The sequence below is a fragment of the Anastrepha obliqua genome, chromosome 1, assembly GCF_027943255.1.
Source record: "Anastrepha obliqua isolate idAnaObli1 chromosome 1, idAnaObli1_1.0, whole genome shotgun sequence".
NCBI classification, from domain to species: Eukaryota; Metazoa; Arthropoda; class Insecta; order Diptera; family Tephritidae; genus Anastrepha; species Anastrepha obliqua.
This window is the reverse complement of record NC_072892.1, coordinates 162,302,360-162,446,538: the sequence shown is the minus strand read 5'-3', so window position 1 is coordinate 162,446,538 and position 144,179 is coordinate 162,302,360. Positions and strand designations below refer to the sequence as shown.

Below are 144,179 nucleotides of genomic sequence, written 5' to 3'. Positions count from 1 at the left end.
TCCCTGACGATGTTGCGCAACGAATGCACGACATTTTTCTTATTTGTGAAATTTTTTTCCAATTTTTACAATATAAATTTTTCACATAATTTATAACTTTGATTTATTTGACATTTGTTGTAGCATGAAATATTATATCTTTTTATAAAAAATTAATTAGAATTAGAAAAAAAACGAAAGAAAATTAATTAATATATCCCGTTTCTATTGTTTTGTGCGTAAGTGTATATTAATGATATTTTAAACATTTTATGCATTTCAAAGCCAACTGTCAGTAAATAGCAATAAAATAAACAGATCGGCATACAAACTAGTTAAGTTTTGTCAAAACTAATAATTATCTATTCTAGAAACATTTTCCTAAATTTTTTTGCCAAAAGTTTAAAAAAAGGTTTTTACCAAAAAATTATAAAGATTTTAGCTTATTTGAAAAAAGAACTTCCTTTTCAAAAAAGGTTTCAATAGGTCTATGTGATGGCTTTTAGCCAGCCAGGTCAACTTAACCTAGCCTAATCTAACCTTTCAAAAAGATTCTTATTTTAACTGCGATACTAAGAATTTTTACGTGTCCGTAATAGAAATAAGTAAATAAGACATTTTCAGAAATGGGTATTTTGAGCTCATTAACCGTTCAATTTTATTTGCAATAGGTAAAATTTTAATGCTGTAAAATTAACTGCAAAATTATGGCAAGCACTCGAGCGTTTTCTGCAGGTCGTTAAGAAAATGGAAATTTTTTATTCCCTGCAACCCAACGGTTTCTTGTTTTATTGCTTAAAATTATACCATATATGGTAAAGATAGTAAATCTCTTATATTATATTAGTTTGGGGAAAAGGAACTCCATGGGTTAGGCGAAAAAATTTTTGCGTAAATGGCTTAAAACTATTTTATGGTGGAACTTTAGCTTCTGTGCGATGCTACGACTACTAAAACGCCGGCCAACTTCGATTATTTCTGTGATTTTATCGCCATTTTCGACGACGGGCCTGCCTGTGTGAGGTGCAAAATGCCTCAACGGCATCGACGAAACCAGAATTGCACATAATTAGGTGTTACAGCATCGGCACCATAACACCATTCATAAATTAGTGATTTACAGCTTGGCTTGCATTTTCGCCTTTATCAAACAAAAACTGTAAAATGTTTCGAATTTTCTCTTTCACAACTGAATGGAACAAACAAAAACAGCAAATGAATTTTTTTAACGCGACATGTCAGCTTGACAACGAGCATCAACTTTAAATTGTTTGATCGATACTTTACGAAATATCGATCACTACAGCCATCTACCGTTAACTACCGCACTTACTACTAATTGAAGCTAACAAAAATATATGCAATGTATATGATGCGCTTAGAACTCAATCCCTACCGAATGATAGTCACGCACAACTCATTCGACGACGGCGGCCGCCTGTATTTGCAAAAACCGAGGTCAGTTATGCGCTTAGATTACTTCGCTAATAAAATATTTAGCAAAAGCTTAGCGAAAACTAGCTGTTTTTAATTATAAAACAATAAGAAAGTATAAAAAACCTTAATGGAACTAATGGGTAAAATAGGATTAATAAGTAAGCATGAAATATTAAATGATTTGTAATTCTATTTACACGCATCTTGGGAGCACAAATTTCATAGCTGAACATTTTTTTATACAATATTTTTAATCATTTTTGTTTTCAAAAAGATATTCTTAAATATTTTTTTTTTTTTTAATAAATAATTTTCAAATAAATAATTTTTAAATAAATCTTTTAAGGCCGAAAGCTTCAGCTATTTTCTTTTTTGAGGAGGTAAGGTTAAAAATGTCTTCGCACTTACAATGAACTATACAACGAAATGGACGACTACATGAAAAAGCGAGTGGAAGCTAGGTGGACATGGAAAACAGCAAAAGTTATTTGTAGAACTAATGACAAAAAACTGACTCAATTCGTACTTGCGCCCTCGCGAAAGGGCTGCAGAACTATTATAGGTACGCGGACAGGTCATAATCTATTGGCTGCACATGCGTACAAGATAGGGATTGCTGACACGCAACTAATGCAGAGGGATGTTGAGGAAACTGTAGAGCCCCTTCTGTGCTTTTGTCCAGCATAAATAAAAGTGCGTTTTCAATGCTTAGGAGCCCCTCTGTTTGAGGGTCTGGAGGACGTCTCAAAAGTGGATCTCCCAGCGCTGCTTAGATTCACCAAAAGCGCTGACATCGTGACTGATGTATACTTTCAGTATTCATAAAGGTCGGTCTTCATCCGGTATCGCTAGGGACCAAAAGGTCTATGCGTGGCTTAATGTCAACCAGGCAAACCTAACCTAATCTACAGTGACCGTCGTCTACTGCATTGAGTGGTATAGCCACTGAAACAATCTCTCCTCCTCTACTGGGAAGACTTCTTTCACGGGACTACTTCCTGCATTACTTCGGGAGGACACAGAGCGACATCCATAAAATGGACCAATTCTATTCACCCACGTCTGGGTCTACTATGGGTGTAGCCAGCTTTCATGCTATAGGCTCGTCTTCTTCTATCTCTGTCGTAGAGGGCTCACTTTGTTGCACTGTGTCGAGATCTATCTTTTTCCCTCTAGTACGTCCTCGATGTATATCATTACGGCGTTCCAGCTACCCTTGCGTTCGAGCATATTGCTGATTATGTTGGCCGGCGCAATGTGGCCCATCGGCTTCCTCAAAGCATCTCTTTCTGCGAGCCATCGCTCACAACTAAAAAACGTGTATCCGGCGTCATTGTTCAGCGCTTCGCAGTATATGCACTTGGCATCGCTTACCTTGCCCATGCGATAAAGGTATTTCCGCAAGTATCCGAAGTTCGAGAGGAACTGAGTTAAAAAGTAAATCACTTCCTCGAAGTTCCTTTGGGCCCATTTGATGCCTATTGGTGGAATGAGTTGCGCCGCCTACGAGTATCTGCCACTCGGTTCAGTACATCATTGGCTTTGCCACCACAGCACGGTTTGGTAACTCCATTACGCGACGCTGGTGATGACGTGTTTATTCTTGGAGCCTCATGCATCCATTCGTTCCCGAGCCATGAGGTTGACGAGTATCTCCCCGTTGATCACAAAGACTGCTGCGCCAGAGATAGTGCGGTAGGCTCAGGCAACCCTCAGTGCCGCTGTTCGTCGCACAGCCTCCAGTGCTTTGCAGTTTAGCGCATCTCCTCATACTTCGCTGCTATACAGGATAATTGATTTTGTAGCCGCCATTAATAGCCTTCTTTTGCTCTATGTTGGCCAGGCTTCATGGAAATGCTAAGAAGATTGTCATTAATCTGCTTAGCATTTCCATGAAGTTCAAGCCGTTGGTACCAAATTTCTTTAAGCTTAATTGTAACATCTTTTTATAAGAAACTGTATATAATAACATAGCAATAATAATAATCAATATAGTTTTTTGGAGCCTACAAAAATAATAATAAAAAATATATTTTTTGAAGCCTACACAAATTGAGTACATCTAGCACCTCCAGAATATCCTTCGTACATAATTTTTTACATTTCATAACTCATTTTTTGTCAAAACAAACTGCAACACAGAAGAAAACATTTTAATTGCATAATCCCAAAAAAGCTAAGCGTCCAGTGCGTCCAATGTTCTTTCTTTTACTATGAAAAAAATGCCAATTCCTTCAAGTGATGTACATATGTATTTGCATTTGCATAGGTTAACTAGTTTCTAATTTGCGAAGCTAGTTAATTCTCTTAAGATTCTGATAAGCTTGTGCCATTAAATGACTAAATTTATAAGAACATAAAAATCGTCTAGTTCGAATGCAATAATTTATAAACACATACGCCAATACTCATTTGATTCTCTTCGTATTTATATTTCTTAATTCTATTATTTTTTCAAATCAGTTGCTATCTGAAACACTCAACTATAGGTATATCACATGCAAGAATATAAGTTTGTATGTCTAGCTGGAAATCCTGCTTGACTAGTTCCACCATATAATGAGTTATCTAGATTATATAATAGCTATTAATTTGTGGTAAAAACAACAAAAAACATAATATTTTAATATTAATCTCCATTATTTTGAATTTGAGCACTTCTTCCTTTTCACTTTTTCTATTTCCTTTTAATTAGAAGTAAAAATCTCGTTGTGTCGTTGCTGCACTTATTTGACTGCAACTGAGAAATATTTAGCTGAAAACGCAAGCGCATTGATTTACATAATTACACAAACAAGCGTGCATAATTTAATTCAAGAAGATCTAGGTTTTCGAATAGGTTTTCGAATTGGGTGGAGTCGATGTTAGCAGGCGATCAAATCTGTTGTTCATTGTTATGAACTTTTTTAGGTTAGTGCCAACTCTCGCGTATATGGCGTGAATTGGTCATCAAGGTCGTGGACATTTTTTTTTTATGTTTTTTTTTGTGGGCCTATTTGAAGTTATTGATCTATGCTAGTAAGCCGCAATGTGCCGATACTCCAAAGTAAACACCACCCAGGCAATTTCTCGAAAACAGTGGATTTTATGTATACAGCAGAATCATTGCAAATTTTACCTTTTAAAAATGAAAAACCGTGGCGAACATTTCATCATCATCATGCATAGCGCTACAGCTCGGTGTGAGCCTTAGCTCCTCCACAATTCTTCTCCATGCATCTCGTTCCATAGCCAGTCTACGATAGTTTATCACTCCTATGCTTCTTAGATCGTCCTCAACGTCATCTAACAACCTTTTCCGCGGCCGCCCTCTTTGCTTTTACCATACACGCGTGCATCCAAAACTTTGCGAGTATTCTTTCATCTGGCATTCTGCAAACGCAAAATGTGCTTTGTTTGCAGCCTGCACACGGTCTTGTATAGCATTCATTGTACCATCCGATTACTGAGAAGCAGTTTAGATTTGTTAATTTGATACACGCTTTCAAATTTATGGCCACCAATTGTAAGGTCTGACGCTCTTCTCAACGTGTCAAATCGTGCTAAGTATTTCATTTTGCTTTCATTGATCTTTAATCCTAAGAATTTTGCTTTTATTTCGAGTGATTAGAATACTTCTTTTTTCCCCCTTTTTCAATCCGCTCTGCAGCATAGGGCCTCGACAAGACTCAGTCTTGCGTTGGTTTCCTTAATCTATTTGATTTCTGATAGGGTTGGTGATTAGCTTGCCGCTACCAGTCCTAAGTAGTGGGAATGGGAATGCCCACCTGTCGTTTCTTAGGAACAACGCCTACTTACTGCTTGGAGTGCCATCTGTGTTCCACAATTTTCTGCCAGATGCATCGCCCAGTTGGTTGAGGACTTCGCTAAATTTGGTGTGTTTGCGCTATTACCGCGATTGGCCGCTTCCGCTTGCTGGTGCCACTGTTGCAATATGTATCTGTGCCTTTTCTTGTTTTTTGCTTGTTTTAGCAGCCACAATGCAAGTAAAGCGCTGGCTTTTGTGCGGGAGTTAGGATTGGAAGGATAAGAGGTTGAGAAATGAACTTATTATTTTTTTTATTTATTTATTTTTTTTTATGAGAAACTAGGAAAGTTTGGAAAAGTGCGAGGACCGTGCTTTACGTGGGACTCGAACCCACAACCTCTGGGACGGCAGGCTAATGCCCTTACGCTAGACTAGCGAGGCCGTTCTTTTAGAACAAACATATTTCTCCCGAGGATGACCAGACCATCATCAGAGCCATATGAATGGGAAGTTTTGATGAAAATAGTCTCTGATGGATCAACAACTTTAATTAGACAACGCGTCTTCCTGTTTGCCTTGTGAGAGCACTTTGGAATAGCTCTCAGCGAGGGTTAGACTTACTAGCGAATCCAATTGTTTCAGTATTCCTTGCATACGTAGCACGTATTCAATTTGGTCTCTTTCAATACTATCGAAGGCTTTCAGCAAACCGACAAACATTTCATGGGCATTATTTTTCACATATATTTGATGGCATGCATGGATTCTTAGAATAAAGAACAATCAATTTTATTAGTATTCACACCCAGCTTGCTTGTGTTCTTTTACCGGAAAGCCTTATATGTCTTCCCCATGAATGTTCAAAAAATACTGTGGCTCCAAAATGTGTAACGCACATTTCTATTCTTCTTCGATTTTTTTTTATTTTATTGTGTTGGTGTACATATTCTGAATATATGTATGCTTACACTCTCAACTGTAGGGCATATTCAATTTGTCTTCCACAGACACAAAGGTTGAACGAATTTGGATTCGACGATTTTCTGTTAGCGAAAACAATTTATCAAAGAATTTGCGTCTAGTTTTGTGTAAAAAACGGAGCTAAAAGCTCCAAAATACTTGAATTGCTTACTAAGGGCATAGGTGGAGTCTAAGTAATATAGGGTTGCCCATATTCACCGGACCCATCTGACAACCCTGTATGTTTTGACAGAGACGTCAGATCGCTTAATGACATACCGCGTTGGAAGCGTCAGTACAAGCAGATTTTTACCATGGAACAGTACACGCCACGCCAGCGCTCCCAAAATTTACATTCAACAAAAGAAGTCAAAAGAAGAAGAACAAAATCATCATGTCCGATGAGGCTCATTTCTTATTAAAAAAAAATCTAAGTAATAAAAAATGTTCCTAAATGGTGCAAAGCTCTTCCAATACGGTAATGGCAAACCGTGCTCTGAAAGCCCCAACACGTCAACAACAGAAGCAAAAGTTTAAGTCACTATTAGAAAAATTGCTGAGGATGTCGAGCCAACAACATGCAATTTTTCGAATATTTTGGGCTTATGTCAGTGAATTTTGTTCAAAAACTGTTTAATTTTTACCAAAAGACCCACCTTATGAGCATCACTTAAGCAGCTGTTGACAGACTTCAATAATGATTCTGATTTGCTCAAATGGGATATAACTGGTGACTCTTGACCTTCTACAGCTTTTTGCTGTTCTGAAAACTGAAAACAGAAGCCCGAAAGAAAGCGCAAATTTGCAGCGGCAGAGGAAATAAAGACCGCATAGCTGGATGAGCCAGGCCCGTGCGCAGACCCTCAGATTTAGGGGGGGGTTCCAATTTTTGTTGCAATACTATTTTTTTTGTCTTTTTTTCATATCGATTCATGTCAAAGAAAATTTTAAAACTTCGTCTGGGGGGGTTTGAACCCTGCAAATAACTTGACGTTTAGGTGTGGCTCACATTCAATACCGGCCCTTGAAATTTAACCACCCTTTACGAAGCACATCCAGGGCCAACCAACAAGTAATCTATACAATTCCATTCAGCAAATGCTGTAGGTGCTACGAAAGCATCGATATACATAGCTGAACAAACGAAAATACCGTAGCACTACCTTTTGGTGGACTCCTTTGGTGCTTGCATATTTTTATGACACCTTTTTTACTTGGTTATTTTTATCAGAGTTTCCTGATGTTTTCTAAAATAATTTTTTTTTTTAATTCGAAGACAAGGTTTGTACAGAGAGATTTTCTCGAGCCTTTGAGAGTAATCGACGTGCCAATAAAGTGTTTTTCAAACTAAATATAATTTCAAATTCACCAAATCGACAAGTTTTCCTTTGCTGCGACGGTATATTCCAACTCAATCTATGGTAGCACTTCATTTATAGTCTTACTAATGGGATTGCCCCCGAAGCGAGGCGTCCTTATGCTTTTGGCCCATGCACCTTCTCCTTGAACGCAGCGCTATAGCATGGAGCAGGTTGGGGCATCTTGGCTATTTGCAGCCAAAAGAAAAACACATAGGCTCAGTCCAACCCAGCTCGATCTAAAGTTTAATAAAGGAACTGGGTGTTGGATGAGATACTATGATGAGTAGAGGGCACAAAGTGAAGACCTTAAATCAGTCTAATATCCGTAAATATTTTACATTTAATATAATAATTTTATATTTTTTCCAACATCCTGCTTCTATTTGGCATTGTGCGATTTATTTAACTCAACCAACTTCGTTCAGGAACCTGTAGCCCTAAACCAGAAGAAAAAGGAACTTATTTCAGCTACTTCCTCTGGTCGAAAATCTTTCAGCAAGCCACAAACATATTCAGCCGCTATACTTCTTTTACCACTTATGTACACTTCGCGCTTTAATAGAGGTAGAGGTAGAGGTTTTTAGTATTGAAGGCAAAATTTGCATCAATAAATTTGTGAAAAATTTTTCAACTACAAAACACGCATGTCACCAATTTCCCATCTCGTAATTTCCGGCAATAGTTTCCGTCATAGCAATCAAGGTCATCTTTATTAGTTTACATCACGCCCAACTGTCGCATCAAAAAATTGCTAAGACACAACCCAGCCGCTGCTTATTTGACAGCTGAGCGGCCAAGTGTAAATGAGTTGACATCCAGTGTCTGAGTAATAAATTAATCAACCAACAACGTACCCTGTAGAGATGCTATTACTCTTTTGCTTTTCAGTAGCCGCGCTTTTCCTATGGAAATACCGAAAGTCGGGCAACTTTAACTTTATAAGAATTTATAAGAAACAAATTAGACGATTTTTCAGTGTCATGCAATCCATCTACAATGGTTTAAAGTACTGCTTTATTTGATAATTATCACTTGAAATTATTGAGTCCCTTGTCGACAGAGAAAATAACAAAATTTAATAAACGAATATTTAATACAAAAATACCGTCGCTGCTTTCCAATCCTCGTCCAATTATATGGAGTGCATATACATCTTTAAAGGATTTGGTACGAGCTGCTCTGCTAACTTGTGTTTAAACATTTTGATATTTTCGTAAAAAAGTGAGGCACAATCAAATACAATACTAAGAAACTTTTTTAATACAGAAAGGCTGCTAAAAGAAATATCTCCAGTTATAAGTTGGGCCACACAGTAAATTATAAAATTATTGGTGTTCTAATATCGGCCGCCGCTCAGCATATATGTAATTACAAACCACCGAAAAAATCTCATATATATGTATATATAAAGGGTGATCAATTTAGCGGTATCGGATTTTAAATTGAATTAAGGGGGGGGTAGGGTTTAGCGCTAAAAAAAAAACACTTTTTTTTGAATTTTTTACAGAAATATGGCTTAAGATACTTTAATAAAATCAGTTGCATGTTGTTGTACATCTTTTCAATAAGTTTTTAAAAAATATTAATAATAAAATATTGACAAATAAGCCCATGACAGAGTTTTTTTGGAGATATGTTTTTCGAGAGGTGCTCTGCGGTGCCAATCGGCATTCGTCGTAGAATCATCTGAAACTAAAAAAGTCGAATTTTTCAGTTAAAGTATGACGTAATGCTCCCCCCTACATTAATAAAATTTTTTTTTTTCATTTTTGTATATTAGTTTTGGTGGCAAAAAAACGTAAAACGAGCATTTTTGGCGAAAAATTTCGCCATATTTGTAAGTGAAAAACAACCTTAAAAAAAAAAAATAAAAAAAAAAACAGTGTAGGGGGGAGGTATTTTTGATTTAGAAAACGTGTGCCAAATTTGAAAAGAATCGGTTGAATAGTTTCGGAGTTGTGATTGACACCGACTTTTAAGAAGCCGTTTCGTTTTTCCCGAAAAAATGACTCTGAGAAATTATCGATGCTCCGCATTCGAGGTAGAGTGCCTACAAAGGCTATAACTTTGAGAGTTCTGCTCCGATCCACTTAAAATTGACACAACATTCTTGAAATGATTTACTATAAGATGAGTGAAGAAAAAAAATTTCGATTTTGTGATCCTAACCCAACCCCCCCCCCCCCCCCCCCCTTAAAGGAACAAACATTCAAACTGATTGGGCAATCTTTATTATTTTTGTAGAACCATTAATGAAATCTATTTTTTAAAGATAATCCCTTTGAAACACCAATTTGGAATGACTCGCTGGAGGGATTCGGTCGGTACCTGGTATCTCGTGAATAACTTTAGTGATGTTGGCCTCCAATGCCTGAATCGAAGCTGGTTTATCGACAAAGCATTTATATAATACTTTACCAACCCCCATAAATAAAAGTCCAAAGGTGTGATATCACACGATCTTGGTGGCCATTCCACTGATCTGAGACGAGAAATAAATTGCTCACCGAAACGACGGCGCAATAAATCCATTGTTTCACGTGCTGTATGGCAAGTAGCGCCATCTTGGTGGAACCAAATGTTGAAATGTTGGGGGGATCACGGGCTGCAATTCCCGGCATCAAAAAGTCATTGATCAGGGCGCGAAAGCGTTCGCCATTCACTGTTACATTGGCGCCAGCCTCGTCTTTGAAGAAATATGAGCCGATGATTGCTCCAGCCTATAGGCCGCACCAAAAGGTTGTTTTCAATGGATGTAATGGCTGTTCTTGAATGGCTTTGGGTTGCTCTTCAACCTACATATGGTAATTTTTCTTATTAGCATAGTCATTTAGCCAAAAATGGGCCTCATCGCTAAACACCATAAGTTGACCTGAGTGCGCGATGAACACTTTTCATAGAGCGTCTATTTTCGTAATACAGTAGCACGATTTTTATTTTCTACAAATCAAGGAACCTACAGTTTTACGCCACCTATGAACGGCAGCTGGTTTTTTATGTGGAACTTTTTCATAGCAGAAATACACGCGCGGATTGTTTGTCTAGATACGACCGATTTTAGAAAGAAATTTTACTATCATTTGTTCTTTCATCCCCGAGGTCTCGAAGCCATGCACTTCGGAATGGTAGTCTCGCACTAAACCATTCAAAATTAGATATAAAAACTCTGTAGGACTGTGCGACAAAACGCGTGTCGCAAATTGGAAATATGAAAAAATCTTCAAGGAAGTCTGCATCTTAGCATTATAATATCGGTAAAGCTTTCCTTCAGTATATGTCATTGTACTTGTACGTTCACACAGAAAGTCTTGCATACATATGTATGCACTTATACTTATACACACCTTGACACTGGGTGACGCAGACGCAGGAACAAATAGGAGCACTCATATCCATAAGAAAATGCCAAGAAAAAATTAGTACGAAGGTTTGCTTGCAAAGCCAAACAAAACCGAAAAAACCATAAATATTATCTCAGCATTGCTAACAAATGACAACAGACAATTGGTAATTGGCAATTGCGCGTAATGCCGCGCACTTCCTATACGCTTCGGTGGGTGGCCGCGCATCCGTATGTAGAAATATGTAGCTATGTATGTGTGTTGGTTAGTTGGAAGTGGTCATTAAAGTCAAATTCGTGGTCGAATAAATATGAGCTAAAGTAAAATAAGTGTTTATGTGCATATGTGTGTGTCTGTATATACATAAATATGCATGTATGAGTATGAACTTGCGACAACATCACAACTTTATTTATTATATTTGCCTCGGTTGTTTTCATATTTCAATTTACACTTAGTAATGGCCAGCCATACAAATATTGCACAAAAAGGCCAAGAGAAAAGCAACAAAATATATTTAGTATATCAGAAAAGTGAAAAAAACTCAAAAAAATTGTCACTACTTCTTTTTGTATTAGACAAACGGGCTAACAGATAATACAAGTATTAAGACGGCATTGTAGGGCTCCTAAAGGTTGAAGCCACGCTTATAGAAGAGACGTGGCATTCTTATGCATATTTGCCAATTTTTTTTATATTTTTTTCAACTTAGCAACATAGATAAGTTTATTGACTTCGAAAAACTTGATTTATTTACAAAGTTTAAGGCCTACAGATATTCAAATAAAAAAAGGCCATCAAGAATATGTAAATATGTAAGTATGTGCTTAAAATCTATAAAAAATGGAAAAGGAATCTAATCAGAACTCAAGCTGTGATATGTGATAGCTTTTGCCAATATTTAAATATCCCAAACTAGTTGGAATTGGAAATGTCACCATTGCTTCAGAAAACCAAAATAACTGAAACAGGTTACGAAAAGTGTAAGTTTGTTAGGCTTCGAAAAGCAGAAAGCGTAGAGTATACACGGCGCATGTTTTCAGCGAAATGTTGGTAGGAACAAAATTATATGAGAATCATATTTCTCCGTTACATATTACAATAAATTTATATATGCATATATAAGTATGTATAAAAATAAAAAAAAATAAATAATTGGCGCGTACAATTCTGTTAGGTGTTTGGCCGAGCTCCTCCTCCTATTTGTGGTGTGCGTCTTGATGTTGTTCCAGAGGGAACCTATGGAGGGACCTACAGTTTCAAGCCGACTCCGAACGGCAGATATTTTTATGAGGAGCTTTTTCATGGCAGAAATACACACGGAGCTTTGCCATTGCCTGCCGAGGGGGACCGCTATTAGAAAAATGTTTTTATTAATTTTGCTTTCACCGAGATTCGAACCAATGACCTCTCTGTGAATTCCGAATGGTAATCACGCACCAACCCATTCGGCTACGGCGGCCGCCATATAAGTATGTATACTTACCTACTTTTTATACTTGATTAGGTTGGGTTAGGTTGAGTGGCTGTTATTCGCTTCACTTAGGCCTGAATAGTCCCATTGTGATACCATTGGAGATCGTGCTTTAGACTCCCCAGTCTTCTCTGAACCAATGTGGATGTGGATTTAATGATTTTTGAAGTGAAACTTCTTAGGCGTCGATGGATGAGCGCGAATGGAGAGTAAAATTTCAAGTTCATGCAACGTTTTGGGCATTTTCGTTCCGCGAGAGAAAAAAAAGATATAACGTAGAGGAAAAAGAGAGAGAAGCTATACCTTATGCTCATTTACTCACAAGACGTATTTTAAAGGAGAATACAAGAGAGGTCGGGTAGGCGGTATGCTTAGCTTCCCGTAGAAAGAGTTGCGGGGATAAGTCGCCAGATTTTGATATAATATTAAGTTGTAAACTATTTGCGACTGTTGGTATCTTACTAACGAATGATGGGGAAGTGAACTTAGTTGGTGTTACTGTAAAAGTTGATCACCGAGATCTGATAGTTACAGCCAAGGGTTTTGTTTGACTAAAAATTTTTGACAGCTATTATTTATTCAGTCATTTATTTATTTTAAGAAGTCAAAAATTTTTTTTTTAAATAAAATGATTTCCAACTGACTACTGGAACTAAAGATTAGAGTAAAGTCGGGTATTGTGGGCACCATTTTACCTTGATATTAATTTCTGCCTAAATAATCGCAATGAAAAAGCGATCTTTTTTTAACACAATTTTATTAGCTCGGGTTGTATGTATGTATGTAACGGAATCTTTGAGCTTCATTTTCACTGGCTTCTAAAAATTGAATCGACTTGGAATTTTGCACACCTATCAAGGACCGATAACAATGCAATAATTTGATAAAAGTTTTCCATTATCCTTATTCGGATTGCCAGGATTAATATTTTCTTTTTTTAGATCTTCTGTAGAAGAGTAAGAAAGACAGAGCTAACGCGTGGTCTGCGCATGCCTGCACTCTCCGAGTTACTCTTACTGATTTCGGGAGTTTACGACTTTCTCTTTCGAATTCGAACTTGCTCGGGCACGCGGCACTGCCGAACGAATAGAAGACTAAAACGTTTTCAGGGTAGTTGCATTCTCACTTTGTATAGTCTTTACACATGCGTAGATACTACAAGTCTCATGCACGCAAATTTATTCTATTCAGTGGTCATATAAGATGAAATAATTTTCATATAAGATGTAATTTTGTTAATTACAATAAAATAATCAAAACATAAATTTTGAAATTATTTTACGGAACAAAATTTTGGCAAATAAAGAAGGAATTTATCATTACCATAATTCCCTTTATAAAATGTTATCGATTAAAGTACAATTCACAACAAAAATGAACTAAAAAAAACCATACTGGAACTTTACATCTCGTTTCGATTGTGTCAATATAATCCACGGTCTCCTTTTTCTGTGCTGAGAGTATCTATTCCGTGTCAAGGCCAATGCTGGCCTTTTTTGGACATATAGTCGGTAAAGAAGAAATTAAATATAACACAATTAAATCGGACTATAAATCACTGACTAAATGAAAACAATAATTTTCATTCAGAAAAACAAGGCTCGACCTTCAATCAATGATCCATATGGGAAAAAGTATGTAACATATTGATTATGTCAGTATATTTTGTTGTTACCTCTCCGTTTCAGGAGTGGGGTAGCCGTTTCTCAGGCTCCCTCCACGAAATAAGTTCTTCATCCCGATTACTTCTTTATCACGGCCGATAACGGCATAGCTTTAGACTCACAGTCGATAAGAAAGGAATTAAATATAACACGAATATATCGAATCATTAATTCACTGACTGCAACGATAACAATAATTTTCATTCATAATAAAAAATAGTTAAAAAAAAAAAAACTAAAAAACACGCTTTTTTGCTAATCGAACTAAAAAGTATAATAGAAAATAAATTTTAATGACAAAGAGACCTAACAAATAATGAAGTAATAGCAAATCGAACGATCAGTCATAGTCAACTACCTCAGAACAGAATTATAACAAAAATTAAGATACAAATAGAATAATTCAAATTAGAGTTAAAAGCGTGGGATGCATTTTGCTTCACTTTCATAACCTTCTGTACATAGGTAGTTGCCAATAGAATGATTGTAATATTTACTATATCAAGCACGTTCCCGTTGTAGAGCGAAAACTAAGCTCATGTTTTGTGCCATTTTTTCGTGTCCTGTGCGAACGCAAAGTCTTGATTCCAGTTCTAATGTATATTTTACAAGCCAGTTTCCTGTGGCTTCGTCCAGTATTGGCTTACGCCCAAGTGGGGTTTTTAAAAGCAGGTTAGGGGATGCATTACTCCTTGCCATTCTTTGCAATGTAAAACGCGGCACATGAAAAGTCTTTGATGCAAAAAGCGTGCCTACCTCCTCATTCCTAACAGCTACAATGGCTTTTTTCACCATACCGAGGTCCCATTTCCTTATGTCTCCATTTTTGGCATGTCTAAATATGTATATTTGGGAAATACAAAACAGGAAAATTAACGAGAATTAAGTAAATACTAAGGGAGTAATGTGGGCTACTAGTTCACAATACCCGAAGCTGACTAGCCCACATTAGCCACTGTACCACTTCCAAGAAAAAAGTATTACAAAATTTTGTTTAAATAATTTAAAAAAGAAATCGACTGCACTTCACAAAATATTTTGATCAACTGCGCATCAGCAAAGAGTCCAATTCCAAAGGCGAATAGCGTAAAATATCCGTTATATGAATTTTGAAGCTCATAAGTAATCTTCCTAGTGCATGCTCGTTATTATGAAAAATACAGACGTGGACCACATTACCCGAATAGCCCACAATACCCGATCTTACTCTAATATAGTCAAATATGTATGTACTTATACATGCCGACAGATTGTCTATGCTGAACCGCCGAACGGAGTGACCCTTTGCTGATTCTTAACAAGACTTTTAGTTAAGACTCTAAATCACTTATTTATTCTCAAATTTTCCCCTTTTCATGTGAACAAGTTCTTATGCTCTATTACATACATACGCCCATCCTAGCACGCGTGTAAAAATTATTTAAATTCAGTGAATAATAATTTTTTCTTTTTCCCCCACTCACAATTTTTGTGCCTTTGGTAAATTTTTTTCTTCGTTGCATCTTTTCATTTACATAAACCGAACATTATTTAAATAAGTTTATAAATACCGATAAATTAGACTAAAAAAATCGAATTTTCTTACTTTTTATTCTGTCTATTGACATTTCATATTTGGCTAAGCATCCGTGAGCAGTTGAGTTACTGAAAGAATCCCCTTTCATAGCAATATTTCTATGAGAACTTTTCATTTTTTTTTTTAATTTTTATTTCATCATTTTCGCTTGACTTCTCTGCACACTTTCGACTTTATTTGTTCTACAGAACAAACTCCACAGACGATTTTGTTTGAAATGTTAATTAAAAAAAAATAGCTCTGCATACAATTTGGCAGTTCATCAATGAAATTGGCAATAAGTTCTTGTTGTATTAACCAATAAGTTGTTGTTAGGCGCTCATAAATCAATTGAAGGTTGGGCAGGCTTATTCTAGGCAAGTAAATTCCCGGATTCTCACTTAGGCTTACATGCGTAGACACATACATGCATACATACATACATACATACGCATATACCTACATACATACATACATACACACGCACAAATGTATGTGTAATAAGTTTTCAATGACCCATTTTAGTGAGTGCTTAGAAAGTTTCAATTGTTTAAATTAGTGGCTAAATTTTTAGCACAGAACCTTTGTCATTCATTTAATTCAATTGTTGTATTCTAATTTATTTGAAATGTGTACTTAAACACTAGAACTATTAAATATTTATAAATGCTTTCCCAGAACTTTTATGGGTTAGTCAGTGAAGCAATGGCATGAATCCCAAACGCAGCGAAAATACTATTAAAATACTATTTATTTTATTTTTGCATAATTTTATACTTTTTTACTTATTTGTATGTGTCTGTAACTTTGCCAAGTCATCGTTTTTGGGGAAGCCAGAAACAAAAGTGTCACATCACTCGTGTTAAAGTGCAGACGTATTCTACGACGGCGTAGCTTAGCTCGTCATTTTGAGCGCCAATCTGAATAAGTACTTACACAAATGAAGAATATCATGAAAGAGGAAGCAAGAATATTAGCAAACCCAACCCATAGACATGTTTGTAGGTATAGAATGTTGGGCTATTATAGTAAAGTTGCCTAAGGTACTTTTGCTCTTTACCACAGCTACGCCGCATACCTCGAAATATGCCGGCAATTTGTTTCCCAATGAAGCAATGAGTGTTTGGGGTACTAAATGTATGGAAATTTTTATTCATTTATTCATAAATAATTTTTTTTGTTTCCTTGTTCACTCCTCTCGGGAGCATAGGGCCTCGACAAGACTTGTCTTGCGTTCGTTTCGTTAATCTAATATATAAATTTTGTCCAAGAAAATAGAAATTTCTTACAGACTATAGGCAAATAAAAAGTTCATTACGTAAAGCACTAAAAATTACAAATTCCAAAAACTTAGGGAAGTAAAAGTTTGAAAATAAGAGTTCAAAGTTTTAACAAATTCATATTTCGGTAAAGGCAATATATAAAAAATACGGTACATAAAAATATAAAAAATATAGAACTCGAAATCTTAAATAATTTACTAAGTGCACGCACAGTTGAGGCATTACGTGCATACTCAGCTTTCCAATTAGCAACATAAATTTTTTTTTGTTTTATGAAATATCAAAATTAATACGATCTAGTAAATAAGAACAATCTAAAGACCCATTAACAGCATTAAACATAAAGGACATGTGTTTTTTTGTTATTATGTTTGTTAAATAAAAGAAATAAAAAACGATTTATAATTTATGTATATTTGTATATGTATTATTATTATTGTTTTTTTTTTTTTGATAAAAACTTGGTAAGCACGGTCTTTGTCTCGATCACACATTTAATTTAAACCAGAACAGTTTTCACAGTAACCTATGAGGAGGTTTAATGTTAGACGGAACTGTGCACGGTTCTCTGATCCACATACACTTAAACACGTCTTTCGTACGATCCAATTTGGAATATACTACGTTCGTTTTGATAACATGTCACAGTAATTCTATTGGTCATTTCGAGCGGGTTCAGAAGGTTGGGTTAGGTTTTACGGCAGTCGGCTTAGAATAGCTAACTCACTTAGACGATGGTTGTGGAGCCTTAGCGTTTCTTTATCACTGGAACCATTTAAACGCTCTTATGTGGCGTAGAATAGGTTTTATCCCAACACCGGATAGTGCCGTAAGAGAGTCTAAATAGTATTTCCCTAAAAATCTTGCTCTACTCCTAGCTGCGGCTGAACAATTACAGAGGAAGTGTTTTACTGGTTCCTCCTCTTCCTCTTCTCTACTACTTCAGCAGTAGTCACGCGAAAATACTCCCAGGCTACAAGAGTGCCTACGTAACAGCCAATGACAAGAAACGACCTTTGAGATGTTCTTGAACGGTTGCGCAATTCTTGAGAGGTTGAGCAATTCTCCTGTTCTCCACCTATCTATTTGCGGCCAAATTAGCCTGGTTGTAATACACGTATTTTCTTTTCTCCAGGGTCTCCTGGCTAATATTATATTTTATCTTTAATTTGCAATTTGCCATAGAAATTCCAATATTGCTTTTATTTTCAAGCAGTGGAAGATTAGTACTCTTTCTGGCTAGCTAATCGGCCTTGCAATTTCCTTCAAAATATCTTTGTCTCAGAACTCATACCCTATGATCTGAAAGTACCGTGAATGTTTAAATAAAACAAAATAGAGTTAAATTTCAGGCAAATTTATTTTATCTCCTTCAAAATATGACCCTTCTGAAGCAACACACATGTGCCAACGTTTTACCAAGTCCTCCATGCACCCCCGACAAAGGGATGGCCTTCAGCTCCTTCGTCGCATTCTCTTTAATCTCCTCCATCGACTGAAAAAAACAAAAAAAAGTCGCATGGGGCCTGACGGTGCTTTCACGATGATATTTACTTGGTGTTTAGTGAAATAATCCAGCACAATTTGGGCTTGGTGCAATGGCGCGTTACCATCATGCAAAATCCAGGAATTGTTTGCTTACATTTCCGGCTAGCCAGGCAGACCCTAATGATCCGATGGCTCTAAAAAGTGTCAGATGTATGTTTTACAGTTTTACCAACATAAGAAAAAAATATGGGCCGGTTCCCTCGTGCCTTGTTCGTTTAAATAAAACATTCCCGGTACTTTCTGATCATAGCGCATTATTTTGTTTTTTATTTTGAAGCTCTAAAAAATAATACATTTTATAATCTCAAAAATCGTAATATTTTAGTAGAAGTTTTAAATATAATGAATTTTAAAATTCCGGTGGCAAAATTACAACTTTTGTTTTTTTATGGTGGGGCACCTTAGCTTACATACATACATATATGAATTATTCACTGAGAATTAAGTACAAAGTGTAAATATTTACTTTGCACGTCTAACCAATATTAATTTCGAACTGTTTGTTTAGAGCAAAATGTAAAAAGCAAACCTTTTTTCTTTTGTTTACTTTTCTCACATTTTAGCATAAAATATTTACACTACTTTTTCACTCTATTTCTGGCGTCAATTTTGCAGCAAACCTGCTTACGCATAACAAGCAAGGGAGTGCTAAATTCGGTCCGGGCTGAAGTTTATTTAATTTGGGCTGGCTGTTACTTTTTGGAGCTAAACAAACTCATAAACAATGAGAGTTAAAGCTTGTAACATAAAAGAGACAGACAGGCATTTCTTCTTAACATATAAAAAGTGGGTGGGGTTTCTACCCAATATCAATACGTGCACCAAGTTTGGACGAGTTTGCATCAATCATAACCAAGTTATTACGTATTTTGCTTTTTTGCACATCACCGTTATATTTCAGCTTTGCTCGACTTATTTTGCGCATAGGCAGATGAACAGACATGACTAACTCGACTCATCTCATCAGTCTGAATTTTTTGGTATGCCCATCCCGATTTCTTTATGCTCTTACATGCAATCGTTTCGTGAAGAAAATTTACTGATAGCCTCTCTCACAAGAGCGCTGCTAGAAAAAGATGCTAAGAGCTTCTAAAAGGAAAAGTTCTTTCGAAGAGCGGTCGCCCCTCGACAGACACTCTCAAGCCTTCGAGTGTATTTCCCGTTATGGAGAAGCTCCTCATAAAAAACCATCCGCCGTTCGGACGCGGTATAAAACTATTCAAACGTACCTTCATTCGTAAAACAATATCAGGAAGCACATCACAAATTGGAGTGGAACTCAGTCAAACACGAAACAAAGATGTAACCACCAATTATATATATGTCAAATTATTTCGGGTTGCCAATATCGCGCCCACATTAAGATACGCTAAATTTTGTAATAGTTACACTGCAGCATACATACACACAGCCACACACATGTATGTGTATAACTATAAAAAAATATGCCCATAAATTAAATAAAAAGATAATTTTCTATTCGAAATTTCGGACACAAATGCCATAAATAATTATAACAAATCACAATCATACAAACATATCTATACATGTACGCTCATAATATTATATGTATATAGATTGCAAAATTCTATTCACATGCATGCACGTATGTATATACATACGTACATTATGCAGCAGCAGTGACAAAGTTTGACAATAACAGAAAACAAAAAAAGTCACTTACAAAGAAACCGAACAGGTGTAGCTGTAACAACAAATTGACAAATGAAGATCTCTCTCCACTTATTTCTTTTCTCTTGTCTACCTTTTTTGTTGCTTGTCTTAATAAGCTGTTCACGTACATATACAAGTATATGTGTGCATGCTAGCTAAACATCACTCGAATAAACTCACCTTTGGCACTCGACTCATTGCGTTTCCTGAGCTAATTCTCGTATTTGTAGGCCAACACTTTGGCCGTGATTTTACAGCTCTCATTTGACCTATTTTCTCTTTGTGCAATTACAAACAAAATTTTGTAAATATGATGTGCCTATACGTACTCACATATGTACATATGTATATGTGCATATGTACATATGTAAAATGATGAGAAAAAGTAAAAGGAATCAAGTAAGTGCGTCTTTGTCATCGGTTGGCTGGTGATTTTTGATGAAATAAAAATTATTATAGATGCATCACATTTTGATGCAGCTATCAATTTTCTATCTGCATACACCAATTCAGCACACTTTGTTGATTAGTTTGATTTAGCTGGCTGTGTATAAGCATATATTATTGTATTTTTCTAATCTTCCTGCCTGTCCGAGATATTTTGAGTGTGTTATGTGAATTTCTCTTAAAAAATGGTATAAAAAATGTTGCCGGCAAACGTGACTCGTTGACTCGGGGTGTTTGTTGAGCAATTTTGAATTTTGGAAATAACTTGGAGACTCACTTATGCACAGATTCGCATGCTTACAAATACACCTTTGTGCATGTTGCGTATACATTCGCCGCTATTCGTAGGCAATTTGCTCTGCATTGTATTACTCTGCATGCATTTATGTGTTTGTGTGCTTGTGGGATTCAAAAGAAAAGTTGAAATTCATGTTGTTTAATTCACGAAATAGTTAAGTTAATAATTTGGTTGCCCCACACATTTGTGACCAACTAATAATCTCTTTCATGAGTACATTTTGAGCATCATTCGGGTTCACACATTTTCTTAAGGCTCCAAACAATTGCGACTCTTTTGAATGAAATTTCATTGAAGGGAATTATGAATTTTAATCCATGACATTGCCGCCAATTATCTGCAGTGTGCGAAAAAATTTAATATTACTAGTAAATTGCATTGCTCAAAAGTAAACGTATAATATTTTTGGTACAAGAAAAAAATAGGCTACATATTATATTTTAGTTGTTACATCTAGATTTTTTGTTCCTTTCTCAAGCATTCTTATACGCATATATACAAGATTATACAATAGATTTTAATAGCACAATCTCAATTTACTAATTTTCAGAAAATTAAAACGTAACAAGAGCAGCTGCGGAAGAACCTTGACAATTCTGAAACAGTTGCAATCAAATCTAACCAGCCGCACGAGAACGGCTTAAGATCCAAAATTAGTGGCAGCAGCGCGAGCCTATTCACTAATTCGGCAAAGTAGAAGTGAAATAATTGACCGCAAGTAGGCGAAAAAGAGAAAAACACTAGCAAAATGGCGCATGCGAATGCTACAGAAGTTGACGTGTGGAATTTCCTCTTCGTCGATTTGGCTGGTAAGTACCATATAAAAATGCACTGCATAGATATTTTTTAGCAGCAAAAACTTCACTATTTTATAGAAAGTTTTACATAAATTCTGTAAAAAATATACCGATAATTTGTCAATAAAACACAAAATAATTAGTATTCATGCAAAGTTATCGCATTTACCTTCAAAGTAGGCTCCTTCCGAAAGAATATAAAATGAATTCAATTACCAAAACAATTTTGGAATGCAATTGCGTCGTCGATTTCAATTACCGACGCATAGTTTGGGTGTCAATAAAGTTTCTTAAATGTGTCTATTTTTTTCTGAATAAACAACATTTCTATTTTTAAATATATTCCCATTTACAATATGTCTCTTAGTATATGCAAGAGGAAAAGCATTAGGAGGTTGCATTCATATAAAAAAATTGTTAAAACTATAAAAGTTTTGATTGATAAAAAAACACACAACCTCTATCATTGACGTTTATAGACGCAAACTGGGACTCTGCCCACTATTTGGTGATCGGCAAGATAAGACAAAAAATGTCAAAAATGTGCAACGATGGCAGGCTCAAGAAAGTAAAATGGAATACTGAGAGAATTTCAGTGTATGAGAAAGAGCGTAGGGCGTATCAAGAAAGCATAGATAACAAGCTAACCGTAACAAAAGAAGACTTAGCAGAAGCCATCTGGGGCCATGATTCAATAAAGGTTTGCTCAGTAAGCAGCTTTCTCATTCCCTCTTGACAAATCGGCTCCCTTAGCAAGACACTGGGTTGCTAGCTCTAGCAACTTTGACTAAAAGTGGAGGAAAAGTAAAATTTGTAGAAAAAACATTTCATTTTCAAAATGGACTGCTTACGAGCAACAACTCGCTCAAGAGTGTTCATCGGTATGTTCAGGACTATGGTAGTATGACATGGAATACATACCGCTTAAGTCAGGACATGATAGAGTATTTGACGCAATCCGAGATCGAGATGGAGAATTTACAAAGCTTTTTTTCTTATAATGTAGTGATTTAAACGGAATTCATGTTTTGCTAAAGAGTTACAGCAGGGAGAATTATTGAATAGTCCCGACGTAATCGATTACATTGCAGACCTCATTATAAAAAAGTTGGCAAAACTTGTTTCCAATGAGCCCACCTTCCTATGGATGGATGAAGTGTCCAGAGGAGGCTTAGAAAAGCACAGTACCAGTATGAAAGAGCTTCTCATAAAAAACCATCTACCGGAATCGGCTTAAAACTGTAGGGCCTTCCAATTGTGGAACGCGCGCTACAAATAGGAGGAGGATCTCGGCGAAACACCTAACAGAATTGTACGTGCCAATTATTTATTTATTTTTAACAAAGTCGTTTCATACTGGCGAAACTTCGCGATTGGTTGTAAATTTAAAAATTAATTCACAAAATAAAATCTTGGATTATGTGAAATAATTTCTTGTTTTAATATTAGACTTGGCAATTTCCGCTAATCACTTCTATCTATACTATTATTTACATTCAAATATTAATTAAAATTTATTTTTTAAACCGTTTGTTTACATTTAAGTAACAAAATACTATTTTGCTACCGTTTTTACCAAAAAAGATTTAATTTTTTCCTTCTTATGTACCTTCTTAAATACAACCTTTTGTAAGGGAGTGTCAAAAATCGAATGTGAGCAAACCTTTAATAATTGAATCATGATCAGGGGCGATGTAGAAAATGAGCTGATGTTTTGGGCCGGCTAAAGAGAAAATATAAACAAAAAGATGCACCACAAATGAGTATTTTCAGGCAGAGTGTGAAGCAACTATTGACACAAAAAATGAAGCGCGAAGAAAATATTTAAGCAGATGAAGAAGACAAAACCTTCTTGAATATAACAAAAAAATGCAAGCCGCAAAGAAAATTATAAAATAAAAGAAAAAAACAGGATATCAACATGAAAGTTCAGATAGAGAATGAATCGAGAATGATTTCAGTCAAGGAAACGTAAGAATTATGTAGAGAGCAATTAGAAGCCAAAGAAAGGTATAACAGCCACGAACGAATTTGTGCAAAATCAAGGAAGGTGAAATAATAGCAGAAAAACATATTGAAGGATGGCAAGAATGCTTTAGCGATCTTCTGAATATAAAGGGTTTTCCAATAAGAGGTGTTATTTTGATATTCAAGGAAAAATCCTACTTTTTAATATAAATGATCGGATGTTTATTTCTTTATAAAAAGGAAGGTATGCCATTAACAGTGGAAAATAACATTAGTCAAATGACCACCACGACCACACTTATAGGACAATATCCTTTTCATAAAATTTTCCATTCCCGAATTGCAAAGTGGCTGCCCTATGTCCTCGATAGCCTCTATCTTTGAGGTCTTGAATCGACCCTGGACTGTTGACGTAGACTTTTTCTTTCACGTGGCCCCAAAGAAAAAAGTCACAAGGTGTTAAATCACAAGATCTCAGTGGCCAATTGTTATCACCTCTTCGACAGACAACACGGTCCGGAAACTTTTCCCGTAAAATATTAATGGTTTCGTTGCTTGCGTGGCACGTAGCGCCGTCTTGTTGAAAATAAACGTTGTCCAAATACCGCCCAATACCATCCAATTCCGGCCATAAAAAATCGTTTACCATCTCTCGATAGCTCAATCCAATTCAAAATAACACCTGTTATTAGAATTATAAAATGCCTCTTGCCTACGGTCCACGCTGTATAAATTAGATATACTTTATAGTAGAAAGCTTCATAGAAACACCGGATCGTAACAACCATAGAAAGGGCGACAAAACAAACTGCATTAATAATTCTAATTTCCGAGGTATATCTCTGCTCAACACTTGCTATATAGTCTTTACAAACATACTTAATAAATCTTGAAGAAAAGTGTCCTCACCACAAGGGAAAGAAATATATACTCGGACTGCCAATCGGCACTGAAATCACTACACCGAAACGCTTCGCGTACTTCTCACTCATTTTTTTTTTTTTTTTGATTGCGTTTACGGGAAAGTTTCGAACGACATTAATCTGAGTTAGCACTGGCGTCGTAGCCCTTGAATGGGACTATTGCACAGCAAAAAGCAGAACGAAATATATCTTGAAGTTACAAGAAAAAAACCGGGTTCTTTTCTTCAGACACAGACTGTAAATGAGTAAAAATTCAAAAATTGCGATTTAAAAGAAATTATCAAGAATTGAGAGGGAAAAATAATGAAGGTAACAACCATAATTTTAGAAATATATGAAAGATTGTGCAATTTTTGCAATTATAAGATAAGAGTGGGTAAATTCTACAGCTTAAAATTTTGTTTGTAAAATATCACAAAGTCACAATCCAATTATCTTCTTTTCTGACTTGGTAAGCTGAAAACTCATTGTCCGTAAACTCTTCCTCGAACCTACTTATTCTTTATTTTTCACATTTTCTTGCTGAAAAACGAGTATTAGTATATAATAACTAATATACTTATACTAACTTTAGTATTTATCTACTTTGTTCATTTTTATTTTTCGCTCTTATTAGAACTGTCTTCGTCGGTTATTCGGTGCCTTATTTCTGGCAGCATGCCGTTTCGTCTATTTGATGTTTATCAGGCCAGGGAATTGCAGTGCTAAAAAGTGAATAACTTTTTACAGGATAGACACGTTCCCAAAAAAAAATCGTGTAAAAAAAGTTGTGGAAAAAGAGAATTAGGTATAAGCAATATTAAAAAATTCTCTCTAGAGTTGACGCAAGAATTTATTTCGTGCTTAAACATATTTATTTATCCTTCCTAGCGTCACAATGCGAGGTGCGTCAAAGCTACCATCAAAGTCCTTCTTCAAAGCGGTCTATCGTGAGCTGTTGCTTCATAATTACGTATTTCCAACTTCTTAAGATCATGTTCCACTGCGTCTTTCTAATTGTTCCTAGGTCTGCCTTTGGCCTTCACTCCCATTACAGCCAGCCATTTAAGCGCTGCACTTTAATAAAACGTTTAGCTGTCTCGGTCTGAGTTAGATCGTTCAGTTCAGAGTTCAATCGAATTCTGTAGGTACCATCATTTATTCATATTAGGCCAAAGATCTTTCTTAAAATTTTTCTTCCCATGCTGACAATCTGCGCGCAGTCATCAACCTTAAGAGTCCATATCTCACAACTCTATGTTAGGATTGGTCTAATAAGGGTATTGTACATAGTTAACTTTGTAGCTTTAGACAAAAGTCGGAACTTGAACAAGTTAAGGTGGATGTAATACGCTTTGTTGGTGGCGTTAATGCGATCCCTATTTTAACGATCCCTAATTTAATTCAATAAATATATTATAAGAAGTAAATTATTAGACGGCGGGTGCAAAATGTACCGAGTGTCAGAGACTTTTCCTGTGACTAATTTAAACGCTTCGTACATGCGTGTAAAAAGAGAATTAGGTTTACTCCAATGAGAATTAGGTTTACTCCAATGAGTTACTGGGCGCGCTCTCACATAAAATAAGAGATTTTGACATCTAGTCCATGAATGATAGAAACAAGATTGCGCCCATCAGAGAGTGTGTGACGTCACGTTTGCCGAGTTGTGCAGTGTTGCCAACCATTTGTTCTTCGCAATAAGTTTAGTGCTTTTTTATACCCAAAATGCGAAAATGTTTAAATTTGGTGCTTGTTCCTTTTGTTAATTTAAAACTACCTAAACTGGAAGCTAGAAAAAACAAACTGTATTATTAAACAAAAGAACATTGAAAAAGTCACTCTGAGATTATTTTGGTGTTAATGAAAATTTGTTGGTTCTTATAAAATTTGATATTTTGAAAATGAAAATTTATTTTTTTGCTCCTTTTAAGGTTATGTTATTATGTAATATTAGATCTTTTTCTCGCAACTTTTCTTAGGATTGAAAACCTTTTTACACATTTTAAAAAGCGTTTGAATTTACTGCATGCGAATTAAAACCATAAATGTGTAATCGTTTCTTCCGGCCATCGATCCTTAGTGGAACATAGGGCATTAAGAGGTGTATTCATAGTAAAAATAAGCAAAAAATACCAGAAAATACTAAAGAAACCACAACGACATTTTTACAAAAAGAGTACCTTATCTTGTTACATAACCTAAGATATAGCAAAAAAGTCGTTATCTTCACACAAGAGTTTCTTTTAACAAAAAACTCATAAATTAAATTGTACATAACCATAACACATTTATTTAAAAAAGCGCATATTTTAAAGACAATTTGTCACGCATACAAAGTTCTTTAAGCAATAAAAATTTGGTGTTTTATTTTCTTTAAACGGGCATTTTAATCCGTTTTTACATCCAAAGCTAGGCAACACTGCAGTAGCGAGAGAGAAATTTGACTGCCGAAAGCAGAAGAACACCAACAACAACTGCAATCGCGGGCAATGCTACCAGATGTTAAAAAAAGTAAAGCTAAATAAAACTGAGTGAATTTTAGAACTAATTTTAAAAAAATTCAATATTTTACAAAATTATAAACATTACTTTTAATTAGAACAAGCTACAAAAATATCATGAAGAAAGAATTAAACTCCGAGACTAAATAACAAAAAAAAAGCTGAATCAAGTTACGAAAATGGTAATCTGGCCATACTGGTGTCGACGTCATACGACGTCACTCATTGTCAAATTTGCTGAGAGCAAAGTAACGATACCACGATAGGGGCTATCTCATTATTATTTCCATCATACATCTAGTCAGCTATGGTTGAGACGTCAACAAGGCAACATTAGTAATTGTTGCTTTGATTTTTTCATATACGACCGATTGATTTTTTATATAGACACCTCTGCATTCTCTACATCGTGGTTGTTTGATGATATTCGGTGATTTATTGTCAGACAAATTCGCTCATAGTGATATCTTTTAAATATCATAAGCGGCCTAAAACTGGCCTTTTTCAATTAAATTCTACTGCCAAACGCAATACAATAGCCCGATAATATTATATTTTTTATTTGCCATCAGACTTTTTTGTTTGTTTGAATTTTCTTGTTTGCGATTTTGAAAAGCCCTCTAAACGCGCTTATTAAATCAGCAGTTCGTGGTACTTTTTTGACAGAAAAAAATATCTATTAAAATTTACACACACATATGCACATACTTGCGTATGAAAAGAAATATTGTTATTCAAATAAATAATATTGCATAATGGATTCATATCAATCGCGATACTTAATGAGCATTGAAAATAATTGAATTTTATATTAAATGGTTATTTGAATTCACTTAATGACCAAATTAGTGTCCACTTCATTTCACACTCAGCGCTTAAGCTGACAATTATTGCGTATGCGATTTATTATCTCAAAATAATAAAAACACTCTACACTTTTTACTTCCTCAACAGATCCACGTACAAATGATTGGTTCTTAATCAAGTCACCGATGCCGATATTCTCCATTGTGGCGCTTTATCTGTACTTTGTGCTGTCCTGGGGTCCACGTTACATGCGCGATCGCAAGCCGTTCAAATTGGAAAGGACGCTGATTGTTTACAATTTCATACAGGTGTTAGTCAGCGCCTGGATGGTCTATGAGGTTAGTACGATTAAATAAACTTTTGATGTATTATTCATTTTTTGTTGTAATATAGATATAAAATTAATATACACAAATACACTTTTATGTACTTGAATGTATTAGTGGTATGCGAATTTTTATTGGTAGGCCTAATTTTTGAAAACAAGTTTTCATACCGACATTTTAACAAAGAGGTCACCAGCGCAACCTAATAAAGCTCGGTTGTTGCTCGCTCATACAAATTTGGGGAAATTATACATTCAAATACCAAAAAATACGTTGTGTAATAGGCGTTTTGATGGCAAACATTTCAGCATTTCCGTATTTCCGTTTTTAATGACGAGATTGACTAAAATTAAGTAAATTATTGAATAGGATTTGAACATTAAAAGATAATTTAAATCAATATTTATATTTGAACAGAAAATATTGCTCACCTCAAATTAAATTTTAGGTTTAGGACCGAACTGTATATTCCAGTGTTGTGTAAAATTTAATTTAGGCTGGCTGCTACTTTCTGGTATCAAATAAACTTATAGCCAATAGGAGTTAGGAGTTATAAAGGGTGATCAATTTAGAGGTTTTAAATTGAAATAAAATAAATTGAATAATTTCAAATAAAATTTGAAATTTATCGAACACTCTTTATAATTTTTGTGTGGAATCATTCATGAAAACTATTTTTTAAAGATAATCTCTTTCAAATGTTGCCGCAACTGCGCCGTAGTTCGGCCATCCGTAAACGTCAATTTTGAATGACTCACTGGAGGACTTCAGTCGGCATCTCGTGAATAACTTTAGTAATGTTGGCTTCCAACGCCCCAAATCTAAGCTGGTTTATCCACAAAGCATTAACACTAAGAAATGAAAATCCAAAGATGTGACATCACACGATTTTTGTGGTCAATTCACTGGTCAAACACGGGAGAAAAATTTCTCACTGAAACGACGGCGCAGTAAATCCATTGCTACAAGGGCTCAATGGCAAGTAGCACCGTCGTGTTGGAACCAAATGTTGTCAAGATCACGAGCTTCAATTTCCGGTATCAAAAAGTCGTTTATCATGGCACGATAGCGTTCGCCATTCACTGCTACATTTGAGCCAGCCTCGTCTTTGAAGAAATATGGGCCGATGATTACTCTAGCCTATAGACTGCGCCAAATGATTGTTTTCAATGAATGTAATGGCTATTTTTGAAGGGCTTCGGGTTGCTCTACAGTCGAAACACAGCTCTTTTCTTAAATCACGTAGCCATTAAGTCAAAAATGGGCCTGATCGCTGTACACCGTAAGTTGACCTGAGCGTGCAATGAACTCTTTTCACAGAGTGTCAATTTTCGTAATCCATTTTTAAGATTTATAAGCGTTGTTGCGGCATGTGTCTTTCCATAATGAAATTTCATTGAATAATGAAAAAAAAATTGTGTATTTAGTTTGACAGTAGTCACACTTGATCTGCCAAAAAACCCCCATTGGAAAAAGTAGCTTCAATCTGATCACCATTTAGCTTCTAACACCAGTAGCCATCCACAGCTTGAGTTTAAACTAATGGTATCACAATGTGCCCCTCTACACCCTTATGGAGAGTGGCAACCACGGGTGGAAATTCAGTGTTTACATATAAAAAGTGGGCCTAGTGAAATATATATAAATTTTTTCTCGAGGGGACGGACAGACGTACGTACAGACATATCCAAATCAACTCCTCTCTTCATTCTAAGCAACCTGCTGTATGAGGTGCGGTCAACATCAGAGCAGTAACCAGCTTTCAACGATTTTTAATCAGCCAATTTGCTGGCATAACGACCTTGGTCGCATACGAAAAAATCAACGCAATCATTGCTCATGTCAGTTTGTTGCCATCTGAATAGCGACAATTCTGCTGCCGAATCCCTTATGACGTGGCTGCGATGCATAGAATGCAGACGTGTGGCAACTTTAGACCGTAAACCGGCTCTGAGCGATGTTGAAGGAATCAGCTGATTTGCTGACGGAACCGGGGTTATGACAGCGATTTGTTTACGAAAAAACTAAGCTTATGTTGGTGATATACGAAAGGAATCAACGCTGACATCACTTGTGTTACTTCGTTGCCATCTGAAGCATAGCTGACTAGGTATATGGAAAACTCTTTTTGTCGTGAGAGCGCTGTCAAAATAAGATTTTATTTTTAATTTATCCAGTGGTGCCACGCCGAAAGAAACATTAATTGGATATTTTTTTAAACAAAATTTGGGAGTTTTGCAGTTGCCACTCGACCACATCACTCTTACATACAAATAAATACAATAAAAATAAGCACAATTAGTATAAATTACATAAATGAGCAAACAATTAAAAAATTATGATATAAATGAATTTATCAAGCATTGAGAGTGAAAACTAATGAAGACGAAAATCATAATTATAAGGACATATAAGAAATATTGCAACTTTTGAATATAAAATAAAACTTGAGCAACAAGAACAAAGTTGGTAAAACAACAAAAAGATGAACAAAGATAATTTTTTCTAGCTTAGAAAAAAAATGTTGTAAAATATCAAAAATTAAAGAGATCACATTTCAATTATAGCTTTCTTCTAACTTGGGAAGTTAACAACTCGCTGTGAACTCAAATTTTGCTCCCTGCAATCCACTTTTCAAAAGGATGTTGGAATTACAAAATAGTAAGAATCAGGAAAATAATGAATAAACTCAATTTGACGGCAGGTGATTCAAAATCAACTGTTGTGTAGAACCCAAAAAATACGGACCCAATTCAATTTACAGTTAAAAGATTAAATAATTTCCGAGTGACCGCTCACGAAGCAACAAACGTCATGAAAAACATAACAAATTTCATCAGAAGTGTAGCTTAAAATAGTAATAAATATTCGACACTTTCGGTTTTTTCACAAAAATTCAAATATTTTGGATTTAGATGCGCGTAGAATTTCAGACTAAATTGATTTCACAAATATGAGTAGCCATATTTGTATGTTGGCCGTTTTGTATGACATTTTTGCCAAGCTGAAATCACGTTTAAACGGTTTATATACAGTTAGAAGGCCGAAAAAAAACCAAATTTTCCAGAGTTTTTCTGAGAAAACTTTTAAATTTATCGATCTAAAAATTTGTACACATATAATGTTACTTTTAACTGTATTTTAAGACTTAGTATTAGTAAAAATATTTATTTGGAAAGGAGCTACAGCTGATCTCCGAAAGCTCCTCTCAAAAAAGACGTTTTGCGGTGACTACTATGTCTCTGAACTGCATCCTCTGCAATTAAAAACCCAAACAGATTTCGTTAAAGTAATGTTAAATCTAGTAATTAATTGAAGGAATAAGCAAACTAATATATTATACATTTTTGTTTTTTTGACAAAATGACGATTTCTAAAAAAAAAATCGATTTTTTAACAAAATTTCGGCCTTATATTCTTTATAAAAGAAAAACTATTTATTGGTAAAAAACATCTTTGATTAATTACTAAAAAATATATTTAAGAACCTCGAGCTAAAATTTGAGACTAATCGGTTTCGCTGTTTTCGAGTAAAACACCATTTTGGCCGACTTTGAAAACACCATTTTGAGAAAAACGAGCTGCCTTGTACATTCAAGCACTTTGAATCGCCTTTTCAAATTTGCGTGTAACTTCGAAAATATTCACGGAAACGATATTAAATTTTCTGTGCGAATTCTTTAATATTTGTACATTAAAAAAAATATTTAAAAAAAAAATAGATTTTTTGAAAATTCTTTCTGTATATAACCCCTTAAGTCCAGTGGGAAATGAAACGATGTGTATTGCTTCGTATCGCTCATTACAACTTTACAAATCAAAACTTAAAAATTCTACGTTTTTGCATACGAAAATACGAGTATATAAATCCACAATATAGATGTGTACGCACTGCAAGCTCACCTTTACACACACATACATATACACATATACTTATATATATACTTAATTGTTTATTGAAATGAATAACATGTGACGTGTGTTTCTCACAACCTTGAATAATTAAGAATTAGATTATAGGCTTCAATAATATTTCAAAAAAGTATTCAACCTTTGAATAATTGGTGGCGGTGTAGTCGACTTAATGAAATGCCATTAATACAAGCATTCACTTCCACACACAAATAAATTGCATGCATCTCAATAACGGTCTCAAGTTGAAGTTTGTCAAATTTACAAAATAGAAGTTTTCAATATGGAAACTCGTTTTGGAACTTGTTCCGAATTTCGTACTTGACATGGCATAGACAGAATCTTCATTTTATATGCATACAAATGTGATTCGGCGCTGTAAATAGGTCAATAACTTTGTTGAGAATTCTTGAAATAATCGTAATATGGCATGAATGCTTCTTAGTATTTATATGTATGTACTCAGGGCATATATTCATACAACTATTTCTTATGGCATTCATTCGTTTTTTTATGCTACTTCCTCTTCCTTTTAGATGCCTCGTGGCATAACAAAGTCGTATGAAATATTGAGTTCTCTGTTTGATTAAACCGCTTCTGAAATTCTACAAAAACAAAAAAGTTATGCAATGCTTTTACAACACGTGGGCTACAAACTCCCAGGCCTAACAAAAAAACACATTTTTGTTTTGTTCAAGAACAACGCAATCATTCCAGCGCCGCTCTAACATTTAAATACCACTTTTGTAGAACGATTCTTAACTTTTGCCTCAAAATCGTCAAAGGTTTCAGTTTCAGCGATAACCTCTTCATTCGAGTGAAATTTCTTATCGGCCAGCATATTTTTTAGCCAGTAGTTGCAGGGAGCCAAATCTGGCGAATAGGGTGGATGTGAAAGCTATGCGAAGTTCAATCCATGTAGTTTTGCCATTGTCCAGTCCATTGTCATCAACCAGTTCTTTTTTTTATCAACAGCGATTTTGTGGATTTTTTTGAAGTTTTCTGTCAGCAAACCATCATTTTATGGTTGTTTCTGGTGGAGCGGATTCCCATTAACACTTTTTTCTACACGAAATTCTTTTTGATCCATTTTTTTGAAAATTTTCCCATTTTAGTGCAATAACTCACGATTTAATGCATAGAATGTCATGAAATTTTAATAGCTATCCTTTTAAGAAAAAAATATGAATGCAAGGCTAGTGCCATCTGCCATGCCCAGGACTCTTTAGCTCATGTGTTACAAGAAGCATTTCTTATGTAAAATTGCCTTTCGGTGACGGTAGACTTCAACTCATATGGCACCCAGTTTTTTGTTTTTATATGAGCCCCAATGTTTTAAGGCACTTCAAATTTGCTGCGTGCATCACCACCCACGAGTCTCAAAGCTGCTCTTGCATTAGCATGAGTTTTCACTGACAGAGTGGCTGCAAGCTTTGATCTTTGGACTTTTCGCTTGTTGTATTCATTCGATTATTATGTGAATTGAAGAATAAAATGATGACTTGCAACATATGCTTTTTTGGCATTTGTACTAATATGCTGGAACACCAAAAAGGTTAGAATGTTTACAATTCGGCGAAGTGACTCATGCTGACAACTAGCTAAAGCGATGAAGTATTACTATGAAAATACATATTTACTGTGTGGTTCTGAGCTGTATTGCACACTTTACACCTCTTTTTATAAGTACAAATAGCTCATATTTAAGCTATATACCATACAACCCAAGTTTTATATCCCGACAGTAAAAAGTCATAGTGTTCAGCAGACGTTTTAGTTCATTGAGAAGTCACATGAGTTCGATATTGACTAGAATTTTACTAGTTACAAAATGGCCAGTTAGCGGTGTATAAAAAACAAATAAGGCGCTATTACTATGATTTGGAAACCGTGTAGCGTTTTTTCTTCCACAAGAATTTTATTTAATTTTTAATCTCAATTTAATATGGAATAAATGTAAAAAGCCGTCAGAAACAAATTATTAATAATCAAGGTTTTTTATCGCTTAACACTAGCAATAGTTTTACTAAAATTTCGTGAACTATATTACTTTTTACCCACAAAGTTGTTTAATGATTCAGATTTTAGTTTAATTTTCGTCTAAATTTTGTATCAAATTAAAATCTTCATTTATATTATCTTTCAATTTTAATTCTAAGAAAATTAATTGATTTAACACGAAAAGCGTTGTAAATATTAACAAAAAAATCCCCTTACACTCAGTTATGCTCGCCACTGTAAATGTTGATAGAGTTATTCATTTGCTTGTTTTGTCCATAATGGACCAGAAATTGACTAGTTCATCAAATGATATAATCAAAGCGCATTCATTAAAGGTGATCGCACTAGAACAGCAACAACTATTTTTTTACATTGGAATGTCACAAAAGAAGAAAATAGAAAAGGAAAAGAAAAGTAAAACAAAAAACAAAAAAAAAGCAAATAAGAAAAAGAAAAGGAAAAGAAAAAGAAAAATTACAAACTTCGCTGAACAGCCGACATTAATTAGAAGCTCGGATCATGCGACGACAGTGCGACTTCAACGGCTTTTCATTATTTTATTTTTTGTTTGTTGGCCGCACTGCGGGAGGAAAAATTAATAAATCAGCCAGTCTACTGCTATCACTTTTAAGATTCACTTTGGGTATAATCCGGATGTTTATGCTGACAGTTTTCATTACATAGGGCCTCGCCATTTTAATTCCATGGCGAAAGGATTTTTAGAGGTGTGCTAAGTAGCAGACCGTTATTCGGCTCTGCGTGAATTTGGAAGAATCAGCTGATGGGCTGACGTCACTTGGGCCACGAAGCGTTTTGTTTACTGAGATTGTCTTAGTGATATAAGAAGAAAGTCAACCAATGGCAACTCTTCGTTGCTCTCTGAATAAACGACAAGTGTGTGAATACATATGAAATAATCGTGCAGAATCTCCCAAGTGACTTGCCAGCCAAAGTTCCCCTCAATTTTTTTTTACCATAGCTAAATAGCAAATCTGATAATCTACCATCCTTACCTTAAATCTATGAATGAACAAATTCAGCAGCAAAACAAAGTAGTTGTATGATCAGCTTAGAACTGGTAGGTCTGACTGCCGGGATTTTATTACGATTTTTGTTTAATGCAATTATTTGCTTATTTTATTTCTGTTTTTACAATATTCTTCTTTTTAGATTTTTTCGTATTCTATTGTTTTTTTTTTTTTGTTTTGTTCCAAATAAGATTTGAGTCTTGTTGAATTTATGTTTTGAAATTAATTTAATGGAAAAATATATAAATGAAAACAATATCCGTATAACAAAAAAATGTTTGTGCATTGTAGCCTTCTTGAACGCGTGATATCATACCATAACTACAGCAACGTACTTGAATTTTGCGCTTAAAATTACGTTCAAGTCTAATATCTCATACTCCCTAATTTGGAGAACAATTCTGTGGCGACTCGAATTTCATCACTTACACTTGTTTATGTGTATCTGTATTTGTATTTAATTTTATAGGATTATAAATTAAGCAGCGATTAGCAGTCGACTGGAACTTTATTATAAGAACCAGCAAGATGCTCTATGTTTTTATTTTATTTTTTATATATATTATATATTTTTCTTAATTCATATTATTTCACCTAATTACTTGATTTTTGAACTTTGATTTTCTTTACTAATATAATACCCACTGAAATTGTTTTAGAGAAATAAGTAAGATTCTCTGATTTTCTATATTTGTATTTTATTTTATTCTTATTAATACTTTGTTTTTATCTTTTAATTTTTTTTTTTATTTTTTTATAATTTATTTTTATTTTTTTAATTTCTTTGTATTATTTAATTATTTATAATATTTCACCAATTTTTTTATTTTTGAACTTTAATTTCCTTTATTAACGCTTGTACTTTTTTCTCTCACTTAGGGTTGCGTTGCATGGAGATATTATAACTGGCGCTGTCAGCCTGTCGATCATTCGTACTCCCCACGAGGCTTCAGGGTACGATATATTTTTTCGAAAACTCAACAAACTATTCTCCACTCACTCGCTTGCCTTGCTTGCCTGTTTGCATGTGTGGTAAATATTATTTCTTTTTTTTTTTTGTTTTTGTAGGAAGCGCGCGGCGTCTATGTCTATTATTTGGCTAAAATCAGTGAACTGTTGGACACAGTTTTCTTTGTGTTGCGCAAAAATGAACGTCAGGTTACATTTCTGCATGTGTACCATCACTCGGTAATGCCTTTGATTTCATGGGGCACCACCAAATACTATCCCGGCGGACATGGCACCTTCATTGGCTGGATCAACTCATTAGTGCACATCGTCATGTACACCTATTACTTCCTATCGGCATTCGGTCCCAAAATGCAAAAGTACTTGTGGTGGAAGTCCCACATTACCACAATGCAAATGGTAAGTCGAAGTTTAGTAGTAGCGTAGAGGCCAGTTATTCGGCTTTAAGAGCATTTCATCGGTCGTATGCCTTTATCCGTCCGTTAGACATCTTTTTTAAAAGCTTCGGTTGGGCACCCGGGTCTGGCGTTTTTTCGTTCTGTTCGAGGGTCCCTTTCAAAAGTCGGTAGAAAATTAAATTTTAGAAATCCACCTGGAATCTCAAGTCGTTAGCTGTAATAAAAATTTGTTAAATTCACGTCCAAAGTTTAAGGAGGCCAGTTTAACTCAACGGAGGATTATTTGCTTGTATGGGTTTTAGGTAATTGGTTCAAGATGCTTGGTTGCATATTGAAACACTAAAAGATAATTTAATAAAAGAAAAAAAAATATTATATTGTGGCCCCAACTTAAAAACTGCTGCGGGAGCTTGTGATAAGTAAGCTTCAACTGCCAGCACATATTAAGCATAGTTTCCCCGATTTAAAACTGCTAATTTTAGTGTGGGAGCAGGCCCGACGAGGGGGGGGGGGGGGGGATCGGTTACTTTTTCCCCCGAGCCCGGAGTTCTCAGAGAGGCCCGAACCCGAGATTATACGTATTTATATGAATTAGACATTATTGGAAAGGGCCCGCATTTGCAATTTTCCCCCGGGGCCCGGATATGCTCTCTACGGCCCTGTGTGGGAGACAAGAAATAGATTAGGCAACTAATCTTTGAAGACGCAGCACTGGCTGTAAAAATCGCTGAAGGTCAGTGTCAAAGCAAAAAAGACTCGCTGGCAGTTACACAGAAATCTCATTCAATACAATCCAAATTTATTAGCAACGATTCAATAGCCGAGAATTCGAATGTCATAAAAACTGAGCTCGAGGAAACTTGAAGAACATTTGAATTTGAAGAACATCAAAATACGAATTTCGACTTTGACGTCAAAAATGTGCGGGGAACTTTGACTGCCAAGTAACTTCGACAATCGGCAGCCCAATTCTGCACGATCATTTCACAATTATTCACACACTCGTCCAATCAGTCGTTGTTCAGACGGCAACGAAGTGTCATTGGTTGATGTTTGTCGTATATCACCATCACAGTCTCGGGGTTTTTGTAGACACACTCCAAGTGACGTCGGCCCATCAACTGATTCTATCAAATACGCTGAGAGCCGAATAACGGTCTGCTAAACAGCACACATCTTTTTAGCGCAGAGAATAAAGATCCAGCTACCACGTTGGCTGGGTCATATCGTCCGAATATGGTAGATACAAACCCTCCGGCTCCGAAAGCATTCGATGGGGTACCAGCTGGTGGTAGTAGAGGAAGAGGAAGACCTCCTCTGCGTTGGAAATATCAGGTGGAGAAGGACTTGGCTTCACTTGGTGTGTCCAACCGGCGCCGGTTAGCACGATAAAGAAACGAATGGCGGAATGGAATTAAGAAGAAGAAGAAATAGCACACCTCTAAAAATCGTTTCACTATGTTTTCTACCGCATGAATAATGCAATACGACAATGCAAATAGATAAAGTATTTCGCTAAATATGATCAACCAGAGACATCGACGTCCATAATAAAGCTAAAGCCAAATAATAAAGAACGAGAAGGAAACGACTGGTGCGCTTTGTTAAACTCTGCCAAAATCGCGTAAGCGGTTATCGCGCCAATTAAGAAGAAGAAATAAACAAGACTCGCAGATTAAATGTTCAGTATCAGATCCGCTTCTATTAGCCACTCAAACCAGATGAAAACCTAACATACTTGAATAACCCCGGCCGCATATTGGAAATATTGTCAACACATATTTTAAAACACGCAAAAGAGAGGTCTTACTCCACCCACATTACTCACTAGACATTGCATCTTCCGAATACTGAGTATTCGAAACCTTGGAATAGAACTTGACTGCTCAACACATCCATATTTTCGAATAAATTGCAAACTGGTTAACTTCATATAAAAACCAAGTTATTTTTCGAGAAGCAGATGGACCGGAGTAGTGGCAGCGACGTATACTACATAGAAGGTAGTCCACCTCGCGTTTGGAATATAATTTAATTCGGCAACAGAAAATGCTTTCATGACGCATTCGTCAACCCATAGTGAAAAGTTGACGAGTTGAGTTCACGAATTCTGACTCTCATCTTAATAATGGCAACTTCAATTTAATGTCTCCACTCTTCAAACGTCACTAGATGGTTGGCGTAAAGTTTATCATGGACGACGCCATACAAAATATTTGTCTAATGGCGTCAAATTGCAGCTTTAAGATGGCGAATTGACGTCACTGTTTGAGCTGATTGTTCGGTTTTCGTTGATTTTCGAATATTTTTAATGTATCCCTACTTTGCTTAAGCGAACCGCGACTAGCTTTATACATTTCTAATTGTGTGATTTCACAATGGCGAAACAAGCATTAGAGTTATACAAAAATCTGCGTTTTTTATTTAAATCAAATTTCTTCCAAAATATTTTCGAATCAATTTCGAATTTCGAATTTCAAATCGTACGATTTCTAGCACATGCCTGATAAAATAAATTATTGCCAAACCATTCACTGAATTTTCCTCCTTTCGTTTGTTTTGGCCTTTTGGTTAGTATTGGTAAGGCACCTGACGTCAGATTTGTCAAAATCGGGAAAAATAAAGTAACTGTTTTGAGAAGACGCCACCTTCAGTACCCAATTCGCCATGTATTAAACAGTCTTTTGTTCAAGGCAAATCTATTAGGTCACTAGGTCAAATTTTTTTTTTCTTTCGGCGTGTACATTTGGATGTCGGCAAGGCAAATCTATTAAGTGAATGCGCCTTGGATGTCGGCACAAAATTGAATTGCGAAACATATTATTTACACTAAAATTTGTAATTGGAAAATTGAAATTTTGCAATGAATTTAAATTGAAGTGGCTTTTTATAAATAAATAAAATAATGGAAAAGTGCGCAATTTGTTTACAAAAAGACAAGGGTGCAATCTGAATGGTTGAAGTGGTCCAAGTCATGCCGACCAAAACTTAAGGGGTTACATACGTCCAGCAGCGCCAAAAATGCGCTAAAAGACGGTTTTTAGAAGGGATAACAATAAAATAAATATAAAAAGTGTATTTTAATTTTTTCTTACAAAAATGAGTTCATACAAAATCGCGTGACCCAAAGTACAAAGAAAAAAGGTGCTCCACGGTTAACATCATTTCTCCTTGATATGTTGATGGATCTATAAAATGTAAAAAAAAAAAAAACTTTGACGTGGCATTCTAATTTGCAAAACTTGTTGTTGGCCTAGTGCTACCACCTTTAATGAATTCGCCTCAAAATTGAGAAAAAGCCTAAAGTTTGAAGTTGTGCCCCCAATATAATGCAAATATCAATCTATAACTTATAAAAATTTATAAAGGGTGTTTAAGTTTCAAGGGCCGGTGTTGATTTTGAATAAAATACAATTTTTTTAGGAAATTATTGTCATTTCTATTTATTCTGATAATATTGGTATGGCTCAATTAATGGAACAAAATATCGGTCAAATGGCCGCCGCGACTTCGGCGGCACACATCCATCCGATGGTCCAAATTTTCGATGACGCTGAGGCATAATTGAGGTTCTATGCCGTTAATGTGCCGAACTATCACATCCTTAAGCTCTTGAATTGTTGCTGGCTTATCGATGTACACCTTTTCTTTCAAATAACCCCAAAGAAAGAAGTCCAACGGTGTCGTTGCTGTTTAGGTGTGGTTCACATTCAACATCGGCCCTTGAAATTTAGCCACCCTTTATAATAAATATTATCACATGCACTTATCGCTCTGCATGACTCTTTAATAACTTTTCTCAGTCTTCTGCATCATCATTTTCTTTTTTCGTTTTTTTTTTCTTTACAGGTCCAATTCTGCATGGTCTTCCTCCATCAAACTCAACTACTCTACACCGATTGCGGCTATCCCAGATGGACCGTGTGCTTCACCCTGCCCAATGCCATCTTTTTCTACTATCTCTTCAATGACTTCTACCAGAAATCGTACAAGCAGAAGAAAGTGCAAGCAGATGCTTTGAATGCCAAGTGCGCCGTCGCCGCCGCTGCTGCCGCTGACACAACCAAACCCACAGTCACTGACAATAACAATAATATCGTCAAGAATTTGAATGATTTGTCAAAAGCAGCGACGTGCGATGCACAAGCGAAAAAGAATCTGTAAACCACAGCTCAAAGATTAAGGAGAATTGATACGACTCCAAGAACTGCCAATATACATAAACTCATAAGCGCAAACGCACACAACCAAACTTACCGTATGAATGTGGCCTATCTCTCTGTCTCTCTGAAAGTTGTGTTAATGGTATTATTTATAAGTGCAATCCAGTTACTCTTTTTTCACTACACTTAATTTTTTATGTTCTATGTATGTGCACATAAGTGTACATATACACCTGTATGTTCATATTGATAGTCCGTGTGGGGGTTTTTTTAGTTCTTAGCTGTTATGTTTGTGTAGTGTCTCGCACTAGAAATTCCTTGCCAATTATTTTTTAAATGATATTCTCGCTCCAGTTAAAGTAGAAAACGCTTCAAGTCATAAGACATATGTACGTATGTATGTGTTTAATTGATTCACTTGAGAAAAATCATAATGATTTTTCTTAATTGTCGCAAATACAAAGCATATAAATAACCCATAGCCTGTATCTTAAGCTAAGTCAGAACAAGAAATGGTTGTATACTCGTATTTATAAATATTTTATGTATATATTAGGTTTTGTAAGTATGTATTTTAAATAAATGTTTAGATTTATGTACCGGTACATAAAAGTTAAGAAATATGCGAAAATAAAACATTTGTATTTTAACAAAAAAAAATTCCGTTTTATTTTATGTTTTACTCATTGCATTGGGGAAATGTAATATTGAATAGACTCCTGCGTGTTCGTATTTGTTGTTTATGAAGCGTAAAAGCAATTGAGCGGCCGCCGTAGCCGAATGGGTTGGTGCGTGACTACCATTCGGAATTCACAGAGAGAACGTTGGCTCGAGTCTCGGTAAACCAACAAAATGAAGAAAATTTTTTTTCTAATAGCAGTCGCCCGTCGGCAGGCAATGGCAAACCTCCGAGTGTATTTCTGCCATGAAAAAGCTCCTCATAAAAATATCTGCCGTTCGGAGTCGGCTTGAAACTGAAGGTCCCTCCATTTGTGGAACAACATCAAGACGCACGCTACTAATAGGAAGAGGAGCTCTGCCAAACACCTAGCAGAAATGTATGCACCAATTATTTATTTTCATTCTTTTAAAGCAATTAAAAGCCGTAGTCAACCGACTAGTTTCACGCCACCAAAACACAACACAACAGTCCGACGGTTCATCCTACAGCGAAGCTGATTTGGTAATTACGTCTAGAGGCCGTCGTGGTCAAGAAGCTCAATCGTCAGTTACATTCGTCTGGTGTTCGTCTCGCTGCATTTTATAAATATGGCAGTTGTTCTTGCTGCTACTTTCGTCTAGAATCATTCTTTCGCCTTCAATCAATGCCTTACAAAAGCCCTCCACTTTTCATCCGACTCAAGCATTTGTGGGTCCAGATTATTGGGCGCTGAAAATACACCAGTTTTGTTTGCTAAGTGGTCGCGTTCCATAGAGAATCTGCTGTAATAAAAGGCCACATCGAATACGGACTACCAGACAAGTGTAGGCGAGACAGATATATTTTTGGAAGCATTCGTGTCCGCTTAAAAGCTGCGTCAGGAAAAAACAGCGTGTCCGTATTTTCGAAAGATCCACTCGTTAATCCGAGGAATCAACCTATGCCTCCACCGACCTCTTGCTGACTGGTCCCATTTTGATTGCCATTCAGCTATCAAGACAGAACATTCTGCTTGTTTGAGTTCCTCTGTTGGCGTGGGTTCTTGTGAACAGTTCAGTAGCCATTTTGCTAGCTATGGCTTAGATTGCATCGTATTTGCCTGCCCGTCCGTCTGTGCCCACGATTAGTCGAGCAAAAATTAATTTATTTCAGTGAAACCTCGTATTCTCTACATGATACTCTTTCGACTAAGTAATTTGGCATTGAAAATGAGCGAAAACGGAAATCTAACCATGCCCACTTCTGGTATAATAAATAAATAATTGGCGAGTAAACTTCTGTTACGTGTTTAGCCTGCTATTTGTCTTTCCTTCGTCTTTACCTTTTCCCACAAATTGAGGGACTTACAGTTTTAAGCCGACTCCGAGCGGCTCCTGTTTTTATAAGAAGCGTTCGTATAACGGTAATTAAAAAAAAAAACAAGCAAATTTGTTATATGTTAAGCAAAATTACTCAAATTTGGTACAAGTGATGAGTTAAGAAAAAAGAAATACCAAGTCGTAAGCCACGCCTACTTTTGGGTAAATCCGTGTATCTCGATAATGACTTAATAGAATCCACACAAACTTGTTACACGTATTGCTCCCTACCTGATTTACATCCACGCCCACTTTATGTATGCTAATATCGAAATTGTATCCGTCAACAACAAGCGAAACAATTCCGAACGCCGGGCAAAGGAATTTCTGATAAGATACTTTCATTCAGCAAAGTAGACTTAAGACTTTTAACTGGTTACTTTACAGACCACTGTAGCCTGAGATATCACTTAACCCTCGTTGGGCACCGTTTTTGAAACCTTCGTTTGGGCACTGGTCTTTTTCCTTTCTGTTCGAGGAGCCTTTTTAAAAAATTATATCCATAGATCGATAGAAAATTAAATTTTAGGAAGCTACCTCGAAGCTTAGGTATAGTAAAAATATGTTAAATTCACGTCCAAAGCCGAAAACTCTGGTCAGTGCCAGAAACCGTCATCTGTCGCACCGCCTTTGTGCGTGTCCTACAATAGGCATAAAAAGTTCCTTAGTGGTTTTGTCGTGTGTCATATAAATTATGGAACAATAAACCCCAGAATGTGGTAACATTTTTAAAGAGTCTTAAAATATGGGGTACCCCAGCAGGCTTTGCGCGATATATATTTTTTTTGGTCGCAGTGCGTAGTCGTAATATATTAATATCAAATTTCTGTCCGTCTGATGTTAGGTTTAGGTTGATATGGTTGCCCAGGGAATGGGCACACTTGGACGAAGAAGGATTCGTCCTTTGTGATGCCATTATGGAGGGGTGAGGCGGGAGAGAAAGACCGATGGAATACAGGGAGAGGGCGGGGAGAGGTGTTGCTGGGATGGTTAGGAGCGTGCGGATCACGAACGATGACTATGTTTGCATCGACCGCTTTATGCTGCTGATGAAATTCATCAGATTTTTAATGTCAGCGCCAGCTATATCAGCAGGCGTGGCAAAGAAGTAGGAGCCAAGATGCCTAGATCTTAGCCCCGCCAGAGCAGGGCAGCTAAGGAGAAGGTGCTGAGATGATTGATGAGGTGGATCCTCCATACATCCAGCGCAAAAAGGACTCGAGGTGATTCCAAGTCTCACAGCATGCATTCCTCGCGCATTGTGTCCTGTGAGAAAACCCACTAGATTCGAGAGCTGATATTTTGTCAGCCTCAGAAGCTCGCCCGAGCGCCTCCGGTCCACACGTGGCCAGAAGGATTTCGCTACCTTACACGTTTGTGTACTTGCCCAGCGCACGCTGAGTTTGTGCAATGCCCACCTGTCCAGGAGCAGATCGCAGGTAGTCAGGGGGCCAGCTCATCCGCCTCCCAGTTTCCAGCAATGTCGCTGTGACCAGCAACCCAGATGAGGCTGATGTTAAAGGATTCGGACGCAGTCGAAAGCGAGGTCAAGCATTCCTTGACCAATTCCGAATGCACCGTCATAGACCCGAGGGCCCTTATTGCCGCTTGGCTGTCGGAGTAAATATTTACTTTCCGTTAATACGCGTTTGAACAGCCAATCGACTGCCTCCGTCTGATGTTACAGGCTATTGTATATAAGTTAGGTTGATTGCACAAATTAACAAGCAGACCAAATTAAATTTTACTAAAACGCGTACGGGCCATAAGACGGCAAGAAATCAAAAAAAAATTGTGGCCGTAAGACACTATTGGGTAGTTTAGGGCCCAGGTGCGAGACTCAATGTTCTCAAATATGTTGATTGATAATGTGCTAAGAGGAAACACCTCAAAGGCTTGAAAATATCCAGCTATTGGTTGATTTTAAAAAACTTCGTATAAAGTAATTTTTGAGATCACTGATTACGCGTCTGAAATTAGACTAGGTTAGATTGGTTTTTCCAAATTCAAAATAGTGGATGCAATATAGTGCACGACTTTTAAAAATAATCTTCAAATTGTCTTGAGAGTGTTTATTTTCACTAGAAATATGAAGTCCTGGAACTGTTTGTCAACGTAATTTTTTAGCTCGCGAGTTTTGGCACTTATCTTGCCTTTGGCAACTTCGATTTCATGCCTCAACTCGTGTATCTTCTCTGGATACTTAGATAATACGATTTGAAAACCTTAAAAGAATCCACTATGCATGGCTTCGATAAGCTCCGCGCATGTTTCTTCAAAACTTGTACTAAACTTGTACGAATTTGCAGACACAAGAAATTTTTACTTTAGCATGCAAGGAATTCAAACATCCAAATATTACTAAAGTGTGTTTTGCAATTTTACGCAGATCTTTACTGAAATGGCCGCCGTAGCCGTGTGGGCATTCTGAAGTGCACAGATTCAGATCTATTCTAATTAATTAATTCTGACTACCCCAATTTTCAAAAAATTAGATTCTTTTCACATTTATTTATAGTATAATATCTTAAAAATATGGTGTGAAAATTTAAAATGAATCCGACAAATTCTTTTCGAGTTATTCAACAATTAACAAGGAGCGCTTGGGCGCTCCGGAGCATTCGAAAGCAATTAAAGCGCGCTAACAATAACACTCGAGCAGGTAGAATGCTACGTAGTCAACAGCAAATCGATATTTACGAAGCTGCTAAGGCTAAGGCTGAAGAACTACGAGTATTATATGGCCCAGGAATAGATGACACCGTGTAAGTATTTAAATAATTCGTATAACTCTATATAAATCGATAGCAAAACTTTAAATGCGTTTTTCTCAAAACTATGCTTTTTGAACTGGTGATTAGTGTAATTTAAAAATCGCTTAGTAAATTTCAATAAAATGTATACTGCATTTGAAAAACATAAAAAACATAAAAAGCTGTGTCTGATCGAAGGGTTTTTTTTATTTCAAAAATTTCGATTTTTTAAAACAATTACTTGTCGATTTTTTTATCGAAAATCTGAAAAATATTTCCTGAGGCCACCATATCGCTAATTTAAAAAAACATCGGTCAGGAACAAGATTATCTATTGATAAAACTAATTTCTCTTGTCCGATTGATTTTAGATGAATCTCAAAGAACTCGTGATGATTACTGCAGGGGACATCTGTAGAAACGGGATCCACACAAACCGCGATAACTTTTACAATTATTATTATTTTTTTTTTTTTAATTTTGCTGAAGTTAAGTCTAAATATGACGTATTAATGCTATGTTTTTATTTTTATAAAATAAAGCAATTGACTAGCAAAAAAAATTATTGAAAATCATCATTTTTTCGGACTTCTGACTACCCCTAACCCCTTAATAATTTCTATTCAAAGAAGACAACTAACTTGTTAAAGATACCTAATAATGAAGAAAAAAACGCACTTCCATTTCAAGTGGTGATAAGTGCACGATTTTTGCTAGAAATGAAAGGCATCCCCAATTTTATGGTACCTCTGAATCGCAAATGGTTAACAGGCCAACCATTTTCATGGCAGAAAGGTTGACTACTATAAAAGTCATTAAACATTTTAGTATTTCATGTCTGCTAGAATCTAGAACCCGGACCAGTATGCCACTCCCAAACATGCTCAACTAAGTTGGCAGGACAGCGCATGCGATAGAGAATGATTATTGGAGCAATAATTTAAGACAACCTCCACTTCAACAAACTAATTAGAAACATAATCAAATATACATAAATGTATAAATTTAAAATAACAGTTTCATTCTAAGCTCTTTAAAATACATTTTATACTCTCGATAAGATCTCATGTTTAGAATGATGCACACCAATATGCAGATTCACTTTCGTTCTGTTTGCCTCACAGTGATGCAGTTCCGAAAAAATATGATCAAAAAACAATTAATGTTATTATACTCACTTTCGAAGGCACTAAGTGCAATGCATAGTTTAGAATTACGCAGCAGGTCAAATCTTGGGTAAAGTTTTAAGACAACAGATTAAAATTTTCAAAACCCATCCCGAGTAACAGCTTAAAGCATATTACTTGCACACTTACTGCTGTCCTGATCACTTGGTGGAGCGTTTGTGATCTAGTAAGTTCTTTGTACACATTTTTTTTTAATTTCATCAAAACTTACCAAAAATAATTAATTGGCACTTACACCTCGAAATTAAGCAGTGTCAGGCATGGTTAGTACTTGGATGGAGGACCGCTTGGGAACACGCGTGTTGTTGTCTTCCAACGCAGTTTTATAACCCATTGAATTTGTGTATAACAAAGTTCAAGTTTCAAGTGACTGCAGGTCAGTTAGGTCAGTGAGGTCTTCCATACAAAGTAAATGGGCGAATTTTTTCTATGTGGAACAAAAAGCTTACCATCATCAGCAAAACTTGAAATGTAGTAGAGGTTGCGCCAAAAGCTACTTTTGTATACTAACTTTTGCATATTTGAAATATGTAAGTAGCGGGCGGGCCTTCGATTGATTTCAGAGTTGAGAGAATAAAGAAGGTTGCGCATACCGGCGCTCAGTGAATTCGTTTGAAACAGCTGCTGAGTGTTTGAGAGGAAGACTCCGCGGAAAATTGTTGGACCTTTGCACATTGACGACGGCGAATATCACAGGCGCTGGAACGATGAGCTGCATGAGTTTTAGGATGACATAGCCATAGTTCAGTGAATAAAGATTCAGCACCTCCGTTGGATGGTTCATATCGTTCAAATGAACACAAACACTCCGGCTCTGAAAATATTCGCTACGATGCTAGAAGGTGGTAGCATAGAAAGAGGAAGGCCTCCTCTGCGTTGGAAAAATTAGGTGGAGAAGGACTTCACTTCGTGGGCCTAACTGGCACGAGAAAGGAACAGTAGGCGCGCTTTATCAGACTCGGCCAAAATCGCTTAAGTGGATATCGAGCCAATCAGATATACAACGAAGATAGCTGAAAGACCAATAACGATGTTTTCTATTATAAAAGGAGTAGTTTGAGATACTACATTTGAGATACATATTTTGAGATACTACATTCCACCCTTAAAAAAACCAAATGTCACATGATGTTACATAACCTCAAATGTGACCAAAAATGACCATGACAGACCATGACATTCTGGTGCTGTTCACAGATTCGGGTTCAATACGTCAGGAACTCCCTTACAATATCCACTGCCATAGTTGTAATCCACCGAAGAAAACGGAAACAATCTTCCTCTTTTTGAAAACCTCGAAGAGATGGCGACATAGACGTAAACAACCGCATAAGGTTTCCCAATGGCACAGATTGGATATAGTCGAGAAGTAAAAACTCGTATAATTTATTGGTAGCGAAGATATGGCAACAAAATCGTGCGGAAGTCCTAATTAGATTCTTGGTGAATCACCACTCCAACCAACCAATGTCAAAAACTTTTGGAAAATTGCTGTCTCCGAGACCAATAAAAAATTTTTTTGTTTGACTGTGAAGCTACTATATTTACGACCTTTAAGAAAAAAAGTCGCAAGATGTTACATAACCTCAAATATAGCCAAAAAGATGTTTTTTTGTTTTTTGCATTTTCAAGCCGGAATATCTCGAAACCGTGGCATTCAGTGGTTAGTCTCAGTTTCGGGTTCAGCACGTCTCGAACTTTCGGAAAATTGCAGTCTAGTTCTTAGTTCTGAAAGTCAATCAAATTTAGTAGGGTTATATAATTAAAGGTTATGCTATCCGCTGTTCGTGGTAGCCGAATATGTTTTACGTGACTACCATTCGGTATAGCCCGGACTCGAATCCCACTGGGGGTATAAAACCCCAAATTATAGAAAAGGTATATTATTTTCTAACAGCGGTCACCCCTAGACTGGCAATGGCAAACCTCCAAATGTGGTTCCACCTTGAAAAACCTCCTCGTAAAAAATTTGCTGCCGTTCGGAGACGGCATAAAATTGTAGGTCCTTTCATTTGTGGAACATTTTTCACTGCTGTTGCAGTGAGGCGAGTTGGTGTGGTCGGTTGGAGATATGATTTCCGATACCGTTAAATTCTTTTTCACAAGGCGTGTGACGTAAACAATTCCGAAAAGCTTCATGCACTTAAATATACTTTTTCTTGCTGCTGATGGCCTACTGACTTAGACCAAAATCATTCTAAATGACTTCAAAAGCAGATTAGCAACTTGGAATATAGCAGGGCCAAGCAGGACAGCCATTTGAATAAAATGTTTTCTGTAGTAAAGCTAAAGTTATTGAAAAATATTTAATGGTGTTTTTATAACATTTTTATAAATGAGTCACACAATTTATATCACACTTGAAAATAGTCCGTAATGCAATTAGATCCAAATTTCGCAAGTAACTTTAATGTTTTCGATTTGCCGAAATTGCTGATGAAAAATGATGATCAACAATTCTCTAAAAAATATTTCCTTTTTTGAGTTATATTCATTTTTTTTTTTTGTTTTTGAAGTTAAAATTTTCCAGTCCTCGTTGTTCACTGACAAAGGAACCATTTTTCTGCCAAATCGAGTAAAAAATTAGCGAAGCAAAATCATATGTGCCGAGCACTTACTGAAATAATTTCAAACAACCCGAGAGGTGTTACTTAAGGCGGCAGATACATGTAAAAAAAATTTTTTTTTCATAAAATGTTAATATAATCCTTTAAGAATATGTCAACAAATTTTTAGACCATAAATTTAAGTATTTCTTATAATTTAGATCGTCAACCGTGACGACTCTATTCGTTACGTTCGAGCGCTGGGAGAGAGATAGCTCGAAAAATTATTGACCGATCTCCCCGGAATTTTGCACACATCTTTTCTACGATTTACCTTCTATGTGTTTCAAGTTTTCGAAAAAATTATTTTTTCGAAGCAAAAATAGTAGGAAAATTCGCCTCAAAATTCTTTTTTTTTAAGCATTTTATTCCGCGATTTTTTTCACTTATTGTTAATTCATATAGAAATTATGACATTAATAAACAAAAAAAATTTTTGGTTTTTGGTATTCACACAGGTCACTGACGCCGATGCTACAATGCCCGCCGATTGAAAAGCCCCGCTGCGACCTTCCTGGAAGAATTGAGTGTACCTCCGCCATTTTAAATGATTAAAATAAAAATAAAAAATTTTTTATTATTTTAATGTATAAAAAAACTGTATGCCAATTTTGAAAAAAATATATTAACCTTTTTATTTTAAATAATTTTAATGAAAATCAGAAAATATGGCCGTTTACAGATCCCTTTAAACTGTGAAAAGTGCAAGAACTTATTTTTTTTTTTTTTTTGATTTTTCGCCAACCTTTCCGTTTTCTTTACCATTTTGCGCCACAGTAAACTATAAAACACAAATCAGCACTGCCACTAAGTATCATAAATTGAGCAGAGACCTTGAAATTATTTTATAAACCATAATTAACATACAAATACATGAAAAATAAAGACGAAACAAAAAAATAAATTTTGAAAGAGATAAGTGAGCACAAGAATTATAAGAACAAATTAGCATAAACTCGAATTTAAAATCTAGTTGTAGATATGAAAAGAAGGAGGTAATATTTTTATTTCAAAGACAAGAGGCAAAAAGTATTGTAGATAAGAAGTTTAGAAAGCAATTAAGAGCCAAGAGCCACTCTGACACTTTACGAAAAGCAGCCAAGAGTTGCATAGAGTGCTGATCGTCAATCAGTTTGAGTTGCGACACGCGTAAAATAATTTAAAAAACTACTAAAAATATCAATTATCTTCACACCCATAAAGCAAATGGGCAAATGCACAATTTAATTCCTCATTTCAATTAAGCATTTTTGCAGATATGCGAAATTATTTGTCAAATCCTCACATTTAATTGCAGAAGTGTTTGCTGTCAAGCGCTTCATTAGAAACGAATATGAAAACGAATATTTATAAGCGATGATTTTTGGCTTGTTTGGGATTTCCTTATTATCTGCATGGAATGTTTCCATGCGCCACCGAAGTGACTACACAATTTATAAGCGAAGCAAAAACAAAATTTAATTTAAAGAATACAACGTAACATTCCATAAGAAGCCATTTCCGCATATGAGCGCGCATGTGAGCGCCACTTGGCAGTCGCTAAAGCCACTGTGCCTTTAATTCCTCTAGCTGCCGTCAACAGCAGCCACATAAGACACCCAGCATGCAAACACATGCACGTTAGCACATACCCACATACACACATGCATGCATCGAATAAAAAAAACAACATGCATACACACATCCACACACACATCCGCACATGCATGCATGTACCCCAATCCATCAACGGTACTGCGTACATTGCGATGGCTACATATCAACTAATCAGCCAAGGAAGTCAAGCCTCTCAAACGGAATGAATGAACTGTGGTGTGTTTGGTTGATCGACCAAAGATACATACAAATCTACAGATCGGTACAATACCATGCGTAAGCGTGTAAACCGTCACATAAAGCCATTTAGCCATGATCTTGACCAAAAGCAATAGCAATCGGAAGCAAATCGAATAGGCAAGCAGACAAAAGCGAAAAATGTATACATACTTACATATACACATAAATACGTACATATGTATGTAGATGTGCACGAATTTGAATTTTAAACATTTTGTGATTTTCATTTTTCTTTTCCTTGTTTTAGCCACAAATCAATGAAGAAGGGGTAAAAATAAAAAACAATTGAATATTTTTTCTATTTCTTTCGATATTTTTCCCCTTTTTTCCAATATTTTTTCCCCCATTTTTTCAATATTTTTTTCCATTTTTTCATTAAATGTTTCTATTTTTTCAATATTTTTTTTCTAGTTTTTTCGTAAACTTTTTTTTATTTTTTCGTTATTTTTTTTTCTATTTTTGTTCAGCTCCATTAACGTTATTCCATGCGTTTGTTGTTTGTCGGTACGGTTATTAATTGATGCAAGTTCCAATTAGCATAAATACAAGAAGAACTACACAATTAAATTTTCGGCTTAGATTATTCAATACATACACACTCGTATACACATACATACATATGGATGTGTTAGCACAGTAAATTGATTGATACGCCACGTATTTTTAGCACTTATAGAAGTCAAAGTCAGCTGTAGTCATCACAATTAGCGCATTGGTTTGAATTAGTTTTCGATTTTATGACCGCTAATATTTACTTAGGTATGTACACACACATACATACATATGTTTTGAGTTAAGCTTTAAGTTAATTAAAACTTTGCTGTGGTAAGCGACAACTTTGCGTCAACTTTGGTTTTACAGCATATTTTTGGGCTCCAGCTGTAAAATTTCCATGTAAAATTACACACACAGCGCTACAGCCTGCGAAAATGTACACTAGAGTCTAATGAATAGACTCCTCATTTGCAAATGCCCGCCTATTTTCGCTCCAGAGGCATTTTCAGATAACTTGAGTATAAAAAATAAGGCAGACAGAAAGAAAAGCGTTTCTCTAGCGGAGAAGTCGCTGGCTAACTGAACTTAAGGGGGTATTTTAGTCTAGAAATTTGAAAAACATCGAAATTTTATTTTTCCAAAATTCGATAGTTTAAGTTTTCAAAAATATCTCCCTAAACGGATTTTTCAAAATTCGAATTATTTTCGAAGTTACAACTATTTTAGTGACGCGACAGCTGGACTGGTTTGAGCGGACGGCGACCTTTAAACGTATTTTTCTCGAAACTACTTCTTTTAATACGGTCGGCACGATATCTCAAGTTCTAATCAACCGATTTGCTTGAAGTTTATCATGAATATTCTTTAAATATATCTCTATCGGATGAAGTACGAAAAACTGGAAATTTCAATTTTTTAATATGTGTAAACAATTCGAGAAAGCTTATAAGTTAGGGAAAAATCGAGCTCAATTTTTGAGTAGCCGTCATTTTATGAAAAAAAGTGTTCCCCTTCGAATTATTTTCTGCGTCATACGATAATGACATTCATATTAATTAAAAATTTGTCATCGCTTTTTTTCAGATGACCACAAGGGTAGAAATCGTGACGACAAGGACCCTGCCTTTTGTTTTTCTCTTCCACACCAAGGACGCATAATTCCGTGAAATTTTTTTTTGTGCTCTTAAGGGGGGACCCTCATTTAGACGGTCGAAAAATGCATCATTTTTGGGAATTTTTTTCTCAGGTAAAATAACTTCAAACGTTTTGTAATTCATAAAGTACTTTAATAAATGTCTTGACTGTCTACAAAAATTTTCGGAGAAGAAAAAAACATTTTAAGTATGGAAATATACACCTCGTCCATGGCACCTCATTCTATCTGTGTACATTCTAGCGCTCTGAATTTTTTTCTGAAATAAAAAAAACAAATTTTTTTTAAAACTTTAGGATAATACCTTCGATGTGACATTTTGATTTAAAAAAAAATGTCGAAATTGATATTTTTTACCCAGTTTTATGTTAAAAGTGATTTTTCATGCATAAAAATTGACTTTAAAATTACAAAAAAATATGAAAATCTTTTTTTTTTTTAAAACACTTAATGTCACATTGAAAACAATTTAATTATCTTTAAAACGAGCTATTGTAAAGCTTGATTGGTTCAATACAGCGTTCTCAATTGTGTACACAAAATCGAAAAATGATGTTTCGAGAAAAACGCGTTTAAAGTTTTGGATACAGGCGATCAGGCCACCCGTCGCGTCCTGTTAAAAATTTTGTCACTCCTTCAAAAATACAGATATCGACTTGAAATTTTGAAAGTATATTCTTAAATAGTTGAAGAATAGATTAAAATTATTTCCAAAAAATCGATTTTTTTGACCCGATAAATGAGGGTCCCCCCTTAATATATAAATAAATAAATGAAAAAAAATGGATAGTAAAAATATCAATAGCTTTTTTTTATTCACCGTCAAAAAATGCTCGTAGTTCGGGCCTTTAGACTAGAATACCCCCTTAAGGCATAAAAACTCATTAAAAAGTGCATGCTTACATTTATTTGTTCATAACTCTTAAAATAGTCATTTTGCGTGAAAATACTGTATAAGCGAAATGATTCAGAATAAAAATGCGAACATTTGTTTCGTACATACTTTTGACCTACACCCATCGATTTATGCCGTTTTGTGCAATAGAATTCAAAATTTTATTGCTAACATTTATTTGAAGCACAAAAAAAGCCAAAGATAAGCCATTAGATAACTTTTTATCATCTAATATCGAATTGAAAGCAGTTTTCTGAATTTGGTAAATTAAAAAGAAAATATATAAATACCCAAACTTAATCAATCAATTTTGTTTTTGAAAAACTGTTTAGCTAAATAAAAAAATGATTTTGAGTTTTCGTACGTAGCATCGCACAGTTGAGAAGCTAAGATTTGTTGTCAATCGTCGAAACAAAAAAATCTTACAAATTTATCGCTAAATCACTTGGAGGCCTAAAACTGTTCTTGCAAATGCCCTTAAGCCCAAACAATTCATAGAACGACGTGGTGGCAAAAAGAAAACGACTTGCACTACTTATAATTTAGATGTGACTCTTGCCAAGAGGAATCTTTATTTAGGGGTTAGGGGTAGTCAAAATTTTCAAAACATTGGATATTTTACATTTTCTTAAATTATAATATCTTAAAAATATTGTGTGAAAATTTGAAGTAAATCAGTCAGAAACTTTTTGAGTTACTCAAGAATTAACAAAGGGAGCTCGGGCGCTCCGGTTCGATAGCAAAACTTTAAATGCGTTTTTCTCCAAAATATGTTCTTTGAACTGGTGATCACTGTAACTTAAAAACCGCTTGGTAGATTTCAATGAAATTTATACTGCTTTTGAAAAACATAAACAACTCGTGCCTGATCGAAGAATTTATTTTTCAAAAATTTTGATTTTTTTAAACAATTAATTGTGGGTTTTTTTCACTGAAAAATATTTCCTGAGGCCGCCATATTGTTAATTTTGAAAATAAATCTTCGATCAGGCACGACTATCTGTTAGTAAAACTAATTTCTCTTGTCCGATTGATTTTAGATGAGTCTCCAAGGACTTGTGATGATCACCGCAAGGGACTTCCAGAGAAACGGGCTCCACACAAACCGCGATAGCTTTTACAATTATTAATTTTTTCTTTGAAATTTTGCTAAAGTCAAGTTGAAATATAGTGTATTAATTCTGTGTTTTATTTTTGTAAAATAAAGCAATTGACTAGCAAAAAAAGTTATTGAAAATCATAATTTTTTCAGGCCCCTGACTAGCCCTAACCCCTTAAATATTTTAAGGGCGTTATTAAAAAAGGTGAAAAAGGATTTACGATTCAGCAACGATTTAAAAACCATCGTATTGGAAACACGTTTTAAGTACCGTATCGATTTTTATATCTTTTATCTACTAAAAAAAAAATTTAAGTAGTAATTTTTATGTAAGCAGAAATTAGAATTTCTTTTTTCCATCTTCCATGAGTCGTAACGTCAAACAGATCATAAACAAACGAAGAGAAGAGGAAGAATAAAAGAACGTGAGTGAAAAGCCAAGAATGATAAAATATATCGTGGGCACGTACATTTGCACATAAAGATTTGTTTATTTTCTGTACTGACGTTACTCAGTTGTCAAATTTGCCAAACTAAAGCAGCGGTTTTCGAAAGACGCCACATTTCATACTTGGTGTATGGATCCGGCATAATTATAATTGCTAAAAACCACGCCCACTTTTCTTTTTATGTGTTAAAACAAAATTTCCGTGCATCTCTCTGATGTTGCAAGCTATAACTCCTCTTGTCTTTGATTCCAAAGATTAACAGCCAGCACAAATGAAATTTTAGTGAAATGTGAATGTGAAAACTAGCACAAACCATTTTGTTTTTTTTTTTGTAATTTAAATCAATTAAAGAAATCAAGTAAAAAAAGCCATTTTCTTTTTTTTTTTGGTTTTTCAAATTTTTATTGTATGTCATTTTGAATAAAATTTTTCCAGCATTACCGATTCATAAAAAAATATTGAAAAAATTCATAACGAATATTTCTATGCAGCGAATTTCAATACAATAATTTTTTCAATTTTTTAATTTAAATCAATTAAATAAATTAATAAAAAAGTTATTTTCTTGTTTTTTTTTCTTGAATTTATATCGCATTTAGCCCACAAATTTCGACCCAACATGATGAACATCATTAGCTTTCAAAAAATTAAAACAAAAAAATTTTGTAAACCAAACACCAACAGATTCAGAGTTGTTCCAATTGTATCGAAATCTCCTTAATTTTTGCTTCCCATAAATTTCAACTTGAAAAAAATTTGTAGCAACCAAAAGCCCCTAAAAAACCTACAATTGTATTAAAACCTCCAAACGATATATTTATTTTTTATTATTTTCATTATTTAAAAAAAAATATTTTTTACATCAAAAACTTAGCCTTCATTTGGCAGATTTTTAACAAAAGTTTTCTTCCAAGGGACTTAACCACAAATTTCGAAACATCATTCGCTTTAAAAAATCTGGAGCAAATTGTTCAGTTCGGGCCGAATTTAGCCTTCTTTAGTTCTTATTAAGTATTTTATATATATATTTATTTTATTTTGCAAATTTCTATGTGCTATGGTTTGAATAGAAATATTCACAGATTTTCAGATACTCCAATAACCATTGACTCATATGAATTTATGTATATTTATTTTTATTATAGCACCATCGACCACAAAAGCAGTCGCCCTCAACATACATAGATATCACAAAATATTTAGCATTAATCTTTCACGGCTTTAAAATCTACCAAATTCTAATTTTATAATAACTTGGGTAAAATCATCGTGGTCGCGCATTTATAATTAAAATTTTTTCATATCACTTCTGCAGATTTGCTGCTAAACCGAATTTATTAGTTGTTTGCGAAATGTTCCACTCCAAGTGATAAACAAGCGATCAGGTCACATTGAATGAATGCTTCCGACAAAAAATTAGTGAGAAGATATGTCAATTTGTGTGTCGAGGATGTTATGCAACAGCCAAGCAGCCTTGAAAACAAGAAAGACTCTATGGTGTCATTTTCGCGATTATTGCTTGGCTTTCTTTTTTTTCTGTTTCTTTCCTTTTGTTTTCTTTTGTTTTTTCTATTTTTTGTTTTAATTTTTCGTTTTTTTTTATTCTTTGCAATATCTTTTAATTTTTGAAGTTTTGCTAACTGCTGATATTGATTTATTATACTTAAAACAAATACAAGTGCATAGTGAAATTGTGCAGGGGAAGTAGGAAGAGCAGTACAAAAGATTTGACACTGTCGGATTGGAAGTGTTTTCGCCTTAGATTTTCTAGAAGGGGTAAGGCACAAATTACTGTTTACTGTTTATTATTCGATTTTATAATAACTAATATTATAAATTTTATTAATTTAAACATTTTTGATTTTGATTTTTTGCTTGCGTTTTTTTAATGCTTCCTTTTTGCTCAACAGGATGCCCTGTTCCCCCTTTTGGGTGCCATTTACAAGCCTACATGGCATGAGTGGGGCGTAGGGTGGTAAGTCCCAGTAGTAAGTCAAATAACCTCATCAAGTTCATGTAAGTTAGTGGAACGTGTTAACTTCCCCAACTTATTAATTCATTCAGAGAATAGTAAGAGTGACAACAACAAGAGTTGAAGGAGAACGAAGCTACCTACAACTATAACCACGCTTATGATCTTCATTCATTTGCACAAGGCACGCTAAGCGACAGATAAGTAGTAAGAGCGAATGAGAACGAAGCTGCAACTACAACGATATGAATGATCTTCATTGATTGCAAAGGACACATTGCGGGAATGGAAAAGGTTTTGCACACGGCACGCTAAAGCGGTAGATAAATTCCTGGAAAATGTTATTTGATGGAATTAGCAAAAACATATTTTCGATTAACGGTTAGCAAAATTGGATAGGCTTAGCTTAAGTAAAATATTGTAAAAGAAGTACAGAAGAAGATCGGCTTTGAAAGTGATCGGTTCATAAAAATAAAATATTCAAATAAATTGAATTGTTTAATTTGTACATAGTAACGTTATGCTAAGTGCCATTTTTGATTAATAAATCATCGCCCCGACTCAAATTGTTTCGTTAAAAATTATTATTATTTTGTAAAATTAAAAATTATTTTTGAGGATATTCCCCATTATGGAAAATAAACAATTAAACCATGCAAATCAACTATTTTACCTTTTTTATGAGGATTTGCAACTATTTGGTTATTCAAATTAGTTATGAGCTAAGTAATTTTGTGGATTTCGCTTGTATTTGCTACTGAAAAACTAATACTAACAGTAGTAAAAGGGCAACTTTACAGCATAAATAATTTTCAAAAAAAATGTAGGATTTGAGTTATAGAATTCCACACTATAGTATTTCTTACAGACTATAAAAAACAGATTAATGCTAAATAATTTAATCAAAGTAAAATTAAACTTATAATTGACTAAAGGGTTTTCCAATACAGGTGTTATTTAAATATATAAATGACTATCAAGAGATGATTAACGATTTTTTATGGCCGGAATCGGATGGTATTGATCTGGACAACGTTTATTTCCAACAAGACGGCGCTACGTGCCACACAAGCAACGAAACCACTGATCTTTTACGGGAAAAGTTTCCGGTCCGTGTTATCTCTCGAATAGGTGATCACAATTGGCCACCTGAAAGAGAAGGTCTACGTCAACAGCCCAGGGTCGATTCAAGACTTCAAGGGTGGGATTCGTGATGCTATCGAGGACTTAGGGCAGCCACTTTGCAATTCGGTTATGGAAAATTTCATGAAAAGGATATTGTCCTTTAAAAGTAGTCGTGGTGACATTTGCCTGATGTTAACATCCGATCATTTATATTAAGAAATAGCATTTTTCTTTGAATATCAAAATAACACTTGGGATTGGAAAACCCTTTAGTTTCTATTGTAATAAGTGAAAGAAAAGGATAACATTTCTTATAACTTATAGAGATGATACTAAGAAATTAGTTCAACAATTAATTTAGTACCAATTTGAAGTGGTTCTTTGTTGAAGAAAAATCTAGGCCAATATAATTTGAAAGCGAATTCAATTCTCTCAAAGTTCTAGAAATCGGAGCGTTGGATGCATAATTAGTTCTTACCATCCCTAACCAGAAAAAGTCATGATACCGTAAGCTTCGATGAAAAGGTAAATAAAAAAACAAAAATAAAGTGATATTCTAAATCCTAGGAAAAATGTTGCCATTGTAAAAAAATGAAATTTATACAAAGACTAGCAAACCCGGCCCCCTTCGCTGGCCACACTAAAATAGAATAGATATGGTTTAGAACAGAAAATATATGGTTTTCATATTATTTATTTCTTTATTCTTTATTCAAGCGCTTTGGCATAAACAATATTTTTTGTTTTTCTATTTGTTTTTGAGTAAATATAAAATATAAATTGAAAATTAGAAAAAAAGAAGATTGTTTTTAAATTTTAAATCAACGCATATGAATAACTAAGAAACAATCGTCTTTTTTCCTGATCATCCATGAATTTTTCGTTTCAATTTATATGTTTTGTTAAGCATTGGAGCTTTTTTAACCATTATCCATTTATATTTAAAAAAAAAAACAAACGAAAAAAAAATGTTTTTTCCACGAACACATAATTTCATTCGGATTTCACATTAAATTCTCAAATTTCGTAAGAAATTATTCACTGTTCCAAAATCCACTCCAAAAAAATTCACAAACAATTTTTACATGTTGCACTTACGTTTTTTCCTTATGGCATCCAAATCAGAAAAAAATATTGACACATTGTAACTCACACTGTCAATTTGACAGCTCAGTTCCGCCCCAAGCGTTGAAAAAGTAAGCGACTTTATGGCTGGTTCAAAAGAACGCTGTACCCATTGCCAGTGCTCCGAATTACAACCAAACTTTACAAAACCCATTTTCAATACTTACTTAACAATGTGCATAAGTTTGGTTTAATTCCGTGCAAAGACACGGCGGGTCCACGTTTTGGCATATATTTCGAGACCCTAGTCATCAATAGGTATGAAAATTACCCCGTATTAAAGCACTTATCAACAGCTTTCATTTGATACCCATATTGTACATACACAGCCAAAGGTTACCCGGGTCCACGTGTTGACCTATATCTCGAGACCACAGTCATGGAGCGGCATGAAAAATACTCTGAACTAAAGCATTCACCAACAGCTTTCATTTGATACTCATATTGTACATACACATCCGAAGGTTACCCGGGTCCACGTTTTGACCTATATCTCGAGACCCCAGTCACGGAACGGCATGAAAAATACTCTGTACTAGCATTCACCAACAGCTTCAATTTGATATCCATATTGTACAAACACATTCTAGGGTCCACGTTTTGGTCTCTATCTCGAGACCCTAGTCACGGAGCGGCATGAAAAATACTCTGGACTAAAGCATTCACCAACAGCTTCTATTTGTTACCCATATTGTACATACACATCCGAAGGTTACCCGGGTCCACGTTTTGACCTATTTCTCGAGACCCTATCTACCAATAGGTATCCAAACTATACGGAAATCATCTTCAATACCTACTTAACAATGTGTGTAAGTTTGGTTTAATTCGGTTCAAAGACACGGCGGGTCCACGTTTTGGCATATGTTTCCAGACCCTAGTCATCAATAGGTATGAAAATTACCCCGTATTAAAGCACTTATCAACAGCTTTCATTTGATACCCATATTGTACATACACAGCCAAAGGTTACCCGGGTCCACGTGTTGACCTATATCTCGAGACCACAGTCATGGAGCGGCATGAAAAATACTCTGAACTAAAGCATTCACCAACAGCTTTCATTTGATACTCATATTGTACATACACATCCGAAGGTTACCCGGGTCCACGTTTTGACCTATATCTCGAGACCCCAGTCACGGAACGGCATGAAAAATACTCTGTACTAGCATTCACCAACAGCTTCAATTTGATATCCATATTGTACAAACACATTCTAGGGTCCACGTTTTGGTCTCTATCTAGAGACCCTAGTCACGGAGCGGCATGAAAAATACTCTGTACTAAAGCATTCACCAACAGCTTCTATTTGATACCAATATTGTACATACACATCCGAAGGTTACCCGGGTCCACGTTTTGACCTATATCTCGAGCCCAAAGTTTTTCTCTTTGTAATATTAGTATAGATAAGCAATGCGAATGCAGATAGCGCAAACCTTTGCATGTAAGAAAGCCTCTCTGAGTTGGAAGCATATCCGCTCATTCTAAATAAAAGATTCAGCTACTGGTTCAAAGCAGGCTCACACACTTTAGCTAAAAACATACCTTTCAAAATGGTGAAATTAGTAAAAAAACAAAAAACAATTTTGCACAGGTAATTCGATAAGGAATCACCGAATGTACAACAAAAAAATCTGGATAATTTCATGAAACGGAACAATTAAAAATCTAAATAGGGGAAATCCAAATAAAAATTAATCGTTCATACCTATCGCAATCCGCCAAGAAATTGCATTGTTTATTTCACCAGTTTATTTAGCAGGTGCTTCAGCTTCAGATACGAATATTCGCCGAAGTTACCATAATGCCTAAACCTGGTAAATCACTCAACGAAGTGTCCTCTTACAGGCCAATATCTATGTTACTAGTACTAGCTTTTTGAGAAAGTACTTTTAAAACGTCTGAAGTCAGTCATCAAAATATCAACCAACGCTCGATCAAATACACAGAAATTGCAAGGCCGATGAGCTATCCAAAAAGGGTACTAATCTTCCACTGCTAGAAAACAAAGGCAGATATTGGAATTAATAGGGCAACTTGCAAATTAAGGATAAAAATTAATATTCTCCAAGAGGGCAAGACGGCATGGATGGAAATGGTCAGGAGAATTGCTCAACCTCTCGCCACTAAACACTTGAAATATCACGGGAGAAAACTACGTCTTCATCTACGCCATTATTCACAAATAAATAACATTATACAAATTTCCCTTATGTTTTTCTAAAATTCTAACCGAAAGTTTACGAAAAACCAGGTAGTAATTAAAGAAGACCGTCGCCCGAAGCATTGAAAATTCCGCGCGCCGCCGAGATGTATGATGATACATTCTTGCTTCGGCTGACGGTCTTCCCACCGCTATAAACGCAGTTGACCATCATTATTATACAATATTTTCATATGTGTCCAAAATTATGTCAAAAAATTTCAATCGGCATAAAGTAGTTTTACCTTTTAATTTATTTTACAAGTTCGCCTATTGAGCTGACGTATTTTCCCCTCTCTACGGCGCAGCTGACTATTTTTTTTATTCCACTAAATGTCAACAATACACTCGATATTTCGACGTTCTCAACAGATAGGCATTCATGAATCGACTGTTTGCGGATATTATTTTTGCTCTTAATTCGCAAACTTTTACAACTGCAAAAAGAGTTAGTATGACAACCTCATTGAAAGGAAAATAAATATCATTTGGAAGCCATATATCTATTGTAAATACTACGAATTTGTAGAAATTAAAGAGTTATAGTAGAGCTACTTTACTTTGACAGATTAGATTAGATTCAATTAGACGAGCTGTTTTTACAAGAAGTGTTCAATTGTCAAGCCAACCAAATATTCTGAGAATCCATTTTTTTACACTGAATCTGTTCCAATACTGCCCAGATCTTCAAAGATGTGATTCCATAAAAATCGAAGATGTATTCCATTCCAGAATAAGTGTTGAATGCACTCTAACTCTTCTTTATCCCTTAGAACTTTTACAGAAATCGTTATACTTTCGAGGGCAACAGTAAGTTCTGTACTCTTCCGTTGTTGAATATTGGCCAAAATGAACGTCTTACTTACTTTGCAGATGAAGGGATTAGTACAGTCTTCTGCTCAACTTATGAAAACAAAAATCGATTCCTGAAGTCCTTGCTCAGATTGGTCAACTATTTATGATCGATTCTATGAACTTCACGAGCCTCTCAAATACACAGACTCACAGTCAAACGTTTTACTAAAAATCGAAAATAGTTGACTTTACAGAATTCGAATTTATGTAGAAGAAACCTCGTGCAACATTTGCAATGTTTGATTCTTTTCAAGTATAGTAAATAAAATTTCCATAAAATATCATTCAGCAGGTCTTTGTATGCATTTAACTTTTTTCTCTGATAATAATGGCGTTCGCTCTAAAAATAACTTAATATTAAATATTAATAAATTCAGTTATTTTATGCTTGCAAAAGTTTTTCCTGCCAAATATAAAGAATCATTTTTATTTTGCTAATTATCAGCCAAACCTCTAACGCCATCATTACTATGAAAATTTCTCTATTTTTATAATATCATTTATATGCTAATCGATAAAATAATTTTAATAAAGCATAAAAATATGCAAATTTTACTTAATATAAAATATATAACTTTTTAACAAAACAATAAAAAACAATATTTTAATCATATCACATTTAGACGGGTTTTGAGCTGTTGAGAATGCACTTTGGCTGTTCTTGTTTTACCAGCTCCGTAGTTTTCAAAATCAGGGTCATGGAGTCATGAAACTGCATTTGTATGTATTCTTATTATTCTATGCGAAAATATGGAGTATTTTGCAGATATTTACGTAATCAGTTTAATATCGATATTTTGTTCTATCAAATTCTTTCGTAGATAAATATAAACCTGGTTTAATATATAAATTTCATTTTCATAAAAACTAAAATATAATCTACTGAATACTATACAAATATACGAGGTGTGTTCAAAAAGTATCGCGAATTTCGATTTTTTTGTGGCAATATGTTGGTACTCATGTCTCTCCCTCATGCCGACGGGTTCGGCCATTTTGAATGTTCAGTTAATTGTTGGCAGCTACTTTGCTTGCACGTGTTTCGGCTCGTCTTCAATTTTTACCAATTACAAAAGATGGATCAAAGAACCTGTATCAAATTTTGTGTGAAAAACGAAATTAAGTGCGCGGATGCATTCCGAACGTTGACTGTGTCATACTTTGGACCAAAGCAACGTTTATCGGTGGTACGAAAAGTTTTCAGAAGGCCGAGAAGATGTGAATGACGAGAAGCGTGCCGGACGCCCGATCACTTCAACAACAGATCAAAAAATTGATGAAGAGGATAAAATGGTATTGGCCAATCGTCGAATCACCGTTAGAGAAGTTGCTGAGGACCTAGACATATCGATTGGTTCGTGCCATTCGATTTTTTTCAATGATTTGGGCATGAGTCGGGTACCGCGTAATTCGTACCAAAACTGTTCAATTTCGACCAAAAGCAGCATCGCATGAACATTGCTAATGAGATGTTGGACTCTGTCCGCGACGACCCAAATTTGCTCCATAGGGTCATAACTGGAGACGAATCGTGGGTTTATGGTTATGATGTGGAAACAAGTGCATAATATCTCATGGGGATTACTTTGAAGGGGACAAAATATATATTAATCAATAAATAAATAATTTTTGAAAAACCACACAATTCGCAATACTTTTTGAACACACCTCGTATGCAGGGTATTATAAAACGTAGGTTGGTATTTTTTATTTTTTTTCGGTTTAAGCGTTGAAAACTTTTGGACAGATACCAACACACAGGGGACTTATATTTTTGATGCCTGTCAACCTACAGAAAAAAGAGACGGCGGGCACTGGGTTCGGCGTTTCTTCAAAATATAATATTACGTAACACTTTTCAAGCCAGTACTTCGCTTCAACGGTATTTTTCCCCATCAAGAAGCAGTGTAAAATCACGAGCTAATTAATAGAAAATCATTGAATTTTCACAGCTGTCTTTTGAAGGTTAGTACTAACTGAAAAAAATATGAATGCAATAAAATTAGTGCCATCTACCTGTTGGGGTAAAACTTTTCAACCCATGTGTTAGTTATTAAGCTCATTTTTAAAAAATGTATCTGTTTAAACGCGATAATCTCAGGAAATTATAAGTTAAGTAATTTCCTGAGCATGCATTTTTGCCTGCATTGTCAATATTACTCTCTAAGTGACGCTGGCTTCGAAATAAAGGGTTTACCAACGACAGGTGCTATTTAAATATATAAAAGGCTATCGAGAGATGATTAAGGGTTTTTTATGGCCGGAATTGGATGGTATTGATCTTTATTTTCAACAAGACGGCGCTACGTACCACACAAGCAACGAAACCATTGATATTTTACGGGAAAAGTTTCCGGACCGAGTTATCGCTCGAAGAGGTGATCACAATTGGCCACCGAGATCTTGTGATTTAACACATTGTGATTTTTTTCTTTGGGACCACGTAAAATAGAAGGTCTACGCCAATAGCCCATGGTCGATTCAAGACTTCAAAGATGGAATTCGTGAGGCTATCGAAGACATAGGGCAGCCACTTTGCAATTCGGTTATGGAAAATTGCCTGTCCTGTAAGCGTGGTCGTGGTGGTCATTTGCCTGATGTTATTTTCCTCTATTAACGGCGTACCTTCCACTTTGTAATGAAATAAACATCCGCTCATTTATATTGAAAGATAGCATTTTTCTTTGAATATCAAAATAACAGATGTTATTGGAAACCCCTTTATTATTCCAGTGTCTCTACCGAAGTTAGGCATGCTTTGGAAGCCTGTCTTTGAAGAAATATGGGCCGATGATTCTTCCAGCCTATAGGTAGCACAAAACTGTTGTTTTCAATGAATGTAATGGCTGCTCGTTAATGGTTTTGGGTTGCTCGAAAGCCCACACATGGCAAATTTGCTTATTGACGTAGCCAATAAGCCAAAAATTGGTCTTATCACTGAACACCATAAGTTGGCCTGAGCGCGTGATTAACACTTCTCAAAGTGAGTCGATTATCGTAATACAATTTTACGATTTGGAAACGTTGTTGAGACGGGAGTCTTTCCATGATGAAATGTCAACGAATACTGAAAAAAATTACGTATTTACTTTGACATTAACCACGCGTGATCTGTCAATAAAATCCTATTCAAAAAATTACCTCCAATCTGATCAGCCTTTATTATTGAGTAGCTTCCTTCAATCTTTTCTGTGAACCTCAATTAAGGGGGAACACCACTGTGATTTTCCAAAAAAATCGCTTTTTTTTGCATTTTCTTAAAGTAGATACATATATTCAAAAATATGTAAAACAAAATTTAACTTAAAATCTTGAAAATTGACGAAGTTATACCCAATACAATAAGTGCAGGTAGTGAGTTACAACAGCCAATGAAAACTTTGAACGAGTTTTTCTCAAAACGACTTTTCTGAACACGGTGGCCTCGATTTTTCGAAGACTTATGAACCGATTTTAATTTTTTTTTTTTAATTATTGTACATGTATTGGCTATAGTCATACCTAGCCGTTTTTAAAAATTCCAAAAATTAATATTTTCTCAAGCCTTTCGAAACCAAAAAAAAGGTAAAAGTACAAACTCATTTTTCAAACCTTCACCATTTTGTCAAAAAAGAAAATAAAAAAAGCAACCGCCACGTACGACGATAGCCATTGATGTATACAGGGTGAACGATATGAAGTGTTGCCTATTCAAAACACCATAACTTTTTTTGTGTGAAATTAGTTTTTATTGATTTCAAAGACAAAATTCTTCAAAAGTGATTACAATTTTAATATATATTCACTTTAGCTCGATATGACCACCTTTTACCTCGACTATAGCCTTCAATGAGTTGCAATAATCGCTTTTTTCAGCGCATCCATACTGGCATATTTTTTAGCCCTCACCTTGCTCTCCAAAATGGACGAGATGGAATAGTCCATCAGATTTGCGTCTGCCGAGTTCGAAAGCCATTGTGTGGACGAAATGAAGTGTGGAACATGATTTTTTAACCATTTTTGGTTCACACGACCTTTATGAGACGGTGCCGAGTCCTGTTGGAACGTCCATGGTCAACGGCCGAAATGTTTGCGTGTCCACGGCTCCAAAGCAGCTTCTAAAACATTTTCCCGATAATAAGTCGCATTCACTTTGACACCAGGCTCGATAAAAACGATTAGAGAGCGTCCATCAGCGGTCACTGCGGCCCAAACCATTACTTGCGATGGGAAATTGCTTCCAGGCTCAAATTCTCGTATGAGCGTTCGGTCAAGTAAAACGATCGTTTTGAGTGTTTATGAACTGCTCAATTGGAAAATTTTTTTCATCAGAAAACACAATGTTAGGAAATTCGCCACGTTCGTGCAAGCACAACAACTCCTTTGCTCTTTCGCACCGAACTTTTTTGTGCTGGGGTGAAAGATCGTGTGTTTTTTGGTACTTGTAAGCCTTGACTTTGAGCTCATTTTTCAATATGCGTCGATATTTCCCTGTCTTGCGATATTTTCAGTTCTTTTGCCATTTTTCTTCCACTTCGACGTGGATTTCGTTCAAGTCGAGCCTTCACTTTCCGAACCATTTCTGGCGTTGTTGCGGTTTTTTTTGGTCCACCTCCATAGCGTTTTGCAATGCTTCCAGTATCATTGTAACGTTTTATAGTGCGATACACAAACATTTTATTCACTTTGAGGGGACTGAGCTCACGATCAATGGCTGGTTGTGGTTTTCCAACCAAATATAACGCAATCACACTATCACGTTTGAATTCCATCACAGAAAAAAAATCAACAAAACTGAGACGCAAATGCTTTTGATAGCTTATAAACAATATATTGAACTGTCATTAGAACAAATTAGAATTTTGACGTTGATGTCAGTTGATGAGTTTTACAGATATAAGCAGTGTGAAGTTGGTAACACTTCATATCGTTCACCATGTAGATGAAGAATTTTTTTTGGATTTTTTGCTTTCAGATGATTTCTCACCGCTGTATCGTGGTGCATCAGTTTTTTATAACGTCATTGCATTAATATTAATAACAATTGTAATTTTTAATATTTTTTAATAAAAATTTGTGTCAGTATAGTTGAATATATGTTAAATAAATTATAGTTTGTCCGATCCTCAAATAATCATTCCTACTTATAAAAAAAAATTCATGAAAATCACTTAAATTTCACGCGTTCACAGTGGTGTCCCCCCTTATGTTTTTACGCAATATTCGGAAAAAATTTAGATTGCTGAACAATAAATAAAAAAAAATGTTTAAAAAATGTACCTCCTTTTACACCCCAGTTTACAACTAATAAAACCAAAATTTAAACATTTTTTTTTTTAATTTTCGGTAATAAAATTTTCGTTTATTTCTATCAGAAAACATAAGTAAGTTACAAATAAGCATACAAATATTCAGCAATGTGCTTTAAATAAATTTATAATTCGTTAAGGAAACCCTAAATGCATATTTATATATTTATTTCTTACGTAATTTATGTTTAAGGTAAATAAGTAAATGGGATCGGCGCTTTCTAGCAAGAAAACAAGCAAACTCATACAAAATTAAATGGAGTTGATCGAAATTGCAGTTGCAGGGAAAAATTTGGTATAGTTTGATTATGTGTTTTTTTTGTTTCTGTTTTTTGTTTTTTATTTTTGTACGAAAACTACATATTTTACGACTTTTGCAACTCCATTTTCTAAAAATCGTTCATTACATATTTACACATTTTAACATTCACACACACACGCGCACTGAAACAAAACAGAAAGCGGCCATCCCATTCTATAGCGGTTTTAGGTTTTTCTTTTTGTTTTTTGTTTTTTTTTTTTTTTGTTTTGTCAAACATTTTCTTGACTAATACACATTTTATAGTACTAGAAAAGTATGTAAGCAGATAATTTGTAAGTACTAAATTCTACAAAACCCCCCAAAAGACTCTCACAATATGCTTTAAAATATAAAATAAGGTTTAAAATTATTTCTACTTAATGCTATTGAAATATGTATGTATGTATTTATACTGTGTATGAAGCCTAATTTTTATTTTTTTGTTTCTGAAATTTTTTTCTCACAAAAACTTTTTTTTTCTCAAAAAAAATTATGTTTATTGTACAGTAGCAATAATAAAAAACCTGTACTATTTTTGAACTTCAAACTGGAATAGAATATTGAGAATTATTTTCTTTGAAGACAAGAGCCACACCAAGGCGTATTCATTAAAGGTGGTGGCACTAGACCAACAACAATGCTCTGTCCGTTTTATTGTCAAAGCAAAGTATTGAGAAACTAGAAAACAAATAATGAATTCGCATTATTTCATTCTGAGCTGACAGCCACATGGACACGGCGAAAGAAAAATAACAAATCAGCTGATTTACCAATACCACCTTTAATAGATTCGCCTTGAGCCACACCGAGTTTTTCAAATCAAAACATGAAGAAAAATTGTAAATTTTTGTGTGCTCAGATCTGCTATTAGCGGATTATGGAATTTCAATTAGCAAGAAACGTACGAAAAGTTATAAATTAAATTTTTTGCTTTACTTTAAATTAAGTTCATTTCAGAATATCTACCGCTTTGGTGCAGAATTTTTTAAGTACATATTTGACTAAATTTCACTTCCTTTAAAAACTACATTCCAAGTAAAATATTTCTAAAGCGATAATTTTGTTGTGCAAAAACCTTTTGTTTATAAACTCCATCTAATCATCTCTCCCATCAGCGTATGTATGGACCTCCATTCCCATATTCATATTACCCCTGCACCCTTGTACTTCATCTTCAACTACTCTACCCGCTACTTTGCGTGCACTCATTCGCCCTTCGCCAGTTTGACGTGATTGTTATTCACATCGATCAAACGTTTCATTTCATCCCCATGAGCCAGCAGAGAATTCGGCTTGCAACCCATACCCCCAGCAGCCGCCAGCAATGCGCGACCAGCTATTGAACCATTCGCATGTCCATTTGCATAAGCCTTGGCATAGCCATTGGCATGACCATTTGCACGGCCATTAGCTGCAGCTACTGCTGCCGCCTTTCGCGTATTGTAGGTCTTGCGGTAGAAATCGCCGAATAAGTACAAGAAGATTATCGTATTGCCGACGAAGAAGAAAGTGAGCGCACGTGGCATGTTGCAACCCTTGGCGGCAACCATAATCATATACCCCAAAATGAGTATGAATTGGATGAGTTGGATGCTGGTCATGTATTTCTTCCACCACAGGTACTTCTGGTATTGCGGACCCATGGCGGCAACCATGTAATAGAAATACATGATGATGTGTACGCCAGAGTTGAGAATGCCAATAATGACGCCTTGTTCGCCTAAAGTAGGAGGAAAAAAATTAAAAAAAAAAATATGTTAGAAAAGTAACGGAGAAAGCATTAGCGCAAGTCACAATTAAGTGAATTAGGGCATTGGCAAATTACCATGGCATCATAACAACATAATTAACAAATGCCCTGGTGCCAGTCCACTTTCACTTAATTGTGAAATTCACCTAATTTCACTTCTTGCACTTACCAGGCGCATACTTCAAATATCCCCAGGAGAAGAGCGCGGTTATGGTGTGATGGTAGACATGTAAAAACGAGACTTGCTTTTGCTTTTTACGCAACACAAAGAAGGTGGTATCCAATAGATCAATAATCTTCGAGAAGAAATAATACCAAGCGCCCGAGTAAAGCATCAAATTTTGCTCACGATTGCGTACGATTTCGCATTTTTTCGAGAGAATCGAGGCGGCCACATTACTTTCGTTGATAGACTGTAAAGAAAAGTGAGAAATATATTAAAGGGAAATAAACGAATGCTGAAAATTAATATTAATAAAGAAATAAAATAGAGGTATGAAACTAAACTCGAAAAAACTCTCTAAAATACCCCTAAACTGTCAAAATGTATTAATTTATTTATTTATTTCAAAAAGTCAATGAACTACAAAGGTTTTCATCGGCTAAAACGATAACATAGAACTAAGTACAGAAAGCTCTAAATTAAAATTTATATCAATAATTAGAAAACACATTCTTGGGCAAAGAAAAATCAAGCAAAATATTGGGCTGCCAACTAAGTAATTGCGGTTTTCACTCAAAGATGACTTCAGTTGAATTTTTAGGTTTGCAGACGTTGTACAAATGTAAAACACATTTTGTTATTTGATAGTTGGCAATTCAGTTGACAATCAGTAAAAAAAGTTTTTTGATCGGTTGCGTAGTTTTCATTTGGCGTTCGTTGAAAAATGGAAAATCAAAAGGAACATTTTCGTCATATTTTGCTTTTTTATTTCCGCAAAGGGAAAACCGCAGCGCAAGCTCATAAAAAGTTATCTGCTGTTTATTGGGACGAAGCCTTAAAAGAACGGCAGTGTCAAAATTGGTTTGCCAAATTTCGTTCTGGTGATTTTTCACTCAAAGATGAAAAACGCTCTGGTCATCCAGTTGAAGTTGATGGCGCCCTAATCTAAGCAATAATCGATTCGGATCGTCACAGTACAACACGTGAGATTGCAGAGAAGCTTCATGTATCACAAACATGCATTGAAAATCACTTAAAACAACTTAGCTATGTTCAAAAACTCGACACACGGGTTCCTCACGATCTAAAAGAAAGGCATTTAACAGGTGCGATTTGCTAAAGAAACGTAATGAAAATGCTGATATTCACCAAAAGAAGGTTTTGTCATCAGTTTTGTGGGATTACAAAGGAATTGTCTACTTTGAACTCTTACCACCCAACCGAGCGATCAATTCTGATGTCTACATTGAATAACTAACGAAGTTGAACAATGCAGTTGCTTATTTGCTGTACTATAAAAATTTTGAAAACAGAAGGAACACTTGTTTTGTCTGCGTTCGCCGTGTGACAAACTCCTCTAAACGGTAATAACCAGGCAAAGTAAAAATGAAAAATTAGTAATGTATGCTTTCCGAGCATAGTAGTTTATGTTGTTGTGTTGAGTAGTTATTATGTTGCTCACTACTCTTTAGTATGTGCAATATATACATTAGGGTGGGTTGCATTTTTTATCTGTGCCAACTCAACACTCGCCCCAGTGGCATTACATGGTACCGCAAGGCAAGGGTGCCGCATTCGGGTGCTTGTGGAAAATTTGGACAAGCTCGCAAAATTCCAGAAACACCAAACCCAACAAAATAAGTAACGATCCAGAGCTGCTCTTAAAATGAAACATTTCACTTAGATAGCAGAAATTTAGCCAGCTCAGCTACTATCAATATACAAAAAAAAAATATAAGAAATGAGCCAACTAATTCCAGCCATTTCATTCCAATTTTGTGTGCCAAAAAAGCATTAATAGATGTAAAAATTTTGCATTTATTTCGCTTCGTTATGAAGCAACTCCCTTTTGCACATTTGCAACGCCACGACTCACTTTCTCTCATTACTTCACTCATGGCTAAAATAACTCACTCTATGCACTTCTGTAATTATTTCTGTATGTTATATACTATGTATGTATGTATGTCTGTATGCTTGTTCATGCTGTTTGTGGATTGACAAATAACAGACATTAAATTGCACGCGGAATTGGCGAGCATTTCTTATTTCAATTATTTTTTTTCTAACCGAATTTGCAAATAACGAAATAATGAATGAAATGCAATTAGTTATAAAAATTAGAAAAAAATTGTATCAGCATAACTCCAATGATATGTATGTTTGACAATACCGAGTTAAAGTAAAAACTTTAAGGAAACGGATTAAAGATTACTACTGCAGGAGAAACACCAATTTTGAGGCTGAAAAAAGGACCTAATTTTGAAGATTTGTATTGGTAGTATGAAAAAATATTATATTAATATTTCTTTTCAGAGGATTTAATTTAAATATTTTCCATCCTTACTTAAGGGAAACGCGTTGATTTAAGAAAAAAATGTATTGGTGCTATTGTGAATATTTTATACGAAGAGGAACCCATCTTACGCCAGCTAATACGCAGGAACTGAAGTTGGATGGGCCACAGTTCCAGGAAACCGCCCTACAGCATCTCGAGAATGGCTCTAAATTGGAAAGATCAGAGAAGCAGAAGCCGCACACGGCCAAAGAACACCTGGAAAATATCCATGCTGCATAAACACAAGCTGGGGCAATGCCTAGACGATAGCATCTACTCGCGTGCGTTAGAGAAGCCTTCGAGAAATCCTATGCTCCTCAAAAGGCTAATCAGAAGACTAAAAAAACAATATTTATCTACTTTGTTACGACGACTGATTTTTCTACTGGTATTTCTGAACAAAAAAGTTCATACATACGTAGAAGCATACCTCTAAAATTTAATTTTTAATTTCAGTTATTAATCTCAGATAATCTGATATTTTTATTTATTTTGTTAAATTTTTTTAAAAGAAAATGTTGGTATGTGTATGTATTTTTGAAAGTATAGAAAATCCGGTTGTTACTTTAAAATATTCAATAATAGTTGGTTTATAGAAAACCGAATAAATAAATAAAATAAATTTCTCTAACCCAAAAACCAGTTACAAACAGTTTCTTCTAAAAACATTTAACAAAATAAAAAACAAAAAAAATTGTCTAGAATTAATAACTAAAATTAGCAATAAGGAGGCTCGAAATCTATTTCAGAGCTATGCTTCCAGGACTTTTTTGTTCAGAATTGCCAACAGAATATTTCAGTAACGAATATTTCAGTACGAAAAAAAGTCAGTTCTTTATATTAAGCACAAATCGACCCACCCTAATATACACAAATACTTTGCCTTAACGACAGAGCAATGCATGCCGGGTATTTGCTAGTGTAATATAATTCGTCCTAAGTTGGATTGCTGCTTCTAAGTCTGATAGTCATGCGAATTGCGAAAAACCCCCCTTTAATTCAGACTTCAGATTTAATTTTTATTGATAAAAAATGTTGCATATTTTCTGATTATGATTAAGAATTAAACACGAACTAAATAGAAGAAACAAAAGATTACTTGTTTAACTGCAATTTAAAAAGTGTTTATACAATTCACTAAATCCGCAGGGGTCACACATTCGGTTGTGAGCTCTCGAATTGAAGGAAGAAATCACACGAAATTTGTTTTTTTTTAATATGTTAATATTTGTAATAATTAATATGTATGTATACATCTGTGCTCAGATAATGAAGACACTTCATCTTTTTACAGTATTCGAAATAGTTTTTATGCAAAATTTTTTTCGTCAGCTTTTTAGTTTTTATGTACATTTTTTTTCGTAAGTTTTTTTTTAATTTTGTTAATTGTATAACAAAAGCCTTAAACACCAAGGTTTTATACTTTGTGAAAAAATCGCAAAAATTTAAGAAATATCAAAAAATGCTCATCAAAATTATCAACTTTTTAATCATTACCATTCGGAAGTGCCTGAGTTTGGATCTCCGTGCAAGGAACAACAAATGGTTGAAGAATTGTTTTCTAATGACGGTCGCTCCTCGGCAGGCATGGCAAAACCATTATGTTTTAATATAACAAAGTTTAGGTTTGAAGTCCACAAACACTGTTTTAATTTTTGAAATTTTTTTTCCTACAATGTCTTTTCTTCTTCCATTTAAAGCACATGTTCGGATGGCTTTTATATGAAAGAAATTTTTTGAATTTTTGTGAATTTTCTTCAACGTTTGGAACTTACATTTGTCAGATTTTTGTTTGAGAATGAAAAATAATTTTATAAAAAATTCACCAAAAAAATTCTTGGATAAAAAATATACATATATTGAAAATTTTCAAAAAATACTAATTATTAAATTTAAATGAGAAACTATTTTCAAACTACAATAATTTTATTCAAAAATTATTTTAAAATTAGTGCTACAATTTTTTTATTTGCTTTCAGGAAAATTGAAAAATTTAGCGAAAAATCTACGCGATTAATATTTGGCTAAGCGCCAAAGTAACGTAAAAACTAGTTTGTAGATGTTTTTTAATTTCTTATAGAAATTTTTTAATTTTTTTGTCCCGAAAAAAGTTTATTGGCATAAAACTGGAGTGTAAGCTCTGAAAAACATTTTTAAATTTTCAAAAATTAGTAATTATTAAATTTATATTGACAAATTATTTTCAAATTATATTAATTTTATTTTTTTAAAAACTTATTTTAAAATTAGCCTTAAGAATTGTTTATTTGCTTTATTATTGAAACAATTATTAATTACTAAAAAAAAACATTAATATTTTCAATTGTTATTAATTATTATATTTATATTAAGAAATATTTTCAAGTTAGTATTATTTTAATTAAAAAAATATATTAAAATTATTTTAAAAAAATTTTGTTTGCTTTATTCTTAAAACCTTTTAACTATTAAATTTAAATTAAAAAAAAAACCTAAAATTAATTTTATTTCAATTAAAAAATTTTTTTTAAATCAGTTTTACAACTTTTTTATTTGCTTTATTATTAAAAAAATTACTAATTTTCAAATTTATATATACAATTGTTTTTGAAATTAATTGTTTGTTTTATAAAAACTAATTTTTAAATATTTTTTTTGCTTTATTATTAAAAAAATTGTTAACTATTAAATTTGAATTAAAAATATATTTTAAAATTTTCAATTAATAAATTTAAATTAAGAAAATATCTTAGAATTCATTTTATTTTAATTAAAAAAAAATTTTAACTAGTTTTAAAATTTTTTATTTGCTTTATTATTAAAAAACTTGTTAACTATTAAATTTGAACTAAAAACATATTTCAAAATTTTCGATTAATACATTTAAATTAAAAACTGTCTTAAAATTCATTTTATTTTAATTGATTTTAATTTTTTTTGCTTTAGTATTAAAAAAATTACTAATTTTCAAATTTAAATTAAAAAAAAATTTTGCAATTAATTGTTTTTTTTAACTAGTTTTTAAATATTGTTTTTTGCTTTATTATTAAACAAATTGTTAACTACTAAATTTGAATTAGAAATATTTTTTAAAATTTTCAATTAATAAATTTAAATAAAAAAAATATCTTAAAATTCATTTTAATTTAATTAATTTTTTTTTAAATTAGTTTTTGTTGAAGTTATTTCTGGCAACACTATGCGTGTCATCTGTTATTACTTATTATTCTGATTCTTCTTTTTTCTGTGACAATATTAATATCGTTTTATGTAAAACTCTAAATAAATATTGCTAAATAATTCGTGCATCTCATTAGGTTATGGGCCCAGATGTCCAAAATAAAGCGTATCTAGTCTTATAGTTTGTTCATGAGTAATATTTTCAAGAAAACTCAAAGTTTGGTAAATCAAATCGACGCATAGAAATATAGCGATACATTTAGCGTGATGGCCTCGAGTTCTGCATCCAGCTCATCCCGGATCGAGTTGTTGTCCAAGGAGAACTTCGATACTTGGAGCATGCAAGTAGAAGCATTGCTGGTCAAGAATGATCTTTGGGAATATGTAAGTGCTCATGTGGCGATACCGTCAGAAACCGAGCCTGCTGCGAGAAGCGCATGGTTGAAAAATGACCGTAAAGCTAAAGCTGATTTGATTTTGGCTATACATCCGTCTGAATTGAAACAGGTACGTGGATGTGAGACATCACGAGAAGTATGGGTCAAATTGGAGTCGATTTACGCGTCAAAAGGTCCGGCGCGAAATGCAACGTTACTGAAGCAGCTAATGCTACAGAAGTTGACGGAAGGCGAAGATGTGAAAGAGCATATTGCGAAATTTTTTGATGCCGTAGGCAAATTGGAGAGCATGAGCGTGCAGATAAATGGAGATCTTCTTTCAATTATGCTGCTATACAGCTTGCCGTCTACTTATGAGAATTTTCGTTGTGCAATCGAGTCACGTGATTCACTTCCAACCGCTGAAGTGCTTAAAGTAAAAATAATGGAAGAGAGCGAAGCACGTCAGCAGTCATCGAGCAGTACAGTAATAGCAATGACTGCTAAGTCACGTGAAAATGCTCGTAAACATTTTTCTAAAAGTAAAAAGGAAATAAGATGCTTCAAGTGTGGTGTACTAGGGCACAAGATCAGCGTATGTCCTTCAAGAAATGAAGGCGGTAGAAATTCCAAAAGTTTAGCATATAGCGTTGACGATACGTATGTTGCATGCCATTCTGGGACAACAGACGGGACATTTGGTGTGAGTACTAAACGATTAAAGCGCGGATGGGTGTTAGACAGTGGATCTACGGCGCACCTGTGTGGCGATGAATATAATTTTAAAACGATGGAAAATACGTCAAAAGCGAAGCTCAATTTGGCAAGTCAGGCTTGTGCAGATGTTAAAGGCAAAGGCGTGGTAAAGTTGTCAGTGTCAAGTGAAAATGGTCAGCGGCATATTGAGTTTCAGAACACGTTGTTTGTGCCCGAGTTGCGTACGAATTTAATTTCGGTGGCAAAAATTACCGATAAAGGACACAGAGTGACATTTTCCAAAGAAGGTGCTTATGTATGTAATGCAAGTGGCGTTACAACTTTGATTGCAGATCGCAAGGGCGATTTATACTTTGTTCGTGAAAACAGCGAGTGCGCTGCTGCTCAAACGAAGTGCTCCGAACTGTTGAAGTGGCACTGTCGTTTGGGTCATCTAAACGCGGCAGATTTATCAAGGTTAATGCATGATAGTGTCGTTCCTTTATCAGATTTTAGCGACGTTAAGCAATTGTCACAGTGCGAAGTATGTGTGGCCGGTAAAATGTCTGCACTTCCTTTTAATAAGGGCAGAGTACCTTGTTCAAAGCCTTTGAACATAGTGCATTCGGACGTTGTTGGACCGTTTAGGGAACAGTCATTTTCCAAAGCAAGATATTTCGTTACCTTCATAGATGACTGCACCAGGTGGTGCGAAATATACTTATTGCGTGAGAAGTCAGGTGTCTTTGAAGCTTTTAAGATGTATCAGCAATTCATGGAAAGGCAAACAGGATTAAAAATAAAGTGTTTGCAGTCCGATAATGGGCGTGAGTATGTAAATAATGATTTTGATAAGTATCTTTCAGATTTGGGCATTGCACGTCGACTGAGCATCCCTCGTACACCTGAGCAAAACGGTATTGCAGAGAGGATGAATAGGACATTGCTGGACATGACTAGATGTCTTTTGTTGCAATCCGGTCTGCGTAGAAGTTTTTGGTCAGAAGCTGTGGCGACTGCTTGTCATATAAGGAACAGATGTCCATCAAGAAGTTTACAAGGGAAGACGCCTTATGAGTGTTTGAACAAAGTGAAGCCCAATGTGAAGTACAATACTTTAGGACATTTGGATCTAAGGTGATGGTACTAGATAAAGTAGCTTCAAAAAGTAAACTTGCTCCCAGGTCATTTGAAGGCGTGTTTGTGGGATATCCACGAGATAAGAAGGGTTATCGGGTATGGTTGTCAAAAGAGCATAAAATCATATGTGCGTGTGACGTCAGGTTTATAAATGAACAACAACCGCTTTATTCCCCCCCAACTCGCGATATTGATGAGCTGCTGTCGCTGCCAACATTTGCAGAAGAGAATAATAGCGCCAGTCCCAAAAGTGTGGAGTTCTCACCTCATCCAAATAACCAGAGTGTAAGGAGCAGTGAACCTGTTGCCAAGGTTCAAGAAGATGTAAAAGAAATGAAAAGAGCACCAGGAGCGCCAAAATTACAGCGAACTGGAAAGAGAGGACGACCGCGTAAATTATTTCAGTATCGCGAAAATTCAGAATCAGTTCCGCTATCATTTAGTCCAGAGGGCGACATAGGCAGTAATGTTTCTGACGAGTATGAGTCTGCTGATGATAATGTTTTCGTTGGTATAGCTGAGGTCAATATGCAGAGCGCATTGCGTGGGCCCGAAAGCAATGAATGGCGAGACGCATTGGACTGCGAAATCACTAATATTATAAAGAATGATACGTGGGATATTGTTAAGACTACTGAGAAGGAAGACGTAGATGGTTGCCGTTTTATTCTGACGAACAAGTGTGGGCCAGATGGTAAAATAGAGAGGCGAAAAGCTCGACTTGTAGCTAAAGGTTGTAGTCAAACATACGGGGTTAACTACTATGAGACGTTTGCACCGGTAGCACGATTAGATACAGTACGGTTAATGCTCGCTTTGTCGGCACACTTTGGCCTCACAATTTGGCAGTTTGATGTTGTGAGCGCATATCTGAATGGAGCATTAGATGAAAAAGTGCTCATGAAAGTGCCAACTATGTTATACGATATTTTGCAACGAATTATATTAAATAATGATAAGGAGAGTGAAATTGGTAGAAAAGCATCCAAAATGCTGAACGATTTAAGTAATGGTGGCAACGCCTGTCGACTTAAGAGAGCACTATACGGCCTAAAGCAAGCTGGACGGCAGTGGTACTCCAAACTTAAGTTGAAGGTTTTAAGTATGGGATTACGGGCCACAAAGAATGAACCATGTTTATTCTATGGAGAGTTCGATTCAAATTTAGTTTTGTTGTTGGTATATGTGGACGATTTACTAATAGCGTCACGCGAACCAAATATAATTCACAAATTTAAGAAGCAACTTTTAAATGATTTCGACATTAAAGATGTCGGTAAAGCCAACTATTGTCTTGGATTAGAGATTCATCAAGAGAATGGTGTAATTATTTTGAAGCAAATGGGTTACATATTAGAACTATTGAGACAATACGGCATGAGTGAGTGTAACCCAGTAGCTACGCCGTCAGAATGTAATACGTTTTTTGATAAATCTTGCGAGAAGCTTGATCAAACCTATCCATATAGGGAAATAATTGGGGCTCTTATGTATTTGTCCGTTGCCACAAGACCCGACATAGCTAATACGGTGGCAAGATTGGCGCAGTTCGTAAATGATCCTTCGAAAGCACACTGGAATGCGGTTAAACGTGTCTTAAGGTATCTTGCTGGCACGGCTGATAAAGGTTTGGTGTATCAAAGCACAGCCCTTCCGCTTGTAGGTTACACCGATGCTGACTGGGGTGGATGCACAAACGATCGTCGTTCTTATACGGGCTATGCATATTTGCTCAGCAATGCAGCCATTAGCTGGAAATCACAAAAACAACGTACTGTCGCACTTTCGTCAACAGAGGCCGAATATGTTAGTTTGGCAGAAGCAACTAAAGAGGCAGTTTATCTACGTAGCCTCTTACTCGAGATTGGCACTAAAGAGTTTACTGATATTACAATATATGTGGATAATAGAGGAGCGCAATGTTTGGCGAGTGATCCGGTTTATCATGCGAGGACCAAACACATCGACATAAAGCACCACTTTGTTCGAGAATGCGTCAGTAAAGGGTTATTCACATTGGCACACATATCAACGCATGAGATGCTTGCGGATGTGAAGACAAAACCATTAGCACGAGTTAATCACGAAAGATGTCGTACTGGACTTGGTTTAACTGCTTAGATGATCCGCATATTGAGAGGGTGTGTTGAAGTTATTTCTGGCAACACTATGCGTGTCATCTGTTATTACTTATTATTCTGATTCTTCTTTTTTCTGTGACAATATTAATATCGTTTTATGTAAAGCTCTAAATAAATATTGCTAAATAATTCGTGCATCTCATTAGTTTTAAATTTTTTTATTTTTATTATTAAAAAAATTACTAATTTTCAAATTTAAATTAAAAAAATATTTTGAAATTAATTGTTTTTTTTATTATTTTTTTTTGCTTTTTTATTAAAAAAGTACTAATTATTAAATTTAAAATCAAAAATTATTTTCAAACTAGTTTTTCTATTTTTATATTTATTAAGACTAACGTTTAAGCTTTTATTTGCTTTTATTATCAAGAAAATTATTAATAATTAATTTTAAATCAAAAAAATATTTTCAAATGAATTTTATTTGTTTTTTTTTATTTATTAAGGCAAATTTTTAAGTAATTTTCTGTTTGCTTTACTTTCCAAAAAATTATTAAATTTAAATTAATTAAGTATTTTTAAATTAATTTTATTTTAATTAAAAAAATATTTTTCAATTAAGCGACTTAATTATGCGAGCACAAGTCTACGAGTGTCTGTTTAAGTCTTTTATGGACGCCAAAAGGCTGTTACAACACCTGCCAAACAACAGAGTTGCTGTAAACAAAAATTCTCGCATACACTACACAATATTTATGCAAATATGCATATGCAAATAAAAATTAACTAAGACGAATGTTTTGAACTCTGCTCAAAACAAAAGTGGAGCTGCCATTGTATACAGTAACGATTTTTGCCTTGAAAACCTCATTTGAAAACTGCCATTCGGAAGAGACGCGGTAGATTCCCTATTTCATTTCAGCTAAGTCTGTTAACTTTGTAAGCGCCACACTACTACTATATTATTTTTTTATTTTATTATTTGTTTTGTTTGTAAAAATATCTTAAAACAAAAATGCCTATTTGGCCGCGTTTTTTTTTTATAAAACATAGTTAATTCCAAGTTTCAAGAATTTGAGCAAATTTAAAAAAAATTAAGCAAATTTGTATGAAAATTGCTCGTTTAGTGATGAGAATCTTAAGGAAAATTTCATTTACATAGCTCATTAACTTTGGATAAAATAAAGTGCACGTTTAAAATCCACAAAAAGTACATTGATTTCTGAGAATTTGTATTAAATGTATATCTCATGATGTTATTTATCCTCAAACATAACCAAAAATAGTAAATATTACCTTGGGGAATAAGTTCATAGCGCTTTTATATTTTCTTTTATTTTACAACGATTTGCTTGCTGTTTGGTAAAGGGTAAGAATTCATGTGATAGAACTCTTTCTGCTCTAAAAAACTATGTTAATTGTAGTTTTGAGTTATTTAATTTTTTATTAGTTTTGAGCATTAGAAATGGAATACCCAGGAGGCAAGAATCAACACTTTCGGCACCTGCTCTTTTTTGCTTTTCATCGAGTCAAAAAGCTGCCGAAGCAGCCCGGGACATTTGCGACGTAAATGGAGAAGGTGTCATAGGCGAGTTTACAGCACAGAAATGGTTTGTAAACTTCAAAAATGACGACTTTGACGTCAACATGTCCCGCAGCGGAAGGCTTTCTGAATTCGATGAATAACGTCTCAAATCACTTTTGAAACGGAACGGTCGCCAAACTAATCGTGAATTGGCGGAAAAAATTAACGATGACCATAAAACTATTCTCAATCCCCTTTATTCAATAGGATTTACCGAAAAAAAACCAAGAAAGTTGCTTCAAATTGCTTCACAGCATCTCGCCCGCCATCGAGCAACACGTGGCCATAAACAGCGCTTTTTGTACGAATCGACACGCAAGATGAATGAGATGAGAAATGGTGCCTATACAATAATATGAAGAAAAGAAAGGAGTGGGTGGCTCCAGGAGATACGCCAAAGCCGAGAGTCAAGGCGGATCTTCATCCAAAGATCATGTGTGTGTTTGGTGGGACTGGGAGGGCATGGTGAACTGGGAAATGCTCGAAAAGTTCAACAAGGAGTTCTATATTGCCCAGCTATACCGCGTGATTGAGAGGCTATTCGACTGAAAAGAGCTGATTGACATGGTGAAACTATGATTCTTCTCATGACAGCGCCAGACCACATGTTGCACAAGTCGTCAAAACCGCGCTCCAAGAGCTCAAATGGGAGGTGCTACAGCATCCGCCGTATTCTCCGCACCTTGCACCAACCGATTACCATCTTTTCCGCTCCCTGTCAAACCATATCAAGGATGCTGCCTTCGATAACAAAGAGGTCCTTAAAAACTGGCTCAACAACTTCTTTAGCACCAGACCAGGCGACTTGCAATTTTTGCGGAACGGCATCAACAAATTGGGCGATAGGTGGAAAGAGGTTGTAAACAGCAACGGCGAGTATATAATTGATTAACTTATTGATATAATTATTGTTTTTTGTTTAAATACAAGTCTTGGGTAAAAACGCTACGAACTTATTCCCCAACCTAATAGTTTTGCTCTTCTAAACCGCACTTGTGGGGCTATTCAGCGTCCAGATTCGCATTCAATAAATCAAAGATATTCAGAAAAGTCTAAGCTGGTTTTTGGTTTAAAATTTTTGTCAGCCTATGGAATTTGTAGAAGTTTTTGCTGCCGAAAATGAATGTCATTAAACCCTAAAAATATAACTTTCTGAAAATCAAACTTTATGCGAAGCGTTTAGAGTCATTCTGAGATACTTAATTTAATTTCAACTAATTTAGTGTGTGTTTATATTCTAAGAGTTATTTATTACTGAGTACTTACCGTGCGACACAACCAAATGGAAAAGCAAACTTGGAATGCATTATAGGCCACCATAACTTTCTTCAGATCATACGGCTTGCGATCTCGCATATACGCGGGTCCGATTTTGAGAACAAACAGCAGATAGAGTCCCACGATGGAGACAACCGGAACGGGTGAGCTCATCAAAAACCAGCTATCCACCGTCGCATCTGTAAGAAAATCACAAGCGGCGTTATTTCTACAATTCATAAAACCAATAGAGGGCCTTTTCCGGCAAAAAGTGAAGAAGTGTAAGAGCGAGCGAGTAAACTGTCAAGCGTGTGAAGTAAGTATTTGCATATGTATGTACAGTTAAGGAAAAAACTCTACATACACCCTACTATTTTGAACTTCTAGAGAACTAGTGATAATATTCAACATAATTTTGATGTCAGTGTTTACGACATTAATAGTTAAGAATGTTGGAAGAAAAACAAGTTTGAAAATATTGGTAATTTATATGATATCAGTAGTCGTGAAACACTGAAAACTGCCCTAACTCGGGCGTGGCCGGAAATTGCGTCCAGTATTACGGAGAATTTGGTGATGTCTATGCCAGGTCGTCTTCAGGCGGTTATTGGAGCCCGGGATGGTCCTACAAAATATTAAAAATATATTGTTTTCTTTTATTTATTTAAAAGAGATCAAATATTGTATTCGATTTTTAACACTGTATGTAGACTTTTTTCTCATGAATTTTTATTGTTTTTGTTATTTCTGTTATTGTTATGCTTTTAAATTAGCTTTTTGTTTTGTAAATAAACTTTGTTTTTTGGCCTTTAAATATTAATGCAAGCGCTTTATTAATTTACCTTACGAATATCTTAAAAATACAAAATAAGAGGGTGCAGGTAGAGCTTTTCCTTAGCTGTATATATGTATATCAATAATTAATAGATTTACACATTTTTATTTAATGATAAAAATTTTCTTATTTTTTCACCCGTTTTTTTGTTATCGGTTTCTTTCAACAGAGATCTGGGCAAGAGCAAATGCCCTAAGAAATCCTTATTGATATATCTAGAGTTAAACATTATTTCTTAATTCACAGAAAAAATATTAGTTTGATTTCAATAGTATTGACAAAAGCGAACTTTTACTCGTATTTGCTCTCGAAAACTTTTTTGACTTTTCGAATTTTTCGTATTTGTGAGTTAAAATTATAGCCGACTTATTTTTATTGGTAAAAATAAAGCTTTTATTATAGTTATAGGATTTTTTTATTTATTTATTTATTTATTTATTTATTAAAAATATAGTTATGAATAATTAGATTACAGGACGAAAGGCAATGGTAGCTACGAGGATCATCCTCTTGTAGGATTATTTGCGTTCTTGCTTCGCCAAAAATATACCGCAATAGAAACTATACATACATACATACATATGTATGTACATACAAATGGCGGTCCAAGGTAAAAGAAATTTTTTGAAAATAGCAATTGTTCATAAGATTATCTAATAGCAAATACACGCGCGAATCTATGATATTTCGACAGACATTTTTAAAAATTTTCTTCCAATTAAAAATAGAGTTGTCTGGCGTGGGGTTGGCATCAATACTACGTTTCATAAGAGCCACAAAATGGTTCTACGAAGGAAGATAAATGAGGTTCCCGTGTAGATCAGTGGTATCACAACGGACCTGTAAGGTCTAAGTGAGTTGGTCGTGCAGACCGACTACCACCACAACCTAACCTAACCTAGAACAAAAAAATGCTTTCAAATTAAGAACAAAAACAAAACTTTTAGTAGGACGTCACACAAAGCTTGCTTTATTCCATATCAATCCGCCCTTATTGGAAAACCCTATATACTCGTAAGGTTTTGTTTTAGACTTGTTAAAATTTTCCTGACTAAATTTATGGCAATGACTGTTTAGCTCGTGAAGTAATTCCTTAAAAGTATACTCAATACATAAACAATCGTGCAGACACAAATGTTGAGCAGCATGTTGAGCAACATATTGAGCAACATGCTGAGCAACTTGTTGAAGGTGTATGAAGGCGTGAAATTTCTCCACCAACATTCATTTCATTTGCCGTGAAATGCTGCTAGCAACATGAATTGTCACATGAGAGGAGAAGTCAAATTTATGAGCATCGCCTCAGAAGCAATTTACAAATTTTGGTAAGAAAAGTGTTTTTAAACAAATTAATTTACATATGTATCTGTTGATACAAAAAATATAAAAAAAATTTACTTACACTCTTTCCGTAGGTGTTTCGCTAAAAATGCCATATTTATCTTAGAAGTATCCGAACTGAGGCACTTCACTCGCACACAAACTGTGAGTTTTCGCTCAATTTTATATGACAGGTGCAAGAGGTATGAAAAAGTGTTGTTGGCATGTTGCGTGATTTTTTCACGGCGAGAACAGTGTCTTACTTTACCATGAGATATATAAGAAATTGCATGCATAGATACTTCACGGCAATGCAATTTGTATAGATTTTGACAGCCAATTCACTTGAAACGCGAGCTTAGGACTACGCTCAGGACACAATCCTTTGTAAAGTCCATGAATATAACTCATTGAAATTTACCAACTGGAAAGCATTAATTTATTCCATTCTCATCAAACTTATCATCAAACTACCGAACAGTGCGACCTCAACTTTTTTCGACGCAATTAACTAGCGACTTTTTATCATTCAACGCGTGTGGTAGACTTTTTAACTGAAAATCGCTTTTTTTGCTGTCAACTTAGTTAAGAAAATAAAGCAATTTGTTGGCCTAAGAGTCTTCAAAAAGGCCTGTATCGACAGCCTGTGCTTGGCATCCTGAATAAAATATAATAATCGAAATAGCATAGCATCACTTGTAAATTATGATGGTAAATATATGTATTTTGTTGTTGTGCTGGCATAGTAAACTGCTCATGCCAAGTTGTCTACTCTGATATGTGAATTGCCCTTAAAACTTGGTTTTGTTGTGCCTGATTTCAAAAAGCAGCTTCTAATTCGAAATAAATTTGTTTAGAAGTTTTTAAGTACATTTGCTTCATTATTGGAAAAATGTTACTATAAAGTTATAAAATGAATGCACTGATGTAAGTTTTAAAGTTTAATGGAAAAAAGTAATACCAAAATTTTTAACCAAATTCGAATTTGCTTAGACAAAGTGACGTAAAAAGCAATTCGTAGATGTTTTTTTCAATTTAATAATTTTTTTTTTGTTTTTTAAAGAAATTTTATTACTTTTTTTTAGTTTTTTAAAGAAATTTTATAAATCTTTTTTTTTTTGAAAAATGTGTATTTGAAATAAAACTGAAGTGCATGCACTGACAAACATTTGTAAATTTTCAAAAAATTACTAATGATTAAACATTAATGTAAAAACTATTTTCAAACTAATTTTATTTTAATAAAAAATTATTTTAAAATTAGTTTTCAAAATTTTTTATTTGCTTTGATGAAAATTGATTTTGATATTTGATCAAAGCGCCAAAGTAATTTTATTAATTTTTGTTTCTCGAAAAATTTTTATTGATATAAAACTAAAGTGCAAGCTCTGAGAAAGATTTTTAAATTTTCAAAAATTATTAATTTTTAAATTTATATGGAAAAATTATTTTCAAATTAATTTTATTTGAATTAAAAAAATATTTTAAAATTAGCTTTAAAAATTGTTTATTTGCTTTATTATAAAACGATTATTAACTATTAAAAAAATTAATTAATTATTGTATTAAAAAAAAGACATTAATATTTTCAATTATTATTAATTTATTTATTTATATTAATAAAGTATTTTCAAGTTAGTGTTATTTTAAGTAAAAATTATTTAAAAAATAGTTTTAAAAATTTGGTGTTTCTTTGTTATTATAAAAATTCTTAATTATTAAATTTAAATTCAAAAAATATTTTCAAATTTTCAATTATTATTAATTATTACAGTTAAATTAAAACTAACATTTTAATACTAATTTTATTTTAATTCAAAAATTCTTTTAAAACTAGTTTCAATTTTTTTTTTATTGCTTTATTATTAAAAAAAGTGTTGACTATTAAATTTGAATTAAATATTTATTTTAAGATTTTCAGTTATTATCACTTATTAAACTTAAATTAAGAACCAAATATTTTAAAATTCATTTTAGTTAAGAAAATAATTTAAAATTTATTTAAAAATTGGTTTATTTGCTTTATTATCAAAAAATTATTAATTATTAAGTTTAAATAAGAAAAGTATTTTCAAATTAATATTATTTTATTAAGACTAATTTTTAAATACTTTTTTTATTTGCTTTGTTTAAAAAAAAAAATTTATATTAAATTAAATTTAAAAATGTATTTTCAAATAATTTTAATTCTATATTTATTAAGACTAATTTTTAAACAATTTTTTATTTACTTTATTATTAAACAAAATATTAGTTATTAAATTTAATTTGAAAGAGTATTTTCAAAATAACTTAATTTTTGTTATTTATTAAAACTAATTTTAAAATACTTTTTTTATTGGCTTTATTATTAAAACAAATATTAATTATTAAATTTAAATAAAAAAGTCTTTTTGAATTAATTTTGTTTATTATTAAAACTAATTTTAAATAATTAGTTTTTGGTTTATTATTAAAAAAAGAAATATTTATTAAATTTAAGTAAAAAAAGTACTTTCAAATTAGTTTGGTTGGTTGGTTTAAGGGTGACCCCGCATCGGAGTACCACATAGACCGCAAGTTGGGTCCGTTGTGTTGCCCTAGAGCTCATTATTTTAAATGATTTCCCCACCTAACCGAGATTTTTATTGTAGACTTTGATCAAAGATATTAATTCGTTTCGAAAATTTGATGAGAGATTCGATTTTCAGATCCGAGAGTACTGAAAGATTGTCAATTGTTGGAGAGCCTAGAAGAGCGAGTCGACTTCTGGCTAGACCCGGACAACTGCACAGCAAATGTCTGCTCGATACTTCCTCATCGACGTGCGTGAGTGCCCAAAAGGCAGTGGCCGGTGATAAGAGATGTTATATGCCTTAGCTCGTGTTTCGAAAGACTTATAAGGGTTTTTGTCTGTTTCAGATTGTAGGATGGCCAGATTTCTCTGGTCGTAACGCAAGTAGTTTCCACTCGCCACCTCCGATCAGCAATGCTGTGAAATTCTCGATCGATGAGCATTTTACATGTTGCGAGCGGAATGTGGATTGTGGGTAAGTCACTAACATTTGATTGCGCAGCCCCAGCTCTTGCGAGCTCATCAGCTTTGCAGTTACCTTCGAATCCACTGTGACCCGGTATCCAGATAACTTGGACAGAATTCTGAACACTTATCTCGTTAAGAGATAAGAGACAGGATCGAACCACATCTGAGTGGGTGTAAGAGGAGCTGAGTGCTCGAACGGCCGCTTGACTGTCGGTGAAAAAGCGGATATCCTCTAGTGATATTCTATTTTCTAAGAGAGTTTTCGCAGCATACCAGATAGCGCATACTTCCGCTTGGAATACACTACAGTAGTCGGGTAATCTAAATGATAGATTGATGTGAGGGGAATTGGAAAAGATTCCAAATCCCACTTTACCGTCTTGTTTTGAACCATCTGTATATATAATCAGAGGGCCATCGATTTCGGTAAGATTTGTCTTCCATTCTTCCCTAGTTGGGAGTGAACAGGAGAATAGCAAGGGTGGTGATGGAAGACTTACATGATAGTCTATGTCGTGAGAGATAACAGTGTTCCTGTTCAGTATGGCTGAATGGCCAAGATACTTATTCCATTTCGATATAGCATTCATGCGTGTCGCTGCTTTCGCTGCAATCGCTTTGCCAGCCAGATCGATAGGGATCAAGTGAAGCAACGTATTTAGAGCCTTAGTAGGTGTTGTACTTAAGCATCCTGTTATCAGGAGGCAGGCTGTTCTTTGGACTCGATCAATTGTGGCTACTCTGCACCGTTTTTCGAGTGCTGTCCACCATACAACCACACCGTAGAAGAGTATCGGTTTGATGATCGAGGAGTATATCCAATAAGTGATCCGAGGTGAAAAACCCCAGGTTTTGCCTATAGCTTTCTTACAAGTATAGAGAGCTATGAAAGCTTTTTTACATCTGTTTTCGATGTTCAATTTCCAACTCAACTTCCTATCTAGAATAACTCCTAGATATTTAGCTGAATCAGATAGGAGTAATGATTCCCCTTTTAAAGTTATTGTTTGCAGTGGAGGAGATTGTTGTTTCCTATTGAAGAGAACAAGATCTGTCTTTGCTGGATTCGCATTTAGTCCGCTTTCGGTGCACCATTTTGACAGAATATTGATTGAGCGTTGCATGAGCTCAGTGAGGGTATTCAGGTGTTTGCCTGACACGCAGAGTGCAATATCATCTGCGTAGGCTACAACCTTACAGCCTGCTTTTTCGAGATTTCGAAGCAAACTGTTTACAGCGAGATTCCAGAGAAGGGGTGAAAGTACTCCGCCTTGAGGAGTGCCTTTGACGGCGTACATTCTCATGCGGCTTAACCCAAGCTCTGAAGTGATTATTCTATTTTGGAGCATTTGTTCGATCATCTTTCGGATGGAGTAATTAATACCCAATTTGGCAATTTCAGATAAAATAGCGTTGGGTTCAATATTATTAAAAGCACCTTCTATGTCCATAAATGCGACAAGAGAGTACTCCTTATTGTGAAGGGAAGTTTCCACTGTTTGCACCAGTGAATGAAGTGCCGTTTCAGTCGATTTCCCTTTAGTGTAGGCATGTTGGGCCTCAGAGATCAACTTAGTATCAAGTTGGGTTTTGATTTGCTCATCTAAGACTTTTTCAAAAGCCTTTAAGCAAAAAGAGGTTAGGCTAATGGGCCTGAAGTCGTTTGGTTTGCAGTGTGAAGGCTTCCCCGTTTTCGGAATGAATACTACCTTCGATTCCTTCCAAATTGTCGGGAGGTAAGAGAGGTTTAAACACTTGTTAAAGATCCTTGTTAACCAAGGCAGTAGAACTTCCAGTCCTTCTTGAAGTTCTGCTGGAATGATGTTGTCAGGACCTGGTGATTTAAATTTTTTAAAGCTTAGTATTGCTGTAGAGATGCTATTAGAGCTGATTAGATCTGATCTATTCCCATAATTACTCTGAAGAGTACTGGGAAGTGCAGGTAAGTTGGCAACACAGCCTGGAAAGTGAGATTCTAGAAGTATTCTAAGAGTGTGGTCAGTTGAAGTAGTCCAAGTTTCATCTTGAGTCATGATAAAACTGGGAGAGACTGGGTTTGAAGCAAGAATCTTGCGTAGTCTGCTTACTTCTGAAGTGTTCTCTAATTCTTGAGTGTATGATCGCCAGGATGTGCGTTTTGCACTTCTGACGGCTTTCTTAAAGTCTTTGAGACATTGTCGATATTCTTCCCATTCGTCTGTTATTTTAGATTGGTTAAAGAGTTTTCGGGTTCGATTGCGAAGTTCTGAGATTTCTGGAGTCCACCAAAAAGGTTTATGCTTACCTCCTGTTTTCGTCAGGGGGCAAGATTGTCGTGCTGCGCTTTGACACGTCTTCGTTATCATGTTGACAGCGTTTTCGATATCGTTTTTATTTGCCATTTCAAACTGCCTGATATCAGGAAGTCCATTGGCAAGATGTTCTTTATATTTGATCCAATTCATACGTTTTTTGTTAAGGTACTTCATGGGTTTTGCCGTTTCGGCTTTTAAAGTGAATGTTATATATTGGTGGTCGGAAAAAGAGTGCTGTTTATCAACGCTCCAGTCCTGCACCAGTTGTGTACATGATTCGCTAGCAAGAGTAATATCGAGTACCTCTCTTCTAGACGAGTTAAGAAACGTAGGGACATCACCTCTATTACATATATCAAGCTTATTCGCTAGAATGTAGTCAAAGAGTTGCTCACCTCGTGTGTTGTTGTTTGTACTACCCCAAACAATATGATGGGCATTAGCGTCTGCTCCAATGATGATGCGTTTCTGCTTCAGATGCGCCGTATTAATTTTTTTTTTATTAAAACTAATTTTTCCACAAATTTTTATTTGCTTTTTTATTAAAAAAGTTGTTACTTATTAAATTTGAATTAAAAAGGTGTTTTCAAATTAATTTTATTCCCATTAAAAAATTTTACGATTTTTTTTTATTTTTATTTTTGACAAAAATTGAATAATTTAGCGAATAATCTATGCAATCAGTATTTGATTTAAATGCTAAAATATTAAATTCAATTCAAAAAATGTTTTAAAATTTTCAATTATTATCAATTAAAAATTTAGAAATTAAAATTTAAAATTTATTAAAAAAATTTTTTTTCTTTGATCAAAATTGAAAGTTTTAGCACAAAATCTTTTAATTAAAAAAATTTAAAAATTAATTTTAAAATTTAATTTTAAACATTTTTTTTTTCTTTAATGAAAATTAAAAAAATCAGCAAAACTGCTATGCATTTAGTAGTTGATCTAGTCAGAGTAACGTAAAAAATATTTAATAGGATTCTGTTACGAAGCAATGCAAAAAATATTAGCTGAAATTGGAATTGAAGCACGATTTTCTATTTGAACAAAAACAATAAAGTTTGAAATTTATTACCGCAGAAATTTGTCATAAACTTCAATGGAATATGAATGAATGTATTTATGTATGTATGTACACATACTCGTACATGTGGAAGGAACACAAAAAAATCGTTAAAACCGTAAACCTCTAAAATGTTTAATAAAATTGATGCACTCCAAGTCACTGATTCAATAATTCAGCAATAGAATTTCCAAAAATACAGAAAAAAATACACTTATTCACTTTCTCCTCATGCGTACACACACATGCACATACATGCATATGCATGTATGCAAATAAAGTTTTTTTTTATTACACTGCAGCTACTCACCAACACCCTTTGAGAGACCGGAAATGCGCTCATTGAAAATTTTTATATAGGTCGCCATTTTCGTTGTTGTGTGTATGTATGAGTCTCGTTCTACAAATAAAAAAATAAGCAAACACACAATGTAATACATAATTGAACAAGCAAATTTTTTATGAATTAAATAGTACAGCACTGATTTTTTTCTATAATATTTTTTTTTTTTGTTTTAAGAATTCATTGAATAAATTGCAACGCGTGCAAAATTCAAATGTAACGATTCATGTGGGAATATGAGAATATGAATATGTATCGCATAGCACAAATCGGATTCTCAAGTATATTTAATATATTTAATATTTATATAAGCACTCGCGTAATACCAGTATTTCGAATTTTGTAGAGCGTCTGAGCTTTGAGTACTGCTTCACACGAGCGCGTTCACAATTCTAATGGCTAATATTTGAATTGATCCATGCTAAGCGTTTTCAAGCGCTTACAAAGCAACCAACGTTTATATGCATACATATGTACATAGGTATGTATGTATGTGCTAGCAACTTTGTACGTCAAAATAGTCAAATCCATAGTTAAAATAATAAACGCTCAAAAATCTGTGCTTTGAATAATGAATTTGATTTTAAGCAACCAGCAACTGTGTGACAGGCAGCAACAAGTTTGCTAGAATCGATTCTTACACAGACAGGTAATTATGTATTATTGAATCGATTGGAATTTTGTGTAAGCTAATTCGATTAGTAGCGTTTGCCAATATATGCGAGTATACGAGTAGTGGTGGATGGTCCACTCGCTTTCAATTGGCTTACAATCAAAACTAAGGCTTAATAATACAAAGAAATGAAAAAACCCAATTCTTATGTGGTGGAAAATAGAGTATTTCTTTGATTTGGGTTTTTTTGCTTTTTGGCAATAAAGAAAGTGAGATAAAAAGTAAAGGAAAGAGAAAAATAAAAATAAAAATGAAAATATCGCGTGAAGTCCATAGAACAGAGTGCAATGAAATTTCATATGCTACGCTCTTGAAGTACTTCATTTTGATCAAACTCTACTCACTTGTGGAGCCCGACCGGTGCATGGTCATACGTTTGAAGTCACTTGTGTTTGACCTGATCGTACAATCTTTATTGATTGTGTGTGTGTGTTTGAAGTAGCTGAATCTAGCATATTATTGGATTGCATGTTCGGAATTTCACAGGCTTATGGTTGTAAGTACCTTAAAATTTATTTTTTTTTTTTTATTTTATAAAAATATTTGTTCAATGGCATTTGTAAAGAAGATAGAGAAAGTCTAATGAATGGTGGAAAAGAAAAGCGAGGTAGATTTTTATACTTAAGACTATATGTTGACTCAAATCAAACCTTTAACAGACTGAAGAGGAAGTAATCCCGGGCCTAACACATAGACGACACTAGTTTTATTGCATTCGCCTCTTTTTCAGTTAGTATGCTTTCAGCAGAAAACATCAAAAAAATCCACAAAATCGTCTTGAATAATCGAGAAGTGAAGCTGCGTGAGTTAGCTCATATAGTCAAGATATCTACAGGACGTCTAAGCTTTATATTGTATGAGAATTTAACTATGGGGAAGCTATATTCAAAATGGGTCTCGGTTTGCTCACTTTCAAGACAACGAACGACGTCACAAGTCAATCGAAATAATGGCAAAACTACATGATTTGAACTTGGAGTTGTTCAAACATCCGCCATTTTCGCCAGTTTTGGCTCTCAGTGACTACTGGCTATTCACATACCTCAAAGAAATGCTCGCCAGTAAGGAATTTCGCTCGAATGAAGAGGTAATCGCTGAAACTGTTTAAAGAGACTCTTATCCAGAAAAACAAAACGATATATTTTATGTGACATATCTTCTTCAAACAAGTTAGAGAATCAACTGGCCAATTTAGACGGCGTACTCAGGCATTGTTGAAAAAGTCGAAAACTTTGTATTGGAGAGTGCATATTTAGCAAAGAAACAAATAGCATAAATGATTGCAATATCAAGCAATGTTTCAAGCATCCTCCATGATCATCTTGCCATATATAAAATGAGTAAAAGATCAAGAGGTAGAAGATAAGATACCTACATATCTCGAGTATATTCACATCGTTTTAACAGCTATAGTAAGTCGGCTGTTCATTTGATAATGAATTTTTACTAGAGAAGAGAACTAGAAAAGAACTTTTACTAGACGCGAAACCTCAAAATTGATATTTTTTATAAAAGTTTATTGATTAAATCTGCTAAAAAAACTTTTCTTATATCAAAGCTTTAGGTTTCGCCTTTTGAAGTTTGAATAATAAAAACTACACTGCGCGAATTTATAAAAATAAACCTTTTAAGACATGCGGTACCTCTAATCTGTAAGGCTTTTTAAACATAGACTTGATAAATGAAATGAAGTTGTACATTATTGATCAAAACCCCGAATTTTTTTTTTTAAATTTTTTTTTTTAAAAAAGCTAATTTTTGTTATAAAATTAAAAAAAAAAAATTCAAGAAAATCTAAACGCGTGACAATGTTTTGGTCTAAGAAAAATAAATAAAATTTACACATTAGAAAAATTGTCGAAGAATCAGCGCAGTGCAGTATCGTGTATTTTTTGGGCTCAAACTACCCAAAGACATTTTGAAAATAAAACTTCACTTTTCTTTATTTAAGGTTGCTACTTCGTTGGCTAGGTCATGTCATCCGAGTGGATACAAGTGCCATGGCTCTGAAATCATTCGATGCGGTAACAGCTGGTGGTAGCAGAGGCAGAGGAAGGCCTTCTGTGCGTTAGAAAGATCAGGTGGAGAAGGACGTGGTTTCACTTAGTGTTTTCAACTGGTGCCGGTTAGCACGAAAAAGAAACGACTGGAGAGCTCTTTTAAACTCGACCAAAATCGAGTAAGCGCTTACCGCACCAATCAAGAAGAAGAAAAATCATTTCTGTCACTGATGTAAGCTACTTTATTTACCTACTTTAATATCTTGAGTTCTTTCGCGTGGTCAAGTCTAAGTAAAAACTCAGCAGCAACTTATGGACTAATAAACAATAAGTGAGCTGTTATGAGAACTATCGAGCTATTCTTCCAAATTGTGGAAATTTATTGAAATTTGAAAAAAAAATCTGTTCGCGAAGTTCACAGAGCACTGGTAGTATCATCGGTGATTATTTCATTCGAAATGAGAAAGGAGCTGCCGTTAGAGTGAATGGTGAGCGCTATTATGTCATGTTGACTGATTTTTTTTTCAAAGATGACGCAACTTGCCTTACAGCATGCTTAACAATCGATTTATTGCAATATTTAAGCCGCCACGGCGGCCGCCGTAGCCGAATGGGTTGGTGCGTGATTACCATTCGGAATTCACAGAGAGGTCGTTGGTTCGAATCTCGGTGAAAGCAAAATTAATAAAAACATTTTTCTAATAGCGGTCGCCCCTCGGCAGGCAATGGCAAACCTCCGAGTGTATTTCTGCAATGAAAAAGCTCCTCATAAAAATATGTGCCGTTCGGAGTCGGCTTGAAACTGTAGGTCCCTCCATTTGTGGAATAACATCAACACGCACACCACAAATAGGAGGAGGAGCTCGGCCAAACACCTAACAGAAGTGTACGCGCCAATTAATTAATTATTAAGCCGCCATTGATGACATAAGTCCAAAAATTGGCCTGATTGAATAGACGATGCAGCTCGCAGCCGTGGCGGTCATATGCCGGATATAAAATTCAAATAATAAATTTCATGCAATTATCTACCAGGTTATAATAAAAAAAATGTATTCCAACAATGTTTGTACTTATTATTATTTCAAGTTTCCAATCTCTCTTACTATCAGTACCACCTGCAGAATATTCTACTACTAGCTTTGCACGATTCCTTCGAAAATATTTTTTTGCTCGAGATTTACATTTCATCGAATAATTTTACTCTTTAGTACGCAACACAAATCATGTAAATGAGAGACTATAATTTTTTTCGAGTAATTTAATACCGAAAAACACCAGATTAATTCGAATTTGCGATATTCGCTAAAACTTTGCCGCCATGTGTGATAATCTGAAGTATGTTCGAGCAGCTAACCCATTTCGACTACTGATGTTTAATTATAATAAATACGACTTTTGTGAAGCTTTTTTTGCATATAAAATGACAGTTAGAAATATTTTTTAATTTGGCAAAAAAGAAACTGTTCGCTCGTAATATTTGTTATAATCGCACTTGGCTATCTGAATTATTTTTAGTTGATCTCGATTTGCTCTCTAGTGGATGATCGGAGAAAAATAATTACAGATGACACATTAAAGAAAAAGGTGTGGTAAGATTACTTAAAATAATTTTTTGCTGATAACAGCCGGCAAAACAATAAAGAAACAAATTAAAGTGCTAACCAAGCCACCGTCTCAACAATTGCAAAGAGTTGTTTTATTTTTTATTAAAGATACTTTTTCATTTTTTAGAATAACCAAAAATATGATTAATTCAGACTTATTAGTCTAATGAGTCACACATTAAGCATTTTTCTGAAATTATTGTATCAAAGGATATACATAAAGTGCGAATTTTAATAGGACGATTTCCAATTTTGGGCTCATTTAAATTTATTCGAAAAAGTACTCAAAAATGGCAATGCAAAGGTGTCTTTGGGAAAACGTGGGGTCTTTCTCCTAGCAAGGTCCTATGGATCTACACGGCTATGATAAGACCTATTACCACCTATGCATCAGTGGTCTGGATGAGTGTACTCTCTCTAGTGGGAGTCAGGAGGACCTTATCGAGCCTACAACGCCCTGTGATCATCTGTTGCACCGGAGCTTTTCCGACTACTTCACGCCCGGCATTAGATGCTCTGATTGGTTTACCACCACTTGATGCTTTTATCCAAGGAGAGGCCTTGAAGGCCATCTGTAGGCTTAAACACAATGGGAACTGGTACGGCCCCTGTCCGGCATTGGAACACAGAGAAGGCATGCATGTCGATCCAACGATTCTCTCCATGCCCCTTAACTCCATGCCATGAAGAGTCGTACTTGAAAAGAGATACAGTGTAGTGCTACCAGAGGCTCAGTTGTGGGAAGACTCAGAAAATTAGCCCGGCAAACACTGTTTTCGTATTTTTACGGATGGCTCCAGGACCGAGGATGGCTCCAGGACCGAGCATGGCTCCGGCTCTGGGGTCTACGTGGAATTCAGCGAGACAAAACTGCACTTTGCTCTTGGAATGCATGCATCTGTGTTTCAAGCGGAGGTGTATGCAGTTCCAGAAGCGATGAACTTTGTTGTGGAAAAGAGATGGAGAGGCAGATCTATATGTGTCTGCAGCGACAGCCAAGCTGCGCTTATGGCCTTAGACAGCCCTCCAACCACATCAGGGGTAGTCAAGTCCTGTAAATCCAGGCTGAACTATGTCGGTAGACATAATGGCCTGATGCTAACATGGGTCCCGGGGCACGTGGGTATCGCGGGTAACGAGACCTCTGACTCCTTAGCTAAGATGGGCTCTAAGGCCGACTTCTTTGGCCCGGAGCCCGTTTTGCCACTCCCTGCTACGGCCATCACAGCCCGGGTTAGCAAATGGGCAATTACCACCCACAAGTGAGCTTGGCAGGCTGAGAGAGGCTGCAGATGGACTAAACTGATGTTACCTGTCATGTCCGATCGTCTGTCGCAAACCCTTCTGTCATTAAGCAGAGGGGAGTTCAGACGGCTGGTTGGACTGGTGATGGGCCACTTTATGTGGGCGAAGCACATGGGAAGGTTGGGCATCTCAGATAATGTACTCTGCCCAGCTTGTGAAGAGGAAGATGCGACGGCGGACCACCTCCTGTGTGTCTGCCTTGCCTTCGCTCGAATCAGATTTGAGGTCTTTGGCACTGACGTGTTAAGAAGCGACCATCTTGGCTCCTTGACACCACAAGATCTACTCAGATTTCTTCGGAGATCGGGTAGATTTAAAGAAAATTAAAAGGGAATCCAAGTGTAGTACAATGGACTTAATTAATGTCTGAGTGCTGCACTTGCTAATTGTCCCGACAAAAAAAAACAAAAAAAAAGTCAAAAATTGGACTGATCGAATGGACCATATAACTCGTATGGCTGATATCATATTCAAAAAAGAAATGGAAGGAAATTATCTACCAGTTTCTAATAAAACAAAAAAAAATATTCCACAAATTTTCCGTTTTCTATTGTCATTTTAAGTTCTCAAGCTCCTAAAAAACCACGCGATATTTGTATATAAACGATAACATCCAATGCGTATATTCAATAATGAAGAGAAGATCTCGATTTATTGGTGAAAATGGACTTGAAAGTTGCCAGTAACAGACCATATAAAAAAAATTAGTACAGCTCAAATAATTTACTTTAAAAATTAGTGCAAGGAATCTTTGTGCATTTAAGGTTGGACATACTTCCATTTTTAGTTTTGTGAAACACAAATAATTTCAAATAATGCATATGTGAGTATATTGCCACTTGTATATTGCATATGTATGTGTGTATGTATGTACATATGTAAAATAAAAATAATTATTTTTTTTTAATAATTTCAATATTAAAAAATTAATTGATGTGACGAAATTCAGGCTAATGCAACTACATACAAAATGTTTCACGGAACGTTTTGATCAAGCAAGCAATTGGACATAAAATTAATGAAAAATATATTATGTCACTATTTTTTCTTTACAAACTTTTCAAATCGAAAAAATCTTCTTCTTTGCAATAAGTTTATTTTTTAATCACCATATATTTTTTTTTATTTATTGTAATTGTTTCACATCACCTTGATTTTTTCTGTAATAAACAATGGTATTTTTATTTTTATTGACTACTTCTGATGCTCAAAATGATTTTAAATATAGGTATGTACGGTCCACTCTCGTTAATTCGAAATGCGAGGAACTTTTAAAATATTACGAATTATCGAGTGTTCGAAATTTTTGACAGAAAGTAACTAAAACTTCGAATTATCAAGTGTTTTTATTTAACCACTAATGTTTTACATATTCATCATGTAAATTAATTAATCTTTCAAAAGAACTCATTTATACCGGTTTCCTTCGAAGCGCATTGCTGCTGCTCAGTCTTTTCAATCATTTTTTTAAGGGGAAAAAGTGCCTGATATGCTCTTTCATCAGTTTCGTTTTGTAGACAAAAGCTTTGTAAGTTATCGAATGAGGCTCTTGCTACCTTAACTAATACCTCTGACAAAGGTTCTGATGTATCGCCTTCATCTTCATCGTTGCTCTTTTCATTCGTATGTGTTGCAGATAAAATTTCGCCATCGGTTAGTGACCTTAGACAGCAACATCTTCATCCACTTGAACATAGACAGAAAAACTGAACTACTGGTACCATTGATGGTTCTTCATCATCCATAACTATTTGCGAATTGTCCTGATCTTCTTTTTTGAAACTCAATTTTTTGAAGCAGTTGAGAATCGTTAGGGGTATTACAGCTCTCCATGCCTTCTCAATCAGTAAAATAGCTGTCAGAACCGTGGCATATGTATCGAAACATTTATACATTTTACGACTCATATTTAATACAAATTTTTAATATGTATACCAACAAAGCGATTCGTGTGGAAGCGTACGCCAAAATGTGCCTATGTTTTAGGCGTAACACGCAACCACGCACAATAAAAGTATTTTCAGGGGAGTCCCAAAATTCAAAGTTCTTACTAACACACCAAGAAACTTTGCAAATTTGAATTGTCGAGTATTTTATCATATGAGTTCGTATTTCCACGTCATAGCCATGATTTTTTCGTTTGAACTACAGAGTGCATAAAAATGTATGGACATAATTTGAAATATAAAGAGATTTTGTAGGGGGCTCGTGATAACTTTGAATTAGTGGGAGGTTCGAAATATCGCAGGTTTGAATTAACGAGAGTCGACTGTAATTTCATTTCCTCGGAATTCTAGGTTTTGTAACGCTAAAATATTTGTATCATTTGAATTTTTTTTATGTATTATATTTCGCAAGTATTTATTGCATGCTTTTTCGAGGTCAACAATGCAATTACTTTAGCCAAGTATTTATGATATTTAAATTACCAAAGAAAATTAAATTACCTAATGCAAAGCATCACACTTACTGAGCTTTGAAAACATAAAAGCCAACATATTTAGAACAGAAGCGAACAGGCAATTGTGAACCTCTTGGCAAAATGATAAATAATATATTTACAGTGTTGGGAAAAATTAAAGCAGCAGTCTTCTGAGAAGACTGGTTTCACACACATTTTTTTTATAAAAACTGCATTACGCAATTAAATTTCGTAATTAATTTTTGATTTCTTCTACATTACACTAGTCTACAAATATTTTCTTAAAAAGTATTACTTCATTAAATCAGTGTTTTTAGACTAATATAAGGTCGCTAGAGATGAAATGGAAATTAATTTAATATTTCAAAGAAGCGCTTTCGAGATATTGACAAAAAATCAATTTCCTCGGCCTTTTTGCAATTATTACAAAAAAGAACTCCAAAACTTTATATTGCCACCGTAGAGGTAGCCACAGCTGAGAGCTTCAAATATTATATATCTTGGATCCTTTGTAAGCAATGATTGCACCCTAGACCGCGAAGTGATAAACCGACGAAGTTGGCGGGTAATGTAAAGAGTTCTGTGAGACAAAAAGATCTTCGACAAAACTAAAAGGCAAAATTTATAAAACTATGTATAGTTCGACTCGCAATGGCATATGCCTTTGAATGCTGACCGTTCTGAATGCTCCGCAAAGAAGTAGCAAAGGATCCATGTGTCGGAGATGAGAAACCTTCGTTTGGCTTCGGGCGCAATAAAACTGGACAAAATAAAAAATAAACTCAACAGAAGTAGCTGTTATGTCGCTCCAATAATGGAGGAATTGATAAAAAATCGCTTGCGCTGGTATGGAGAAGACCAAATCAGCATGCAACAAAAGCATTGGTAACTCAGTCGTTTTTATCAATGGGACTTGACAGACCCTTTATATCCTGGCTAAGCACCATTCAAAGTGATACGCAGCGGAATGAAGTCAACCAAGTGACAAACCAGGATCGTTTAACCTGGAGATTGCGTGCAAAGAGAGTCGACCCCCACTAAGGGATCATGGCGAGGAAGAAAAAGAAGTTTAACACAAGGGCTGAAAAGTCTCGGGCCTGACACATAGATGGTATTAGTTGTACTGCATTCACCTCTTTTCCAGTTAGTACTAACTTTAAACAGACAGCTGTTGAAATTTTATGATATTTTATCGATTAGTTCGTGATTTACTGTGCTAAAAGTGACCCTCCTTTTGTTGTTTTCAAGCCAATGGATCAAAAATAACTTCGTGTTGTAATTTTACACTGCTTCTTGATGGGTAAAAATACCTTTCCAGCAAAGCAATGGCTTGAAAAGTGTTATGGAACCTCCGCTCTATCAGAAGCAGTAATAAAATAATGATTTGCTGACTTCAAACGTGGTCGTAGAGACACCGACGGTGCACAATGCAATGGACGTCCGAATGAGGCGGTAACACCAGAACACATCAAAAAAATCCAAAAATTCGTTTTGAATGATCAGAAAGTGAAGTTGCGTAAGTTAACTATCATCGATATTTTTATCTTTCAAAAGACTATGAGAAAGATATGTTCAAGGTGTGTGCCGCGTTTGCTCACTGTTGACCAAAAATAAGGCGGCACCGCGTCACAAGTCAATCAAAACAATGGCAAAACTACATAAATTCGAAAATTTCGAATTGCTCCCACAACAATCGCATTCGAAAGATTAAGCTCCCAGGGAAGACTGGCTGTTCGCAGACCTAAAAATGCTCGCCGATAAGAAATTTTGCTCGAATGAAGAGGTTTTCGCTGAAACTGAGGCCTATTTTGAGGCAAAAGATAAATCGTTCTATAAAAGTGACATTGAAATGTTAAACAAAATCGTTCTACAAAAGTGGCATTGAAGTGTTAGAGCGGCGCTGGAATGATTCAGTTGTTCTTGATGGAAATTACGTTGATGAATAAAGCTAGTTTTGAATAAAATAAAGGGGGTTTCTTTGTTAGGTTCGGGACTTTTCAGCCCATGTGTCAAATATAAGAGTTACCTTTTTTAATTTTAAATCTCAAAATATTAGCTAATCTAATTCACAGTTGAAAGCTTCCGGTGCTGCATAAGTTAATAAATTTATACAACAATTGTATGGCTAAGTAAACTTTATACAATAAAATAAAAAATTAAATAATAGATTTTAAAAATATTCATGTGTAAAAAAAAATTACAGTCGAGTTCAAACAACAATCATTAGTTTTTAAAGTGTCTAATAATCATTAATACACCGAGCATTGGTGAGTGGTTGCTGACTGTATTTTGCCACAAGGCACACTTTTTGTGACCCATAAAAAATTTGCAGCCAACGCATTACTCTCGATGACCACTTCGCCACCTCTTAGGCATAGAAGACTTTACATTACCAATGAAATTCTTTCAAATAACTTTTTTATAATTTCAAACAAATCTTACTTAATTTTTATATCAACTAACTGTTACAAGTTTCCCTTAGCCGAACTTATGCGGACTAATAAAGAACATTCGTCCTATTGCGCTGAAGCAATGCTTTAGAATTCCACGTTTGGCTCACTGACTTGTTGAAATTTTCATTTAAAAGGCATCTTTTTACTAGCCCATGAAAATATTATATATTTTTGCTCGAGCTTAGTAAGTATATCACCTTGATAAAAAAGGTCCCGGCACAACCGCTAGCAGACGCTCTAAGTCAATTGATTTGAGTGCTGTTTATGTTTAGTAGGTTGCCACATCTGTGATTAGGTTAGGTTAGCTTTGACAGCCGCATCGCACGCTAAGACCTCGAAATGGGTCCGTTGGGAGCCGCAGAGGCTGGGCTACATCTCCCTTTCCATATTGATCCATCCTGAGCTTTTCACGAAGCGTTAAAGGTTCTTAATACCTAAAGTATATAGATTATCCATATTCATTATGAAATATGATCTTAAGTATCGGTTCCTGCTACTGGCTAGAGCCGCGTATGTGCAAAATGGTGTTGAATTGTTTCCAACTCCTAATTCTTGCAGTTACGACTGAAATCATCCATGTAAACGCCTAATCTTCTTGAGTGATATCCTATGAAACAAAGTCCTGTAAGGGCCCCTACTAAAGTCGTAATTTGATACCTACTATATTTTGCAACATTCTTGGACAGACGTATATTTAGTCTTGGCCATTTTTGCCTAGCAATTTCGCAGGTATTAGCACTAATCCATCTTTGATTTACAGAACAGATTAGTGCGTCCGTAATAACAAGTAATTACGAGTTGCCATAGGTACCCCCATAAAATTAATTATGTTTGGTACACCTTCTCTTGCAAGTTGGTCAGTCAGGGAACTCCCTTGTATACCTCTGTGGCCTGGAACCCAGCATAAGATGATATGATATTGTTTGGCCATCTCATTAAGATATTGGCGACAATATAAGACACTCTTTGATGTTATTTAGAATGCATCCAGCGCCCTTAGGGTAGCTTGGCTGTCTGATAGAATGCAGATATCGTTTGATGATATTCTGTTTATCTCTATCCATTTTAAAGCTTCATGAATTGGGTTTATTTCCGCTTGAAAAACACTATAGTGATCCGGTAGTTTAAAGGATTAACTGATAGAAAGCTCTTTGCAATATACCCCTGATCCTACACCAGTATCCATTTTAGGTCCGTCCATCTGCGATTAACACTCCTACCAAAATTTTAACGCCATTGCCTGACATTTGTAAAAGTTACGCCCTCTTGAGTAAATCTACCTCCGCACTTGTGATCGATTTTTACAGCTTTTAAAATGGACTTGATTTTGCAACAATGAGTTTGTATTAAATTTTGTATTAAACATAGAATTAAATGGTGCGAAAACCTTAGAAATGTTAGGAAATTGTTTCGGTAATGAAACTCTTAAGAAAAGAGTCGTCTACGAGTGACATGAACGCTTCAGGAGACATCGTGAGTCATGGAGGATGACGAACGTTGTGACAGTTCGTTGACATCGACAGCTGATGAAAACATCAATAAAGTGAGAGAAAAGTTGATCAATAACCGAAAATTTACCAACAAAGAGCTGGCAGAGGATTTGAACATTGCTTATGGATCCGTTCAGGATCCGTTTGTAGTTAATGATTTGGACTTGCACCGTGTTACTAAGCATTCAATATTTCTGCTTTTGGTGTGCGTATCAGTTGTACTTGGTTTCTGGGCATACGCCTTAGCCCCCAAATATGTTGGGTTGTACTAGGATTCGAGGCAATGTGGGTTTTGTCGAGCACGATCTGACCTTCCTGTACTTTGGGGATAAGAGAGTGTCTTGCTCATCATGAACTGAAGAAGCTAGCTTTTCCTCATTATTCTTTGGCTGATTTCTAAATTTAAATGGCTGGAAGGAGTTGTAGGTTCATTCCGTACTAGAAAGTTGCTTTGGGCACAAAAGGCCATGAGATCGAAGTACAAACCTTACAGAGAATATAAGGAGCTTAAGTTTCGACCACTACTGCTTTTACGTATATAAACTAAGAATACAGGGGGTAGTAACGTTGTCACTCTATTTAAAAATTTGTGCATGCTTTTATTACCAAATGAAATATCATTTCGTCTTTATTGTCGGCATAAAATCGTCGATCTCACTAAGTTAGGGGCCACATCAGAAAACATCAGAAACAAAGGGCTAAAATGGGCATTAGCCTTTCAAGTTAATAGGCGTTAGGCGTGAACGTCAATGCACAAAAAGGCAAGAAGCAACAACAATCATTGTAAACAAAGTTCCCACAGCATAATAATATTTGCGAAAACAATTCAAAAGAACATCAGCAGCCGATATTACACAGCACTGCACGCACACTTGCAAGCCAATTAATAAACACTTGCACTAATAACAAAAACAACAACGCCAACGCCAACAATTATCCAGCGGCGTCAGTGTCATACTCGATACGCGAGTTCAATGACAAATTTTGGTTAATGCCACCACAAAATTGTAAAAATACGCTTACACATGTTCATACATACACACAAACAACTACTGTTCTTTAACGCTGACATGACAGAATTTTTTGTTTTTTTTTTTTTGCTTTTGTAATTTCGACGCAAAATACCATTTGTGTAATACAAAAACGGTTTCAACTTGGCATTCAACCAACTTTGCACATTTTTATTGGATGGCACTCAACAGCTGTTGACTGTTTGGCCACTTGACTGAAACCTTGCCTTGTGCGGCAAATAATTGGTGAATTTAGCAAAGAACCTCACCTCGTGCAATGCCACACCAATACCAGCACGTGTGAATGCATCCATACGCACACACACATACATATGTACGTGCAAGAGCATTTAAAAATTGCATGGCAATAAATGTTTGCGGCTAGAACAAGCAATAACAACGAGCTGGTTGCAAGTGGCAAGACGTTAACCTGAAAAATTATGACAATAAAAAAAAGCAACAAATTGCTACTTAAGCAAAAATTCACAAGATCGAAGTCAAGGCGTTCGACTTTTTTTCACATTGATTTTTTAATCGCTTGATATTTTTTGTTCTTTAAAACAAAATGCAACAAAATGCAGCGCTGTATACTGCTCTGTAGCTGCTGGTTGCTACTGGAGATAAACACGAAAACTCCTCAATACGAGCAGAGCCGGTTAAGAAGAGATTTTTATGGTTTTACAAGCGCAGAATTTATAATTTTCTAATTTTTAAATAATTCAATGTGAATCTTACTGAGTCAAGAACTAAATAATACTCAAATATAATTCCGTTCCAGGCAGGTAAAATAGTTAGTTGCAAAATGCTAACTGACGTCTAGAAAACTAATATTTTGAACTTCAAAGACCAACAAAGGATGGCTCTACCATTCAGTCTACCAAACAGTCGATTAAATAGTACAGGGTTTGATTGAAAAGTAATGAGCCTTCTCGCGCGGAGCGTCTGCCAAGAGATCAACCGACTCGGCTGGTGGGGGAAAATGATCGTTGGCCCTTCCCCTTCCACTTTCCCGCGCCTGAAAAGAAAGCTGAAGGGGAGGCGGTTCGACTACATCGAGGCGATCCAAAAACCTGTGACAGCCGAATTGAACGCGATTCCGGCGGATGAGTTTAAAAAATGTTTCCTGCAGTGGAAGGACCGCTACTAGCGGTGTATTGACGCTCAAGGGTCCTATTTTGAAGAATATTAGTTGTATAAGCCTAAAGGTTTAATAAAACTGCTTAAATAAAATAAGGCTCATTACTTTTCAATCTAACCCTGTAGGTGTTTGTCAGCCGTTTCTCTCTCGATTGCATCCGAATAATTCGATATTAGGCTCTTCTGGGTTGCCGGTAACAGTGACATAGAGGGAAACTGCTGGACTGATGAGCTCGCTAGACAAGAGACTCTGGAAACAGTTTCATCACAACCCGAGAGGATTTGGGTTCCCTTCAGAATCCTTGGAAAGATGGGCCTCCCGTCAACTCAGCGGGCGATGGGCTATTGTGCAAAGTGGAAAGTCACAAAATCATTCTCACCACGGGTAGATCGGAGGCGCTCGAGGGAATTTCTTAGTCTAACAAAGCCGCAGCTCTCGAATTTGGTAGGTTTTCTGGCCGGACGTTGTCCGTTAGGTGTCCATGCGGTGAGGCTTGGGATTGCTTCAAGTAATTTCTGCAGAAGCTTTCAAAGGATGAGGTGAGATCATCTCAGCACCTTCTACTCAGCTCCCCTGTTCTCGTCGGGCAAACATTTAGATATCTAACCTCTCACTTGTGTAGCAAACACTTGCGGATATTGCAGGCTTAAGAACCACTCATCTGGTGAAATTCATCAGTAGCTTGAAGCGTGTAATACGAGCGTAATTAGTCACAGGTGGTTAGCATCTTCTGTTCTCGTACTAGTCCGAAAGGATACAAATTGTAGCCAGTATAAGTTTGATCGACGCCATAAAAAAAACATATTTCAGAAATGTTGCCATTTAGACATTTTCGAACTTGCCCGAGAGCGTATAGGTTGTAACCAGTCTAATTTGGTCGACCGCATGAAAAAAAAGTTTTTCAGCAATCTTGTAATTTATACATTCTCGAACTAGTCCGAAATTAAGCAGTTTGTTACCAGTCTACATTTAATCGACGCCACGAAAAAAAAAACGTTTTTCAGCAATCTTGTACTTTATACATTTTCGAACTAGTCCGAAAGAATACAGTGTGTAACTAATCTAATTTGGTCGACGCCATGAAAGAAATGTTTTTCAGAAATCTTGTCATTTACATATTTTCGTGCTAGTCCAAAAGTATGCAGTTTGTAACCAGTCTAAATTTGGTCGGCGCCATGAAAAAAACGATTTTCAGATTTGTTGTAATTTATACATTTTCGAACTAGATCGAAAGTATTTAAGTTGTAACCAGTCTATATTGCAACAAAATTGATTTTGCTTAATTAAACTGTAAGTTTTGTCGTGTTTGATCACTTATTATTAATTATTAAATATTAATTATTATTAATTAATAAAAATTATAATTAAAATTTGTATTTAACCCTTTACCGCAAATGGTAAATATATAAAATATCCACATACTCGTGTGGCATATAAATACAATTTTTCCTGGAGTCGATATACTCATCTTTCTCGATGGTTAATAATTTTTCCGCTTTTCAACTGTTTTCCATACTTTACAACTAGTTTTTATATATATTATGTTCCCTAAAAAAAAACCAAAATAAAAAACTTTTCCATTATTTTTCTTTTAATATTATATATCTTTTTGATAACTAAATAAAGTTATTTCCACCGTGAAACATTTTTTTCAACGCTTCATTAATTCATGCAGTAAAGGGTTAATTCTGAACTTTTTTAAACATTTTCTTTTTAATTTCATGCTATATATCTGTGATACTATTTTCCAACTAGAAGCCACTGGAAAGTAGATATGGCAGTTGCTCTCCAAGCTTCTCTAGTTTGATAGACTTTAAACAGACGGACAGCTTCTTTAGTTTCATGAAATTTCTAAATGAGGCGATACGGATTGCGTGAGTGGCGACATTATGACATCAAATTGAAAATTGCAATCGAGACCTTGATCAAGAATGATTAGAGAAAAGAGCTCCCAAATCCCTTCAAGAAGTATTAAAAAGAAAAAACTATTGAAGGCGCACTATAATTATCATCTCAATCTAAAAATGATCTTCATCTGAATCTAAATACCAATTTTTCTGGATTTTTTGTTTAGTCCTAATCCAACTACTCGTACATACTCGTACCAACAACCCCTTCGTTATCTCTAAGCCTCGAGTACCTGCTTTTATATTCAAGCACCTTACACTTCGTGTGACACTCTTCCCAATTATTAAAATTTTATTGGCGATACACTTTGCGTGCTAATTATGTAAATATGTCGCAGAAAATTAGAACACAAATATTTTTGTTTACCTATCAAAAGGTGCTCATTCCAATCAATAACAAGCAGCAAATATTATATTTATGGTATGCCTATACCATCTAAGCGATTCGCCGCCACTTCCGATTTCCTACATTTCCTATGCACAGTGACGTCATCACATGGCTGCCCAAATTAGCGGTCGCCTCAATGAAACCGAAACGAACAATGAACTCAAGCTTCCTTCGCCATTTGCGACAAACAATTGGCATAAATAATAAACGAAAAAATATATAGAACTCATTTATTTGTAGATAACAGATAAATAGTTAAAAGAAAAACAAAGCAACTGAATCTCTTGCAATTTACTGTCGATACTTTTTGGCATGGCTTGCAAGTAACCAAATCCAGTGCTTGTGCATATACCACATTAACATGCTTGTCCACACACCCATTCACTCTCTTCTAAACTACTTAGACTCTATTCTTGGCCGTTTGAAAAATTGGCTATCTAATTCTACAATAACTTGCTTCGATCTTGCAATCGTTAAACGAGTGAGTAGATTTGCTAAGTGGTAGAGGTGAAACGTGTTTGAGCCGCCTGCTGACCTTAAACGCAAGAAATGCGCTATTCTCTATTGGCAGCCTTCCAATTTCAATTCCCTTCTACAAATTAAGTTCTTCACATGTTTATGTGTTTGTGTCTTTTACGATATACTCGCATGGCTAGGGTGGTTACAGTTCCGCAAATAAAGATTTTGAAGCAAAGAAACAAAGCAAACAAAAAAAAATACATAAAAACTCAAAAATTCTAAGCAATAAAATTAACTAAGTTTAATATGTGCATATGCGTACATACTCACATACGTACATACATACAGACACTCACACACAATATGTAAGTTATCACAGTTTTATCTCAGTTGATATGCGCAGCTTCATTTACATCGCTGATTGTAGTCGAACTAGTTTGAAAGGGTAGAACACGATTTTGAAGTTTTTTTTTTTATTATGTCACTTTCGATTTTAACTCTATGGTAAAAATTCTGCTAGCGATTCTAAATTAACTTTTGAATACGCTCGACTTTCTAGTTCTTTCTTTCTCTCAGCATTACGTAGATTTCGATGCTAATCAGATGGTGTTTTTGTTAGAATTTCAAAAGGCTATAAAACACGTAAAAGTTATGCAAAAGACCATCACATTAACCGTAGTGAAAAAAGTTCAGGATAAACTCTTTGCTGTTTGGAATTTTTATATCTTACAGATTTCATATTTTTTTTAATAAAAGTGTAGCTCATTGCCTAGCAAAACCCATATAAATCTAAATATCAAACTATATAAAAATTATAAAAATTGAAGAATCGAAAAACTTTGGGAACACAGTTTTGTAGTGCATTAAATTTTAGTATATAAATCTCTATTTCCCACTATATAGAAATTATAAAAATTCGAAAAAATTTAATTAAAATTTTAAGCTTTTAATTTGAAATATTTATGCAAAAAAAAGCATTTTAAAATCTTGATTTAAATATTTAGAAAACATTGGGGTGCGCAGTTTTACAAAATTTCATTAAAATTCATTACAATTTTAAAATTAGGGGAACTGCACAAATTATTTCTCAGGAAAGCGCAGAAAAGATGGAGCTACATTTCTTCTTGAAAACCCTTTGCCCCAATACGGCATACGAAGGACTCAGAAAGTCTCTGGACTCCTCGCCATTCAATTTCCAAACTCATAGCTGTGTTTACCGGTCACTTGACGATCGGCACTCACGCACAAAAGCTAGGTTTACCATTTAACCCCCATTGCAGAAGCTATGGGGACCTTTCAGAGAAGGAGACTGTAGAACATTTTCTCTGTAAATGTCCGGATTTGGCAGGTAGACGACTAAGGTCAGTGGGTGCTCCTTTCTTCAACAGCCTGGGGCAGTGCGCCAACCTAAATCTAATCAATCACCTCCATTATATCAACAGTTCTGGCTGGCTGTAGATTTCTGCCTGGTATCAAAACGGCGCTTTAGTGCTACTTGAGGAGTGCCAGACCGGCACTTCAACCATTTTGCCTACCTACATACCTACCTTTAGAATTAAATTTTAGTACAATAAAGTGCAGGTTTGAAGTTACTCAATATTTTAAGTGATTTTTTATAATTTTTTGTTCTTTGAAAGTGTTGAGTATTTTATCAATCTAACACATACATGAAAATCTTTTACATGAAGAAAACTCGAAACATCGTAAGAAAAAAAATTATCAAAAATCAACGAGAATTTCGAGCCACTTCTAACTTGAACTTTATTTTACTAAAATTTAATGGGCTATAAAATCGCATTCCCAAATTTATCCAAAAATTCTGAATTAAAAGGTTAAAATTTGATAAAAATTATATATAAGGTTTGAAATTTGAATTTATGAGGGTTTGGTTAGATAATACGCTATAACTTTATAAAAAAATTATGGATATTCAAAATAATGAATTCAAAATTCAAATTCACAAAAAACCAAAATAATCAAAATTCATGAAAATATTGAGGTGCTATTTGTATAGGTTTTTCGCGGGCAATACATTTGAGTCGATTTTCCAAGCTAAAGTTAATTTCAATTTAACCGCCAAAATACAAGAATTCTAGTTGAAGGGCTTCAGTCAACATGGCCATACATAATTACCGCTAAAACTGGTTATTAGGTGGTCTGCGGCAGAATAAAGCGAACATTAGACAAAACTCATTTCGTTTTTAAGGTGTATGTGTATGCACAAATGTATGTATATGTGTAATTACTTCTATTACCTTGAATTAATTCAGTACCAACTGACTGGTTCATTGATTTGAAAGTAATAAATTAGTGGCTATTAAAGTAAAAGTGTATAGTTTTTGAATCTATCTTCAAAAAAATTGGAACTAATGTAACAAAAAATGTATAGCATAATTTCCATAATTTAAACATTTAAAGTAACTTTAAATATTTTTTACAATTGATGACCTGATAAATGCACTACGCACCGCTTCTATGTTTTATTACCTTAAAAGCAAGAACAAACAGTGTAGGGAAATCCACTGCTTACGATGTAAAGTTTTTCTATCGAATTCAGAATGTATTCTTGTTTATATTATCAAGTATTAATGAAATTTTTATGGTAGCATCTTAAAAATGTGTGCTTTGAAAGCATTCGTTTTCACCCTAATTGCGCATTTCTTAGCATAAACATTTTAATATTTGGTACTATGAATTGTAATCCAAGGTGATGAAAATACTGCTGCGGGCAAAAAGTAAGGTGAATTTATTTGTCAAACTTCGCGGGATTAAAATTTCGCTCTAGTTATTTTCATGAGTTGGCAGCACTGATAATAACATCTGGGCCAACTTTCATGCGAATGTCACTATCAGTAATATATTTACGCTTGTGTTTACCAAACGACCAATAGTGCATTTTTCGATTTTTACAATGTCTGATTTGATTGAGCAGAGAAGTGCCATCAAATTTTGTTTGCGGAATGAAATTTCGGCTGCGGAAACACTTAGCATGCAGAAGGCATTTGGTGATTCGACCATGTCGCAGAAAAATGTTTATAAGTGGTACAAAGACTTCAAAGAGAGTCGAGAACGTATTGATGACTTGGAGCGCTCCGGACGACCATCGACGTCAATAGATGACCAACACGTCAATAAAGTGAAGGAGTTAGTGCTCAAAAATCGTCGGTTGACTGTTAAAGACCTTACTGATATGAGCGGAATATCAGAAGGATCTGTGAAAACCATTTTGAAAGACCATTTGGGCCTACGAAAAGTCAAATCTCGTTTGGTACCGAAAACTCTCAATTTCTTGGAAAAAAGTCGTCGCGTTGATGTGTGTGAAACAATGCTTTCAGACTATCAGGACAAGCTCAAATGCATCATTACGGGAGATGAGACTTGGATTTATGCTTACGACCCTGAAACAACCGACCAATCAAGCGAATATCGTGCTAAAGGCGAGGGCAAACCGAAAAGAGCACGTCAAAGTCGTTCAAAAATAAAGGTCATGATGACAGTTGTTTTCGATTATCGTGGTGTGGTGCACTATGAATTCCTTCCACCTGGTCAAACTGTTAATAAGGAATATTATTTGAGCGTTATGCGTCGTTTACGTGAAGCAATTCGTCTAAAAAGACCAGAATTATGGGCCAATAACTCTTGGTTTTTGCATCACGATAATGCACCGTCTCACACTGCATTCGTTCTTCGTGACCATTTCGCCAAAAATTCCACGCATATCGTTCCGCAACCACCGTATTCGCCTGACTTGGCTCCGTGTGACTTCTGGCTATTCCCAAAACTCAAGAGACTACTCCGGGGAACGCGTTTCGAGTCGATTGAGGAGATAAAAGCTGAATCGAAGAAGGTGCTGATGGCTATACCGGAAATGGACTATTTGGCATGTTTCGGGGATTGGAAAAATCGTTAGCATAAGTGTATTTCATCGAGAGGGGATTATTTTGAAGGGGATGAAATTGATTTACAAGAATAAATAAAGATTTTTCATTTTACAAACAAATTCACCTTACTTTTTGCCCACAGTAGTATGTCGTTTTTTTAAGACAATTAACAGAATTAGTTCAATAAGTTAAAGATATATATAAATTTATATTTTGAAGGCTCTCATAAAATGTTGGACAGAGCTCCCACAAAAGCTCAATTCCTACTGAATTGTCAAGCATTTTGCTATTTTTTATTGAAGAAATTGATACTAAAGTCCTGGTAAATAGTAGAAGAAACTTATCCAGTTAGACATCGGAGCAGTTTCATTAAAAGGGAGAATAAAAATATTTGGTCTTACACGGAATACCTTGGATGGGAAAATTTTGTATACCGAACGTAATTCAGAAAATTCATGCAACGCATTGTTGATCAGAGGTTTGCCCATCAAAAAGCCCTCGGTAGAGGGCTGTAGTCGTCGATATATCGTAAAGTAGGTTAGGTTAGGTTATGGTGGCAGTCGGTCTGCACGACCAACTCACTTAGATCTACAGGTCCGTTGTAATACCACTGTGCCACACGGGAACCTCATTTACCTTCCTTCGTGGAACCATTTTGTGGCTCTTAGAGGCCCAACCCACCAAAGAGAATTAAAAAAGTATTTACCTAGACAACCTGCTCTGATTTTAGGTAGGGCTGGAAAATTGCAAAGGAAGTACTCGACTGTTTCTTCCTCTTCCTCATCTCTGCAATTTTTGCAATATTCATGGGAGAAAACCCCTAGTCTCGAGAAATGACTTCCAAATAGCCAGTGACCGGTTAAACTAGACGAGAGGCTAAGCAATTTCTTTGTTCTATTCTTGTTTATCTGCGGCCATAGTAGCCTATCTGTTAGACACGTATCTTCATTTCTCCATGACTTATTGACCTCTTGGATAATGTTGTTTTTTTTATTGTTTACTTGTGGCCATGGGTATTCCAATGGTACTTTTATCACTGAGCAATTGAAGAGCAGTACCTTTTCTGGATAGCTCATCAGCTTTACATTTTCCCTCAATATCTTTATGCCCCGGAACTCAAATAAGGCTGACCTTGAATACGTCACTAATATCATTTAGGGAAGCCCGGCATTCCTGTAAGACCTTCAATCTTAGTATGGCCGCATTCATTGATTTGATGGCCGCCTGGCTATCCGAGAATATATTTATAGTCGTTTTTGTTACGGCGTGCGTATTTACAGGGTGGCCCATATTCAACGGACCCATCTGGCAACCCTGTATCTTTTGACAGAGATGTCAGATCGCTTAATAACATACCGCGTTGGAAGCGTCAGCCCAAGCAGATTTTTACCGTGGAACAGTACACGCCACGCGAGCGCTCCCAAATTGTTGAAATTTACATTCAACAAAAGACGTCAAAAGAAGAAGAAGAAGAACAAAATCATCATGTCCGATGAGGCTCATTTCTTATTGAATGGGACGGTAAACAAGCAAAATCGCCGTATTTACGCCACTGAAAATCCTCACGAAATTCAAGAGGTGCCTCTTTACGACGAAAAAGTCACTGTTTGGTGCGGCGTTAGTGCAAAAACAATTATTGGGCCGTTTTTCTTCAAAAATGAAGATGGTCAAGCTGTTACCGTCAATCAGGAGCGTTATCCCGATATGATAACCAATTATTCGTCGAAAGAGTATGAGGCAGTTCTGGTTTCAACAAGACGGCGCTCCACCACACACAGCTTGCACCACAATCGATTTTTTGAAGAAATTATTTCCTCGTCGTTTGTCGAAAAATGGCGATTTTGACTGGCCACTGCGTTCGCCCGATTTAACGCCACCTTGTGGGGATATTTAAAATCAAAGGCTTATAATAATAAGCCAAAGACCATAAAAGAGCTCAAGAACAACATCCGTGAGGAAATAGCCACTATTCCAGCCGAAATGTTAGCTAAAACTATGGAAAATGCTTCAAAACGGGCACAATACGCCGTACAGGCTCAAGGTGGCCATTTGAGAGATATCATATTCAAAAAGTGATGTCAACAAATCTACTTGAACCAAGTAAAATGATTATTATCGTCAACATCAAAAAAATTGTGGTTTTCTTTGATTTAAAAAAAAAACATGGGTCCGTCGAATATGGGCAACCCAGTATATATGTAGCCACTTCTTTTATAGCTAGAACTTCTGCCTGATAGGCGCTGCAGTAATCGAATGAATAGTTCCAGTTCTATTTCTTGCTTGTGACTATTCAGAGAGTGCAAAATAGAAGCGTGTCCAAACCACCGGTCTTTCCACAGTGCCATACTTTTGAGTCTGAGCGCCGAGGCGGCGGCCATGTAAAGTATCGATCGAACAATTTCAAGTTATGTTCGTCGGCGAGGTGAAATTTCACACTGAAAAATTCGTTTGCTGTTTTTTTTTTGTGCCATTCAGTTGTGAGTTAAAGGATGTTAACATTAGAAGTCAACAAAGTGAAAATTCGAAAATTGGGCACATTTTACAGTGTTTCTTTGATATTCGAAAATGCCAGCCAGGCCACTTAAATTGTGAATGGCGTTTATGGTGCCGATACTGTAACAGCTAATCGACCATAAAACAATTGCATGCCATTTGTGCAAAAATTGTACGCAAAAATAATGGATTTATTTTTCTTAACCTAATATATACTGTCAGCGTTAAAAGAAAGTGTATTTTTTTTTTTTGTAATTTTTATTTGAAGAAAATTTGTAAAAATTCTGAAAATGTTTGTCAAAACTTCAAACTTTTTGCTCAAAATTTCTAGAAAATTTATCATTAAATTTTAGTGTAACAAAGAGCAAGTTTCGAGTGGTTCAAAAAAGTGTTGATTTTTGAGAATTTTTTTCCACTGATGGTGTTGGCTTTAAGGAGACAGATACCTGTAAAATTTCGAAAAAAAAAGTTTTTTTTTCATAAAATGTTAATATAATCCTTTAAGACTATGTCAAAAAAATTTTAGAATGTAAATTTAAGTATTTCTTATAAAGGGTGGTTAAATTTCAAGGGTCGATGTTGAGTGGGAACCACACCTAAACGTCAACGACACCGTTGGACTTTTTCTTTGGGATTATTTGAAAGAAAAGGCGTACGTCGATAAGCCAACAACAATTCAAGAGCTAAAGGATGAGATAATTCGGCAAATTAATGGCATAGAACCTCAATTATGCCTCAGCGTCATCGAAAATTTGGACCATCGGATGGAGGTGTGCCGCCGAAGCCGCGACGGCTATTTGGCCAATATTTTGTTCCATTAATTGAGCCATACCAATATTATCAGAATAAATAGAAATGACAATAATTTCCAAAAAAAATTGTATTTTATTAAAAATCAGCATCGGCCCTTGAAACTTAACCACTCTTTATTACAGATCGTCAACCGTGACGACTCTATTCTTTACGTCTGAGCGCTGAGAGAGGAATTTTCATATATTCAAACTTAAGACTCGTTTTTCTCAAAACCATATTTTTCGATTTGGCGTACACGAAAAGTTATTGACCGATCTCCCTGAAATTTTGCACACATCTTTTTTATGATATTACTTTCTATGTGAATACAAGTTTTCGGAAATTTTTGGAAAAAAAATTTTTTCGAAGCAAAAATAGTAGGAAAATTCGGCCCAAAATTCATTTTTTTTGTAACGAATTTATTCCGCGAACTTTTTTCTTTTTTCATTTTTTTTCTTAATAAAAAAAAACGTTTGGTGTTTTGTATTCAGGTCACTGACGAAAATGCTACAATGCCTGCCGATTGAGAAGCCCCGCTGCGACCTTCCTGGAAGAATTGAGTGTACATCCGCCATTTTAAATTATTAAAAAAAAAAATTATATTATTTTAATGTATAAATAAATTGTATGCCAATTTTGAAAAAAATATATTGACTTCTTCGTTTTAAATAATTTTAATGAAAATCAGGGAAAATATGGCCGTTTACAGGTATCTGTCCCCTTAAATGGAGAAAAATGTACAAGACCTTGACCGAAAAAAATTCTCAAAAATCAGTGTGATTGACCAACTTGAAATTTGCAGTTTACTATTTCAAAACTTATTGAACTATTAAGCAACGTACTTGAAATTATTTTAGAAATTCTGAACGAAAAGTTAAAATTTTGATGAAAATTTGCCGAATTCTTACAAATTTTGTACAAAGTTTGATCCTCTGCTTTATAAGGTTTTTGTTGTAGTATGATCTGTGTTCTTATAAAAGAATAATTGAAATTGAAAAGTAAAAAAATAAATAGTCCCATATTATCAAGTCTGCATATATAATTTTTTATTATTAATATTTACATGAGAACTAATTATAAATAATTAATCCACTAAAGATAAGCGCTGGCGACTAGAGCTTCGGCGTGTATATAATTACCTAACAGCGGAAATTTTACTTCCCAGTCCCCTAAATGTATTTGATAACATTTTTCAGTGCATGTCTCAGTGCAGCGTTTGCGTGAAGGCTTCCCAAATAGTTTTACGCCTTCTGCATGTAAAGCCTGCGACAAAATCATACCACCTCAATATTTTGACCAGTTTTTACCATTTTACAATACTTTATTTTCTGAATGTTCATTATTTTTCTATAAAAGTATAGCGCATTATCTAACAAAAATAAGAAAAATTCCATAAACTTTTCATTGCAATTCCACGGCTTTCATTTAGAATTTCCAGAAAGATTTTTGGAAGGAAGTTTTATAGTTTGTTAAGTTCTAGTGTAAGAAGCTGCATGTTTGGAGTTGCTGAAATACTCCCTTAATTTTAGATAATTTTTTTCCTTGCCGGTATCGCGCATTTTCTCCACACCAAAAAAAATCGTGGAATCTCCAATAGCTTCAAGAAAACAACTTAAACAAAAATCAGCAAACTCTTTTAGTAACACCAAACTTGTACTTTATTATATTCTAATTTAAAGGGCTATAAAACTGCATACCCAAGTTTTCTAACGGCTGAATAGAAGGTCCTAAATTTTGATTGAAATCGAATGAGTATTTAAAAATTTTGCATACCATTTTAACCTCAAGTAGAGAAACGGCGCTTTAGTGCTAAAGAGAAGTACCAGACTGGCATTTCAACCATTTCACCAGAAGTTTTGCATCATCTGCAAACAGTTGGCAAACTTAAAACAACTCGGTAAGTTATTTATAAATATAATGAACAGCAATGGAGGGCCACTGTGAGTTCCTGAATAAGCTACATCTAGTTTTAGCGTATGCCGATGATATCGACATCATCGGCCTTAACAACCGCGCTATTTGTTCTGCCTTCTCCAAACTGGATAAAGAGACAAAGCGAATGGGTCTGGTGGTGAACGAGGACAAAACGAAGTGCCTCCTGTCATCAAACAAACAATCGGCGCACTCGCGTATCGGCGCCCACGTCACTGTTGACAGTTATGATTTCGAGGTTGTAAAGGACTTCGTATACTAAGGAACCAGCATTAACACCGATAACAATGTCAGCCTTGAAATCCAACGTAGAATCTCTCTTGCCAACAAGTGCTACTTTGGACTAAGTAGTCAATTGTCAAACTAACACTCTACAAGACTCTCATCATGCCCGTCCTAACGTATGGCGCAGAAGCGTGGACCAAGACAACATCCGATGAAGCGACGCTTGGAGTGTTTGAGAGAAAGATTCTGCGTAAGATTTTTGGAGCTTTGCACATTGGCAACGGCGAATATCGCAGGCAATGAAACGATGAGCTGTATTAGCTTTACCACGAGATAGACATAGCGCAGCGAATAAAGATCCAGCGGCTACGCTGGCTGGGTCATGTCGTCCGAATGGATACAAACGCTCCGGGTCTGGAGAAGGATTTGGCTTCACTTGTTGTGTCCAATTGGCGCCGGTTAGCACGAGAAAGAAACGAATGGCGTGCTTTGTTAAACTCCGCCAAAATTGCGTAAGCGGTTACGGCGCCAATTAATAAGAAGAGAAAGTTTTAGCGAAGGTCTAAGTGAGTTGGTCATACAGACCGACTACCACCGTAATCTAACCTAACCTAAAGTTTTAGAGACAATAGCGCCTATTTTCACATTATTATAAATAAATAAAATGGCATTTGCCAATCTTGAGAGAATCGTCCCAGTTCTCAACAACATAGTGCGCACCGAACAGAACGGTTTTCGCCCCAAAAGATCGTGTGTAGATCATATTAACACGCTGCGTATAATTATAGAGCAGTCAGCAAAATGAGGGTCGCCACTGTACCTACTCTTTGTGGATTTTGAGCGCGCTTTTGACACCTTGAACAATTTGGTCTTCCTTGAGGACTAATGGAGTACCGGAAAAAATCGTCACCATCATTCAAGAACTTTATGAGGGAGCTGTGTGCAGTGTACTCTTCAAAGGCAAAAAGAGCGAGTTGTTCAGTAGTCACAATGGTGTTCGTCAAGGTTGTGTGTTGTCGCCGCTGCTGTTTATCACTGTACTTGATTACATTATAAAAAAAACAAATATCGATATTCCATCGGGCATTCATTGGCGCCCATATCAGAAGCTCTGCGATCTGGATTATGCCGATGATATGTGCTTTTTGACACACAAATTGTCTGAAGCACACGCTAAACTTACTGGCTTAATACGATATGCGAGCCAATTTGGATTACGAGTCAACTTCAAAAAAACGAAGCTTATACGTATCGAAACTCCAAACCAGGACGCACTGACGCTTGAAGTGGGTGGCACGCTGGTTACAATTGAGGATATAGAAAACTTCTGCTACCTTGGAAAAAATTGTGGAGCGGAAGCTGATGTAAGTTCCCGCATAAACAAAGCTCGCCACGCTTTCCACAGGATGAATCTAATCTCGTCATCAAGACATATCAGCTCAAAAACCAAATTACGAATTTTCAATACAAGCATCAATCCAGTGTTACCTTATGCGTGCGAAACATGGAAAGTCCCAGATACCATATGCAATAGTCTACAAACATTTACCAACAGATCTCTGCGCATTATTCACCGCATATTTTGGCCAAGATCGCTCACGTTGGTCTGAGTTTGTTTCCGCCCTATGCTCTGATTAAGAGCGGTATTTCTTCATATAACTATATAAATAATTTCATGTACAAACTATTTATTGTTAATTTGGCAAGAGATATAAAGGAATAAAAAAAAATTAATAAATAAATAAATTATAAATAAACACGTTTTTTTTACATTCTGATGAAAAAAATAAACTTGAAATTAAACATTGCAAAAAATGTTTGCGGTATTGCTTAATTGCATTTTCACTTACAGCTACCCAACCAATGTGAATTTCAATTATTTTGAAATGTAAATAAATATACAAATTATCTGAAATAAGTATTTAATTATAACCTGTTCAGCATACCAATAAATGGTAGAACCCCATTCATATGTAGTCAACGCAAAATTATTCTAAAAAATTTAATAAAGCATTCCTATGTAAAATAGAACAAACCAAACTATCACATTTTAAACTGCTGCCCGGGGCTGTATCCAACTGAGTCACTGCCCATCAAAGTAGTATAAACTGTATAATTTTGTGTGATACGCATTAATAGCATGTGACGGATAATTTATATGTTTAACCACTACGTTGGAAATTATATTTTCCTGTACTCGTATAAAGCGCACGTGAAACAAACTAAAGACTTAAGACGCGAACTTTCAACCCAACGCAATATGGCACTTGTCGAAGTGTAAAAGTAAGAATGTTTACATTTTCAGAAAACAAATATCAATAAGTAGGGAACTCCAAGCTTAATGGGTTTACCAATATTTGTTTACAAAATAACAACATAAGATATGCCGGCATGAAATAGAATAACCGAATATATATACAAATACGTAGTTGAATATTGCGGATCCATGCCATGGTTTTCTTGTGAATCACAGCTGAGATGAAGAATTTAATATATTAACTGTATTCGTTTGTGTGATATGCATTAATTGCTGGCAATGGCAATTAAAATGCTTAGCAATTATGTTCAAAATTTGATTTTTCTATTGTCTCTCAATTCACAAAAGATTGATGACGCGAACTCCCAACTGACTAAAATACGGCGCTTGCTCAGGTGTAAAAATATCAGTGTTTACACCTTCTGAAAACAAATATTAGCCTATAAATTGCATTTGCATGTCAATACTAAATTATACAAACACATAAGATTGAAGTATGAAATTAATTGCAATTTAATTTGCGCAAATATTGACAATTGGAGAGTTTAACAAAACAGCGTATGAAAAATAAATGCCCGTAAATATGTATACATGTAAGTGAAATACAAATGAATTAGCATGCAAAAGTGGCAACGGTTGAAAAGTACTGATTGATATCGTTAGAAATTTACATGCGATGCGTTGGTCAGCGCCAGCGGCGTCACTCAGATTGGAGGCGATTGAAACCAACATTTCCAGCATATTTTTATGTGTAGTGTAGGCAAGTTGCTTGGGAGATTACAGGCGAAAAAAACGATAAAATAAATATGAAGCAGAAGAAACCCATTGGTGGCCAAAGAAAAAGAATGAGCAAACAAATTTTCATAGACAGTGTCAGCGCGGTAAGTCAAATGGTGCATAATACGAACTGAATTTATGGCTTATTGCATGCCCAATAGTTAATGCATTGACGCCTCGCTTTTATTGAACATTTGTAGGTGACCGAGATCGAGAAATCTCGTCTATTTCTTCAAATTTATATCTGATTTCAAAAAATTTTCGAAATTTTATTACATGTTTCCCAAAGTAATTTTCAGGTCTAAAATCACCGGTCTGTTAATTATAATTTTTTATGTTCAATCGTTCGGCGCTGGTATTTTCTTTACTTCAAGCGAAAATTTGCAATCACGCAATCCATGGCTAGCATATTTTAGTATAGCTGGAAATCTTTAAATATCTGTAGTAATGACTGCCCCCCGTTATTGCCCTCAATAAAAATTATCGCCATACATTTAATTATTCAGAACAAGTAGCCATGCCAGTGTTTTACGATGTAGTTCGATTAACAACATAGTAAATAATTCTGTCGTGGTTCCTAGGTGAAACATAGGACTTCTCGGTTTCAGTAATGGATAAAGAAGATTAAGAAGATCCTCCTCCCCCATAAAAGCCAGAGCCAATAATCGGAATCAGTTCCGCAAGAATCATGAGGGGAAGAGCAATGATCCGGTCTAGAACGCTGCAGAACTGCAAAGTGTTTTGTGACAAGTCCAAACAGAAAACTGTCAAACTTTCTACTGAAACTTGGAAGGGAAGACGTTGGGCTCGGTTCTATCTTGCTTGGAGGAGGCGGATAGTACTGAGCACTTTCTCTGTGAGTGTCCTGCCTTTGCTAGAGCGAGGCTACAAGTTTTGGGTTCCGATGTCTAAAACTAAAGGATATTTACAGATTTGCCAAAGAATTTGGAAAATTCTCACAGGACTAACTACTACAGGGTGGACCATATAGCGTTTGCTTTTTGAACCACCTATTTTTTTGAGAATGGTAACACAAATAACATGTCAAATGTATTCATAATTTACTTAAAGGTTTGACATTTACGAAATGGGACGCTATACGCTTGAACAAAATTGGGAAATATTGAAAACCTATTTCCAAAGTAATGAGTCTTCTTCTTCTTCCGCGGTTACAGTAAATGGCGAGAGTTACCGTGACATGCTCAACGAGTTGTTTCCAAAAATTGAAGAGGATGACATGTACGACATTTGGTTTCAACAGGACGGTGCAACTTGTCACACTGCCAAAGTTACACTCGAACATCCAGAGACGATTGATGCTTCAAAACACGAAATCGAAGTTGATTGATTAGTTTTTTTTTATAGCCGATTCAAAACGCAAATTTTACATGGCCCACCTTATACCTTTATCTCTGTCTCTATTCTTCGCTATCTCTTTCTCCTTCCCTCCTTGACTATCTACCCTCTTTCCAGAGCTCTAAATACAATGGACTTTTTAGCCTGAGTGTTTTAGAAGCCACCACATCTCTTGGTGCTCCTTGGCTCGACCTTTTCAAATTTCAATTTTTAGTATTAACGCACATTTAATTCAACTATCGAAACATTTCTGAAACTCTATTTTCTGTATAGACAACAGAGCTGTCTTCGATGTTTCATTTCGGTTGTAAAAACGCGTATTCTGTTTTAATGATTTTTTGACGCGATTAAACAGAAAAAAATTTTAGGAAGCCATATCAGGTAAATTCGACGCCTGCTGGAGGGTATTCGTTTGGTTCCGGGACAAAAAATCAAGGATTATGACAGCACGGTGTGACGGTACAAAATCCACAAATTGTTGCTTTCCAACAAATCCTTCATTTTTTGGCGAATTGCTTCATGTACACATATTCTTCTTCTTCTTAGTTTTCTTCTTCTTTTTTTCTTCTTCTTCTTCTTCTTCTTGATTGGCGCGTTAACTACTTCCGCGCTTTTGGCCGAGTTTAATTAAGCGCGCCAGTCGTTTCTTTCCCATGCTACCTGGCGCCAGATGGAAAATGAGACCATCCTATTCCTCTCCTACCAACTGGTACCGCATCGAATACTTTCAGATGTATCCATTCGGACGACATGACCCAGCCAACGTAGTCGCTGGATCTTTATTCGCTGCACTATGTCTATGTCGTCGTAAAGCTCATACAGCTCATTGTTCCATCGTCTACGATCCTCGCGGTCGCTAACGTGCAAAGGTCCAAAAATCTAGCGCGGCCAACAATTATACCGTCTTATAAAATTGTACCTGAGCAATCAAGTTCTGCGGCGCGCACAATCTTTTCCAGTAGCAGGTTAAAGAAGTCACACGACAGCGAGTCACCCTGTTTGAAACCTCGTTTGGTACCAAACGGTTCGGAGAGGTCCTTCCCAATTCTGATGGCGCTGCAAGTATTGAGCAACGTCATTTGGCATAGCCGGAACAAAAACGTCTTATAACATCAAAATAATATCCCTTATTAACTGTCTGACCTTCTGGACAAAAATTCATGGTGTACAATACCGTGGAAAGCCATAAAAGCAGTGAGTATTACTTTCTTTTTTGACTGAAAATGACGAGTTTATTTTGGTTCATTTGGAGCCCTCCATTCATTCGGAGCTCTCTACTCACTCACGGGATGTCTGGATGTCTCAATTAAGAACTCAAATCAGTTACCTTAGAGCGTCACCTGGCGGTTATCCTAGGAACTTTTTAATCACTGTAAAATTTCTCTTATACCTCTCTATCTTGAAATTGCTAAAAATTTGTATTTATAAAATTATAAATTTTATTTAGGGCATCTGGGGCCATCGACATGAATAAATTTTATTGAAAATAATTTCACAACATTTCCCAGTGTTTTACAATTTTGATTTAAAATTTCATGATCCTTGTTCTAGTTTTGAATATGTTAACTATAATGTTATGATTGCGAATTAATGCATTAAGAAACGATTCGCCAATATGCATATTTCGCTAATTCAAATCAAGTTATGCAATCATTAATTCGCATTGGCGCGCTGACACTGCATTTTTTCTATAAATTAATATGCACAAATCATTTATCTGCAAACAGTCAGGAAATCAAGGCTCAGGCACACGTTCACTGACTCAAGAACTGCTGTCAGCGTAGAAGCGTTGATGAGGAGACTTTGCAGGAATTTCACTTAAGGATCAACAACATTTATTTGCATATTTTATGCAACACTATTTGCCGAGAGTGACGCATGCAACGCGTGTCGAGCATTTTCAATGTAAAATAGAAATATTTTCTTCGCATTTTTTCCATTTTTATTTTTAAATTTTTTTTATTTTTCATTTTTTTCACATACATACAAATGTACGTAACACTGCGTAATATTGTAGACATGAAATATTATTTATTTTTAAAAGCGCCCTCACGCATGCGTTGCGCTCGGAATACTTAATCAAATACATTTTAGCTTAGCAACGGAGTGTGCGTATAAATAGATATCACATGCATGCGTGTGTGTGTATGTATGCGTATAGGTATGAGTGTAAAAACGCACGCGGAAGACAGTAAGCGAAAAACAAGAAAGCGAAAAGAGAATTTAAAAGTTAAAGAACTTATCTTTTTCTTTCTAGCCGTTACCGCTGTCGCTTTTCAACGCCACTAAAGCGAAAAAATCCCCTGAACTTAGTAATGAAAAGAATTGAAGAGTCCACTTGTTAAGAAAATACATTTTTTGTTTTTTAATTTTAAATTCATTTTTAGCACATTATATAACTCTTGATTTCAACTTTTTTGCAGGCGTGCTCCATAATTAATGAGTCAATATGTATTACATAAGATGAAAAATTATACGAGTATTCTAATTTTAATATTTAAGAATTTTGAATTGATTGTTGACTCGCGCAAGGCACGTGTCTGCGCTCTCTTGTTATACTTTCGTAAGCTTAGCGAAGATTTTGAAAGGAGTCGTATAACTTTGATTCATTGGCGTGAATTGTAAAGAGTGTTCCAATAGGGGCAAATCAAAAATGGCAGACGACCATATTAATTTGAAGAACAGAATGAACTTTGTTGTGGAAAACAGGTAGAAAGGTAGATCTGTATGTGTCTGCAGCTACAGCAAAGCCGCGCTCATGGTTTTAGACAGCCCTCTAACCACTTTAAGGGTAGTTAAGTACTGTAAATCTAGGCTGAACTATATGGGTAGACATAATATCCTTATGCTAACATGGGTCTCGGGGCGTTATCACGAGTAACGAGATCTCTTACTCTTTAGCTAGGATGGGCTCTGAGGCCAACTTCTTTGGCCCGCAGCCCGTTCTGCCACTCCCTTCTACAGCCATCAAAGCCACGGTGAGCAAACAGGTTACTTTAACCCATAAGCAACCCTGGCAGGTTGAGAGAGAGTGCAGATGGACAAACTGATGTTACCTGTCATGTTCGACCGACTGTCGTATACCCTCCTGTCATTGGGACAAAAAGGGACTGTAGGCAGCTCGTTGGACTGGACGGGTCACTTTCTATGGGCGAAGCACATGGAAAAGGTGAGCATCTCAGACAGTGCACTCTGCCCAGCATGCGGAGGGGAGAATGAGTCGGTGTACAGCTTTCTGTGCGTCTGCTCGGCTTTCGCTCGAATAAGGCTTGAGGTCTTTGGCGCTGGTGTGTTAAGACGCGACCAGCTTGGCTCCTTGGCACCACAAAATCTACTCAGATTTCTTTGGAGGTCGGGTAGCTTTAACATTAAACAGGGAACCCGAGTACAGTACAATGGATTTAAATGTGTCTGAGTGCTGTTTTTGCTAGTTGTCCCGGCATAAAAAAAAATATTACTTTGGCGCGTTTTTTGGGTGTTCGGCTTTATTATGTTTGAGTTAATTATCACATCAGAGCTCACAGTGGCCTGTAATCCAATAAAACTAAGTAGATAGGTAGATGGAAGTAGCAGTTGGTATTTAAACCAACTCACTTAGGCCATTACCGAGCCGCAGTAGTTTGATTGATGCTAATCTCTAAACCATTTTGTTTTGAGTGCAAGCCCATTGATCTGGATGACACTTCTATCCATAAGGTTATCAGAATCATTCAAGAACAATGTGCCGAAGTATCTAAACCAGTAGCATACCGCGCAGGGCAGTGACAAGGAAAGTGTCTGACAGACTCTTCCAACTGACTTCTCATTCTTGCAGTTTCTGTAATAATTGAAATGAGGTGCATCCAAACTTTGCCTGTGATCAAAGCAACTAACATAGATACGTTTTTCTTGGACCGATTAAGTACTGCCTGACGTGTCTTTTGGCCAAATTCTTTTTGTAATGGTACTATCAATGTACCGCCGTCAGACTCTCAATCTCGCTTCGAGCTCGCAAATGTCCTCGGTGTCGTCCAGATTAATCTAAATTACGTAAATGCTAAACTTCAAAGAGAAATGGTAAGCAGTGGGCAGTGAGTGAAATGGTGAGCAATGATATTGCAACTTTCCGATGCCCCATTGGTCACAAAGCAATTGGGGCATCGAAAGCGTATGACGGCAATACGCAATTGGGAAAGGAACCTGGACGCAGGTACCTGGTGTGTCTAAAAGTCATGAACACGGCTCCGCCTTGAATAAATGCTTTTAGCAGTGTGCCAAAGTGGAATCAGCCGAGAGGAGAGGTATGTTATAGGGCTAGTGGGAGAATGCCGCATATACGAGAGATCTTTTTAATCGTCGCTTGGTTATCAGTATAAATTGAGATTTATTTGAAGGTTATAATTCTCATTTGTGCCTAACCAGTCAGGTAGCTCATGAAAGGCGAAAATTTGAGCTTGAAATACTACAACTTTTAAAATATAGTAATAAAGTTAACTAACTACACATTTGAACAGGGTTCGAATCGTCATATCCGTGAACGTATCGGCTGAAACAATTACGTGAAATATATCAGAATGGGTTGATGACATACGACAATGCAAATTGAATACAAAAAGTGGCGTCTTCCAAAAACCATTAAAAGAGTTTCTCTGCGTTTTTATGCGGATGACGTCATGGCAAGAAAGTGTGTGTGTGTCTATAAACTTTCATATTTGGTATTTCTATTACTTGCGCCTATTCTTTCTCTTATCAAAAGTGATTCCCATTCCTTTTAATTGTATATTCTCAGAGCCTGACGTCACAGCGAATTCGGAAGGCACAATCTTATATTCAATCAATCTTGGACATACAAATCCAAAGGGATCATAGTGTTTTCAATTCATAATGGTTTTTGAGTTCCACTGCATTTAAGATTGTATTCTCGATTCACAATAAATGTGAAATAGTCAAATTAATTTTAAAAATTATTTGCATTAAGCAAAGCCTAACATGTCAGGATTTTGTTTTTCAATTTAAGTTCAAAAATTAAGCAAAGGATATGAAAAATGAATAAGGAGACAGCTGAGGGATCGGAGTAGTCCATTGGCATTACTACACACAGCGTACAAATTTTATAATTTATTCAAGAAAGTTTATTTATAAACTATTCAGTGCGAAAAAGTGCAGTACGTTCACGTATGTTTTAATAGGAATTTTCCAGTGACGAGTTCTACATTCACGAATGTGACGATTCGAGCCCAGCGCATGTAACTGATAAACGCTTATTATGAACGAATTGAGGGTATGGTCTCTATCTGACCCAGGGCTGACGTGTTTGACCATCATGACTTTGCGATTTAACTCCACTAAACTTTGAGCTATAAATTTTGGAAAGTCGCAAGACTATGCCAATAAGCTGCAAATAACCCTCAAAGTGTCAGCCTAATCCAGTCTCATATTCAAATTCTGCCATTAAAATTTTTTTCTTCGGATCTGTGCGACTACGTATATTTCAATGCTCCCATATTAAAAAAAAAATTGGCGTCTCATATATAAAAATAATATCAAACAGAGCTCATTATATTCTATTTCAACTCGCTCTTATTGGTAACCCCTTTATAAATGAAATTATTTGCATAAATTAACAGAAAAAAATCTATTATTTTCTTTTGTTGTCCAATTTTTTATAACTCTTTAAAAAACGTGTACAATACTACCGTCTTTCATTATTCCCAGCTTTATAAAAACTCTACAGTTCTGCCAGCATCGCTCATGGTCACCTTCTGAAGAAACAAATAAAATCATGCATACAAACACATTTGTACATTTTACAGCTTCAAGAGCCACAATAAGTTTTATTCGCTACTAAGAAATAAATATAAAAAAAATCCACTCATCCACAATCGGCTTTGGTAATAATTGCAAATGTATTTAAAAATTCATTGCCAAATACAAGAGTTGATTGACCATTTACCAAAATCTTTTTTTAACAAATAGCAAATACAACACCTTCGCAAGTGTTTATAGTGTAAAGAAGCTTCAGAGGCAGTCAGTTATTTGGCTTTGTTTTGCTGTTAATTATCAAAATGCATTAGAACCTATGATAGCGACGAGATGAGGCAATAATTTGCCACAATAGGTTTCGCAAGCACATATCTGTGTATGTGTGTGTTAAACTAATTGACACTGAATTATGGTCGCACATGAACACCATTGCACAAGAACACAGGTAACGTCATCAAAACCGCCTTAGGGCCCACCACTTTGGCACCTCTACGCCACATTATGTTGAAATTATCTATAATCTGCTTAGACAATTTGTGGCAACATTGAGTATAAGTACTTAAATACCTATGTATGCGTGTATTTGTCTATTGCTTCATACGAAAACAAAGTATTATTCTTTACTTTTAATAAGAAAAAAAAAACATACATACACATACACATTTTTGGTCATATATGTATACATATATGTATGTATACCTGTGGTAGACTTGAGTGAAGCATTAGCAACCTCTACTTGGTTGATTGTGCCGTGGGATATATTTTATAATTTGAGTGGCATAGATTCAATGGCTCAAATAATTGTTGATACATAAATCTTTTAGGGAAAGCCACAAATTTTGGGAAAAATAAAACAAAACTCTTCACGTTTTAAGCCAAGTTTTCTTTAAAAAAAATGGGCATGAAATTATATATAAAGCGTTTTCCAATAACAGGTGTTATTTTGAATAGCCCGCTATTTCTGTAGATGTCACTTCTGAAGATATCATTCTTTTATATCTGACAAATAGAAACTACGCCATTAATAAAAATGGAACGATACTCGCTTAAACAACGCATTGAAATTATTAAAATTCACTATAAAAATGGTAAAAATTTGGTAGAGACGGTTCGTAAAATTCGAACATTTTTGGGTCATCGTGAAGCACCTTTTTGGACCGCAATACACAAATTGGTAAAAAAAATTCGACAAGTTAGTGATGTGAAGAATAAAACCCGTGCACGTCGCTCAAGAACAGTCGAAAATCGGAAATTTTGCTGTTGTAGCCGAAAGTGTTAAAGAAAACACAGGTTTGTCCATTCCTTGGCCGGTTTGGGAATCAGGCATTCCACAAACGTCATTACAGCGATCTGGGGCGCAGAAAATCTAAGAGTTACTGTTAAAAAGCCTCTCTATCCTGAACGTATGTCTATTTTGTGCCGTTTATGGTCCGGCGGAGTCATTGGACCTTACTTTTTCGAAAATGAAGTTGGAGCAACAGTTACGGTGAATGGATTGCGCTATCGAGAGATGATTAACGATATTTTATAGCCGGAATTGGATGGTATTGATCTAGACAATGTTTATTTTCAACAAGACGGCGCTACGTGCCACACAAGCAACGAAACCAATGATCTTTGATCAAAATAACACCTCTTATTGGAAAACCCTTTATAAGTTTTCCCCAAAATATATATTTTTCCCATTTTGAGAAGACCTATCCATTTACGAGTTTTGGATATATACGTAGCTCAGACAATATCGACCCAAGCCCAGTGAATTGTCAATCTTTGCCTGACGTGTGATTTGCATTTATCAAATTTCGCAACTCATTTCTGAAAATACTTCTTAAATAAAAAAGAATTTACTTTGTTTTCATAGAAGCGTCAACCAGAGGCATAGCTTCAATGGCTCAAATAATTGTTGATACATACATCTTTTAGGGAAAGTCACAACTTTGGGAAAGCCTTCTCGGGCTCATTTCAGCAATGCAAATTTTGAAAGGCATCGGAAGAACATCACTAGAGAACTTCGTCCATTTCCGATCCGCCCTTGATCTCGAAATTTCTTGCCGAGAAGTGATACACGTAAACTGTTTTGCCTGGTTTCAATGCCGTACAATTTATCCCATATTTTCTTTTCATCTTGCCTTTTGAGACATAAACAAACTTAACGCCCTCTTTTGCGCAACAAAAACAGTGTTGTCTGCTAACTTTTTTAGCAAAAGTAGTAACTTCTATAATTTTGAGTACTTTTTCTTTAGAATTTGCTGTGAAATAAAAATTTGGTTTTCCAAGAGGACATCTCGGATTTATTAGGTAGGTCAAAATGGCTGACAAAGGATGAAAATTAGATCTTATATCACCTTTAATTATTGTTTCATGAGACGTAGTTAGAACGATTAAAAAAATTAAAAAAGTACCAGATCACCATCTTGTGTTATCAGTTTCAATTAATTTTAATAAAAATTGTTAATTGTTGTGTCTTATATGTCCGCGCACATACAGCCCATGAGAGAAATATTGTACCACAAAATTTTCACAAATTTTAACTATTTATTTACTTATTTTTTAATTTAAATTATTTGTACATAAAAACATAGTTCATTTTATAGTAAAATCCCTATTAATCCAAGTTTCAAACTTAATTGTTTTAAGATTTAAAAGATTTTGATTAGATTTATAAGAACGCGACAAATTTTCAGCAAAATTTTAACATTTTTAATCAGAATTTGAATCAGAAAATTTGGGTACGCAATTGTTTAGCCCACTAATTTTAATATAATAAAGAGCAAATTTTAAGTGACTCGAAATTTTCGTTTTTACAATCTTATTCGCTTAAGGCGTTGCGTATTTTCTCCATTCTCCATTTTTTTCGCTGAAGAGTCACGGAAGAAAAAGCCAAAAACAAAAAATGCCAAAAATCAATAAGATAATGAGCTATAAAACTGCGTACCCATTTCTATTTATCTTGAATTATAATTAAACTTAACAAACTCAGAAGCTCAGAAGCTTAGAAACCTATATTCGTTACTACATCGAAATTCTCATGGTTCTCTCGAAAGTAAGCTCTCACTTTATCCACTGCAGCTAACATCGACATACATACTGCAAAGATTTCAGTCGAAAACCCTCAGAATGATCTCAAACGTCCCTTTTTATATCACAAATACACAAATTCCGCAAAGCATCCGCAGTATTTTTCTCTTAAATAAATTAAATAGCTTCAACTAAAAATATTGCTTAATGCTTAGAAAACAGATCGCAATAAAGAAATGGATTTAAAAAAAAAATTAATTAGATTTTTAGAAAAGTTTTACATTTTTATGAAAATTTATTCAATTTTTCTAATTTTCGTAAACAGTTTGAAACTCGAATTTATATAGTTAAAAAAAATAATAATGGGCACTAAAAAAAACATAGACAAATAAAATATTGAAGTGCTGAATGTGTTTCACTTGCTGTATGTTTTAGTACTAGTCAGGGCCACCACAGATGTACATACATATTTGGACATAAAAATCAATGAAAGGAAATGTTATCTCAGTTGTAAAATATACGCATACATATATGACTGTATGTGTATATGTACGTATGTTAGTTAAAAGAATTCACAGGAAAGCACAGCTATACAAAACTGCATTGCAACACTGCCAATTGTTTGGCAAATGGGAATAACCAACAACAAAGCCATTCAACAACCAATTCATTCATCACGTAATTATAGCGAAGAGTAAATAGAGCAGCGCAGTGTTAAAACTTAAATGCACATACTAAACCATGTAAATTTTAACTAACTGTTTATAACGAAATATGTGCATACGCACACACAAACACAGGGCTATGTGAAGATGTAGGGGTATTTGTTAAAGTAGTAACTAATTAGCGAATTTAGAATACAACTGGCACTACTGTCTCGCGTTATTTTAGCAGGAGAGTGTAAAACACATACACGCATACATACAAGGTTCATTACTACGAACATACAAATATTCAACACGAAGAGTAGTTTTCCTTATGCCTTATGCAGTTGGTACGTATGCAGTTAATAGTTTTCATTTATTTGGAATTAAAATTTGTTGACACTTCGTAAATTTATTGACACTTTTATTTTTGTGTAAACTTCAGCTTTACCTGTTAGACATTTAAGTGATTTTCTATAATTAAATTTCAAAGTTTTATTTGTTAGCATACTTGTACGAACATGCCAACAATAGGATGGACCGAAAAAAAACTATTTTAAAATTGCTATATTTTTCAGAAAGCTGTTAAATGTGTTTTTTTTTTTTTAATTTTACCCTTGAATGCCAATGCCTTGAAAATTACCATTTTCGTAAATTTAGTATTAACAGAAAAACAAAATTATTTTAAATTTGTTATATGGCCGAAAACATAGATAGAAAAATTAAAAAATATCTTTCTTTTGATTTTTTTTTATATTTTCTTAATTTATTTTATTTTATTAATATTTACTCTTGACGTCAATGCTTTAAAAATTACCATTGAATACACTTTTTCGTAAATTTAGTATTTACAGGACCAAAAAAAGATTATTTTAAATTAAAAAAAAAAAAAATTTTTTAAATTTGTAATTTTTTTAAATTTGTTATAGGCCAAAAAAATCAGAAAGCTGTTTTTGGACTATTTTGTTTTCGTTATTGTTTTTTTTTTTAAATTTACCCTTGGCGTCAACGCTTTAAAAAGTAGATACCATTGAATACACTTTTTCGTAAATTTAGTATTAACAGAACCAAAAAAAAAACAATATTTTAATTTTGTGATTTTTTTTTAATTTGTTATACGGCCAATAAAATCGGGCTGTTTTTTAATATATTTTTTTATTTATTTTTTTTTTTGTTTTTTTTTTTTATATTTACCCTTGACGTCAATGCTATCAAAATTATCATTAAATACACTTTCTCGTAAATTTAATATTAACAGGACCGAAAACAATTTATTTTCAATTTGTAATTTTTTTTTTTTTTGTTCCTTTGAAAATTACTATTGAATACACTTTCTCGTAAATTTAGTTCTGTATTTTTTTTTTTTTAATTTTAATTCGTACGGCTAAAAAAATAAGATATTGGTTTTACTATTTTTACTTATTTTTTTTTTTTGGTTTTTTAATTTTTTTTTAATATTTACCCTTGACGTCAATGCTTTGAAAATTACTAATGATTTACACTTTTTCGTAAATTTAATATTAAAAGGACCGAAAAAAAATTTTGAGTTTGTTATTGTTTTTTCCTTTAATTTGTTATACGGTGAAAAAAATCAGATAGATGTTTTTTACTATTTTCTGTTTTCTATTTTTATTGCTTTTTTTTAATTTTTGCCCTGGAAAATTATCATTGAATATACAGGACCGCAAAAAAAATTATTAACAAGACCGAAAAATAAATTTTATTTTAAATTTGTTATGGTATTCTTTTAATTTGTTATATGACCAAAAACTCAGATGGTCTTTACTATTTTATTATTTTTTTAGTTTTTTTTCTTTTTATTTTACATATATTATTTTTATTTTAATATTTAACCTTGACGTCAATAACAATTACTAATGATTACACTTTTCCGTAAATCTTGACAGCCTAATATTAGTCAACCTGCTCTTCTAATGTCCCGTCATAAATATCCAAAAAATTATACCCTATAAAAATAGCTTAGCATTTTTTTTTTTAATAAAGTCATGGTAAAGTGGATGGTTCACTTTATATATACATATGTATGTGTGTATGCATGCACTTGCATACCTATTTTTTTAAATTATCACATATTTAGTACAGAGGTGAGTAGGCGTAAATGTGCGCGTGTGAACTCAGTTTGCTTATTGTTGCAATTATTTTTTTAAATAACTTTACACTTTAATTACTATGCAAATATTCACAGTACAGACACAGGCAGGCGCATATCTATCCTACACACATACGTACATATACATACATACATGACTCAGTGTGCACGTGTTTTTGTATACTCGAATGTGTTTGTTTATGTTTAAAGTTTCTTTTGTAAATATCCGTCAATTATCCGTGAAGCAGCGTCGACAGCGGCGCATTTTTCACAGCTTATTTTCGTTTTTTTTTTTTTTGTTTTTTTTTCTTTGTTTTTTTTCATTTTTTTTTTTTTTGGGTTTGTTGATTTACTGTCGACAAAGGCGCATCATCCGATCGCCGCTGTCACCATCAACGTCAAAGCCAACACCGCCGTCAGCATCACATCAGCACTGTTGCTGCCGTTGTCGTTATTTATGTGTGAATTTTACAAATTGTTTGCTATTTCAATTACACGTCAACCGATTTCCCACAACACTTAGATTACCTATGCTAACTAAATATAATACAAGAAAACATTCAGCAAATAAATATAAGTTAAGTGAAATTAACATTGAAGGGCTGCAGCGAGAAATTAAAGTAATCAGTAGTCAACAAACCATTACTAAGTAACTTTAATTTGTGAAATTTTCGTTTTCGCACATACGAGTTCTATTTCCTATATGAACTGACACGAATAAACGTGTCTGCTAATTTTTGTGGCTCTCGCCCGCTGCAGGGTGTCACACGTGCTTAATTTGACACCTTCGTTTCTCCTCGCTGTCGTTTTTTTCACGATTCTATTCTTAATTCTTATCCACTTTTTCCTTTATGTAGGTGTGTACATATGTATATATAATTTTTTGTTTTAATTTACGTGGTAAGTATTTGCCTTTTCGCATCATTGTCGCTGACTTTATTTGTCATCCACATTGCCCATACCTAGATGAGCAGCCATCAATGCACATCAATATCGCATTCACTCAAAAATCACCTCGCAACACCTTAGATTGCTGCAGCACCCGCCTCTGTGCGCCTTCTCCTGCTCATATTACCTTCCTCTGCCTTTACACCATCACTTACCGCAACTCCTCACCACCGCTCGCATTGGCCTCTAATCGACACGAGATTGCTCGTTAAGTTACTTGAAGCATAATTTTATCAGCTTTGAAAAAAGAAAACAAAAATGCGAGTACTCGAGTTATATGAATTTATTGAATTAAGTCACGTCTAAGTGAGGCGACAACCAAACTAGGCAAGCGGGAAATAATTTACATTAAATGCAAATCAGTACTCCCATTTTTTTTGTTTTCGCCCATAAAAAACGTACAAGAATATAAGCTCACGAAGAAAAGCTTCAAGTCATAAATTTATACAAGGTGTTTGTAGACGAATACCCTGTTTCATAGAGGTAGCTGTCAAACCAACTATCCCAGAGAAAATTTGACATTTCTGTGCAGTATTAGATTTAGATGTATTGGAGGTTTACACTTCGACCTAATGGTCTTTTATGCCCTCTACTCAACACAGTACTTCGTCCAAACCCAGTCTCTTTATTAAATTTAAGATAGAGCTGTGTTGGACTGAGTGTATGTGGTTTTCTTCTGGCTGCAAATGGCCAAGATGTCTCAACCTTCTCCGCGCATTCATGGAGAAGGTGCATTCGAGTCTCCTGGGATTGGTCGCAGAAGCGATAGGATCATGTGCAGATAACTATACAGTCTGCAATGGCCTCGGAGAACGCCCACGAGCATTCTCAGTTTATCCTTGAAGATATATATAAATATATAAATACTCTGGCATCATACTAAAATTGTTGCATTTGCTTCTACAAATGCCGAAGGGATTATTGGTTCATATTTTGTGAAATATGAAAATAACACCAAAACTACCGTCAATATTGAGCACTACAAGCAAATTATGTACGTTTTTGGCATGCCACGGAAATGTCATTTATTTAACTGCTAAATGGTCCCAGCAAGACGCTGCAAACTGTCATAAAATCGGTGGAATCATCACATTATTTACACAAAGTTTTAATGATCGAATCACCGCATAAAATCAAGTCTCTAATTGGTTGCTTAGGTTATTTGCTTTGATTGTTTTGGACCACTCTTTTGTAGGAGTAGCTTAGGCAACAGATACATGATGACAAAGCAGCAAAATCCTTAGCAAAGGTTCAGGTTGAAGTTGACGTCTTTTTGTGCTAAAATATGTCGTGTGATCTTTTTCTCTCTCCATCTAATATTTGGAATGTCCGACTACGAGAGGCTTTTCCCTCGAGTCTATTCTTATTTTTAGTGCAATTTTAGATGTTATTGTTTATCTGCTAAAATAAACATCACAGCCAGCACCTTGGCCCGTTCTTGCGATAATGGCCTTCTACTGCCAGACACTTTTATTCCTAAGTACAGAACTATACTACACCCAAATATTGGGTTGGCAACTAAGTAATTGCGCATTTCACTCATAGATGACTTCAGTTGCATTTTTGGTTTGCAGGCGTAGTACAAATGTAAAACACATTTTGTTATTTGATAGTTGGCAATTCAGTTGACAATCAGTAAAAAAAAAGTTTTTGATCGGTTGCGTAGTTTTCGTTTGACTTTCGTTGAAAAATGGAAAAGCAAAAGGAAACATTTCCTCATATTTTGCTTTTTTATTTCTGCAAAGGGAAAACCGCAGCGCAAGCTCATAAAAAGTTATCTGCTGTTTATGGTGACGAAGCCTCAAAAGAACGGCAGTGTCAAAATTGGTTTGCCAAATTTCGTTCTGGTGATTTTTCACTCAAAGATGAAAAACGCTCTGGTCATCCAGTTGAAGTTGATGACGCCCTAATCTAAGCAATAATCGATTCGGATCATCACAGTACAACACGTGAGATTGCAAAGAAGCTTCAAGTATCACTTACATGCATTGAAAATCAAAAATCACTTTAAACAACTTGGCTATATTCAAAAACTCGATACATGGGTTTCTCGCGAAGTGAAAGAAACGCATTTAACAGTTGCGCTTTGCTAAAGAAACGTAATGAAAATGATCCATTTTTAAAGCGACTGAAAACTGGCGATGAAAAATGGGATGTTGATAACAATATCAAGCGGAGAAGATCGTGGAGCACGCCAGGTGGACCAACTCACACAATATCAAAAGCTGATATTCATCAAAAGAAGGTTTTGTCATCAGTTTTGTGGGATTACAAAGCAATTGTCTACTTTGAACTCTTACCACCAAACCGAACGATCATTTCTGATGTCTACATTGAACAACGAACGAAATTAAACAGTGCAGTTGAAGAAAAGCGGCCCGAATTGGCAAATCGAAAAAGTATTGAATTCCATCATGGCAGTGGCCTTGCATTGTCACATTGCCACTCGGCAAAAAATATTAGAGCTTGGTTGGGATGTTTTTTTCCACATCCACCATACCTATAGTCCTGACCTTGCGCCATCTGATTACTTTTGTTTCGTTCTTTACAAAACTCCTTGAATGGTAAAAATTTCAATAATGATGATGATGTCAAATCGTACCTGATTCAGTTTTTCGCTAATAAAAACCAGAAGTTTTATGAATGTGGGATTATGATACTGCCTGAAAGATGGCAAAAGGTCCTTGATCAAAATGGGTAACGCATTACAGAATAAAGTTATTTAGTTCCATGAAAGAATTGTCTTTGATTTTCTAAAAAAAATCGCAATTACTTAGTCGCCAGCCCAATACCAATAAAAAGTAGAATAAAAAAAGAGGTTGTCTGTAAAGTCGGTTTACTGACGATAGTTTAACGTGATAACTTCAAAAGAAAATACTGATTGAATGGTTGCATTTTTCAAAAGAAAATTTTAATTTTATTTGTTTGATAGATATTTTGTATGGATATAGAGAATGAGTTAACATTAACATAACATAATATACTTTAACATAACATAACATAACACAACATAATATAACATAACATAACATAACATAACATAACATAACATAACATAACATAACATAACATAACATAACATAACATAACATAACATAACATAACATAACATAACATAACATAACATAACATAACATAACATAACATAACATAACATAACATAACATAACATAACATAACATAACATAACATAACATAACATAACATAACATAACATAACATAACATAACATAACATAACATAACATAACATAACATAACATAACATAACATAACATAACATAACATAACATAACATAACATAACATAACATAACATAACATAACATAACATAACATAACATAACATAACATAACATAACATAACATAACATAACATAACATAACATAACATAACATAACATAACATAACATAACATAACATAACATGCTTTGTTTGCTTTGTTTGCTTTGTTTGCTTTGTTTGCTTTGTCGTTCGTTCCGCGCTTTCGCTTGCAGTTCATTCAATGCAATGAGCAAGGTAACGACAAATGAGCAAGGTAACGGCAATGAGCAAGGTAACGACATATGAGCAAGGTAACACTAATGAGCAAGGTAACGACACATTTTTTCGTGCGTGCAGCCTGTTAAATCGAATTATAAGACGTTATCACGTCAAAAATATCAATGACAGCAAAGTCTCTGAAGACAAAGTAGCCTAAAAGCTAATCGCCTTTGTACACGAGAAAATTTCAGCAATGGCCAATTTTTATTTATAGCGTATTGAAAACGTAAAAAAATGATTTCCTCCCTTTCTTAACAAGCTGTACATATTATTCGAAGAAAATTACTGGATAAATTTTATAGTTTAAGACAAACTATTTTATTGAGAAACAGCCTTTTCTAGTTTTATTTGTAGCAACACGAATTGGTTGTCATATTTGCTATTGTTCAAGAAAAATTATTTTAATCAAATTAATAAATGACATTTGCTGTATTGAAACTTAGCAGAGTTTTAGTAGAAGAAGAAAAAATAAGAAATGTATGCTAGGAAGATTTTGTTTTGATTTCAATTGTTCAAAACAATCAGTGTTTTCTTTCTGGTTTGATTTTTTATAAATATTTATGAGATCAATATGCATGCAATACCTCCATTTAGCATTTTAATAAAGTAAACATACTGAACCACCGATTTGTTTGCTGAAATAGAATTTTTGTGTGAAAGGTGCGTCAAATTGTCGAAATTTCCTTTAATTTCCTTTTAGAAACTACTTTAAGTAATCGAAAGTGTGTCCCATTCTACGCTAACGCTGTGTTATGAGTACAGAAGTAGACAATAGATCCAATAGGTACAAAATTACATACATATATAAATTATTATTTTCATTACCATTAGTGAATAAATTCAATGCACCTTTAATTTATCTTCCTAAGACATAGCCAGTAGTTTGGTTAGGAGGAAGCGACGGATCCAAAGTGAAGCCTTCGATTCTGTTCACATATTTTCGTACAGCCGGGCGTATGTGCAACGAGTACCCCACACCCCTTTGTTGCCATTACTCGAAAATTTTCGAACATAATTTCGAGAATATAATTTAAGCGTTGCTAGTTTTGATTTGTTTACCCTTTTTCAACACTTTTTTTTAGGTTTTCCAAATTATTCATACACGGTGCTAAAATGGTTGGAATAGATACGGAATCTTTGGAGCTATAGAAATACTGACAAATAAAATAACAATTTTTAGGTAGGTAGGTAAAATGGCAAGCGTACCACAGGCACATTTCAAGTAGCACTTACGTGCCGTTTTGATACCCTAATGTTGACCCCTACCTGTGGAAAGAAAAATTTTTGGAAAGAGAAAACCTTATACAGCATCCAGTGCAGTTGATGTAGTTCAGGGAAGAAGAAAAGGGATCTAAGCTGGAAAATTTCTTCAAGTCATCCCCAAAGGGCACGCTAAGAAATCTCAAGCGAAAGTGAGAAAAAGTGTTCAACAGTCTCTTTCTCTGCAGGATCCCCACAGCTTCTGCAATATGGGTTGTACGGAATTCCAAGCTTCTCCGCATGAGTACCGATCACCCAGTGACCAATGAACACCGCACTGAGTTTGGAAATTGAATGGTGGGGGATTCCCATCACCTTAAGCGTTCTGTTTCAATCGTATTGGGGCCATAGTGTTTTCGAAATAGCACACAATGAGACAGACCTCCATGTGTCTTGCGCTTTTTTTAGAAAGAAATTGTATAGTTTCCCTTTAACAACGGATAAAGGGGCAGCGATGCTTGAGAGAGGGACAACTGAAACCGGTTCTGTCGACCCATAGTTCCCCTCACAACTATCCCCTTCACAACCCTCAAATCCCAGTTTGCGGATGCAGAGATCAGTGCGAAGAACAGAGAAGGAATGGAAATCTGCTTAAAGATGCTACTATGTCCTACATGAAATTATCTCCAAATGCCAATCTCCTCCAACCTAATAGCGCTCTGAGCAGCAATAGATTTAACTTGCAGATCCACAGGAAGTAAGTGCAGAGTGATGTTGAGCGCAGCAGTGGGGCATGTTTTATAAGCACCAGTGATGCCCTTGGACGATGACAACATCCGATGAAGCGACGCTTGGAGTGTTTGAGAGAAAGATTCTGCGTAAGATTTTTGGACCTTTGCACGTTGGCAACGGTGAATATCGCAGACGATGGAACGATGAGCTGTATGAGCTTTACGACGACATAGACATAGCGCAGCGAATAAAGATCCAGCGGCTACGTTGGCTGGGTCATGTCGTCCGAATGTCGTCCGGCTTTGAAAGTATTTGATGCGGTACCACCTGGTGGTAGCAGAGGAAGAGGGCGGCCTCCTCTGCGTTGGAAAGATCAGGTGGAGAAGGACTTGGCTTCACTTGGTGTGTCCAACTGGCGCCGGTTAGCACGAGAAAGAAACGACTGGCGCGCTTTGTTAAGCTCGGCCAAAATCGCGTAAGCGGTTATAGCGCCAATTAAGAAGAAGAAGTGATGCCCACACATCCAGTTCTCTGCACTCTCTCTAGTTTAGTGGTGTTGTAGCCCTTCTAAAGAGCTACCCACCAAACTAGGTAACCATATGTCAAAATTGGCAAAACCATTAAGTTGTACATCCAAAGGAGGACACGTTGCCTGAGACCCCATTTTTTGCCGAACATAGATTTACAGGCGTGGAAGGCTATACTGGCCTTCTTAACTCGATTTTCTATGTGCAGCTTCCAGTGGAGCTTGAGGTCAAGTATTACACTAAGATATCTCACTTCCGATGCGAGTGTAAGACACTGATTGTTTAGTCTTGGAAGCTTAAAAGGCGGAGGTGTATTTCCTGGTGAATAGCATCAACTCCGTTTTGTCAGAGTTGACTCTGAGACCGCAACTGGCAACCCAACTACTGAGTGTTTGAACACGGAATGCTATTGAAATGAGTTAGAGCTACTTGTACTGCTCAATACTCAGGTATCCAGAGCTCTATCTCAAAGTACCCTAACGCAGTTGATTTCATATTTCAGTAAAAATAACAGAAGTGAATTTTAATTTCTCGAGCTGATTTCTTCACGAGGTGTAAAAATGGCGCCCAAGAGATAAATCCCCTGCTGATGATAAGGTCACTGAAAGAAGGAACACTATCTTAATGGCCTTGGCGGAGATCCAGAATACCTTTGACTGTGTGTAAACAGTTCTCTGTGCTTTCTGCGATATCGAGGGAGCTTTCAACAACGCCTCTCACTCGAGGGTATGTCGCGCACTAGAGAAGAGAAACGTGCAGAGCCCCATCTGCAGATGGATAGTGTCCCTGCTATAGACAAGGATATCTGAAACCGCAGTAACGGACAGTACTATCCAGCTACAAACGAGTAAGGGGTGTCCACATGGGGAAGGTCTGGTGACACTTGCTGACAAACAATGGAATCTGCTGTCAAGGATACGCGGACGTTGACGTTGTAATTATAGCGAGAGGCAGGTTCGAGAACATTCTTTGCGACATACTGCAAAGAGCTTTAAACGTGACTAAAAATTGGAGTGCTGTGGTGGGTCTGAATATAAAACCGTCCGAAACAGCCACCAGGAAAGTAGTTTTACCAGGAATGAGAGAGATCAGCATGGACGGTGCTGTTATTGGTTTGGTCAGCGAAGTTAAGTATCTTGGCATTGTCCTGAATGCCAAGCTTAGCTGGAAGAGACATGCTGACGCAGTCTTGTCCAAAGCAACAAAGGCGCCAATGATCTAGCAAGAAAATCCTGTGACTGTAGCCCAAGTATACTGAAATGGATGTAGATCATCCATTCATCACATCAGAGGGATTACGCTGAAAAAAATCAATCGTCCAACATCAATTGATCCATCGTTAATGCGTATTTATGGAAGTGCATTGAACTTTCGGTGATAGCTAAAGTTCAGCTGTCTTAGCTTCCTTCAATTGGATCAAAGTTATATTCTAAATTACTATAGGTATACCGTTAGAAGGATCCAAGGAGTGCGTTTGCAATCAAAATGATTTACTTTTAAACCAAAGTTGCGTATAGACGTTTTTATTTAAAGAAATATGCAAAAAAATTCAATATTTAACAGAATGTTGAAGCAAAAACAAGAAACTTAAAAAAACAACAAACAGAAAAAATTAAGTCAAGTGCAAATAAAAAAAACAATAAGCCACTAATCTGGAATTTTTTTGTGTTTTTTTTTTTTTGTTGCCTAGACTAAGTAACTGATGTCTCAAAATCTTTGCAAAAGTATATGCGCGCCTTGATTATTATAACTTCATATATTTATTATACATTTATGTGCGCGTAAGTATGTTTGTATATTTGTGCGTATTAGACATGCCAGTGGTTTAAATTATCTATTGCTTTAGGTTAAGGCCAACTAGAAAAAATCGAGCATTTAAGCAAGAAGACAATTGGCAAAAAACAACAAAGCACAATGCTTTAAGCGGCAATTAGAAATAGAAATTGAATAATAAAAAGGCAGAAATAGAAATAGAAATTGAATAATAAAAAGGCATAATGCCAAATCGAAGTCGTTTCAAACAAATCTAAAGATTAAAAGTTACATGAAATATAAAACTTACAAAAAATTGCCTGCCGCTAGAAATAAATCATTGCCGAAAAGTATTATCCATAGACGCGCGTACATACATTTAAATGCAACGACAAGTGCTGACCTTCAAAACTGGCTGCCATATATTTTACTGCTGCAATATGGCTGCTACTGTTTTGCCTGGATAAGTTTTTCAGATTGAAGGGGATTCAGGTATAAGCGGATTTGTGAATTTAATAAAAGCAAGTATTTGCATAATTTTTAAGTTTAAAAACGCATATAGATGAATATGGAATTTCAGATAAGTGAACAAAAGAAAAAACGATATGCATGACGAGCTCGCTTAGCTGCACAGGTCTGTGCCTTACTTGTCTGCAGTAGACAAAATATTCAGGAAACGAACTTGTTTTTTTTTTTAAACTAATTGCAAATTTAGCATGCAAATCAAAGTGTATTACCCAATTACTTGCAAATCACCAATAAAAACTATGAATTTGACATCAAAGATTAGACGGTGCAATAACTTAGTGGTACCAGTTTGCTTCACCACTCATACGCGATATGCTGCGCCAAGTTCAGTTCAGTTAAAATATAATCGCATGCGCCAATAGAAATATGACAATGCAAGAAATTTTAAGTATATAGAACGTGCCATCGAGCATAGCCACATTCACAAGTACACACACATACACCTGGACAAATCCTTGCTAAAAGCAGTCACACCACCAAATTTATCAAAGACACCAAAACACACCATTTTTTTTTTTGTTATGAAAATTATAGTTCGTGCACAAAATTACGTTTACAAATTTTCAAAGAAAAAATGTATTCAAATCTCAAATACACAAAATTCATATTCATAAACCGTCATAGTATTCGTCACTTCCGTACCTTTTATTCGCACCAAAAACACAATATCGTCGCAAAAAGTTCAGCACAAATGGTAATCTGTCAACATGCGACAATCACTGCTGATTCGGCTACTGGGCCTGATTTGCTGAACGCGATCCTCCTCCAGACAAGACACGTACTCGTTTGCGTATTGTATTTGTACGTGTGTATGTGTATGTATTTGCAGTTGGCATCCGTGCGTAGCCACAACCAAACAATCAGAACTCACTTAAAACCAAAAACCTATTAGGCTAATCCCGATACTCAAATCGTTACACCGTCGTTTGCGGCCAGCAAGAAGACACTGATACCCCGTTCTGTGCGTTCAGTTGTATAAATAAACAAAATTAGGCATCTCACACCTAAGCACCATGCGAACGCACTCGCGCACACACTCAAGCATATGTATGTGCATATACTTTTTAAATGTATGTGTTAGGCGCTGAATGATAAACGCACGATTATCGGTGTAGAATTCGCCTTCGCTTGCAGTTTGACTTTTGCGCTCGCATTCTCAGTTTGTAAGCTCTGCTCATTTGTTTAGATTGTGAATTCTCAGTTTTGCAAATCGGCGTTGTACTACAAGAAAATAGCAGACAACTTAAAAATGGTCAAGGCAGCAGTAAGCAATGAGCAAAGTAGAATCTCGCACAAAAGCCAATCCAGTTGTTAATATACGAAGAAGAAGATGATTCCATTTTCCGGCTAGCTTTAAAGGGTTGGCCATCGACTCATTTCAGTTCAAATCACATTTTGTTTACACACTGACATGCGAACATTTGTGCAAAATAAAAGCCGCGCAATGTTTTGCAGAGTTGTAACAAATTTTTTATTAAATTTGCTCTGTTTTTTTACAAAGTTAGTTTTTTACAAGTTTGTTTTATTTAATCAT

The 144,179-nt window shown here is 35.2% G+C and overlaps 2 protein-coding genes across 6 annotated transcripts in view; one reads left to right on the top strand and one right to left on the bottom strand.

Moving 5' to 3' along the window:
- LOC129253369 (elongation of very long chain fatty acids protein AAEL008004) overlaps nucleotides 1-41,143 on the top strand; it is a 42,940-nt gene extending 1,797 nt beyond the window's left edge. The window contains exons 2-6 of one of the 2 annotated variants that reach the window (XM_054891724.1): nucleotides 21,320-21,578; nucleotides 27,895-28,085; nucleotides 35,894-35,968; nucleotides 36,083-36,382; nucleotides 40,231-41,143. In XM_054891724.1, coding sequence (XP_054747699.1) covers nucleotides 21,518-21,578; nucleotides 27,895-28,085; nucleotides 35,894-35,968; nucleotides 36,083-36,382; nucleotides 40,231-40,545 — 942 coding nt within the window. In that variant the 5' untranslated portion in view covers nucleotides 21,320-21,517 and the 3' untranslated portion in view covers nucleotides 40,546-41,143. Of the gene's footprint in view, nucleotides 1-21,319; nucleotides 21,579-23,510; nucleotides 23,538-27,894; nucleotides 28,086-35,893; nucleotides 35,969-36,082; nucleotides 36,383-40,230 lie in introns of those variants that run through there. The other variant, XM_054891725.1, reaches the window with a different exon arrangement.
- Nucleotides 41,144-67,923: 26,780 nt separating this feature from the next.
- Nucleotides 67,924-143,580, bottom strand: LOC129239327 (elongation of very long chain fatty acids protein 7). Of its 4 annotated transcripts, none has more exons than XM_054874774.1 (5): nucleotides 143,288-143,580; nucleotides 91,305-91,394; nucleotides 82,467-82,657; nucleotides 69,831-70,074; nucleotides 67,924-69,631 (listed from the first exon to the last, which is right to left on the bottom strand). In XM_054874774.1, exons 2-5 carry the CDS (start codon nucleotides 91,360-91,362, stop codon nucleotides 69,117-69,119), a joined length of 1,008 nt encoding a protein of 335 aa, XP_054730749.1. In that variant the 5' UTR covers nucleotides 91,363-91,394; nucleotides 143,288-143,580; the 3' UTR covers nucleotides 67,924-69,116. The 4 variants fall into 4 exon arrangements, with proteins under 4 accessions (XP_054730749.1, XP_054730758.1, XP_054730741.1 ...); XM_054874783.1 differs by lacking the exon at nucleotides 143,288-143,580 and adding an exon at nucleotides 91,664-91,681; XM_054874766.1 differs by lacking the exons at nucleotides 91,305-91,394; nucleotides 143,288-143,580 and adding an exon at nucleotides 83,431-83,558.
- Between the last annotated feature and the right edge of the window lie 599 nt (nucleotides 143,581-144,179).

Bases quoted from the DNA above. Each gene is read 5' to 3' on its own strand.
- LOC129239327 (XM_054874766.1), bottom strand. From the start codon at position 83,521: ATGTTTAACTCTAGATATATCAATAAGGATTTCTTAGGGCATTTGCTC. The intron at 82,658-83,430 runs GTGAAAAAATAA...ATTTTCTTACAG, and splicing joins AACCGATAACAAAAAAACGG to ATGCGACGGTGGATAGCTGG. The intron at 70,075-82,466 runs GTAAGTACTCAG...TTTTCTTTACAG, and splicing joins CCATTTGGTTGTGTCGCACG to TCTATCAACGAAAGTAATGT.